General features: G+C 39.1%; 9 protein-coding genes, 1 long non-coding RNA gene and 1 pseudogene across 20 annotated transcripts in view; 5 read left to right on the top strand and 6 right to left on the bottom strand.

Annotated features, from left to right (window-relative positions):
- Positions 1-183, bottom strand: part of LOC143849563 (uncharacterized) — a 4,198-nt gene extending 4,015 nt beyond the window's left edge. The window contains exon 1 of the mRNA XM_077358623.1: positions 1-183. This exon is cut by the window's left edge and continues 92 nt beyond it. The gene's annotated coding sequence lies outside the window, so the exon portion shown is untranslated.
- Positions 184-35,670: 35,487 nt separating this feature from the next.
- Positions 35,671-43,209, top strand: LOC143850007 (WAT1-related protein At3g30340-like). 4 transcript variants are annotated; one of them, XM_077359348.1, is made up of 6 exons: positions 36,541-36,677; positions 39,807-39,869; positions 40,289-40,622; positions 41,100-41,261; positions 42,635-42,786; positions 42,947-43,209. In XM_077359348.1, exons 2-6 carry the CDS (start codon positions 39,856-39,858, stop codon positions 43,062-43,064), a joined length of 780 nt encoding a protein of 259 aa, XP_077215463.1. In that variant the 5' UTR covers positions 36,541-36,677; positions 39,807-39,855; the 3' UTR covers positions 43,065-43,209. The 4 variants fall into 4 exon arrangements, with proteins under 4 accessions (XP_077215460.1, XP_077215462.1, XP_077215463.1 ...); XM_077359346.1 differs by lacking the exon at positions 36,541-36,677 and adding an exon at positions 39,281-39,690; XM_077359345.1 differs by lacking the exons at positions 39,807-39,869; positions 40,289-40,622 and having other exon boundaries at positions 35,671-36,677.
- A 9,595-nt stretch (positions 43,210-52,804) lies between these two features.
- Positions 52,805-53,526, bottom strand: LOC143851291 (uncharacterized). The gene is made up of 3 exons (XM_077360669.1): positions 53,319-53,526; positions 53,138-53,222; positions 52,805-53,063 (listed from the first exon to the last, which is right to left on the bottom strand). Exons 1-2 carry the CDS (start codon positions 53,481-53,483, stop codon positions 53,163-53,165), a joined length of 225 nt encoding a protein of 74 aa, XP_077216784.1. The 5' UTR covers positions 53,484-53,526; the 3' UTR covers positions 52,805-53,063; positions 53,138-53,162.
- A 3,293-nt stretch (positions 53,527-56,819) lies between these two features.
- LOC143849734 (Protein kinase superfamily protein) lies at positions 56,820-80,359 on the top strand. Of its 3 annotated transcripts, XM_077358903.1 has the most exons (15): positions 56,820-57,318; positions 59,929-60,061; positions 60,233-60,479; positions 62,719-62,760; positions 64,124-64,195; positions 65,700-65,835; positions 65,996-66,153; positions 67,932-68,016; positions 69,379-69,575; positions 71,580-71,741; positions 73,314-73,463; positions 74,882-75,142; positions 78,110-78,391; positions 79,720-79,991; positions 80,082-80,359. In XM_077358903.1, the coding sequence occupies exons 1-14, from the start codon at positions 57,243-57,245 to the stop codon at positions 79,966-79,968; spliced, it is 2,250 nt and encodes a 749-aa protein (XP_077215018.1). In that variant the 5' UTR covers positions 56,820-57,242; the 3' UTR covers positions 79,969-79,991; positions 80,082-80,359. The 3 variants fall into 3 exon arrangements, with proteins under 3 accessions (XP_077215018.1, XP_077215019.1, XP_077215017.1); XM_077358904.1 differs by having other exon boundaries at positions 59,929-60,031; positions 79,720-80,359; XM_077358902.1 differs by having other exon boundaries at positions 79,720-80,359.
- Positions 70,278-71,204, top strand: LOC143851299 (phosphoglycerate mutase-like protein AT74 pseudogene; annotated as a pseudogene).
- A 4,621-nt stretch (positions 80,360-84,980) lies between the features above and the next one.
- LOC143849350 (putative protein phosphatase 2C 59) lies at positions 84,981-96,492 on the top strand. 2 transcript variants are annotated; one of them, XM_077358353.1, is made up of 9 exons: positions 84,981-85,138; positions 85,342-85,616; positions 87,526-87,653; positions 87,982-88,080; positions 88,177-88,335; positions 90,130-90,216; positions 90,383-90,474; positions 95,749-95,823; positions 95,960-96,492. In XM_077358353.1, exons 2-9 carry the CDS (start codon positions 85,540-85,542, stop codon positions 96,107-96,109), a joined length of 867 nt encoding a protein of 288 aa, XP_077214468.1. In that variant the 5' UTR covers positions 84,981-85,138; positions 85,342-85,539; the 3' UTR covers positions 96,110-96,492. The 2 variants fall into 2 exon arrangements, with proteins under 2 accessions (XP_077214468.1, XP_077214467.1); XM_077358352.1 differs by lacking the exons at positions 84,981-85,138; positions 85,342-85,616 and adding an exon at positions 86,690-86,850.
- A 1,824-nt stretch (positions 96,493-98,316) lies between these two features.
- Positions 98,317-105,911, bottom strand: LOC143849349 (uncharacterized). Of its 4 annotated transcripts, XM_077358351.1 has the most exons (4): positions 102,616-105,911; positions 102,071-102,134; positions 101,710-101,822; positions 98,317-101,274 (listed from the first exon to the last, which is right to left on the bottom strand). In XM_077358351.1, the coding sequence occupies exon 4, from the start codon at positions 99,890-99,892 to the stop codon at positions 98,570-98,572; it is 1,323 nt and encodes a 440-aa protein (XP_077214466.1). In that variant the 5' UTR covers positions 99,893-101,274; positions 101,710-101,822; positions 102,071-102,134; positions 102,616-105,911; the 3' UTR covers positions 98,317-98,569. The 4 variants fall into 4 exon arrangements, with proteins under 4 accessions (XP_077214466.1, XP_077214465.1, XP_077214464.1 ...); XM_077358350.1 differs by having other exon boundaries at positions 102,071-105,911; XM_077358349.1 differs by lacking the exon at positions 102,071-102,134 and having other exon boundaries at positions 101,710-102,038; positions 102,135-105,911.
- Positions 105,912-112,536: 6,625 nt separating this feature from the next.
- On the top strand, positions 112,537-116,557 carry LOC143851567 (Glutaredoxin family protein). The gene is made up of 4 exons (XM_077361041.1): positions 112,537-112,816; positions 114,458-114,531; positions 116,129-116,227; positions 116,319-116,557. The coding sequence occupies exons 1-4, from the start codon at positions 112,662-112,664 to the stop codon at positions 116,387-116,389; spliced, it is 399 nt and encodes a 132-aa protein (XP_077217156.1). The 5' UTR covers positions 112,537-112,661; the 3' UTR covers positions 116,390-116,557.
- Positions 116,558-118,224: 1,667 nt separating this feature from the next.
- Positions 118,225-119,266, bottom strand: LOC143851568 (uncharacterized). Its single transcript, XR_013236406.1, has 2 exons — positions 118,936-119,266; positions 118,225-118,529 (listed from the first exon to the last, which is right to left on the bottom strand). It is a non-coding gene; the product is annotated as an uncharacterized LOC143851568 (long non-coding RNA).
- Positions 119,267-123,606: 4,340 nt separating this feature from the next.
- Positions 123,607-129,117, bottom strand: TBL5 (TRICHOME BIREFRINGENCE-LIKE 5). The gene is made up of 5 exons (XM_077358661.1): positions 127,841-129,117; positions 125,695-125,887; positions 124,409-124,602; positions 124,151-124,309; positions 123,607-124,074 (listed from the first exon to the last, which is right to left on the bottom strand). Exons 1-5 carry the CDS (start codon positions 128,353-128,355, stop codon positions 123,735-123,737), a joined length of 1,401 nt encoding a protein of 466 aa, XP_077214776.1. The 5' UTR covers positions 128,356-129,117; the 3' UTR covers positions 123,607-123,734.
- Positions 129,118-129,252: 135 nt separating this feature from the next.
- On the bottom strand, positions 129,253-140,799 carry LOC143849595 (zinc ion binding protein). 2 transcript variants are annotated; one of them, XM_077358662.1, is made up of 9 exons: positions 140,561-140,799; positions 138,343-138,418; positions 138,015-138,183; positions 133,654-133,753; positions 132,492-132,645; positions 131,098-131,449; positions 129,805-129,880; positions 129,625-129,671; positions 129,253-129,530 (listed from the first exon to the last, which is right to left on the bottom strand). In XM_077358662.1, the coding sequence occupies exons 3-9, from the start codon at positions 138,107-138,109 to the stop codon at positions 129,347-129,349; spliced, it is 1,008 nt and encodes a 335-aa protein (XP_077214777.1). In that variant the 5' UTR covers positions 138,110-138,183; positions 138,343-138,418; positions 140,561-140,799; the 3' UTR covers positions 129,253-129,346. The 2 variants fall into 2 exon arrangements, with proteins under 2 accessions (XP_077214777.1, XP_077214778.1); XM_077358663.1 differs by having other exon boundaries at positions 138,015-138,157.
- Positions 140,800-142,907: the final 2,108 nt, after the last annotated feature.

The raw sequence follows: 142,907 nt of genomic DNA, 5'->3' as shown, positions 1-142,907 counted from the left end.
AATTCTTCAGGGTATATGGATTTTGGTTTTGTCGCTGAAGAATTTGAAGTTTTTCACCAAGCCAGACATACAATAACTTGACACATCCATTGAAATTGTCCTTGATCTCTTGGGAAGCAATAAGATCTAATCCCAAGAAGGTCTCTGCTAACATGGTAGGGATAGGATTCCTCCCCTCATTGATTTGATCTACCACTCCTAATAGTATCAAAGATGCGACATGAGAATTTCTGCGAAGAACATGACGTGCGAAGACCATAAAAATCAAAGCATTACGTCGGCAATCCTGAAAACGAGAGTTAGTAGGATCGACGTTTTTCGAAAAAAGTTTAATAAGGTCTTGAATTTTTACGCACGTATCCGTTAAACATGGCAGAGAATCCACAGTCTCATTTTTGAACAGTTTACAAAACAGACCATGAGGAGATTCTATCCTTGAAGGTTTGATCCAGAGTCCCTCAGATGGGAGCTCTAGCATGGTACACCAATCTTCAAATATGGGACAAAGTTCAAAACGGCCAAATCGGAAAACATGAAGAACAGGATCCCAAAGTCTAGCAGCTGCTTGGAGAAACTTCCAATTTATATCCCGACTGTTCAAATAGGTGAACGAATTGATGAAATGATCAGCCATATTTCTCTGCGACTGCTCACGCGGAAGAGCTTTAATGGTATCGGCTATCCAGTTGTCCAACAAAAGGTTTGCCATAATCAGACCTGACACAAAGATAGGACGGGATAATGAGGGAATGAAGATAACTTCGAATAAATAAAGAATAAAAATGAACTTAACGATCAAGCATAAGAAGGATATTATGGATGACATCGAATGTTCCACTACTGATCAAAGATGATCAGAAACTCAGAAACGAGACCACGGTCATAAAATGACAAAAGTAGATCATAGACCGGATCTAAATCTGGAAGATGGATGTCAAAACTGAACGATCAAAGAGATCAAAAATAGAATATGACCATAAAGACAGCAGACAAACTGTCGATCATATCTAAAGACGAAAGAAGAAAACAATCTGAATAATATATGACACAACTAAAGAATGGATAAATGAAGCTTCAATCTGAGGGATAAAAACAAATGAATTTTATGATCACCGAGTCAAAGAATAAACCGTAGCTATGAGGGTGACAAGTAGAAGCCACTAGCTAGGTTTAGATCTGAGAGATGCATAGACATGACTGATTGATCAAAGCCAGAAATCTCTACTAGAAAGTAGGTCCTGATCTTATAATCAACAGATATAGGGACATAATCTCAATAAATAGAACAACAGAGAGGCCACGACCATGAGAGGGGCAAGTAAAAGCCACTGGTCGGGTCTAGATCTGAAAAAAAAAGGACTGACACAACTGATTAGATTAGACAAGGAAACCTTACTAAAGAGTAAGCCCTCAATCTGATAATCAATATATAGATATATACATATATATCCTAACCAGGGGCACCAGCCATAAATATAATCCCACAAAGTCAAGACACTTGACTCAAGACAGACATGTGAGTGTACTAGGACTGCGTTGTAGCCATATACGGTGAGCTACAATAATCAATGAATAGGACAAGGCTCCTAAATCTAGGCTCCAACATGTATAAGCAACACATGTTCGTCCTTATATGAATGCAATATATATATATATATACGCACATGCAGATCCTAATTGGGTTTCACTAAGTTAGCAAATATATTCATATACATAATATATGTAAAATGAAAGTAGAGCTCCGGACTCAATATATCAGGTACTATGCTTATGATCCATACTTAAAATGTATAACACAAGTACGCCTAGTGTTATACATAGTATGCTTCATTGCTCATCGGCTGCTGTAAACACAAGTACGCCTAGTGTTTACGACTGCAGCATTGGCGCATAGTTTGGTAATAGATACAACAGCACCATCTGGATAGTGATATCCCATGAGGTACGCATTATATCTATCCCATGGAGCTAATAATAAGAAAATCAATAAAAGAAAAAAAGAAAAGAAAATAAAATGATGTATGCTGTGCAGTGTGTGAATCCCTTGTTTTAAACACCTATCTGGTGCCCCTGGATTCTAAGCGATTAAATTCCCATTTATAATGATTTTAGCTCAAAATTCTTCAAAATTATTAAGTAAATGGCATTTTAACAGAGTTAGGCAATATCTTGAAAGAAATCCCCAGCAGAGTCGCCAGCCTGTGGACCCCGATCCGAGAGAGAGGCGGGGAACGGGCCCCACACTAAGTCTCAGGATCATCCACGTGAATGGAGAGCTCTACCAAGGAACTCTCGAAAGAAGTGCCCCTCACAGCATGAGTGGCGATACAAAAGGTGAGATACCTCTCGATTCGGGGACTAGCCCAGATTCGAGGCGTACCTTAAACAAAGAAGAGTCGCCATCCAAGGAAAAAGGCAAATGGGCCTTGGATCCCATACTATGCTCTGTTGCAACGGATAACCAGAGATATAAAATAAGGTTCGTGCCTGGTTACGAATTCGGAAGGTCTAAAGAGCACCTCATCCGCCCAAGTGCAAACACCTGGTCTCTTATGCCATTTACTTAATAATTTTGAAGAGCTTTGGGGGAAAATCATATGAAATGGGAATGAATATCTCCGAGAAGACGTCTATCTAATCATGCATGTCTCGGAGATGAAATCAAAGGCACACAAGATAAAATAAAAGAAACATGTATCACCTAAGCATAGCTAGGTTATAAGTGACATGCCTAATGGGTGTCTAAGTTCTGATGAACGAACACATGCATGACACACCAAAAAAGTATAAGGTCTGCGCAATAAAGTAAGAAAACACTGCAAAACATAGAAAATGACTCGATACCATACAACCCTAAAACTCTAATCTATACCTAGGCCCGAGTCTTTAGATGATCTGATGTTCATCCAAAGAAGCCTACGTATCCCCGCCTCCACGAGAATCAAGGCAACGTAGTTCTTCGTACCTATTCTAAGCTATGATGCCTAAGACATCTAGACCTCTATCCTAGACTCGATCTAAAAGACCGGACTAGTTCTTAAAGCTTCTTGTGTGATTATTTAAATTCCAATGGATTGTAGATTTTAGGACACCCTATATGCCCTAACTAAATGCAGGTGATTCCTATAATCTAAGTGTAGCTAGGCTGTACGCCCTAAGGGAAACAATGGGATCACTAGCGTATCCAAGACTTAATCATCAGTCGGCGATATGAATCGCCAACTGACTAGACGGAGGCGCTCCCATAACTCTAGGACAAACTCCTAACTCTAACACAAACACAAACAAACCACACAACACATCAAAGACAAACTCAAAACTCTAAAACTCTTTATCTAGGACAAACTCCTAACTCTAGAGGAAAATCTTGTTGAAAAACAAGGTTTTGAAGATTTTTGGTATTTTTTCTAAAAAGGGTAAATGATTTATTTACAAAGGTTTGGCTGGACCTGAGATAAGAATCTCAAGCTGCACTACGTACCTCGTGGAAGAGGATCAAACCAACGTAGTTCGAAACAGAATTCCTAACTACTCTCCTAATGACTCAAGATTTTTGAGATTTTTGGTTTTTCAGATGTTTTTGTTGTTTTTAAGTGTTTTTGACTCGAGGGGAATAAATCCTATCATCATAAGGGGAGGACAGACTCCCGATATCCCGCAAAGGTTGGACAGCATCCTATGCTTTGCGGGGGAAAAGAACAGAAACACAGCTCTACAAGGGTTGGACAGCATCCTATACCTTGCAAGAGCGGATAGAAAAACACAAGATTTGATGAGAGGTTGGATAAATCCTAACCCCTATGATAATAGGATTGACTCCTGAAAGAAAAACAGACTCTCTAGCTAAGGACAGACTCCTATGCTAAGGACTGACTCTGAAAACAGGATTCTAAGAAGGAGGCGCTAATGAGACAAAGCCTGTCTCCTAAAAGAAAAAGAGATAAAGAAGGGTGCTAGTGAGACTATCAAGCTAAGATAAAGCTCGCAAGTAATAAGGGAAGACCTTGTGCATATTTAGCAAAGGTAAAACATCCAGCCGGGCCGGACAGCTACCTAGCCCTAGGGTGCAACAAATGTGCAACCAGATACCCATATAGGATAGGGGTATGAAGCCAAGCCGAGTAGGGTGTTCTCCCAAAACCAAATGATACACAAAGAGGAGGTTTAGCAAGAAAATGAGACTAGGTAAGTCTCTTAGACACAGAGGTAGGATAGAGAAAAATATTAACAAGAAAAAAAAAAGACTTTGTGCATATTTGGCAAAGGTAAAACACCCAGCCGGGCCGGACAGCTACCTAGCCCTAGGGTGCAACAAATGTGCAACCAGATACCCATATAGGATAGGGGTATGAAGCCAAGCCGAGTAGGGTGTTCTCCCAAAACCAAATGATACACAAAGAGGAGGTTTAGCAAGAAAATGAGACTAGGTAAGTCTCTTAGACACAGAGGTAGGATAGAGAAAAATATTAACAAGGAAAAAAAAAGACTTTGTGCATATTTTGGCAAAGGTAAAACACCCAGCCGGGCCGGACAGCTACCTAGCCCTAGGGTGCAACAAATGTGCAACCAGATACCCATATAGGATAGGGGTATGAAGCCAAGCCGAGTAGGGTGTTCTCCCAAAACCAAATGATACACAAAGAGGAGGTTTAGCAAGAAAATGAGACTAGGTAAGTCTCTTAGACACAGAGGTAGGATAGAGAAAAATATTAACAAGAAAAAAAAAAGACTTTGTGCATATTTGGCAAAGGTAAAACACCCAGCCGGGCCGGACAGCTACCTAGCCCTAGGGTGCAACAAATGTGCAACCAGATACCCATATAGGATAGGGGTATGAAGCCAAGCCGAGTAGGGTGTTCTCCCAAAACCAAACGACGCACAAAGAGGAGGGTTAGTAAGAGAATGAGACTAGGCAAGTCTCCTATATACAAAGGAGAGGTATGCAACTTGGACTGAGCAAGTCCCCTAAGGATGGGCTTGGGCTAGCGCCTTCATCGCCCTTTCAGCGAGAGGGAATTCTAATATCTAAAGAATTTAACAAAAATCTAAAAGACTGTGTTAGTCTATCAAAGAGAGAAGAAAAGTCTAACAGATAAACACAAATTCCATTCTATTCTTATAAAAATAAATCAAATACCAAACAAAGAGAAATTTTCAATAGAACAATAAACGATCTATAGCAATTATAAAATGATAACAACATTAATTAGTCCAGACCAGCCGCTGGATAGCCTAATAAAGTAAAAACAATATCAAACACTTCAAAACCAATCACAAACCCCAATACGGGGACTCCAATGAAATCAGATGATGCCAAAGTAATCATCTGATATCAAATACACATGATAATATTTCTAATCCCGCCGTGAGATCAGACAGTACTCATGTCGATAATATCGAATAGAGTAGTCATCTGATCTCCTTCTTCGTCGATAAAGAGGAGGGTTAGTAAGAGAATGAGACTAGGCGAAGGGATTTCCTGGATATTGGAGAAAGGTAATGCAGGGGAGGTAAAAGAAATTGGTGAGGAAGAAAAACGACTCAGCCTGGAATCAGCGGACTGACGGGATGTAGACACCCCATTTTGTTTTGTTTTAATCAACAAATAAATTAGTGTGTTAAATCCATGTGAGAACCCCCTCTATCATTGATTTATATGTTTTAGGTCATTAATATCTTGATCTGACTTTACGGATCATCAATCGGGACAAAATAAGCTAGGGTCACTTCATAGCCCGGACCCTGATTCCATTCCGAGACCCGATTTCCGTAAATCGTTAGATCAATGGCAGATCATGACCTGGGTCTAACCATCCAAAACCACCTAACCTCTCCTCTCATCCTAACCATTCAAACCTCACCTAACCTCACCTAACCTCTCCTCCCATCATAACCATCCAAACCTCACCTAACCTCACCTAACCTCACCTAACATCACCTAACCTCACCTAACCTTACCTAACCTCACCTAACCTCACCTAACCTCCTATCCCATTCTCCTATAAATACCCTCTCATCTCACCAAAGAAAAGGAGGAAAAAAAGAAAAGAGAAAAGAACCCCTCTCTTAGAAAATTCATCCCTCTCCCTCATCTCTTCAAGGGTTCGGCCATTCTTGCCGGATCGGGTGATTTTATACGTTGGGTGATATATATCAAAAGCAGTCATTATCAAGCAAGGAATCATCTTCAAGGAATTAACATCAAAGAAAAATCAAACACAAAGTGGGTTTCCAAAGAGGTAGGCATTTATTTCAATTCTATGTAGGGTCTGTTTTCATGCATATCTTTTACTTTAAAAGAAAAACCATGTTAGGAAGCATGTAGGGTCCGTTTTCCCCCTGGTTAGCCTCTGGTTAGACCCTGGTTGCACCCAGGTTCGCTGCTGGTTGCACCCAGGTTCGATGCTGGTTGCACCCTGGTTCCCTACTGATTCGCACCCTGGTTCCCCTGCTGGTTGCACCCTGGTTCCCTACTGGTTGCACCCTGGTTCCCTGCTGGTTGCACCCTGGTTCCCTACTGGTTCGCACCCTGGTTCGATATTGGTTCGCACCCTGGTTCCCTGCTGGTTCGCACTTTGGTTAGACCCTGGTTGCACCCAGGTTCGCTGCTGGTTGCACCCAGGTTCCCTCCTGGTTGCACCCTGGTTCCCCTGCTGGTTCGCACCCTGGTTCCCTGCTGGTTCGCACCCAGGTTCGCTGCTGGTTGCACCCAGGTTCCCTGCTGGTTGCACCCTGGTTCCCCTGCTGGTTCGCACCCTGGTTCCCTGCTGGTTCGCACCCTGGTGCACCCTGGTCCGCACCCTGGTTTGTACCCTGCTTCCTCCTAGTTAGACCATGGCTAGTCTCGGGTTTGCTCCTAACTTAGACCCGACTCACTTGACCCTAACCATTAACCCAATCCAACCAAGTAATATCCCAACACAATCCGAGTCGCATGTCTGAATCCATTTGGCCGAATCTCATAAGCCCGCCCACTTTGAATTCCGAAAATTCAAACCCTTGATGATTCCTATATGCTCAATTCTTTGATGCAAATTCCCAATTCCAAAATCCCATTGCTAGATCAATGTTTCTGAATCTCAAGTCCAATGCTCAAATGCAAACCCGATTCCAGATACAAATACCAATTCTGTCTTCCAAAATCCAAGCAACCTCGCCAGCGGAACTACGTGTGGCTTGATCCCCATCGCGGGGTACGTAGGCAATTTGGCACTCCCAAGTTCAGTCGCACCTTTCTCTATCTTTCTCATTCCCTCACACTATTTCATCATCTCTTCCATCCCTTTTTTCACTAACCTCAAGAACTGAAATCGATTCACCTCGTGTCTCTCGGAACCGTTGGATTACGGTTTCCGTCGTAAGGACCCTTAGAGCCCAATTTAGGAACACCGGTGTCGTGTCGTGTCCTAAGTTTTAGGGAGTCTTAGGTTTTAGGGAGTCCTAGAGTTAGGAGTCCAGCCTCATCACGGACGTTTGCTATGTATAGCAACCGTGCCATAGGTCTAGTTACACTAGTCACCCAATCTTTCCCTAGGACAAGCCTAGTAAACTAGGATGTAGGCAAACCTGCATTAGTCTAAGGGACCATTTGCATTTAGATGAGAATCATATAGCATCTTAGATGAAATCCTAAGATAATAAAATCCTCAACTTGAATTAAATAACTTCTCCTAAAACTGTTGAAACAGTCAATCCCGTCTAGGTCGGTGTCCTAGTTGAGTTAGGCATAAGTAGCTTAGCTTAGGTGCACCGAACTACGTCGACTCTGATCCCAGTGAGGCTTGGGTACGTAGGCAGCTTGGATGTCTGACGGCATACCACCCGCGAGTCGGCACCACAACAAATTGTGGTGTTTTGTATATTAATTTTCTTGTAAATACTTAATCAAATCAGTTAGGGTTTTCCATGAAATTAGAATTCTAGGAGAACTTTCACGTAGAATGAATCCAGACAAATTAATAAATCAAGATACACATCTAGGATTCACATTGAAATTAGATTCTAGGATGCATGTCACTTAGTTCGCACATTAACATAGAGTTGAATGAGCCATTTAAAATAAATTTAAAAGAGTTAGCTTTTGGAATCGAAGACCGATTATCGGACAAGAATGGTGCATGTGGTGGATAACTCCCCATACCTTCCATTCTCGTAACCAGGTAGCGAGTCTAGATTTCTGGTTAATTACGGGTCCTAGATCCCACATCTAGGTGGCGACTCTGTCAGTCTCTTTCGTGTGGAATTCGGATTGCCTTAGTGATCCCAAGTCCACAGGAAAGACGAATTCAAATCAATATTAAAATGCACACGCCAATCGCGTGGGAACGAGAGACCAAGAGAGAGAGCGCGGCGGCTCGCGCCCCACGCCCCTCTCGCGGGATCATGTCCCACACGGGACCAGGTTGATTTTGAAACGAGGATTTTCTTAGGAGCAATGGCTGCTCAATCAAGAATCCTGATATGGAAATATAAACACTAGATTAAAATTTTGATAATCGAGATAAACTATTTTGATCAAATAATGACAAAAGAGACAAAAACACACTTTCATTAATAAAATTCGAATTGTGATTACAAAGGATGAAAAATATTAATCTCTAATCACAACTGGATAACAGACTCACAAAAATGAGGAATGCAAAAAAATCAGAATAACAAAACATGATACGGATCTTCAAGGTTCCTCAATCCGAACTCTTTTGCCTGCGGGCTTTTCCGATATTTCTCCACGTCGGAATTTGCGAGATAAACCTAACCTTCTTTCTACATTTTTGTTTCCCCAAGCAGCCACAATGGATCGGACGAGATCAGGAGTGAGATCTTCACAGAGAGGAGGGACTATGATTCCGGGAGGACACGGAATTCCCGTAATCTGGTGGAGAATTCGCATGGGTGCATAAAAGGAAGATTTCTCGGTACCCATGAGATAAACAAATGAATGCGGGTAAGTGCATGTAAAAACATGGAAACATGAATGACTTACCCAGCGAAACTGACTCTCCTCTACATGTTGCAACCAATTGTGCCATTCATCGATGGACTGAGGTTGATGGGCTATTGGTTTCCATGTATGGAAATTCTTCAGGGTATATGGATTTTGGTTTTGTCGCTGAAGAATTTGAAGTTTTTCACCAAGCCAGACATACAATAACTTGACACATCCATTGAAATTGTCCTTGATCTCTTGGGAAGCAATAAGATCTAATCCCAAGAAGGTCTCTGCTAACATGGTAGGGATAGGATTCCTCCCCTCATTGATTTGATCTACCACTCCTAATAGTATCAAAGATGCGACATGAGAATTTCTGCGAAGAACATGACGTGCGAAGACCATAAAAATCAAAGCATTACGTCGGCAATCCTGAAAACGAGAGTTAGTAGGATCGACGTTTTTCGAAAAAAGTTTAATAAGGTCTTGAATTTTTACGCACGTATCCGTTAAACATGGCAGAGAATCCACAGTCTCATTTTTGAACAGTTTACAAAACAGACCATGAGGAGATTCTATCCTTGAAGGTTTGATCCAGAGTCCCTCAGATGGGAGCTCTAGCATGGTACACCAATCTTCAAATATGGGACAAAGTTCAAAACGGCCAAATCGGAAAACATGAAGAACAGGATCCCAAAGTCTAGCAGCTGCTTGGAGAAACTTCCAATTTATATCCCGACTGTTCAAATAGGTGAACGAATTGATGAAATGATCAGCCATATTTCTCTGCGACTGCTCACGCGGAAGAGCTTTAATGGTATCGGCTATCCAGTTGTCCAACAAAAGGTTTGCCATAATCAGACCTGACACAAAGATAGGACGGGATAATGAGGGAATGAAGATAACTTCGAATAAATAAAGAATAAAAATGAACTTAACGATCAAGCATAAGAAGGATATTATGGATGACATCGAATGTTCCACTACTGATCAAAGATGATCAGAAACTCAGAAACGAGACCACGGTCATAAAATGACAAAAGTAGATCATAGACCGGATCTAAATCTGGAAGATGGATGTCAAAACTGAACGATCAAAGAGATCAAAAATAGAATATGACCATAAAGACAGCAGACAAACTGTCGATCATATCTAAAGACGAAAGAAGAAAACAATCTGAATAATATATGACACAACTAAAGAATGGATAAATGAAGCTTCAATCTGAGGGATAATGTAGACACCCCATTTTGACCGTGCCCTAAACCCTTCCAGTTTTGCAAAAATCCCCATCAAATCAATGAGTTAGGGTCCCAAACTTAACCCTAGGCTAGCTTTGGGTCCCAGCTAGGTCCCCGCAAAATTTCGTCGAAATCCGATCACGTTTGCCTAGCAAACGAGCTAAGACGGTGCTGTAGTGTAAATGCGCAGAAGGGGGGTGATTTATCCTGGGTGGGGCCGAACCTGGACCGAATGGGACAAAGGTTACGGGCGCGCCTTATCATTTTTGTGCGCCCATCAAATGGGGGTGCGGATATCAATAGGTTATTTTAACCTATATAAAAAAAAATCAAAAACGAGAGGAGGAGAGCTCATTGGTAAAAGACAAAAAAAGATAGAGAGAGAGAGCTTCTCCTCCGGCAACGGTGCCGGAGCTCCGATCGGATCGGCCACCACCTCATCTTTGCCTCCATCCTATTTCTGCAACCCAACTCCTCCGACCACATCCCACCGGAGCCGCCCATATTTTCCCTCATCACCACCTCCGATCGAGCTTTCACCCAATCACAACCACCAACAGCCACCACCTCCATTGATTCCGGCAAGCTTGCCGGAATCCGATCACCACCGTCGAACCATCTCCACCTTCTCCTTCATTTTCCCCTTTTCTCCTCTGCAAAACCCAAACCACCACTATTCGGCCATTTCCAGCACTACCACCATCTCCTCCACCCCACTTCCAACTTCTTCTTCTTCATTTTATTTTATTTTATTTTTATTTTATTTTTAAAAAAAGAAAAAAAAAGAAAGAAGGAGAGATCTGCAGAGAGAAAAGAGAGAGAGAGAAGGATCTTCTTCTCCGACAGAAATTTCGTCGGAGTCCGATCATCACCACCTCCGACCGGCTGTGCCGGAATCCGGCCCCAACTCCGGCCACCCTTACGCTCAGGTATTTTCATTTTTTATGTTTATTTATTTATTTATTTTTAATTTTTTTTGTCGTTTCATCATTGCATGTTTGACTGTTCGTTGATTATTAATATTAAATTATCGAGAATAGTAACAGCTGTTTGAATAGTAATAGGATTAAATTTTTATTTTCGTCAATAGTAAAGGTTGCGTGAACAGTACCAGGTCGATTAATATTATTAAATCATTATTTTCGTCGATTAATATTATTAAATTATTAATTTTGTCGGTGATTAATTATTGTTTTTTTGACCGTAATGATTATTTTATTTAAATTATTATTTTTGTCGGTTATTAATATTATTAAATTATTAATTTTTTTGACCGCGATGATTACTATTAATTAAGTATTATTATTTTTCTTTCGGTGGAATATTTAATTGTTATTTCGTTTCTAATTACCGATGTGGGACCCGTTTGTGTGGGGCCCGCTGATGTGGGACCCGCTGTGTGGAGCCCGCCGATGTGGGGCCCGCCGATGTGGGGCCCGCCGATGTGGGGCCCGCCGATGTGGGACCCGTTTGTGTGGGGCCCGCCGATGTATGAATAGTACTTGGTAGGTCCTACTGTGAATAGTACTTTTGAATAGTACTTTTGAATAGTACTTTTGAATAGTACTTTTGAATAGTACTTTTGAATAGTACTTTTGAATAGTACTTTTGAATAGTACTTTTGAATAGTACTTTTGAATAGTACTTTTTGAATAGTACTTTTGAATAGTACTTTTGAATAGTACTTTTGAATAGTACTTTTGAATAGTACTTTTGAATAGTACTTTTGAATAGTACTTTTGAATAGTAGCTTTGAATAGTAGCTTTGAATAGTAGCTTTGAATAGTAGTTGTGAATAGTAGTCGTGAATAGTAATCGTGAATAGTAATCGTGAATAGTAATCGTGAATAGTAATCGTGAATAGTAATTATAACAGTCTTCAGCACAGGAGTCAGTCCTTCAGTCAGTCCAGGAGTTTTTCCTATCATCATAGGGGTTAGGATTCTGTCCATCCTCTCATCAAGTCGTGATCTTTACCCGCTCCTGCAAGGTATAGGATGCTGTCCAACCCTTGCCGAGTTATTTTCCTGTTCGTTCCCCCGCAAAGCATAGGATGCTATCCAACCTTTGCGGGATTCCAGAAGTCTCCCTACCCTTATGATGATAGGATTTTATTCTCTGGTGTCAAAAAACAACAAAAACATTTCAAAAATACTTGAAAACAACAAAAACATTCCAAAAACACTTGAAAATTCAAAAACATCTCAAAAACAATTCAAAATCCAAAAACATTTTAAAAATCAAAATCTCAAAAAATCTTGAGTTATGTGCAGAGTAGTTAGGAATTCTGTTCCGAACTACGGATGGCTTGATCCCTAGCTGAGGGGTACGTAGGCAGCTCAGGCGTGCTGCTGGCACCCTGAGTTCAGTCACCATTTTTAGACACCATTTTTACACCCTTTCACCATTTTCAGTCACCATTTTTTGTAAATATTTCTCACAACTTTCACCATTTTTCATAACTTCAAAACCTCCAAAAAATACAAAAAAAACTTCAAAACCTTTTCAAAAAGATCTTCCCCTAGAGTTAGGAGTCTGTCCAAGATATTTAGGGTGTTTTAGAGTTAGGAGTCGGTCTTGATTTGTATTGATGTGGTGTGTCCTGTCGTGTGAGTGTCCCTAGAGTTAGGAGGCCTCGAGTCGATCGGTCAGACACTTAGTCGAACCGATGGCTAGACTAGGAAGCATATAGTCAGCCCATGGTTTTCTTTATGTTGCACAGCCTAGATACACATAGGATGTAGGGCCCACCTGCATTAGCTTAAGGCTAAACAACCTGCATTAGTTAGGACATATAGAGAGTCCTAAAAATCACAATCCACTTGAATTTAAGCAATCACACAAAAAGCTTTAAAAACTAGTCGAGTCTAGTTGATCGAGTCTAGGATAGCGGTCCTAGAGGTTTAGGCATTGTAGTTTAGCATAGGACACCGAACTACGTTGGCTCTGATTCTTCCCGAGGCCGGGATACGTAGTGCAGCTAGGATGGATGGCCATCCTGGTCCGAGTCAAGTCCTACATTAGAATTTTAGGATTTGTCTTGTTGAGTCGTGTGTTGCGTATTTTGCTGTGTTTTCTTATTTTCATGTACAGATCCTATACCTTTAGCTGTAGCATGCATGTGCTTGTCCACCAGAACTTAGACACCAATTAGGCATGTCACATATAATCTAACTATTCTTAGGCGACATATCTTTCATTTCTTTTGTGTGTGCTTCTTATTCATCTCCGAGACATGCATGATTAGCTAGACGTTATCTCGGAGATATTCGTTCCCATTTCACATGATTTTCTCCCAAAACTCTTCAAAATTAATAATAAATGGCATAAGAGACCAGGTGCTAGCACTTGGGCGAATTGGGGGCGCCTAATCCCTTCCCCATTCGTCATCAGGCACGAACCCTTTGTATCTCTGGTTATCTGTTGCGACAGAGCACAGCATGGGATCCAGAGCCCACTTCCTTGGATGGCGACTCTTTCTTTGCTTAAGGTGCGTCTCGAATCCGGGCTAGTCCCCGAATCGAGAGGTATCTCACTTTACATCGCCGCTCATGCTGTGAGGGGCACTCTTTCGAGGGTTCCTTGGTGGGGCTCTCCTTCACGTGGACGATCTAGAGACTCGCGCGGGGGCCCGTCCTCCACGCCCGTCCCGGATCTGGTTCCACAGGCTGGCGACTCTGCTGGGGATTTCTTGAAACATTGCCTAACTCTGTAAAAATGCCATTGTTACTAATTTTGAGGAAATTTGGGCCAAAATCGAGTTAAATGGGAACTTTATCGTTAGAAATCCAGGGGCACCAAGTAGGCGCGTAAATAAAACAAGGGATTCACACATCGCACATCATACATTGTCATATTCTTTATTTCTTTCATCATTTTCATTATTGGCCTCAGGGAATAGATATGACGCGTACCAGATGGGAACCGTTGTATCTATTTCCGAGCTATGCGCCGGAGCTGCAGCCGTAGACACTGGGTGTGCTGGTGTTCTACAGCAGCCGATGAGCAATGAACATACTTTGTATAATGCTGGGTGTGCTGGCGTTATACATCAAGGGTATGGTCATAGGCATAGTACCCTGCAGAAATGCCCGGGCCCTACTTTTATTTCATTATATTATGTATATATATTAGTTTCTCCCTTTAGAACCAAAATTAGGGAACCCTTGCTAGGACACTATATATATGTACTCATATAGGACGAACATGTGCGACCAGCATATGTAAGCCTAGGATAGAAGTCAGCCTACCCATGTAGTGTAGAAGGGTAAGTCACACCGTGGTTACCCGCCGCGTTATCTAGTACACTCACAGACACTTCTGGGTCAAGATTTTCTTGGCTGCGCTAGATTAGACTAGGGTTGGTGCCCCTGGTTAGGATGTATATATATATATATATGTATATATTTATTATTAGATTAGGGCTTGCTTCTTAGTTAGGTTTCCTTCTAATCTAATCAATTTTTCCCCATCTATCCATTCTGTGGATTATCATCAGATTCTTGGCTCTTTTAGTCATGATCTGTCTTCCGTGAGCTTGATCATTTGATTGATCCTGATCAGACCGTGTTCCACATGTTGATTGTGAGTCTATCTTGCCATTATCATTATCGGAGTGTGTGTTCTTGCTGAGAGCCCTGCTTTATCTTGACCATGACGGCATACTCTTCATGTTTAGTTGCTGAGTCTCTCCTACTACAGCCGTCATGCTGCCGGATTTTTCCTAAATACCTTGAGTGTGGTCACTATCTTTTTAGGCTTGTTGACAAACCATGTGCTTACCGTACCATATCTCCTAGTATAGCCGTCATGCTGCCGATTTTTTTTTAGAAACCTTGAGCGTAATCATTATCTTTTCTGGTTCGTTGACAAACCATGTGCTTATCTTACCACATTTCTTGCATAGATGTTATGCTGCCGGATTTTATCCATGGGAGGATATACTCGTATCATCTTTTGTCTCAGCTTGTATATGGGATTTTCATTTGATTGCCCTATATTGAACTCTAGTGTTTGTCGATTCCATGGCGAGAGTCTGACCTTATTGACCTCACTCATTTGCAGTACCTATTTCTATTCAACCCACACCAGAACCTATGGCTGAATCTGGAAATACTCTGGCCGAGATGAATGAGTTGATGAAGTCTATGCTCCAACAGATGAATAATATGAGTGAGGAGATAGTCCGTCTGAAAAGTGATAGAGGTTCTACTTCTGAAGAACCTGTACCCCGGCAAATTCCACTTATACCTCCCCCACATCCTGCAATGGCCAGGCTTGCTGTTTTGAATGTCGAAGACGATGTCGAGGATGAGCAGTATGCAGAAGATAATTGTCTCCCTCATCTGGAGAGAGCCAATGAGGGCAGAGCGATAACAGATAGGTTGGATAAGCTAACCCGAGAAATGGAAAGCATAAAGTTCCAAGGCCCTAAGAAGTTGAGCATGTCCGACTTCATGATAGTCCCGGGAGTTGTTCTTCCTCCTAAGTTCACAGTACCTGATCTTGACAAGTATGATGGGACGGGATGCCCCACCAGTCATCTGAAATCTGTCATTCCTCTTCTACAGCAACATGGACTTTCTCCAGAGCAGATTGCCCTCGTATTCCCTCGATCTCTAGTCGGAACTGCTAAGAAATGGTTTTTGAGCTTAAAGTCTGAAGAGATCCGAACCTTAGAAGACATTGCTAACAAGTTTGTGGAACAATTTTCCATGGAGGAAGGGATAGAGGTAACCAAAAGGGATCTGAAAATGTTGAAACAGGGGCATAATGAAACTTTCACTTCCTTCATCCGAAGATGGAGAAGAAAAGCTGTTCGGATGACCCACAGATTGTCCGATGAAGATCAGATTAAAATTGTGGTGAAGAATCTGTCTCCACAGTATTATCATCATATGGCTATCCAATACTTTCTCGATTTCAATCACCTCATCAAGACGGGAACCCAAGTAGAGGATGCACTGGCTAAAGGCCTAAAGACAAGGACCTCAACTGATGTTAGAGACGGAAAGAGGACTATGGTGGCAGCTGAAGAAGTCAGTAATGTGGAGACCTCTCGTCAACCTTTCAAGAAGGTGGCTCAGAAAAGAAACAAGCCTATTCAGAAGCCAGGTAAAGAGATTCCTCCATTGCCGAAGAATTTTGAAAAAGCTTTGAGAGGATTGGTCGAAGTGGGTAAACTTGAACTTCCTGAACCTTCTTCTCCTCCAAATCCTCTTCCTAGCAACTTTTATGAACAAGACTTCTGTGAGTATCATCGAGTTCATGGACATTCAACCAACAGTTGCCAAGCCTTGAAGCATAAGATCCTAAAACTTATCAAGGATGGTAAGGTAGTTGTTGGAGAACCCGGGGCTACCAAAAAACCAGTGCAAAGATCAGTTGGCCCTTTACCGATGGTAGGAGCTATCTCTACAGATGAACCATTATTGGATCCTGCATCCCTTATTCGTCCTATCTCAGAAATGCCACCTGTTCCATCAAGCCTTCGACTAATGGAGGAATCTTTTGAAAGGTCGGCCCTTATCCGAATGGAAAACTGGATGGTTAAACTCTTTGGTCAGATGGCCATGTTAACTGAAGAAGTGAGGGAGATGAAAACTCAGATACGATATCTGTCTACCGGATGTGATTCAGCTCCTAAGCAGTTTGCCGATATGGGTACTATGACAGAAGAAACATCAGTTCAGAGTTTAATTCTTGACAGATACGTTGATTTGCATAGTGGGACGAAGCCTGTATTTGTTCCCAGTGAAGTTCAGAATGTTGAACCTTATCGTCAACCTTTTAAGAAGCCAATCATAGAAGTGGAAGAGAGGATGGGTCAGAGACTGAGGAGAGAATGCGCTCAGCTACCATGTTCTCAGGAAGTTATCATGAAGAAATGGGTCAGCGAAGGTCGTTTGACACTTTTAGATCCGAAGCTTATTCCTAACCCACTCCCCAAGCACTGGAGAAGAGATCAGTATTGCGAGTACCATAGAGGTATTGGTCATACAACAGAAAAGTGCCTGGCATTGAAACACAAAATTCAGGACGAGATAGATGGAGACTCTTCCCTTCTTCCTGAACTCTGTGCTTTCATGAATTATGCACCGGTTAGACCTATTCAACCCTTCAAAGGTTCCACCACCTCTGTTTATGCTGCATCAAAGCAGAGGGATGAACCGAAAGGGAAAGAAAAAATGTCAGAATGTGAGCCTCCGAAGAATGTCAGGGCAGAGAGCATGATGCCACCAGCAGGTTTTCAAGGGCAGTTTGGGCCAGGTCGACAAAACTGCATGGGACCGCCTCTTCCGAGATTCCTATACCAGGACCGAAACCACTAGCCGACAACATCATGGAGGAAGACGTGTACTTCTGAACTTCAGTGCCTAGTCCTTGTCCGCGTCCAAGTGTCGTGTTTCAAGTGAGGTGTTCGAAATGTCATGTTTCAAGATTTAACTTCTATCGAGTGTATACCAACTCTTGTGTTGAAGGTTGGTGAGTCATAGTGTCAATGTCAAAAAGAAAAAGAAAAAAGAAGGGGGTGTCCTGTTTGTCAGTCTTTTTCATTTAGAGTCGGTGTTTTATTTTCTGTCAAGTCTGATGAAGAGCCCACTGAGGCGTGTTGAGAACTATTGATGTACTTGAAAGTTTTCAATTCAATAAAGTTTGATTTCAATATCTTCAATGTAAAGTTTGATTTCAATATCTTCAATGTTTTATGATTCACTCTTGGATCTAATGTTTAAAATAACTAAAGACACCCTCCTCGGACGAGGATGCCGATGAAATTCTCCTCGTGATTTGAAAGATAATCAAACGAGAGGAAGAGCGTCGAGCAAAGCCACTTGCAGATGAAATCGATACCGTGGATAGTGGTATCGAAATCCGAAACTCGAGAAGTAAGGATTGGAAAAATCTCCCGAAGAGCGCAAAGAATCGATAAACCTATTTAGAGGGTTCAAAGAAGTGTTGCTTGGTCCTATGAGGATAAACCAGAAGCGTGCCTTGGCATCGTTCAATGTGAGTCACCCTCGGCTTCAGACAGGTCAAAAAAGCAAAAAAATTCAAATGAAGAATACCAAACATCAAATGCAGTGAATGAAAAATTGAGAGAAGACTTTCGGACAACAAAGTCATGAGCATAGAGCATGAACCCCAAAAAGAATACTTGGGCTATACATTGCGATGGAATTTCAAGTTAAAGCATTCCAGGCGTAGGGGCATTCCCCACATCCAAGCAAAAAAATAAAAATCAGAATGAACAAAGAAAAATAAGATAGAATCCAGAGAAGAAAGGAGAAGGGAGCATGCCCCGCGTCAACTCCTCAAGAGCATCAGAATCGCAGGAAGCGGAGTCGATAAGTAGATTGAAAATTTCAAAATCTTCAGCATTCAGAGAAGACCCAGAGTCGTAGAATCCCAAATATCAGTGCAAGATCTCAAAGACAAAGTGGGAATTCAATCAGTCTAGCTTGCACAGTGCAGATGAAGTCTTGCCAGGAAATGCCGCCAGACTCCTAAAAAAAAAAGTTCAAAGCCATTGAACCTTAGCCATTCAAGAAGCTTGTATGCCAAAACATCAGAAGGTCATCCTTGGACGCCAGAGCCTTAAACGCCACAAATCCCAAGTTTAAAAAAATCCTTTTGCGAACACCTTCGAGCCTCAACAAAATCAAACATTCTTTTCAAACACCCGCAAACCAGGGGCATTTCGACCCGAACTACGCGGACCTGATCCCCAACTCTTCGGGGGTACGTAGGCAACTTGATCAATTCAGGTTCGGTCAAATCCTTGGGGATAAAAGCTAAATCATCCCCTTTTCAAACTTTTGAAGCTAAAAAGCTAAACCATTCTTTGTTAAACCCAAAGCGAACTACGCGGATCTGATCCTCCATTTTTGGGGTACGTAGGTAGTCTGGCAAGACCAGATTCGATCCAAATCGTTTGAACTTCCGATATCTAACCCTTTTGAACCCAAGCCCGCCTAGAAAGTCCTTCTGGTGAACAAGCAGAGGTTCAAAGTCAAGAAGAAAAAATGATGGAGTTTGAAGACCCGCTAGGTTGAAAACCCGGGAGGGCGGTCTAGGCAAAATTTAGGGTCATTTACCCGCTAAGTTGACAACTGAAAATTCAGCTTAGGCAAAAGTTAGGGTATCGAGCCCGCTGGATTGAAAACCCGAAAGGGCGAACCAGGCAAAAGTTAGGGCAAGCGGTCCGCCAGATTGAAAACCTGACAAGGCAATCTGGTCAATGGCAATGACTTCCAACAAAAAAGCGAATCATTGAGATGGAGAAACAGCCTTCAACCAGCGTAAAATCTCGGGGTCCAAGTAGTGCCAGCAAGCTTACTTTAACATTCCTCTAAACTGAGGGCATTGAAACCGAGCAATCCAAAAGGGATAATAACCATGACCTAAACACCGAAAAAGGAGAGTAGTGCCTCTTGACACGGTCTTCGAAATACTCTAAGAGTGACTAAGCCATACCCTTAAAAAATGACACATCAGATCCAAGAGCGAAGTCGAAAGCGAGTCGAGTCCTTCGAGCAATAAGAGTCTTCTTTGATTGAGTCCTTGGAAATCTGTTCCTCCTTCATATTTGTGTTCCCTTTCCTTGCAAAGTCCAAACTGTCAGGTGCTGGAAGAATGGGAGTGTGTCCTCCAAAATGCGAAGAAAATTCAGAGTAAATCCTGGTTTAGGTATCAGAAGGGGCGGGAGACATCTTGTTCAAACCTACCCGAGACCTTAAGCCTCCAAAAGTGAGCCATGCGAAAGAAGAGATTTTCAGACTCAGCCATCATGGTTATTGTCCTATTCTCTCCATACAAAAAAAAAAAACTTTGCATCCTCAAGCCTTCATGAAACGAAACATCTTTTCTTCAACCATCATTGTCTTGCCTTCTTAAAACTCCTGTCATGGAAACACAATATACTAGGGGCATCTTTTATGACTTGCGTCATAAAAGATGTCAAGCGCACAAAGGCAATCAGTAACAATGTCTCAAGCAAGTAAGGATAAGAGGGGTACAAGCACATCTCAAGCCTAACCTCTAAACTCCTCAGTTGAGTCCTCTCTTCAGAAGAGTCAATTCTCTAAGAAAATCAGTTTCCCAAGCGGAGTCTAGAATTTGCTCGCGCAGCCTTCAATCCCCGGCAAAATCAGAAAAAATGGTCAATATCCAAATCCCTGCAAGTTATCTGAGTCCAATTCTCAGCAAGGAACTCATACTCCCAATTTCCTCGGCAAGAGGCAATCAGTCTAAAAAAAAAAAATCATCATTCGAAATCAATCAATTCTCAGCAATATCACTGTCCTTCCAAGGCTCTTCGTGGTTTGTCAGGCAGGCACATCATGGACCCTTGCTCCCTGAATGGCTCTTCGTGATCTGTCCTTTAGGATATATCATGGACCCGCTCTCCATGCTCATTTCATTCATCTCCATTACTTGTTATTCTTGTTGGGCTCTTCGTGGCTTATTGTCATGGACCCCAAATTTCATTCTAGGCTCTTCGTGGCTTATTGCCATAGACCTTAGATTCATTGCGTGGCTCTTCACGGTTTGTTGCCGTGGACCCTCGATTACCTCTTGGCTCTTCATGGTCTACCATTCAGGTATACTACGGACCCATGCTCCCCGATTGGCTCTTCGTGATATGTCCTTCCAGAAATATCATGGACCCACTATTCATAGTCATTCCATTCATATCTTTTACATGTCATTTGTTTCTGCATGTTGGGCTCTTCATGGCTTATTGTCATGAACCCCAAATTCAATGTTTGGCTCTTCACGGAGTATTGCCGTGGACCCTTGATTCCTTTCTGCTGGGCTCTTCATGGTTTCTTGCCATGGACCTTAGATTCATTGCGTGGCTCTTCACGGTTTGTTGCCGTGGACCCTCGATTACTTCTTGGCTCTTCATGGTCTACCATTCAGGTATACTATGGACCCATGCTCCCCGATTGGCTCTTCGTGATATGTCCTTCCAGAAATATCATGGACCCACTATTCATAGTCATTCCATTCATATCTTTTACATGTCATTTGTTTCTGCATGTTGGGCTCTTCATGGCTTATTGTCATGGACCCCAAATTCAATGTTTGGCTCTTCACGGAGTATTGCCGTGGACCCTTGATTCCTTTCTGCTGGGCTCTTCATGGTTTCTTGCCATGGACCTTAGATTCATTGCGTGGCTCTTCACGGTTTGTTGCCGTGGACCCTCGATTACTTCTTGGCTCTTCATGGTCTACCATTCAGGTATACTATGGACCCATGCTCCCCAATTGGCTCTTCGTGATATGTCCTTCCAGAAATATCATGGACCCACTATTCATAGTCATTCCATTCATATCTTTTACATATCATTTGTTTCTGCATGTTGGGCTCTTCATGGCTTATTGTCATGGACCCCAAATTCAATGTTTGGCTCTTCACGGAGTATTGCCGTGGACCCTAAATTCCTTTCTGCTGGGCTCTTCATGGTTTCTTGCCATGGACCCTAGATTCATTGCGTGGCTCTTCACGGCTGGTCACCGTGGACCCTCGATTACTTCTTGGCTCTTCATAGCTTATGGCTATGAACCCTTGATTCTCAGTTTTTCTAATCCATTAATCACTCAATATCTTTCTTGCAAGGTTCTTCGTGGCTTATTACCACGGACCCCGGATTATGGCTTGGCTCTTCGCGGTTTGTTGCCGTGGACCCTCGATTTCTAGTTTCCTAAAAATAAAAAAAATATAAATAAATTTCGTTCCGCGAGGCTCTTCGTGGCTTACTACCATGGACCCTCGATTCCCGTTTGCTTGGCTCTTCACGGTTCACCACCGTGGACCCTCGTTTTCTGCAAGGCTCTTCATGGCTTATTACCATGGACCCCTGATCAAAATTTTCATTCAACTGTTGTTCTTCCTTGTCTAATTTGGTGAAAAGCTGGACAACAACTCTCTCTAGTTATTTTGTTGTCAAGTCATGGTCCGTCGTTCCACAGTGTGCCGTCACCCAAGTGCGGAGTCAGGAATACCTGTGTGACCGATGTGTTACTCGAGTGTGACCGATGTGTTACTCGAGTTATTTCTCTGGTGGGAGGCTATCTCACCAATATGTTTTGAATGCTGAGTTATGTGTCCAACATTTCACCAAATTAATATTAAGTCATGTTGAATGTGAAATTTTAAAACGAAAGTCTCTCTGAGAGCATCTTTGAGAGCATCAAGCCAATAATCAAAATCCTTTTCATTCAAAACCCCTGAGGCATCCCTTCCCTCCAATTCGAGTGAGACCCCTGAGACATCTGTTCCCTCCACGAGTTCAATCTTTGTAAAATAAATTTTGGGCCAGTCAAAATGTGTTGTCTGTTCAGCTTTGACATTCGCGCGACAAGCACACTCTGCCAAAGAGGGGCATCTGTAGACACCCCATTTTGACCGTGCCCTAAACCCTTCCAGTTTTGCAAAAATCCCCATCAAATCAATGAGTTAGGGTCCCAAACTTAACCCTAGGCTAGCTTTGGGTCCCAGCTAGGTCCCCGCAAAATTTCGTCGAAATCCGATCACGTTTGCCTAGCAAACGAGCTAAGACGGTGCTGTAGTGTAAATGCGCAGAAGGGGGGTGATTTATCCTGGGTGGGGCCGAACCTGGACCGAATGGGACAAAGGTTACGGGCGCGCCTTATCATTTTTGTGCGCCCATCAAATGGGGGTGCGGATATCAATAGGTTATTTTAACCTATATAAAAAAAAATCAAAAACGAGAGGAGGAGAGCTCATTGGTAAAAGACAAAAAAAGATAGAGAGAGAGAGCTTCTCCTCCGGCAACGGTGCCGGAGCTCCGATCGGATCGGCCACCACCTCATCTTTGCCTCCATCCTATTTCTGCAACCCAACTCCTCCGACCACATCCCACCGGAGCCGCCCATATTTTCCCTCATCACCACCTCCGATCGAGCTTTCACCCAATCACAACCACCAACAGCCACCACCTCCATTGATTCCGGCAAGCTTGCCGGAATCCGATCACCACCGTCGAACCATCTCCACCTTCTCCTTCATTTTCCCCTTTTCTCCTCTGCAAAACCCAAACCACCACTATTCGGCCATTTCCAGCACTACCACCATCTCCTCCACCCCACTTCCAACTTCTTCTTCTTCATTTTATTTTATTTTATTTTTATTTTATTTTTAAAAAAAGAAAAAAAAAGAAAGAAGGAGAGATCTGCAGAGAGAAAAGAGAGAGAGAGAAGGATCTTCTTCTCCGACAGAAATTTCGTCGGAGTCCGATCATCACCACCTCCGACCGGCTGTGCCGGAATCCGGCCCCAACTCCGGCCACCCTTACGCTCAGGTATTTTCATTTTTTATGTTTATTTATTTATTTATTTTTAATTTTTTTTGTCGTTTCATCATTGCATGTTTGACTGTTCGTTGATTATTAATATTAAATTATCGAGAATAGTAACAGCTGTTTGAATAGTAATAGGATTAAATTTTTATTTTCGTCAATAGTAAAGGTTGCGTGAACAGTACCAGGTCGATTAATATTATTAAATCATTATTTTCGTCGATTAATATTATTAAATTATTAATTTTGTCGGTGATTAATTATTGTTTTTTTGACCGTAATGATTATTTTATTTAAATTATTATTTTTGTCGGTTATTAATATTATTAAATTATTAATTTTTTTGACCGCGATGATTACTATTAATTAAGTATTATTATTTTTCTTTCGGTGGAATATTTAATTGTTATTTCGTTTCTAATTACCGATGTGGGACCCGTTTGTGTGGGGCCCGCTGATGTGGGACCCGCTGTGTGGAGCCCGCCGATGTGGGGCCCGCCGATGTGGGGCCCGCCGATGTGGGGCCCGCCGATGTGGGACCCGTTTGTGTGGGGCCCGCCGATGTATGAATAGTACTTGGTAGGTCCTACTGTGAATAGTACTTTTGAATAGTACTTTTGAATAGTACTTTTGAATAGTACTTTTGAATAGTACTTTTGAATAGTACTTTTGAATAGTACTTTTGAATAGTACTTTTGAATAGTACTTTTGAATAGTACTTTTGAATAGTACTTTTGAATAGTACTTTTGAATAGTACTTTTGAATAGTACTTTTGAATAGTAGCTTTGAATAGTAGCTTTGAATAGTAGCTTTGAATAGTAGTTGTGAATAGTAGTCGTGAATAGTAATCGTGAATAGTAATCGTGAATAGTAATCGTGAATAGTAATCGTGAATAGTAATTATAACAGTCTTCAGCACAGGAGTCAGTCCTTCAGTCAGTCCAGGAGTTTTTCCTATCATCATAGGGGTTAGGATTCTGTCCATCCTCTCATCAAGTCGTGATCTTTACCCGCTCCTGCAAGGTATAGGATGCTGTCCAACCCTTGCCGAGTTATTTTCCTGTTCGTTCCCCCGCAAAGCATAGGATGCTATCCAACCTTTGCGGGATTCCAGAAGTCTCCCTACCCTTATGATGATAGGATTTTATTCTCTGGTGTCAAAAAACAACAAAAACATTTCAAAAATACTTGAAAACAACAAAAACATTCCAAAAACACTTGAAAATTCAAAAACATCTCAAAAACAATTCAAAATCCAAAAACATTTTAAAAATCAAAATCTCAAAAAATCTTGAGTTATGTGCAGAGTAGTTAGGAATTCTGTTCCGAACTACGGATGGCTTGATCCCTAGCTGAGGGGTACGTAGGCAGCTCAGGCGTGCTGCTGGCACCCTGAGTTCAGTCACCATTTTTAGACACCATTTTTACACCCTTTCACCATTTTCAGTCACCATTTTTTGTAAATATTTCTCACAACTTTCACCATTTTTCATAACTTCAAAACCTCCAAAAAATACAAAAAAAACTTCAAAACCTTTTCAAAAAGATCTTCCCCTAGAGTTAGGAGTCTGTCCAAGATATTTAGGGTGTTTTAGAGTTAGGAGTCGGTCTTGATTTGTATTGATGTGGTGTGTCCTGTCGTGTGAGTGTCCCTAGAGTTAGGAGGCCTCGAGTCGATCGGTCAGACACTTAGTCGAACCGATGGCTAGACTAGGAAGCATATAGTCAGCCCATGGTTTTCTTTATGTTGCACAGCCTAGATACACATAGGATGTAGGGCCCACCTGCATTAGCTTAAGGCTAAACAACCTGCATTAGTTAGGACATATAGAGAGTCCTAAAAATCACAATCCACTTGAATTTAAGCAATCACACAAAAAGCTTTAAAAACTAGTCGAGTCTAGTTGATCGAGTCTAGGATAGCGGTCCTAGAGGTTTAGGCATTGTAGTTTAGCATAGGACACCGAACTACGTTGGCTCTGATTCTTCCCGAGGCCGGGATACGTAGTGCAGCTAGGATGGATGGCCATCCTGGTCCGAGTCAAGTCCTACATTAGAATTTTAGGATTTGTCTTGTTGAGTCGTGTGTTGCGTATTTTGCTGTGTTTTCTTATTTTCATGTACAGATCCTATACCTTTAGCTGTAGCATGCATGTGCTTGTCCACCAGAACTTAGACACCAATTAGGCATGTCACATATAATCTAACTATTCTTAGGCGACATATCTTTCATTTCTTTTGTGTGTGCTTCTTATTCATCTCCGAGACATGCATGATTAGCTAGACGTTATCTCGGAGATATTCGTTCCCATTTCACATGATTTTCTCCCAAAACTCTTCAAAATTAATAATAAATGGCATAAGAGACCAGGTGCTAGCACTTGGGCGAATTGGGGGCGCCTAATCCCTTCCCCATTCGTCATCAGGCACGAACCCTTTGTATCTCTGGTTATCTGTTGCGACAGAGCACAGCATGGGATCCAGGGCCCACTTCCTTGGATGGCGACTCTTTCTTTGCTTAAGGTGCGTCTCGAATCCGGGCTAGTCCCCGAATCGAGAGGTATCTCACTTTACATCGCCGCTCATGCTGTGAGGGGCACTCTTTCGAGGGTTCCTTGGTGGGGCTCTCCTTCACGTGGACGATCTAGAGACTCGCGCGGGGGCCCGTCTCCTCGCGCGCCCGTCCCGGATCTGGTTCCACAGATAAAAACAAATGAATTTTATGATCACCGAGTCAAAGAATAAACCGTAGCTATGAGGGTGACAAGTAGAAGCCACTAGCTAGGTTTAGATCTGAGAGATGCATAGACATGACTGATTGATCAAAGCCAGAAATCTCTACTAGAAAGTAGGTCCTGATCTTATAATCAACAGATATAGGGACATAATCTCAATAAATAGAACAACAGAGAGGCCACGACCATGAGAGGGGCAAGTAAAAGCCACTGGTCGGGTCTAGATCTGAAAAAAAAAGGACTGACACAACTGATTAGATTAGACAAGGAAACCTTACTAAAGAGTAAGCCCTCAATCTGATAATCAATATATAGATATATACATATATATCCTAACCAGGGGCACCAGCCATAAATATAATCCCACAAAGTCAAGACACTTGACTCAAGACAGACATGTGAGTGTACTAGGACTGCGTTGTAGCCATATACGGTGAGCTACAATAATCAATGAATAGGACAAGGCTCCTAAATCTAGGCTCCAACATGTATAAGCAACACATGTTCGTCCTTATATGAATGCAATATATATATATATATATACGCACATGCAGATCCTAATTGGGTTTCACTAAGTTAGCAAATATATTCATATACATAATATATGTAAAATGAAAGTAGAGCTCCGGACTCAATATATCAGGTACTATGCTTATGATCCATACTTAAAATGTATAACACAAGTACGCCTAGTGTTATACATAGTATGCTTCATTGCTCATCGGCTGCTGTAAACACAAGTACGCCTAGTGTTTACGACTGCAGCACTGGCGCATAGTTTGGTAATAGATACAACAGCACCATCTGGATAGTGATATCCCATGAGGTACGCATTATATCTATCCCATGGAGCTAATAATAAGAAAATCAATAAAAGAAAAAAAGAAAAGAAAATAAAATGATGTATGCTGTGCAGTGTGTGAATCCCTTGTTTTAAACACCTATCTGGTGCCCCTGGATTCTAAGCGATTAAATTCCCATTTATAATGATTTTAGCTCAAAATTCTTCAAAATTATTAAGTAAATGGCATTTTAACAGAGTTAGGCAATATCTTGAAAGAAATCCCCAGCAGAGTCGCCAGCCTGTGGACCCCGATCCGAGAGAGAGGCGGGGAACGGGCCCCACACTAAGTCTCAGGATCATCCACGTGAATGGAGAGCTCTACCAAGGAACTCTCGAAAGAAGTGCCCCTCACAGCATGAGTGGCGATACAAAAGGTGAGATACCTCTCGATTCGGGGACTAGCCCAGATTCGAGGCGTACCTTAAACAAAGAAGAGTCGCCATCCAAGGAAAAAGGCAAATGGGCCTTGGATCCCATACTATGCTCTGTTGCAACGGATAACCAGAGATATAAAATAAGGTTCGTGCCTGGTTACGAATTCGGAAGGTCTAAAGAGCACCTCATCCGCCCAAGTGCAAACACCTGGTCTCTTATGCCATTTACTTAATAATTTTGAAGAGCTTTGGGGGAAAATCATATGAAATGGGAATGAATATCTCCGAGAAGACGTCTATCTAATCATGCATGTCTCGGAGATGAAATCAAAGGCACACAAGATAAAATAAAAGAAACATGTATCACCTAAGCATAGCTAGGTTATAAGTGACATGCCTAATGGGTGTCTAAGTTCTGATGAACGAACACATGCATGACACACCAAAAAAGTATAAGGTCTGCGCAATAAAGTAAGAAAACACTGCAAAACATAGAAAATGACTCGATACCATACAACCCTAAAACTCTAATCTATACCTAGGCCCGAGTCTTTAGATGATCTGATGTTCATCCAAAGAAGCCTACGTATCCCCGCCTCCACGAGAATCAAGGCAACGTAGTTCTTCGTACCTATTCTAAGCTATGATGCCTAAGACATCTAGACCTCTATCCTAGACTCGATCTAAAAGACCGGACTAGTTCTTAAAGCTTCTTGTGTGATTATTTAAATTCCAATGGATTGTAGATTTTAGGACACCCTATATGCCCTAACTAAATGCAGGTGATTCCTATAATCTAAGTGTAGCTAGGCTGTACGCCCTAAGGGAAACAATGGGATCACTAGCGTATCCAAGACTTAATCATCAGTCGGCGATATGAATCGCCAACTGACTAGACGGAGGCGCTCCCATAACTCTAGGACAAACTCCTAACTCTAACACAAACACAAACAAACCACACAACACATCAAAGACAAACTCAAAACTCTAAAACTCTTTATCTAGGACAAACTCCTAACTCTAGAGGAAAATCTTGTTGAAAAACAAGGTTTTGAAGATTTTTGGTATTTTTTCTAAAAAGGGTAAATGATTTATTTACAAAGGTTTGGCTGGACCTGAGATAAGAATCTCAAGCTGCACTACGTACCTCGTGGAAGAGGATCAAACCAACGTAGTTCGAAACAGAATTCCTAACTACTCTCCTAATGACTCAAGATTTTTGAGATTTTTGGTTTTTCAGATGTTTTTGTTGTTTTTAAGTGTTTTTGACTCGAGGGGAATAAATCCTATCATCATAAGGGGAGGACAGACTCCCGATATCCCGCAAAGGTTGGACAGCATCCTATGCTTTGCGGGGGAAAAGAACAGAAACACAGCTCTACAAGGGTTGGACAGCATCCTATACCTTGCAAGAGCGGATAGAAAAACACAAGATTTGATGAGAGGTTGGATAAATCCTAACCCCTATGATAATAGGATTGACTCCTGAAAGAAAAACAGACTCTCTAGCTAAGGACAGACTCCTATGCTAAGGACTGACTCTGAAAACAGGATTCTAAGAAGGAGGCGCTAATGAGACAAAGCCTGTCTCCTAAAAGAAAAAGAGATAAAGAAGGGTGCTAGTGAGACTATCAAGCTAAGATAAAGCTCGCAAGTAATAAGGGAAGACCTTGTGCATATTTAGCAAAGGTAAAACATCCAGCCGGGCCGGACAGCTACCTAGCCCTAGGGTGCAACAAATGTGCAACCAGATACCCATATAGGATAGGGGTATGAAGCCAAGCCGAGTAGGGTGTTCTCCCAAAACCAAATGATACACAAAGAGGAGGTTTAGCAAGAAAATGAGACTAGGTAAGTCTCTTAGACACAGAGGTAGGATAGAGAAAAATATTAACAAGAAAAAAAAAAGACTTTGTGCATATTTGGCAAAGGTAAAACACCCAGCCGGGCCGGACAGCTACCTAGCCCTAGGGTGCAACAAATGTGCAACCAGATACCCATATAGGATAGGGGTATGAAGCCAAGCCGAGTAGGGTGTTCTCCCAAAACCAAATGATACACAAAGAGGAGGTTTAGCAAGAAAATGAGACTAGGTAAGTCTCTTAGACACAGAGGTAGGATAGAGAAAAATATTAACAAGGAAAAAAAAAGACTTTGTGCATATTTTGGCAAAGGTAAAACACCCAGCCGGGCCGGACAGCTACCTAGCCCTAGGGTGCAACAAATGTGCAACCAGATACCCATATAGGATAGGGGTATGAAGCCAAGCCGAGTAGGGTGTTCTCCCAAAACCAAATGATACACAAAGAGGAGGTTTAGCAAGAAAATGAGACTAGGTAAGTCTCTTAGACACAGAGGTAGGATAGAGAAAAATATTAACAAGAAAAAAAAAAGACTTTGTGCATATTTGGCAAAGGTAAAACACCCAGCCGGGCCGGACAGCTACCTAGCCCTAGGGTGCAACAAATGTGCAACCAGATACCCATATAGGATAGGGGTATGAAGCCAAGCCGAGTAGGGTGTTCTCCCAAAACCAAACGACGCACAAAGAGGAGGGTTAGTAAGAGAATGAGACTAGGCAAGTCTCCTATATACAAAGGAGAGGTATGCAACTTGGACTGAGCAAGTCCCCTAAGGATGGGCTTGGGCTAGCGCCTTCATCGCCCTTTCAGCGAGAGGGAATTCTAATATCTAAAGAATTTAACAAAAATCTAAAAGACTGTGTTAGTCTATCAAAGAGAGAAGAAAAGTCTAACAGATAAACACAAATTCCATTCTATTCTTATAAAAATAAATCAAATACCAAACAAAGAGAAATTTTCAATAGAACAATAAACGATCTATAGCAATTATAAAATGATAACAACATTAATTAGTCCAGACCAGCCGCTGGATAGCCTAATAAAGTAAAAACAATATCAAACACTTCAAAACCAATCACAAACCCCAATACGGGGACTCCAATGAAATCAGATGATGCCAAAGTAATCATCTGATATCAAATACACATGATAATATTTCTAATCCCGCCGTGAGATCAGACAGTACTCATGTCGATAATATCGAATAGAGTAGTCATCTGATCTCCTTCTTCTTATTAAACAATTTATTTAAATAAAATAAGGCAGCAAGTAGTAAACTAATCAGTGGACAGCAATTATGTGCTAGTGAAATAACCAATGGGCAGCAATTTATGCAAAATAAGAGGTAGCAAGTAATGAACCATTAATAGACAGCAGCTATATGCTAGTGAAAAAGATCAAAGGGCAGCAGTTTATGCAAAATAAGAGGCAGCCAGTAATGAACCATTAATGGACAGCAGTTATATGCTAGTGAAAAAGATCAAAGGGCAGCAGTTTATGCAAAATAAGAGGTAGCAAGTAATGAAACATTAATAGACAGCAGCTATATGCTAGTGAAAAAGATCAAAGGGCAGCAGTTTATGTATAGAATAATGGGCTTGGGCTATCGCCTTCATCGCCCACTCAAACACACATTTAAAACATCACAATTTAAATAAAAGCGGCAAAATCACATTCTCTTGCATGCTCTTATATTAATATCAAATTTTCTAGTATTTCAAATTTTCATCTTAATACATATCAAAACTCACTAAAAAGAAAAACTAGTAAAATAAATGAGCAACTCAGGTCATGAACAAATGAAAAGGAGCTAACCTGCATATCTCAATACTAAGGACTGAGTTAGGGAATGAAAATAAAGAGCTTTATTAAGGAACTTAACTCATTTTACCAGCACAGTTATCATTTCAAAATAAGGGGAATTATCTATGTGAAGACAAACCTAAAAAAAAAAAAAAAAGACTTCACAAGAACTAAGCAGGGGTTATGTTCATTTTTTTTTTTATGACAAAATCAACAAATGTCGGCATCAAAACCCATCAAAAGAATGCATACAGATGAGGTTATTCCAAATTGTCTAGCACATTTATTTCAGGCCACTTGACAAAAATTCACAAAATCATAATTCCTTGACAAAGGAAATATCACTAGAGGTTACACAAATGTCAACCTAATAGGTCTCGGATAGAATTTCAGCTTTATTTTATGTGTCCCAAACAAATTAACAGAAGCACATTGACCATACAATATCAAGTTAATGCCTTAATCTCAATAACCAGCATTTTTTTTTATACGATTGAGAAACAGGGAACATAAAGTCCAATTAGACAGATAACTCCTTAAGAGGGCATTAATAACTTACTGTTTCAAACATGATAACACCATTGCTAACAGCTATTCGATTTCTTTAAACCCAAGAGGATTACAAATAATATAATTGTCAATGCTACTATTTTAGATAATCATTGAACTCGTTAACAAAGGCCATAGACATACTCATTACAGATCATATTCTTCACATCAAAATACAAATACATGACTATCTTTTGAGGATAACCAACAGTCACACTATTGACTCTCAAATAGTACTCAATTTTATCATATACTAGCATAATAATCAGACCAATTTAGAGCTTTATATTATCCTTTAACCCATGTAAAAAAATATTCTGTGCATGCAAAAATTATCTGTGCAAAACTCATCCATCAACTCCTACAGTGATAACCTGTACATAGCATGCTAATGTAAAAAGATGGTCAAAACACATGAACATGTTATACAACAAGTTATACAGATATCATGTTTTAAAAGTAAAGGTCTATAAACCTATCAACATTAAAATAAAATAAAAAATGATAGATCAAGAGACCTGTGATGGCTATGATATCCAATTAAAAGGGATTTGGGGTGGATCCGAAACTAAAGACAATATAGAGGAAATTGGGGCTGGAACTTGCAACAATTTTCAGTACAACAAGAGAAATATATACAATCACACAGGCTAAGGCTAAAGAGCTTAATCATCAAATTTCTAGAAGTTTTATCCTGGCCTTATCCATAGGGGTTCTATAGAGTTACATCATTAGCAAAATAAAAATAAAAATAGAAATAAATAAATAATATGAAAACATTGCAACTAAAAAAAAATCAATAGCATAAACTCTCTCTCGTACATAAATACTCAGAAATTCAAATCAAATGAACATGAGAGAAATTAAAACCTAGAGAACCAAAACCAGTGCTTTTAAAAAAACATAGATCTATAAAGAATCATATTTACAAAAAACATTTCAAATTATAAAATCCAAAGGACTCAGATAATCACGATTTTTTTTTTATTTTTTTTTTATAAAGTGCAAATACCTCTTCAAACAGGAAATTAGTAAATAATAAATTTTCATCTCTTCGCATACAGAACCTAATATAAAATTAGTTCTTAGATAAATTGAAAAATCATTTTAATAATAAAAATCTTAACAATCTAGCTATTTAACATAATTCGAGGCAAGTAATTTTCATTCAAATAGTAGAACAATCGAACGTACTAAAACAAATTTTCATCATTCAAACATCTATTCCTTCTGCAAATTAAAAATAGAAGATTACCTGATGGAGATTATAATCAAAATTTGCTGTAATTTCTTCCTTGAATATTTCTTAAAATTTCGCTTTCATCCTCAATCCAGATCGGAGCTCACCGAAGCTAGCAGATCTGCTCGGAGAAGAAGGCTTTTGGCAGAGCCTTGTCAGATCCACCGGAGGAGAGGATTGGGAAAAGAAAATCACGAAGGTTAGGCGCTTCAATACTCTGATCTACTCTCTCTCTCTATGATGCTCTAATTTTCTTTTCTCCCTTTTTTTTTTTTACAAATATGAGGCTTTGTATGAACAGATCTACGGTTCTGATGAACAGATCTGAGGTTTTGAATATGAGAAATCAACGAATTTGGAGCAGAAGTCAATCGAAGAAGAAGAAGTGCCAAAAAGTAAGGATCTAACAAAGGATAAAAGAGATGAGATTGCTGTTAACGATGACTAGTTAGAATCTAGCCGGAATCAGGTAAGAACTTAGTCAGAGAAGATGAAACAACGATCGAAGGAAGAAGAAAATAGGATTTAGGGTTTGGATCAGACGAGATCCAGTTCTCTAGGTTTTGAAATCAAGAGGAGAAAGAAATAGAAAAAACGAAGAAAAAGAAGCCTTGGCTGAAGCTTCGACCGGAATATTGAACGGAGAAGATGATCGGAATCGGAAAAAACAAGAAAAACCTCTCGTTCTCTCTCTCTCTTTCAGTCGAGATTTTTTCTTTTTTTTCGAAAATTAGCCTGGTTTTTTATATATATAGGCAAAAGAGGGAAACGATATTGGCACACCCACTTGATGAAGCGCGCGGACCTTTGATAGGCGCGCGAAATTGCGCGTCTTTTTCGGCCCAAAGCTGTATTTTCCAAAATAAATTCGCCCCCCTCTCGGATAAATTCGCCCCCTTTTCTGATTTACACAACAGTCTTCTCGCGGCTCGTTCGCTAAGCAAACGCACTCCGATTTTGACGAGATTTTGCAGGGACCTTGCCGGGACCCTAACCTAGCTAAGGGTGGAATTTGGGACCTTAGCTCAAAGATTTGATGGGGGTTTTGCACAAAATTGGATGGCTCAGGGTATGGTCAAAATGGGGTGTCTACAATAACCCAAAAATAGGGAGGTTGGTAACCTTAAGTTCCAAGTCCAGCAGCTTCACTCAGCTGGAAAAAGGTTAATAACCCACATTCCAAGGTTGATAACCCACATTCCAAGGTTGATAACCCAAAAAAGAGAGGTTGGTAACCTTAAGTTCCAAGTCCAGCAGCTTTACTCGGCTGAAAAAATGGTTGGTGACCCTCTTTCTGGGTTGATAACCCACATTCGAAGGTTGATAACCCAGAAAAGGGAGGTTGGTAACCCTAAGTTCCAAGTCCAGCAGCTTCACTCGGCTGGAAAAATGGTTGGTGACCCTTTTTCTGGGTTGGTAACCCACATTCGGGTTATCAACCTTCGAATGTGGGTTATCAACCCAGAAAAAGGGTCACCAACCTTTTTCCAGCCGAGTCAAGCTGCTGGACTTGGAACTTAGGGTTACCAACCTCCCTTTTCTGGGTTATCAACCTTCGAATGTGGGTTATCAACCCAGAAAGAGGGTCACCAACCATTTTTCCAGCCGAGTAAAGCTGCTGGACTTGGAACTTAAGGTTACCAACCTCTCTTTTTTGGGTTATCAACCTTGGAATGTGGGTTATTAACCTTTTTCCAGCCGAGTGAAGCTGCTGGACTTGGAACTTAAGGTTACCAACCTCCCTTTTTTTGGGTTATCAACCTTCGAATGTGGGTTATCAACCCAGAAAGAGGGTCGCCAACCCAGAAAAATGAAGCCATCGTCGGAATACACTTGATAACGGAGGAAAGAGGTTCGGAATAATGCAGGAAACCGACCAACTCCAGAGAAAAATGAGAGATCTTCACGCCGGTCACACCTCACGCCGGAGAAGATGGGTTTTAGGTGGTTCAAATGAAAATGGAGTAAAAGTAAAAAAAAAAAAACCCTCTGTACAGTTAAAAACGAAGCGAAAAAAAGCCTCTCTACAGTTAAAAAAAAGAAGCCTCTGTACATTTTCGTTCTCAAGGGTATTTACGTAAAAGGCCATGTCTAAGCTACTAAACTTCACTTACACTTCGTGGGTTTCAGGCGTTAATGGAGAAATTTGCAAGAGGTAGGCGGTAAACTTTGGTAGGTGAAAAGTAACAGAGAGAAAAATCTAGTATAACGTGTTCTTTTTGCCATGAGGGGTATTTGGGTAAAAGGCCATGTCAGAAAAAGGTGTTTCGACCTCCGTTCACCAACTTTCAAAAGGGTGTCACCCATTCACTATTTTCCTATTTTTCTGTCACCAGTTGACAATTTTTCCTTGAAATAATATCAACGGGCAAGGTGAGATCAGATTACAGAAGAGGGGTGTCGTTATCAGAAAATATGGTCTGAAAATTGTAGTTTTTAGTAGTGGGCCCCACCTTATAGCCTCAAATCAATCGCTATTATTTTCGTGGCACGCGAAACAGGTTAAAGAGTTCCGCGTGACCTGTGCGTAATAAAGCACGGAGGCGTACGGTCAGGGTATATTTGTCCTCTAGTGCGCCTTTACTCAGCCCCTGTCGGCTGTCGGTACTCGGTATTGACTATATTACAACTATACCACTTCTTCATAAATCACCCGATTCTTAGTATACTTCATTGAAGGGCATTCTCGTAATTCCAAAACAAAAACAAGTGCAATAATAAACTCTGTAGTATTTTATAGCAAATAGGCCTCTTTATGTGATTCTTTCTATTTCTATCCTCATTGGAGGGGGAAAAAAAAGGGGAGAGAGAGAAAGAGAAAGATCATCGGAAAATATTGCCGGAGATGTGTCCGACGAATCCAAAATCGAGCATCTCCGGCCCCAACATTAACAAACCCACCATAGGATCAACCCAAACCCCCGACTGGAGAGAGGAAGCAATCAACGGTGGATCCCTAAAACACGTAGACCTCCACAAAGGATCCAACGGCTGGGCATCTCCTCCAGGCAATCTCTTCCACCTACGCACCAAAAACTTCTTCTCAAAAAAACAAAAATCCCCCTCCGGCGATTGGCTCCTCAAACCCGCCGGAGTCGATTGGCTCCGATCCCCCTCTAAGCTCGAAAATATCCTCTCAAGATCCGATAATCGGATCCAATCGGCCCAAAAATCCCAAAAACCGTTCATCTTCGCCGTTAATCTCCAAATCCCAGGCCGGGAAAACCACAGTGCAGTCTTCTATTTCTCAACAGACGATCCTATCCCCGTAGACTCTCTTTTTTACCGATTCATCAACGGTGATGACTCGTTTCGGAACGCCCGATTCAAGATCGTGAATCGGATTGTAAAAGGGCCTTGGATTGTGAAGGCAGCAGTGGGGAATTATGGGGCGTGTTTATTGGGGAAAGCGCTGACGTGTAATTATTATAAAGGAGAGAATTATTTTGAGGTTGACGTGGATATTGGGAGTTCCACGTTGGCAAGTGCGATTTTGCATTTGGCGTTAGGTTATGTAACGGCCGTTACGATTGATATGGGGTTTTTAGTGGAGGCGCAAACGGAGGAGGAGCTACCGGAGAGGCTTTTAGGGGCGGTTAGGGTGGCGCAAATGCAGATGTCATCGGCGACGTTTGTAGAATCGACGGTAACGGAGACGGTGACGGTGAAGAGTGGGTGTTGTTGTAATCGAGGGTTTTCGAAGGTCAACCATCATGAAGGACACGTGTCGGGTGTGAAAGTGGGGGAAAATGGAGGAGAAGAGAAGGAAGGTTAGGGTTTTTCTTCTCTTTCTATTGTTATTTTCTGCTTTTGTTATTTTATTACTTGTTTACCCCTACTTTTTTTTAGAGGGGGTTTGATGGTTGTAGATAATAATGACATTTTAAGGGAGAGATTTCCCGGTGCGAATTTTGGGCATATTTTGGATGGTTATCTATCTAATTTTTCTTGGCCTTTTTTCTCGGCATTTTGGTGCGATATTTGGGCATATTTTCAGCTGTTGTGTATAATCACGAGAAGGTAAAAGAAAGTTTATTGATGGGTTTGTGGGAAAGGAGATGATTTTTTCACCCTCAGCAGGATTATGCGCCCCACTTTTCACAATTCACTTTAAAAGGGGGACGCTTAATCCCATATGCTCCGTTTAGATGCTGGTAGATGTTGGGGGGATTTAGAGAAGAATAAGTCAAAGAGAAATCAAAAGGAAATCAGTCAACGGGGAGATTGTGAGCAAATCTCCCCGACGTTGTTTGGATGAGGGTAGGAGATATGCAGGAGTTTTTTTACCGTATTTTTTATAATTTTTTTGGGGAATGTTATCAGCGCTACTGTTTTTTTATGAGGGCACTCCTCACTTTATAAAAAGTACGGTATCGCCCGCACCTTAGGATTATCCAAACCGTCCATTAGATGGCCATAGCCTAAATAGGTTATGCCCCAAAATTATTTCCATCGGTTGATTCTAACCCTCTGATCTATAGAGGGTTATGATCAACCCAATAAACATTCAGATTGGAGGGTTAGGATCATCCTATGGAAATGATTTTTGGAGCATAACCTATTTAGGCTATGGCCCATCTAATGGACGGTTTGGATCATCCTATGGTGTGGGCCATACCATACTTTTAATAAAGTGAGAGTGGCCTCATAAGAAAACAGAAAACAGTAGTGTTGATAACATTTCCTTCTTCTTCTTTTTTATAGGAATTTACTAGCAAACTTCTCCTACGCCACTTCTCAGCATGTGACCATCTTGTGCAAAGATGCACACATGCCAGCAAAAATAAGCAAAAAAAGTAATTATTACAAAAAAAAAAAAAATGAAGTTATAAAGTTTTAAATGAAAAATTACCTAGAAATTGTTATAAAGTTTGAAAATTACGAAAAAAAATACCAACAAAATGTAATAAGATATGACAATTAAAGAAAAAACTACAAGCAAAAGTAGAAAGTTATGACAATTACAGTGAAAAAGAATTTCACTAAGAAATTCTCCCATTTTTCCTTCGATTTGGAGAAATTCGTCCGGCGAAAGGTTCCACGTCACCCGACAAGCGCCCGACATAACCGGCAGTCAAAATTCCAATTTATGCTAAATTCCTACCAAACACCCCTCGGGTAATTAGGAGAATTACATTCCCTGCTATTTTACTCAAAAAAGCGTAACCAAACAGAGCAATAGGGATGAAAAAATCATCTTCTTTTTCTCACTAAAAAGACATTAACAACCATAAATTAGAGTTTAGAAGGGAAGAGACGCATGAATGCACTAAAAAAATAGCAAATTTCAGAGTGAGAGAGAGAGAGAGAGGATCCAAATTAGTATCAACTTAATTCGGTTCATGGGCACATAAAAATATCCTGTATACAAATATCCTTCAAGCTGTAAATGAAAAAAAAAAAAAACTTATGATGATGCACACTTCACCTAACACCAAGGGCACGTTTAGCTACCATTAATTTTTTTTTTCCTTGAATTTTAAGCTTACACAAGGGTGAGGAAGTGTGGGAGAGGGATGGATTGGAGAGAGATTGAGTGAGGAGACGGTAAGAAAAGCAAGGAAACAAAAAACGGTACCAAAATTATGATCTGACTTTTTCCTTGTTTTTAAACCACTTCTCACCATCTACTCCCTTCCCTCTCAAGTCTCTCCTCCCACCCTCACCACATGTATGTGTGTAGTTTAAATTAATTTTTCTGTTTGTGAATATTGTTCTTCTTATTTAGAAGTTTATATTTGTCACGTAAGAGATTAATTTGATGGAATAAATCGCATACATATTCATTAATAGTGGATGGCTTGTTTTAAAAACCAATTCTAACCCATGTAGGTTAGGACCAAGCACATTCTGATGGACGGTTTGATTTGAAATGGATCATGACCTAGACATTGAAAGCAAAATCGTTAGTAACACTCTGAGTGTTAAATGTTAGATGATTAGGTCTGCAGCTTGACTAAGCTTAGATGTTTGAACAAAAAAATGTTACTTTAGATGTTTGCGTCCGCCTTGATTGGTATAATTAATTGTCTTTTACATGAACTGAGTTGCGAATTCCGCTCAATGGAGCTTGAGTGCGACGTAGTTTAGATCACTGGTCTAGAGGTGTTCTAATTCTATTGCGATCGATGAAGCCAGTTAGGCCCTGTTCGTTTGAGATTACGATTCGGAATCACTTTTACTCTGGACGTGTTCTTGTCCGAGTTTGCATTTTACCTTACAAAATCAACCTAAATTCTTTTGAATTTCCTACTTGATCATGTCATCTGAAATAGTGGACTAAAATTTGCATTGGCCACATTTTGGCCACATCCGCATTTTGGAAATGGCTGTACTTTAGGGTTTCTCCAAGAACAGTTGAATGGCCTCTATTGCATATTCATCTCCCCAGTGTAGGACCCAAAAATTGGTTGTTGCCATTGATGCCAACAGTCACCCTTAGCTTCAAAATTTCAACCCTATAAAACTAGTGAAGAAATCACGTGACCTGTTACCAACCCGTCAACCATCTCTAAGAAGTGGAGAAAGATAGAGCAAAAGCTCTGCTCCAGTCTTTCACTCAGTGGAAAGAAGAAAGAAAATGGAGTTTTGGTTAAGGTTAAGGTCTGCATTCAACAATTACAAACCCCACCTGGTAATGATCTTAGTGAAGATCTGCCTTGCAGGCTTCTTAATCCTCCTACAAACTGTCCTCTCAAATGAAATCAGCGCCCTCGTTTTGGTCGTCTACCAGCACATCGTCTCCACTCTCCTCTTATCAGCCCTTGCATTCTTCCTAGAAAAGTAAGAACTGAAGAAACACATTCAACTACTTCAAAAACAAGATCTTGTTCTTCTTACATTTTTGCCTTTTTGCCTTTTTGTCTTTTTGCCTTTTTTCCTTTTTTACATCATTGCAGAGGAAAAAGGCCCCCACTCTCGCTTAAGATACTCTGTTACGCTTTCATCATGGGATTGCTTGGGTAAGCACTGTAACCTACAACATTCATTTCTTTACACTCTAAAATCTCTTCATTTTGGTGCATCTTACTCATCGAATTTTTAGATGGTGTAAGCCCGTGTAGTCCATTGTTTTTTTCAAAAAGTACTGTAGGGCCCGCACCATAGGATGATCCAAACCGTCCATTTGATGGGCCACAACATAAATAGGTTGTGCCCCGAAAATCATGTCCAGACTATGATCCCAACTCTATAGATCAGAGAGTAAGGATCATAGTATGAAAATGATTTTTTGGGCACAACCTCTTTATGTTGTGGCCCATCAAATGGACCGTTTGGATAATCCTATGGTGTAGGTCGCACAGTACTTTTTGAAAAATAATGGGCTATGGAAACATCAGCTCCATGACTTATTTTATTTTGTTTTGGGTGTGGTTCTTAGGATAGTGATTTGCCAGTTGTTCTTCACGCTAAGCCTACAGTTCATAAGCGCGGTCTACGAAAGCATTGCGATGAACATGTTAGCGGCTACAACGTTCGTGATGGCGGTGGTTTTCCGGCAGGAGAGCTTCCAGTTTAAAAACATCTCAGGGCAGGCCAAAGCGTTGGGAGTGGCGGTCTCCGTCACCGGAGCGACCACTGTCGTGCTCTGGGATGGGCCGGTCGTACTCAAATCATCATCTTCTAGTGGTTTTACCGCGACATGGGACGCGATTATTGGTGGTATTCTGCTCGTCATTGCTGTACTAGGTGGCTCCTCCTGGGATATTCTTGTGGTGAGAATAAATATGAGTTAAGGGCTTGAACAAATATATGTAGGGACCACTTGTTCAATGATCTGAGCCATTCATTTGTTAGTATCTAGAGTGAATATGGCATGCCATAGAAAATTTCACATTGCACGATCCTAGCCCTCGGACTTATCACTGAAGGCATGCCATAGAAAATTTCCCCAAATTGAGTTCTTAAGCAACTTTTCTTGCGATCATTGTGTAAGTAGTCAACAAGTAGGAGATAAGCCATGGTGTAAGTAGTCAACAAGTAGGAGATAAGCGTCACAGATGCAGGAGACATCTCACGGAGTCGTCTTGGATTTCAAAACTCTATACGCAACCAAATATGGATTTTGGTAGGACCCAAAAAATCCAGTAAAACCCCTATTTGTCCCTGGCTTTTGTGCAACCTAGAAAATTTTTTGTTAATTTGTTTCGAGATATTTAAGGAATTGCTGTAAATGGGTCTGTTTTATACAGGGCTATGTGACTCGCTATTATCCGGCGGATCTTTCATTGACGACCATGATCCTTTTCTTCGGGACCATCCAAACGGCCGTCATAACGGCATTTATAGAGAAGAGGTCATCTTGGGAACTAAAGTGGGAAGGAGGAATGGTGCTCTTAGTCATACTTTATGGGGTAATATTTCTCTCAAACGCTTAATTGACATGATTTTATTTTAAAAAATATCCTAAACATGTTTCAACAATGCGTCTTTTTCAACTCATTTGCTTTTATCTATTCCTTTTGTTTTTTTCTGGTTCAACTATGCAACCTAGCCGAATATGAGATTTTCAATCGTTCCAAGGGTGATTTATGTTAATGAATTTGAGGGTACTTTTGGTGATAGAAAACAGAAATTGTTGCTTCAAGGCGTGATATCACTTTCCTTAAGACAAGATTCGCCCTGTGCAAAGGGGATCCACGAATTGCCTCCAAGATACAATGAAACCTAGTAGGGAAAGCCCTACTAATGTTTGATAACGCCTCGCACTAGCGGAATCAAACCCAAAATGCCCTTCCGAAATTTCAAGCCTTAGAACAATAAATAAAAGGAAAAACAATATGTAGAAATACTTTGGGATCATATAGGAGTGTAGAAGAGAGTTTAAAGTCTGTCAGAATTGTCAATTCGTTTCTGTAATGAAATGACCGAAGTCTGCACATTTTATAGACCACCTGGTGTCTTTTCTGTGTGAAAAACAAAGTGCAGAGTGCGCCTAAAAAAATGCCACTATGCGCCCTATAACCCATTGCCCACGCCGCGCGCGGGTGTGCGAACGGTGCGTTGCACCATCCCGCGGGTCTAACCATGGGTTCAACCCAATGTGCAATCAAACAAGTATTAGAGAAGTGTAATGCTTTATAAGCCCTTCTCTTTCCTTTCTCTCATTCGATCCGGGACTATCTTTTCAACTACACTTCTACATCCTTTTGTAAAAAGCAAATCTTTCTAAGAAAATATTTTCTTTTTCCCAAATGCTATTAAGAAAATATTTTCCAAAAACACTAAAACATGGCAAAATATAAGATTTTGAAAATCCAAAATCACTAACAATTTATATCCATATAATAATAATGAAAAAGAAGTGCATATCTTACCGGGCTCTTAGTTCATAATGATACAGAAAATAGTATCAGTAGAGTCGATACACAAATCACTTAAAATACAAGAAGCCCTGTATCACTTCAAATACAAGAATTCGTGTAGGTGGACATGTCTCCATAAAAGTTAAGAAATATCCCACTGTGGACACTGGACGGACACAAGCCAAAGGTCACACTAATCAAGCCTGTGTTTCAAGACTCGACCCGGTGAAGAACTTGACCATGGTACATGATCAATGTTTTGTTAACTCGGGTGAATAAAAGAAAACTCGACGAGTTGACGATTGACACAGGAAGTTTTTAAACAGTGGATCAAACAATCCTAATCTTTTTCAGCAATTTTCTCTCTATGTAACCCACTTTGAAGCTAATTAAGTTTGTTTGTTATGCATGGAAATGTGTAGGGGATTTTGGTGACAGGCCTCTCATATTATGCACAGTTATGGTGCATCCGCGAGAAGGGGCCAGTTTTTATGGAGTCTTATTCCCCTCTAGTCATTGTCTTCTCTGTCATTCTCGAGACACTTTTTCTCAAGACTTCTGTTTATCTTGGGAGGTTTGTCTAATCTTACACAGCTTAACCTAGCTTTTATCTTAAAACATGATGAACAATTTATTCGGAAAAGAAAACGACTTGTTGTATTTTTCTAACTTGAAAGTTGGAACCCTGTTTCTTGCTTTTTTTTCTTGTGGGTTTTGGTGCCTGTTTTTTGTAGCATTGTTGGAGCAGTGCTAGTAGTTGCGGGACTTTACCTCTTGTTGTGGGCCAAAGCTAAGGACACTGCCCAGGAAAGTATGCAAGGGGATGAGTCCATAAATTCTCCCTTAATCTAAGAATCTGATTGCTATCTTACCAAGCAGTATCTGTACCACTGCTGTGGTTGGAAGAGGAACGATATTCTGAATTAGTGATATGAATTATGAAATGAAGGGTGCTGTTTCTATTATTCTTGAATAACATGAGATCATCTTCTAAGCCTGCCTTCATTACATCTCTCTCCCTAAAATTATTTGCACATAATGCTATGCGTAAATGGTTTTGAAATCATTTACAAATAATGGTGAATACGACCAGTTTACTTAAAACCAGTTCTTTAGTGTGAATTTTTTGTTTATTCTGTATCACGTGTGTATTTGCTTGTAGACAAATGACAAACAAATGAGGGTAAAATATTTAGCACGCCTGGTGGATCCTGTCAACACTTCATAATCGTAAATGTGTGCTCCTCTATGCGAGATGGCGACCTCATTGATATAGAGGGCTAACAGTGTGGGCACCACCACTGTCCGTCTGTCAGAACAATGCACATTCTCTTTCTTGCGTAAGTCTTCATTCGTCGAGATCAGAGAAAAGGGCTCTCTAAGCTCATGGAAGTTGACTAGACTCGCCACCTAAGGAAGAGCCTAGGACCCCAAAATGACTGGATGACCACTAGTCTACGTTTTTTTAGTAGGTCCGAGGTCAGGTTATGGGATCGGAAGGTGTTTCAAAGAATCAGTTAAATTTAGGATCAAGGAGTGCCCAATGGATTATCATGAAATACTAACGAAATTGACTAAGGTACAAGAGACTACACACCTGGAGATTGATCTGGACCAAAGGCTATTTGCGATCACACTGTTATGTGATCGCAAAATTGGATGGATGTGATCGCAGGTTTCAGAATTATTTGCAATAGCATCATTGGATGTGATCAGGAAATTTCTAAAGCACAAATCTAAGTTGATTTGCACAAACGTGACTCCCAGGCTCTAGGATTTTGGGTGCAGAGATTTGGATCTACCAGTACCAAGACATTGTGAAGTATCTGTCAATAATTAGAAGAAGAAATACTGTGGTTCGCAGAGGGGCTTGGGGACAAAGGCTTTGTTGAGTTGAGGAGAGTTGAGGAGAGGGGCTTGGGGAGCAGATTTCATAGATCGATCGATTTGGATCTGATCACTGTTTCCTCATATAAGAGATGAAGTTGGAATCCATCAAATGCGGCTCAGCTACGCCCCCTCCGAAACAAACCCATACATGGGTTAGTAGTGCTCGAGGTTTTAAATTTCGACCGAAATCCGAAATTTTGGGTTCGGTCGAGTCCGAAATCGAAATGCGTAGAAATCGAAACGATACTTTATTTCGGTCGTTCATATATTCTACACCGGAGGCTATCCGTGACCTTATCCGTCTCATCAATCCTCAGATTGGTCACAGAAGAAGGACGGGGAACTCTCGCACTGATGTACTGGCAAAGGAAGGGGTTGACATCTCTCCGACGCTTATTTTAAGATCGGATATAGGCAGTTCTTAGCCTTATTGATCGAAATGTACTGTGGGATCAATTATGTCTGTGGGACATCTTGTCCCCGTTTTATTTATGGAATAAAATTATCGTTACCTTTCAAAAAACAGGTACTTTATTTCGGTTGAAATTTTGCCCACCCGAAATTTCATCTGAACTTTAAGGGATTTCACCCAAAAATCTGGATTCTTGAAAATTATTTAATATTTTCAGCCGAAATTACCTAAATTTCAGAAATTCCGGGCAGAATTATGTACGAGGTAAAATATGCGTAAAGAGATTTCGTTAGATTTCGTTCGAAATTTTGAAATTTCTGCTGAAATTTCGGTTTTGGTGAGTACCGAAACGGATTCCGAAACCAAAATTTAAAACCTTGGTTGTGCTCCCCTATTATTGGATGAGATCATGTGGCCATCATCCTAACAACTTGTCCAAACAGACGCATTTTGAACGGCCACCTTCAGGGGGTCGGTGCTGGATCAATATTTGCCACAAAACCGACATGTGATTCAATAGTTGAAGCTCTGAAATCTACTCCAACTAAAGATCCAATGGCCCAGTTTCCAGCCCCCGTTCCCCTGTTTTCCCATCACATGCTCTCCTCAATCCCCGCCCTCTAAAATCTCTTTCTAGGACTTCTTGGCCCTTTTCTCACAGTAGGTCAATCAGGATTCCATTTTTTTTTTATGGCCTGTAGTAATCCAACTTTTCCCAAAAATTCAACTTCACAAGTCTAATTTACACTACAGCCCTTAACTTATTGAAAGGTTCCTTTAGCTAGAACCCCCTAACTAATGCATGAAAACTTTTAAAATGCCTTTTCTAGACCAAAATTTCCTAATAAATAACAATTTATTAGTAAAGCTATAGTGTGATTATAAGAGCGCAAAGATTTCCCAAAACACATATCCAGTCCAAGTCGAAGAAAACCTTCCCTGGATTTCCATTTGAATTGCCAGCCAACAAAGATGAGCTTAACTATATTGATAGATGGTCTTCCGATCTTGTATCATTTTGTCCACCATCAATCACCTTCTTCATACAGAAACACAAATCTGGTATTTAAATGCTCCAAACTCCATCATTGACAATTGAATGACCAAGCCTACCATGAGAGAGAGAGAGAGACACCAAGCCTTTTATCCTTCATCTCTTAAAAATTGTGCTGTTCCCCTCCACACATAAACCCCACAACACAATATAGAGGAATCCCTTCCATAAGATGTGGCCCCTTACTCCAAAAGGGGCACCTGAGTACCTGACCACCCATTAAAGAGATCTACTAACCCTTCCAGGAATGCAACAGCACCCAAATATGGGAGGGCTATGGTCGACTAACAAATCTACTTCCAAACACATAAATTCATGTATGCTAGCTGGATATTTCAATTTTGGAGAAAAATGCATGTTAGGATCTTGTCTACCATCAGGGTCCAAAATCTCCACATTGGGAAGGACAATAGCAACCCGTACCTTTGCAAAGGGTGAGTATAAAATATATCTTTAAAGTCTAAAGATTGGAGAAAGTAGAGAAGAATTTCATGGCTTTGGGATGAAAAATTGGATTCAGCGACACCTTTACTGTACTTTGATAATCACAACGGAGAATGTCAGAATCAGATATCAGATGTAGTTCCTTCAAGAGAATGTCTTAACCAAGTGACCTCAACTATAGTGAGTGCTATAGCTCGATACTCCGCTACTCCCCTTCTATGCTATATCTAGCTATTGTTGTATGTTTCTTACTGCTCCAAGAAAGCTAAGCACTTGTTCCTTATGATTTAGTATCCTTTATGATTTAGTATCCTTCAATCGCCTGCTTGTGTCTGGATCTGCTCCCAATCAGCATCAAAATATCCTTGTACCCCAACTTTCTTGGCCCGATGTGCCTCGTAAAATAAGCCATAATCTAATGTGCATCTGTATACCTCAATCTATTTAGCTATCTCTGTGCTCGTCTTTTAGATCATGAAGGTATTGACAGAGCCGGTTCATTGCATAAGTGATATCCAGTCTAGTAAAGGTACCGAAGGATCACTTTTCAAAAAAAAAAAAAAAAAGGTAACGAAGGATCTCAGATGTACAATGCTAGTATGCTAATAAAAACGGCAAAAGGTTAATCTTATCAACCACCATTTCCAGTGACACTGTTAGAATCACCAACATTGCCCTCTCCACAACTTCTCTAATTACAGCTCTTATTGCATCCCAGCTTATTTCCTCTGAGTACTCATTTGTGAGAATATGATCAGACAATTGAGATGCAATGGCAACAGTGGTGTCGAAGGCACTCATTTGTAAGAGAGATGCCGGCGAGAAACCAGAAATCCCGTCGAGAGGATTGGAACCGGAGAGGCGATCGTGACCAGAGGGATGATCGGAACCAGCAGGAAGTCCGATACCAGAGAGAAGATCGCCACCAGAGAGGGGCTCGAAACCAGCGAGATGGTGATCTGCATCCTCGAGGGATCCAGAGGGATGAAGCAGAAGGTGCTCGGAATCATGCTCAAGAGAAATACTCCAAGGAGAATCATAGAGAAGATGATTGTCATCCCAAGGACAGTGAAGATGAATGCAGGTTGGAAATCTTTTAAGGCAAAGCTGCTAGGAGGTATGAGAGGGCTGGAGAAGAAAGAAGGAAGAGAAATCTGGGGGTTTGGATCTGTGGAAAATGCAAGTTTTTGAACATTCGTAGAAGGTTGGCTTGTTGGCGTTGTGGGAAGCTTTTGTCGACCAAAAACCAAAACCTGGCTTGAAAGCAAGTAGTCAACGCGGTGGAGGAACTAGTGGAAGCTCCAAAAGGAGACTCGACTTGAGAAAACCTGGAAATATCTAAGAGAAATGGCTCATCTGTATTCTTCAGTTAATTATGATGGACTATCGACGAGCAAACCAAAAGGTAGAGGAAGGGGTAGATTGAGAGAGGCTAGGTCTCCCACAGGAAATCTTCACACGAGTGTTGCCTTATGAAAGATTCTAAGTTGGAATGTTAAAGGGTTGGGTGACCAAGAAAAGAAAGTTCAGGTTAAAAATTGGGTCTCTTCTCTAAAACCTCAAGTTATTTGTATCCAGGAAATTAAGATGGAAAAGAGGGATAGGGCTATATTTAGAGCAGTTGGTTTCAGAGTTAGTTGGGACTATGCAGCTCTGAATGCTGTATTTTGGTGATGTAGGACATTGCGACTTTCTATTTGGTCCAAGAGCATCGTGGTGCCTTTTCAGTCACTGTGATCTCAAAGAAAACTGATGAGGGATCTGTTTGGATCTTCACAAGTCTGTATGGTCCAAATGTGGTGCCGGATCGCCCTCGCATGTGAGCCAAGCTTGATGATATCAGGACTAGGTGGCATGACCCGTGGTGCATTGGAGGAGATTATAACGTCACAAGATTCATAGAAGAGAGAGCACGAAGCAGCCGGAGCGCATAAGATATGGAATCCTTTTCTGATTTCATCAATAGCCATGAACACATTGATCTCCCATTTAGCGGGGCGCAATTTACCAAGGCCAGAAACAATAGTATGAGAAGATTAGATAGGTTCTCAATATGTCCGAGATCCGAGAGGGATCATCATTTGCTTTACCTACCTATCTCGGATCGCTCCCCAATAATTCTAGACCCCCGCTTGGAATCTTGGGGGTCGCCTCTCTTCCGCTTTGAGTTAGCGTGGCCAGAGATTCCAAAGATGCAGGAAAGGTTGGTAAAATGGTGGTTAGAAGCCACGGCCTCGGGTGCAGCTATTGTGGATCCATAGAAGCTCTATCATGTGAAAAAACAAGCTTAAAGAATGGCATTAAGAGAATAGGAGTGAATTGACCGCCAAGAAAGCTAGTCTTCTATCTCATATGCAAGATCTCAATAGAAGAGCGGAGGATGGTCCGATAGACCGAGAGGTAACAAAGAAAAAGGTATCTTTAGAAGAGGAATACAACCGTCTTCTGTTCCAAGAAGAGATTTATTGGAGACAAAGATCCAAACCAGGTGGCTCAAAGATGGAGATAAGAATACGACCTATTTCCACGATATTGTGAGTGCTAGAAGAAGATGGAATCAGATAAGTGCCTTGCAGGTTAATGGGATAAGATATGAGAAGAAGGAAGATATCATTAAGCAAACAGTCAATTTTTACCAACAGCTGTATGAGTCAAATAATAGTGAGCACCCTAGGCTGGAAGGGGCACCCTTTAACTCTATTGAAGAGCATGACCACCTTTCTTTAGAGAATCCTTTTGCAAAGGAAGAAATACGGAATGGCCTCTTTACATTAGCCATAGACCGCACACAAGTTTGTTGGGATGCAGGTAAGGATGACGTTTGCGCTTTCTTTGCAGAGATCCACGAGGGCACGGTCTTAGACAAGAGCACCACTGGTGGACTTAACTAGTCGGGTTTAGTTCTTGGATAGCAAATCCTTGATAGTGCTCTCATAAAGAATGAGGTGGTCGATCTTTATCAAATAAGGTAGAAAAGGGGTGGTTTGGGAATTGGATATGGAAAAAGCCTATGATATAAGGGAATGGGACTGCTTGGATTATTTGCCAGGCAGAATGAGTTTTGGAAATAGATGGTGTGTCTCGATGATGAGATGCATATCATCAGCTTGGTTCACTATCCTAATTAAAATGGATCCCCCAGAGGTTTCTTTGAAGTCCACCAGTAGTTTGAGACAAGGCGATCCTCTCTCTCCCTTCTTGTTCATGGTAGTTGCACTCTAAGTAGAATGTTAGACAAAGGAATAAGGTGTGGTTTCACTGAAGGGTTCCATATAAGGAGCCAAGACTTACAAGTGTCCCATCTCCAGTTTGCAGATGACACTTTAATATTCAATGAGGCTGATGAGGATAAGATCTTGAAGCTCAAATATACTCTAAGATGCTTCAGAAGTTCTGTGCGACCGTAAAATACCTACCAAGTTGAAGGGAAAGTTTTATAAGACATTTGTGAGACCAGCCATGTTGTACGGCTCAGAATGTTGGGCCACTAAGAAGCAGCATGCGCATAAAATGAGTGTAGCGGAGATGCAAATGCTTAGATGGGTGTGCAGTCGCACAAGGTTAGATCAAATTAAAAATGAAGACATCCGGTAAAAGGTGGGGGCGGCACCAATTGAGGAGAAGATGAGAGAGCACCGCTTAACATGGTTGGGCATATCAAACGTAGGCCTTTGGATGCTCCAGTGAGAAGAAGTGACTCGTGCCAAGTTGAAGGAGTAAAAGAGGTAGGGGCAGACCGAAAACAACTTGGGTAGAAACAGCGAGAAAAGACTTGAGGGCTCGGAACATAACAGAGAACATGACCTTGGATAGGAGATAATGGAAGAAAATGATCCATGTAGACGAACCCAACTAGTGTCGGGATTAGACTTAGTCAATTTGAGCCGGGTAGATCCTTTCACCTTCTTCATGGAAATTTTCTAAAGGATTCATTAGCCGACCCCAACTAGTTTGGGACAAAGACTTAGTTGAGTTGAGTTGACTTGAGAGTCATGTCGACAAAGGAGTTTTTAGGAAGTTCGCTTTGGGCCTGCAAAGAGGAGAGAAAGTTAAGGTTGCAAGTGTTATAGGTCATGGATAGAGTTCTAGTAGAAATGGGAATTCTATTAGAATAAGCAGTCGTCCAAATATTGTTTGTGTAGCTTTCCTTTTACAATTTGTATGCGAAGTTTTACTCCTCTATATACATGCTATCAAGGAATGAAAAAGAGTTAGCAGTTCATTTTTGAAAAGAAGTTGCCTTATGGATCAACAGTCATGCCGAAGAGTTGCCGCAATATCACACCAGTAACCTTCTCATCACTGTGTCTTGCCGCCCTTGCATCCTAAAACCGCCCGTCATACAGCCTCTTTATCCCAGCCGAACAGCCCCTTGAACCCACCTTTTCTTGGTCGTACACCATTCTAAACCGCCAACTTTTGTTGCTTAACCGAGAGCCCCAACTTCAGCCTATCCTCACTTCCTCAACCCTTCTAGCCCAGCCGAGATAATCCCTCTGTTCAATCGCAACCCAACCTCCTCAAGCCATCCAATAATTTTGCTCATAAACACAGTCGCAAGCACCTAGCAAAGATCCTATTCCTGTTGCTTGTTTGGGCACAAGAAAAGCCCACCTTCAGCCCACTGAAAACATCCACCCTTTGCCAGTTAAGAACCTTTCTAAAGTCCCATAAACCTAGCCCATCACCACGATAAAACCCACGCACAACCAGTCCCATATTTCAGCCGTAAGCCGCCTTTTCCATTGTATTTAGGTCCTTCCTCACATCTTAACAGTTAACACCCACGAGCCCCAAGTCTTCAACAATTTACCTTTGCACCTTTCCATTTCTCCTTGACCGCAACACCCTCCATATTGTTTCAACATATTCCCCCACCCAAACGCCCAATAATCCTTGCCTTCCCATATAACCAGTCTTGAAAAGTACCCAAGAATTTATTAATCCACCCATTCCTTTTTGTTTTCCTTTCCCTTTAACCATAACATTAACCTTCCGATATTCGTCTCTGTGTCAGCAACCCAAGCCCGGCAAACATTGGCGGACTTCTAGGGATGAAAACGGCCGCACCGGGTGGTCCTTTTCTAGTCCAATCGGAATCAGTGATTCAAACGAGGCTGAAGTTAGAGCATACATGCAGAGTATTTGGCTGATGTCGTACATCGACTAAGATAATCTTGTAGTGGAAGGAGATTCCCTAAACGTTATCAGGTGGCTGGAAGGGTGAACCCCTCCATCGTGGAGATTTTCAAAGTTCATTGAAGAGATTTGTGATCGAGTGGAAGGAACTCATGTCCAATTCCATCCTGTCAGAAGATCTCCGAACAGGGAGGTGGATCAGTTAGCTCAGGAAGGAGTGTCCCGTGTGACTATAGAATTTTTTATTTCCTCCCCCGCCTCCCCCTTCCCCTCCCCCCCCCAAAAAAAACAAAAAAACAAAAAAAAAATATTGGGACGGGTTCTGTGTTGGTGTCTTCTCTGAGTTTTCCCTTTCATTTGCATCAATTCTTGCTTCGACTTTCTCAGTCGTGTGCTTTCTTCACTAATAAATCCCCATCAATTCAAAAAAAAAATAATAATAAACCCAAGAGAACCACGTCTTCTCTTCTTCTCAATGGCAGTAAAATGCTTTTTTGAGATGGCACCCTCAAGTGCCATTACTACAAAACGCAGATGCTTCCCCAAAGACTATCCTCACTTTAAACTGTTGTACACAGACCCCAACTTTTTCTATTTTGGTATTTTCCCTTTTGCACTCTCTTTTGTTTCTACTTTCTCTTCACCATGGCAAAACAGGAGATACAGACCGTGGGCTAGGGCAAATATCTCGTCGCCGGCGGAGGATGCGAGGTCTCTTATAGCAATGGTTCAAACAAGGCAACGGTGAGGGCTAGGAAACCGTAGCAAAACGGAATCCGACGGAGATCAATTGACTGCCGAGATGGTGTGATCGATGGATACAAGACTTATAGAAGTTTATATAAGGGGTCCTTGGGCCTTCATTGAAACAACCACTTTTAGACAAATCTTCACTGCTAGAAAATCACTGAGAGCCCGGATAACCATTTTAATATGTTGGGAAACAGAAAGAGAAGAAAATCGGATTCAAGGGTTTTGAAACAAGAGAAGAGCGGGGCTTTTATTGCGGAGGCGAGAACGAGAAGATGGACACTAACGAAGAAAGTGTAAAAGGGCCTCCTTTCACAGGAAGAAGAAGAGGGAGGCAATTGGATCTGCAGCTGATAGTGGTAAGCAATGGCGGCCGGGTGGACGGCTTGATCAGCCATCGACCAAAGGACAGCGTTGCTAAGGCTGTGCTCAGGGCAAGGTCTGATTGACCTGCTCTGACACCATGACAAATAATAGAAAGCTGCACTAATGTTGATTTCTTAAATTGATTACAATTATCCCTAATGAGTGTTTGAATAGAACAGTCAAAGGCACAAAGATAGCAAGCAATTAACATATTCAGGAAAGTGATAATGATAGAAATCCTAACTCCTAAACCTAGCTTAGCTGCCCAATATATCCAGACTGCCTATCCAACCACACACTCAATCCAACAGTCAGATCTGAAAGGATCTGATATTCCCTAACAGTCCTCCAAAAGAACCGATTCAACAGTTGACGAGGTGCTTCTGTGAGTGTTCATTGCTAATCATGGAGGGCGATCCTCTTAGTGTAAGCAATATGGCTAGGCACGAGCCATGACGACATATTGGTAAGACTTCTGAGACAATTTTTAATATTATGAAGTGTGAAAAGCTAGGTTGGTTACAGGTACAATGACAATTCAGGAAGTGGAGTTTCCAATTGCATTATCGGTTACAATCGTAATTCTGATACTATTAAGTACCATCTACCATCAATATACAATATAATCATTGTATGCAAATGTCAAAACATTGAGGAAAAAAAGAAACACACACAAACACACAAATTCAGTAACCCTAGCTTCTCTGTAACATAACAAAGACAATAGTTCCAAATTTACTCACTCTTTAAGTGAATCCGTCTCTCACTTCTGATTCCTTTGAAATAACGCATTTTTCTGTCATAATAGGAGGTATCAAGTAAAGTTCCTACCCAAATTTAGGTCTAAATTGGCATGAATTTTGCACTTACATAAGAAGAAAAAACTGAGTGTTTCCTAGTGAGCTTTCCTTCGCTGCGGTTGTTTCTCGGTAGCTAACCTGTAAATCCAATAAACCTGAGAGAGAGAGAGAGAGAAGTTAGGAAAAAAAAATGAAACCGATCTGTTGATTTGATGATGGAGAAAACGAGGATAAAGAGTACTAATGCTTACTAAGGCGAAGACGTGAACGGCTATGAGAACAACGACGAGAAGAGGAACGGCATCGAGAATCCAAGGCCGAGGTATTGTCTGCTCCTTCGCCATTGAAGCCTCTGCTCCAACGAGAGATGGAGCTGTAACTTCGACTCTCCCAACGCCCGAAACCCCTGTTTTCATGCTTTTTTCCCTGTACTTTCCGCCAAAGTTACCAATTACTGCTTACCAATAATAAATAAAAAAATTACCAAATTACTAAAATGTCCGTGCGTTTTTTTTTGGAGTGAGAGTGATAATTCTATCCAATGCGGTAGGCTGATTGCATATCCTTCGCCTATTAGGTTCTTTAATTGCCAGGTTTGCCCTAATATCTTTGGTAAAATGACTAGTGTAACACGTATTTAACTAGGGGTGCAACTTAGACGGGCTCAGCCCAAACCCCGCTGGTTCAACCCGTTTTTTTGCCGGGTTGGGTTGGGATTCTCCGGGTCGGATTGGGATTTTCTAACCAGATTTGCCAATTGGGTTGGGTCAGGTTAGGGTATCAGGCAACCCGACCCGAATTGTAACCCGGCTTATTTTGTAAAGTTTTTTTTTTTTTTTCAACTTTTTACCTTTGTAGACTTTATTTCGTTGAGTTTTAGACATTTTTGGGAAAGTGGCCTACACAACAAAAACAAATAATTATTGCCTTTATTGGTGACTTTATTTCATAGAGTTAATAGATTTTTAGACATTTTTGTGGCTCACACAACACAACAAAAACAAATTACTTTATTTCATAGAGTTTTAGACATTTCTGTGAGTCAAAAACTTATTATTGGTGACTCACAATTGGTTCTCAAAATCTAGAACCGGCTTGAGGTGGTTAGTGCCATCAACCAAATGACCAATGAACTTATACAACTAATCAGGCCATAACTCAGCAACTGTTGGTACCATATCAAATCGGGTCAACCCAGCCCGACCCGACCCGAATTGGAAATCGGGTCAGGCTGGGTGGGGTCGGGCTGAGGAAATTGTAAATCAGGTTGGGTCAAGTTGAACCCAGCTGGGTTGGAAATCGGGTTGGGTTAGGTTGGGTTGGAAAAATGGGTTCCTCGAGTTGGGTTGGGTTGACCTCAACCGAACCCGACCCGACCCGAGTTGCACCATTTAAGTACGCATGGCAATTGAGCGACGAGCGAGGGTTTTGAGTAGGGCTGCAACTTGGGTCGGGTTTGGGTTCATGTTTCTCGGGTTTTGAGTCGAGCCGGGTCTATGATCCAAAAGCACGCATGAATCTTGGGTTGAGATGGGTTTGAAGGGGCCCGACCCGACCTGTCCCGAGTTACTTAACTTGTAGTATGTTTTTTTTTCTAAAACTTTGTTACTTTAAAAGTGATAACTTAAAAGTAAAATTCATGCATGCACGCAATCACAGGGACTCTTTCCATCTTTAGCTATACTGTTAGAATATGTGAGATCTCACAATGAGATTGGGTTGATATTCTTTCTATGTTCATCATCTAAGTGCTCAATATAAGCACTACTTGATTCTCTTGTAATCACATCCAAGACTAATAGAAATCTTTGAATTTTATCATGGTATCAAAGCGGGTCGATCCTACCCGGGTGCGGCCTTGACGACAACCCTACAATCTTTGCTTTCCGGCGGACGGCCAATCTAGCCGTCCGCCCGGTCACCATCTTTCCCAACTTTGTTTTACTGTCTTTTTTATTTTTCTCTTAGTTTTATTTGTCCTAAGCATCCAACAGCACCATTGTGCTGTTTAAGTGTGCTTGCAGAAGTTTCGCAGAAGGAAAAGGGGCTCCTAGCTATAAGACGTGTGGTCGAGTTGAGAGACGAGATAGATGGAAGATTCTTTCTGACTCCCACCCCACTATGTCACTAAATGATGGGCGGGCGGGAGAAGCAACTGATACAGAGGGTTGGGAACTGATCCAGAGAACAGGTTAGATCACACGGGTAGAGAATGAGTTCGTCCATGTCCTTCTGACATTCTTTTATTTTTCCCGCTTTATATTCGGTGAACCATGGTGCCCTCACCTCAAAACTGATAATGGCAGCAACATTTCCTACTAATTTTTAGACTTTCCTCATTAGCAAAACTTTTGCACTAGCTTTGATAAAGGCAGCCCCTCCATTCCATATTTCCCCCATCTAAAATTTTATAGTTGGCCCATTATTGCACCTTTCTCATGTAATTGTCGTTATTGTTCTAAACCATCTAATTGCCGCTTCTCACCTATTCTTTATCTCTTATTCACTTTTTTTTTTATATATATATATATTTCGGTTGAGGTATTTCATTTGAGGTGCGTGCCCGGAATATTCTCTCTTTTCAATTGAAGTGCTACATCTGTTTTGAAGTGCGTGCTTGAGAGAGTTGTTTCCAAATTCCTTGAGGATCGGAACTTGCCGACCCATGTGTCTGGCCCATTGAGGCTCATTCTCGCCCATCGAGGCATCCTTTTTGCTCTTCGAGGCTTTGGTCCAATGTAACCTATTTCCATAAGGTTCGATATTCTAAATCGGCCTAATGACTTGCCCATTATGGCATTGGTCCATAGTGACCCATTTTCTTGCCCATTCCGGCTTTAGTCCGTAGTGACCCATTTCGTGCACATTCCGGCTTTGGTCCATAGTGACTCATTCCTACTTGCCCATCGAGGCTTGAGTCTTTGTCTAGCCCATTGAGGCTACGATTTGTTCTCATCCATCTCTTCACGGCAAATCAACAAGTGACGTATTATTCGGCAAATATACATTCGGCAACAACATCAAGACATATTCATCATCAAACTTCAGCAGTGCGCTTCAATCAAAAGATTCTATTTTCATATTAGAATATGTGATATCTCACAGTGAGATTGGGTTGAAATACTACCGTTGGATCATCATGGTAGTAGATTAGGCAAGTTGGTTAAAGGGGTAATCTTGCCAGATTAGGAAGCTAGATTAAATTAGTAATTAGGTTAGATTATAATATTCTACCAATATCTCTTTCCATGTTTACCATGATATTCTTTCTATGTTTATCATCTAAGTGTTCAATATAAGTACTACTTGATTCTCTTGTAATCACATCCAAGATTAATAGAAATCTTTGAATTTTATCATATACGGTTTCAAGTTCCAACTACATAGTTAATGCACTAAATAGTTTGTTGTTTATCTCATATGAGTATAATCATTTTTATTTGGTAATGCATCAATTTATTCTCTTTGGACTAGTTATTAGTTAATGCACTAAAGAGTTTGCCGTGCTTGAGTTTTTCTACTACTATGATTTGAGTTGCCTCGCCAAACAAGAGTTTTCCTTAAAAAATTGTGTCAACATAAAAAAACCTGACCCGACCCGACCCGACCCGACCCGAGCTTTATCATTGGTAGGGCCGGGTTTGAGAATCGTGGGTTTTCTGGGAAAAACCCGACCCGAGATATTTATCGGGTAGGGCTGGGTTCTTCAAAACCCGACCCGCCCGACCCGAGTTGCAGCCCTATTTTTGAGCACCAAATCTCGTATGCCACCTGTACGTCGTTTTCTTTATCAAGACGGTGCTCCGTCCAGCACTCTCCTGTTCCTCTTTACAAACCCCGAAGCCGCAAGTTTTTACGAGTGAGATAGAGGGTTTTGCGCGATAAAGAGAGAAGCTGGTGCGTGTCTGCGCGGAGGAGAAATTCGCGCTACGTGGCACTTTTATTTCGGGTCTGGCTTTCATATTCTCGTTGTTCTGTTTTTCTTCTTCGCTTCCACTGCAAGGCACAACTCCTATGCCATTCCCAAACCTTCCAAACCTCAACATTTATTCCCATTCAATTTCTCGTTCACGCATTTCTTCGAGCAGTTAGCGTTTGAAAACATTCGAACGGGAAAGAGTCTCGCGTTCTGAAATGAGTTGAGAAAATCGGCTTTTTTTGACGGAATTTAGCCCATGAGGAATGTGACTACGTACCTCAATAGGCGGCATGTCGCGGCTATTATACGCCATCCTTTGATCTTCTCATCAGGTTTTCCAATCATGCTCATTTTCTCTTCCGTTTGTCTGTAAATATCATCAGTTTTGTCCTTTGTTCTGTTTAATTGTGAAATTATTTACAAGAATAAGCATTCAATTCGGCCTTCATCTGTTATGATATATCTATATATAATTATCAGAATCATCACAGCTATTCTAAACGAATGCAAGTAATTTTTTAAAACAAATGCCGGCGATTTTTGTAAGAATTGATCACCTTAATAAGTTGTCCAATGACTTACTTAACCCATTAAAGGATTGAAATTTTTTCATGTTGTTTCTCTTTTTTAGTATCTGTAATGATCAATTTAGGGAGCAATATAGTGTCATACTGAATAGATAAAAAGGATTCAAATTGCCCTTTTGCCGCGCTTGGCATTTTTCTCTTTTAATGTATATATAGTTCCATGCATAGTAGTGCACTTTGTCTTTCGCCACATTTCCCTATCCTTCAGCCACCTGATCACCTCTAGTGAGTCACCTTCCACCATCACCCTATCCATGGAATGCGCCTCTAAAGGCCTAATACCTTGGAGCACGGCTCTGATCTCGGCTTCATTGGAATATGAATTCCCAATGGGGCCCCAAAAAGCCCACAATGTCTCACCTCTATCATCTCTTAATAAGCCCCCCATTCTAGCTGGTCCAGGGTTCACCAAGCTGGAACTATCAAAATTTAGTTTAAGCTGCCCAGGGAGAGGAGGATCTCGCCTCTGAGATATGATTTGTCGTTGTTCACTATTGAAACATATCTCACGCCAACCCTGCCATTTAGGTCACATGCAGATACAAATTTGAAATCAGGGAGAATCCTAACCCAAGAAATGGTTCGGGCTATGATCTTTATGAAGATGAATTGAGGGTTTTTAACTTGCCCTCTAAACACTCGGGCATTTCTCTCATTCCACATAGCTAGCAAAGTTACATTCCAAAGAATTTCACCTTTCTTTCGTTAGGGACCCATCGACTAACTCTCCAACAAATCTGGTGGAGTGGCAGAGAAACCCATAGAATCCCAAATGTTCTGAGAATCCTGCTCCACACATACCTGGCCAGCTCACAATGAATGAACATATGATGGACATTCTCGCCCACCTCCATGCGTAAAGCACAATGATCAATAATCTACATGTGAGAACTTCGAAGATGATCCACTGTGAGGATCTTGTCTAGCACAACCGACCATCCAAAAGTACATACCCTAGGTGGAGCAGGAATACTCCATACCCTGTTTAGGCGGGAGGGACCAGAGTTCGATACAATCTGCTGGTAGAATGATTTGACGGTAAATGTCTCAAAAGAGCACTAGATCCAAACCCTTCTGTCTTTCCCTGATTTCTTGATGTATATACCCTCGATAACTGCTAGCAGACCCGCAACCCTTTCTAGCTCTCTATCAAAGAAATGTCTCATGAAGTCAATGCTCTAAGAAACCATACCCTGCTACCCAAAGCTTTTCCTTTGTCAATCATCCTACTGAGGGTCTCGGCGATGATCACAAATAAGGAAGGAGAAAGTTGATCTCCCTGCATTAATCCTCTCGAGGACTTGAAAAATCATTTTGGCGAGCCATTCACCAAAATTGAGAACCAAGCCAATGAAACACATCTTCAAATCCAACCCCTCCACTTAAGGCCGAATCCCATTCTTTCTAGCAAGTAGTCTAAGCAGTCCCACTCCACCCGGTCGTAGGCTTTTTCCACGTCCAACTTGTAGACATTTCCTTTCTCTCCACTCTTAAAATAATAATCCACCACTTCATTGGCAAATGGCAATCACGGCGCAGCCTAGAATTTGTTTTTCTCCTATAAAAGCCGACTATAAAAGCTGGCACTATCTTTGGGAGGATTCTCTTCAATATTTTTGCCAATACTTTTGCCAAAACTTTGTAAAGACATCTCACCAAGGTTATGCGACGAAAATCAGAAATATTAGCCGCTCCTTTTACTTTAGGGATAAGAGCTATGAAAGTTGCCCATGTTCCTTTTTCAAGCTCTAGACCAGCATAAAACTCCATGAAGATATTTAAAATGTTCTCTTTCACAAAATCCCAACAATTTTGAAAAAAGGCCAAAAAAAAGTTGTTTGGGCCTGGATCTCTGTCCTTACTTAAAGCAAAGAGGCTTAATTTTATCTCTTCCTCCTCAAATGGTTTTTCCAAGGATTGTTTTCTCCTACAGCTTGTTGTTCTACTCAATTTTTTGTGTTTCTCCAATTTGGTCCTCCTTTCATTTTTTTCGTTATCTATTTTACTATATAAATAACTGAGATTTTATAAGAAAGTCAAGAGACAGGAAACAAGTTGGCCAAAAAAAAAAAGACCCAGGAAGCAAGAGGGAGATATTTTTCTTCCTGCTTTCCCCCCCTCACCCACCTTTTCTATGAGCGAAGTAGTAGGGTTCTCAAGTGGAACCCATTTCAAATAAAATTCTCACTGGTACTAGGAGGATTTCTCATGATGGTAAGTGTGTCACAAAATTGACCATATAAAATCATGTTTACGCGGAGGAAAAAAAAATCTTCACGAGTAATTTTTTTTTCATAAATCTCTAGTACCATTTTATATTTATTACATTTACTATTCGTTTTTATTCTTTTGCAGCTTTACATGATGGCAGTGCCTTCCGAACCCTATCACGGAAGTATCTGTTGGTGAAAGGTCAAAGTCATCACATCCAATTTCGAAGCTGGAGAGGAGTTAACTGGTTGTCATCATATCTGCTGCATCAGCATTCGCATGTGAATGTTTCTTTTCTACAATGCTGTACTCTATTGATGCATATCTGGTGGCTTAATTATCGCTACTGGAGAGTTATTTATGTCCATATTTGTATTCATCATGATGGGATATGACAATTGTTTTCCCAACTGTATTTCTTAGGCTCGTGTTTTTTTTTTTTTTGCAGTTTTTCAACGGGCTTCACCAGTGTCCATGGTGAAAGGCCATCGTCGGAGTATGCAAAACTGAGAAAGGAATCACTGGAAAGTGAGTTTGGGCTTGCACTTGGAGTGCATCGCTCAAAAAGTGTTTCAACTGACTATCGTTTTGGTCCATTCTTGGCTTTGTATAGGGCTGCAATTATCTCCTTCCATGTGGCTAAGCTGACCATATGGCATTTTTTCGTTCAAGACTCACGTAAACGTGCTGTTAAGGTACTCATCTTTTACTATTTTACTCATTTCTTTTATGCTTTGACAAACTATTTGTACCTTGATTTACTTCAGGCTAAAACGTGCATAGACCTAGCAGGTGATAAGTGAAGATCATGTTGTAAGATATTGAACTGATATATCATTTTAGCAGTAATGATTTAGAAAAAAAAATTGTTATTTTCTCCATAACTCGGGTAGCCCATCTCATTTGGAGTCCTCCTCCTTTACTTCTTTAAGCTTGCACTTGGAACTTCAAGAGGTTAGGAGAGAGTGACAGCAGCAAGGACTTCCCAAAATTTCAACTTTTTTCTACTTTCCCTTTTTTGGATCTTTGGGCTACTGCGACTAGCTAGTGAACTAAAATGATTTTCTTTTTGTGAAAAATTGAAAGCCCCTAGCAAAATGAATGGGTATTTATGGGGAGGGGGTGGGTTATTTTACGATTAATTGGGGAGTCATGAGATGGGGGGAATCTTTTTGGTTAATTCCTTGGGGGCTTAGGTTTTTTCTCTAGGCTAGATCAATTTAGGATATTCCCATGAGAAGGGTCCCAATCAATTTGAATAAATACAACTTTTCATAACAAACTAAAAGTGAAAGGTTAGGATTGATTCCGTATGGAACCATCAAGGATTAGGTGGGAACTTTAAGGGCCCAATTGTAATTATTTAGTCTAGTGATGGTATATTTGGTATATCGATTCTCAAATCCCAACTCTTTGAGTACTTCCCTCAATCAAATCAATTTACAACTTGTAACTGCCATAGCTTGGTACCCAGATTCAGCACTAGAGCGGCAACTAAACTTTGCATTACTTTTCCAGCTCACCAAATTTCCACCAAGGAAGATGCAATATCCTGTAGGTTTATGACTAGAGTTTTGGAGATTTCGGATGGTTGATATGGAGAGGATAGAATGATGGATCTAGGGTTTTGAAATTTTCATGAATGGGGGAATATATTTTCCAAATTTGGATGTGAAGGAATTAGGGTTAGGTACTCAAATAGGATTAAGAATTAAAATAACTAGGGTTACGATATACTAAAGGATTGGGAAAGGTTCTAAAATAACTAGAGATACGAGGATAGAATGATGGATCTAGGGTTTTGAAATTTTCATGAATGGGGGAATTTATTTTCCAAATTTGGATGTGAGGGAATTAGGGTTAGGTACTCAAATAGGATTAAGAATTAAAATAATTAGGGTTACGATATACTAAAGGATTGGGAAAGGTTCTAAAATAACTAGAGATACGAATTACTCAAGGATGGGAGACTGTAAAAGTTCACATTTCAGAGAGAAAACATGTGTACAATACAAGCAGGAGCTGCAGAAGTCATAGTCACTGTCCCGCGAACTATCCATCTAGATGTTTGTATTGAATGAAGAAAGAGGAGAACATTTGGAACATTGACAAAAATGTAAAAGAAGGATATTGAATTTTCTTGTCCCTATTCGCCTCCCTCCTCTTCCATATGAAGTGCTTGTGGATGGATCCTTAAAAACTCAAGATGGTATCAGAGCCATTCTAGATCTTGATCAAGAACTAGAACAGGTATGTGATCTAGAAGAGGTATGTTCTCCAATTTGAAACCCTAATTTCATCACCTTCAATCCGAAAACTTTTTCTGCCTACACTTCTTACCTTTAGTGTTCACCAATTGGGGTTAGTCTCCATAGGTATAGAAATCCTTGGATAAGCTATTCTTGGGTTTGGTTACCCTGCTTGGATAATATATTCTTGAATAAACCCCTGATATTAGCTACCCTGATTGTGTGGTATACCTAATACATTGGGGCTGTTTTCAAGGATAAAATAAACATCGGTTTGCTATCCCCATGGAGAACAACCCCACTGTTTTTCCATTCGATATGCTTGACTTCATCCCTGTTGAATTTTGTCCGTAACTCAATGCCCCTGCCTGTGCTGTTCGTTTAGAATTTCCTCTATACCATTTGAAGTCATGATATGCATCTAGGTTTGACATTTCTTTTTTGTTTAATCATTGTGATTGGTTTCTAGCTATATCCATATTAGTTGGGTGATAATGCCATTTATTTCATATTATGACTTGAATGTTTCAGTATGTACATGTTGAAAGCTCCTTGGATTTTGTTAGAAACTATGTTTTATATTGGAACTTGCATCCTCTACTTAAATCCTTATTTTTAGCCTACGAAGATATAGATTAATAAATTCTTTCTGGTATGTATTTTGACTGTCTTCAATTTGGCTCAGTTTCGGGAGACGTTAATCCGCTTGGGACCTTTCTATGTCAAGGTTAGTCACTCTGTGATGTAGAAATACTCGTTGAGAAGTTGATTAGATAGCATCTCCACTTTAAGCTCCAATTTCAGTTCAATAGTTGTGCCCGATACTCTTAAATGATTTCTTCTTGGGATACTGATTGTATTCTATGCTAGTTATATCATTTAGTGGAGGAACAATTTTTATTTAATTTTTCATTTTGAAATGTAAAGGGAATCCTTAGTGATTATGTTTTGCTGAATTATATAGATTACAGAGTCAGCAACATGTAGACTCAACTCAACTCAACTCAACTAAGCCTTTGTCCCAAACTAGTTGGGGTCGGCAGTCAGCAACATGTAGAGTGCATGAACAATTTAAGATCGACTTGTGAAGATATCATTTTGGTTTACAGATGACATGTGAAGAAATGAAAAATTTCAGATCATCGAGAGGCAAATTTTATCAAGGTACTCTAGCAAGAGAGATATAGAAATTTGATGAAGGTGCCTCTTCAACTCTCCAAGGGATTGCCATCGTTGGGATGGAAAAGAGAAATTATGTTTTGATGCTGTTAAAAGACTAGCTTATTTACATTTGTCACAAATAGATGGAGATTGAGCATATGCATATCTTCATTCCCTACATTGGTGCCGAAAACCTCTCACTTTCATAGTGAAATTCACTTCCAGAAAATATTAATTTTTGGTGTGAGCCCTATTACTCTCGAACCCTGTCGCCGTTATTTGCTCATGTGTAACAACACAGGACACTGTCCCTAGGTGGGCCATTTTCTTTTCATTGAAAGCTTTCCTGTTACTGCTATTCAATTGATAAAAAAATAACCAGTATTTTAGTATGAGTATATAACAAATTCCAATATTAAGAATTCTAAGAAATTTTTGTGCCAAAAAATCATTAATTACGCTGAAATGGGAGACATGGGTCAATTGGTTAAAGGTATTAAAAGAGAAGACCAACACATACTGGGGCCAGAAAGCTTAGTCCACCATCTGTATATTGACATTGATGACTGCAAGAAATTATTAATTAGTAAACATATCTTGGTATTAAAGATTGTGAAACCTATGTATTATGTGTCCATATTGGTATTCAATTGTCATGTTCAGTGAGCTGGTATTAATTGAAATCCTGATCAATAATTACCATATCACCCGCCGCAACTATGTATAAGGGACTCTATTCTTTTTGTTTAATGAGATTGGGGACCATACAAACCTTATGGTCCTCTTTCCTACGAATGGGGCTTCTTAGATTGCTTTGTTCTCTCTTGATTCTCTTATTTTTTTCCCCATTTTCTTATGGTATTGTGATACACATTCTACTTGTTGGGGTCAATTACATGATTGTTTATTTTTCTTTTTATGGTTTACAGCTTGGGCAGGCTCTGAGCACTCGACCAGATATATTACCTAAATTGTATTGCCAAGAACTTTCTAAGTTACAGGTATGTTTTTCTTTTTCTTGGTAGCTCATTTTTGTTTCAGGAAGGGGATACAATCAATTGTTCCTGTTGGAATATGTTTAATAGTATAGGAGCATTTCTTTTCACAACATTATTTAGTATATAGATACTACGTGAGTGATGTTATATGTTATCTCTTACCTCACAATTCTCTTCGCTCTTCCTTCCTTCTTCCTTTGTCTATTGGCCTAATACACAACCATAAACATGGTATCAGAGTCATGATTTCTTGGGTTTGATCCTTCACCATGATTGGTTGATTGTTATTGTTATTGTGATTGTTTTTTTTTTTTTTTTTTGGCAGCCTATGTTATCTTTGCATCATAGGTGTTTGTTGGTTTGACTGAGTGACTGGTGGGGTGCTCTTTGGGGGAGCCATAGTGGAGACAAAGTTGGGAATGTTAATTTCTCCTGATTATCTCATTGTTCATGTTACTTCCATTAAACTTAATGGTAGTAATTATGTTCACTGGGCCAAGTCCGTGAATGTTTTCCTTACTGCAAAAAGGAAAATGAATTACCTTTTAGAAGTGAAACCTCTGTTTAATGCATTCAATTTCTCTGAGTGGATTCAAGAAGACGCTCAAATTGGATAATGGTTGTGGAATAATATAGAGCCAAAAATCATTAGCAGCCTTATTTTTCTTGATAAGTTTGGGTACATGTTTGGAATATGTATTCTGGGTCCAACAGCATTCCCTGAATATATCAGTTGTATCAACAGTTTTTAAAATTTTAGAATTGATTAGAATTTATTGCCGAAACCAGAAATCTTTTTTCTTGAGGTTTGCAGAATTTGACACTTGGTACCTGTTTCAAATTCTAACACTCATTGCTATGTGGGATTCCTGCTCCCGTACCCATACCATGCAACATAGCTTTATTCTAATGTTTGCAATCTTACCAATATTTATCATCCTTAAAGGGGTTATGACAAAGGTGAAAAAATGTATGAGCTCTTACATATGATTACTCAATCACAAAAATAAGGCCAAGAGGAATGGATCTTTACTCATGTGCTTGTTGAACAATCCGCTAACATATATTGATGCACTCCATCTTGATAAACTACTGGTTCCTACTTTTTTTTGGTGCTTTCATCAATAGATTGTGATTATCAACAATATGATTGATGACCAGACACTATTGGGGTAATAGGTAGCATACCAAAAAAACATGGTTCAAAGAGTCCAATTGTCTTAGCTAGTAAGGCTGGTTCCCTCAAAAAATGAAATAGGAATGACTCTCTTGGCTAAACCAAGATGAATGTCGGTAATAATTCCAGTTGTTTGCGGATCTCTGATATTGAAGATACAACTACTTTAGTTGTTGACAAAATCCAACTATTTACATTCTATCTTGTTGCTATTATGACAAAGTATCCTTTGGTTTGAGAACGGGATTTTTTTTTCGTAGTCTTCTGAAAGACTTAGTGACACATTATTTCATGTTCATCATCACAACTGACTTTTCAATTTGTTGCTAGGATCAAATTCCACCTTTTCCAAATCATATTGCAGTTAGATTGATTGAGTCTCAATTGGGCGCTCCAATTTCACAAATATTTGCTGACATCAGTGCCGAACCCATTGCAGCAGCATCTTTGGGGCAGGTGTATAAAGGTTAGAAAATCTATTATCATGGATAGGAGGGAATTATGGCCTTTTTTTTTTTTTTTTACTTTTCTATTTTGCATGTGTATTCTTGGGTAGATCTTGAAGGATCAATATATTAAGTTCTCTATGCCTAAATGCTTTCTGGTATTGTTTTTGAGTCATTCAGCCCATCTCTATTCTGGGGAACTTGTAGCTGTTAAAGTTCAGAGACCTGGTATGTCACACTTGTTGACACTTGATGCCCTATTGTTTCACATGATTGGAGGCCAGTTAAAGAGATTTGCCAATGCTCGGAAGGATTTATTGGTAGCAGTGAATGAGATGGTGCGGACACTAGTTCTTTTCTTTGTTTCATGAATTTGGCCATAATTGCTGATGCAATTACCTTCCACGTACCTTTATTTCTCAAAATTGTATAGGGCATTGAACACTTTATCCTCTATATACTTGTTCAATCAAAGTTGTGAATGCCTGTACATCATCATATTGATGTGACCTAAAGCGTAGGAACTATGCTATCTTTTTAAGTTATAGTTTCTTAATTTCTCTTCCAATATTGGAAATAGACCACCAGCCAAAAAAAAAAAAAGGAAATACAGGGAAAATAATTTTTGGGATGAATCCATACCTTAGAAATTCTATGATGCTTGTTTTTACTCCATCATAGAAGTTATTACAGTTTGAAGTGAAAAAGGAAAACCAGCTGAAAGCCCATATAGCCGAGATCTAGTTCAAACTAAGTCACCAATTTAGACCGAATGATGTAAAGGAAAAACTTATTATTGGCAAGGAAATCTCACATGCTATTAGCAGCCAAAGAAACATGAGACACTTGCATCATCTGCAACTAGGAAAAGAATTGGAGATTTAAAAGTAGGGAAATGTTATCAGCACAACCAGATTTTGATATTTGAACAAACCCAGTTGTCTTTTCTTCTTTAATTGGCTCGTGAGAGCTTTTTGGAAAATTTAATAACCTTTTGACAGCTCTTTAAATACTAAAAAGACAAGATGGGTTAGTGAAAATATCAAAATATAGTTGTGCTGAACTGCTGATATCATTTCCCTAAAAGTATCACATGTCTTTTATCAGAGATTCACCTCTCTCCCACTAATATGCATTAAGGCAGCCCTCATCCGCCATGAGTACAACTCAACTCAACTAATCCTTTGTCCCAAACTAGTTGGGGTCGGCTAATGAATCCTTTAGAAAATTTTCATGAAGAAGGTGAAAGGATCTACCCGGCTCAAATTGACTAAGTCTAATCCTGACACTAGTTGTGTTCGTCTACATGGATCATCTTCTTTCATTCTATCCTACCCAAGGTCATGTTCTCTGTTATGTTCCTAGCCCTCAAGTCTTTCCTCATTGTTTCTAGCCAAGTTGTTTTTGGTCTGCCCCTAACTCTTTTTACTCCATCAACTTGGCACGAGTCACTTCTTCTCACTGGAGCATACAAAGGCCTACGTTGGATATGCCCAAACCATCTTAAGCGGTGCTGTCTCATCTTCTCCTCAATTGGGGCCACCCCCACCTTTTTATGATCACCTCCATGAGTAAGCGATGAAAATGGCACATGGAATCATGTAATTGCTTCCAACATCTTAATGCTCTTCCACCAAGAAGCAGATGCATGATCATGACATTGAGTCGTTGACATTTCAAAAATATTATGATGTGGGGGCATTTGGAATAACCCTGCAACTAATAAAAAAGTCTACTTAGTTTTATTTAATAAAATCAGATAAAAAGTTTAATTCTTGGGTATAATAAGTTCGCTTATATCATGCGTAGATTACAGAAGCATTTAGAAATTAGAACTGTGAAGAAGATGAAATGGTGGAGGTGAAGGCCAGATGTGGGAGCATTTGGCCATACCAATAAAAGTCTACATACTTTATTTAATAAAATCAGATAATTTTTTTAGATCATATATAGATTACAGAAGTGTTCAAAAGAACTACTAAGATGCAATGGATGTGAAGATGGCACGGAATCACTAATATTTTATGAGTTCCATCTTTGTTTCCTATTTTATCTTCTAAGTGAAAGCTAGACGACATGCTTATCCACATATCCAGGTTTTTTTGTTATTGAGCAGGTCAGACACATGTTTGAAGAAATTGATTACATCATGGAGGGGCAAAATGCGGACCGGTTTGCTTCCCTTTATGCTTGCTATCCAAGTAACTTTTCTTACGCTCGTTTTAAATGCTTGGATTTGCAAAGCTTATTTTATCTTCCTTTTTTCTTCATATAACGTTGCCTTTTAAATTATGGCCATTGTGCATATGAACTAGAATTGTTTGTGCAAATAGAAAAATTTATTTTGACAGGATAGCATCTTGATTGCAGTTAGTTGGGAAGTTTTGAAGTGGCCTATTTGAGCTAAAAAGAAAGCCGCGGGGTTGTCATAGGACATACGCTTACCTAATGTATATGCTTTGCTGTGCTGACTCGCTTTTTTTCAATACAAAGAGGATCACATGCTTCTTAAACCACCTCTGTAATGGAGTTAGGTACCTAATCCCAATACATGAAGATGAAAAAAAAGGTATCCAACAAGCAACAAAAAAGAACTAGAAAAACCACAAAATCTTGACAGTAAAAAAATCCTAAAAAAAGAAAAACATTAAAGACGTGAATAAAATTCAGTATTACTAGTAGTCTGATCGACATAATAGATTCATGGGTTTTTGACATATTCATGCAAAAATGTTGCATTACATATTTTTTGAAGAGGAAAAAACAAACTTACTTTACAATATTAAAAAAATAATTAAGTATTACATGTGATCCACTATCAGCGTTAAATATACATGGACCTAGTGCAAAGTTCAAGCATCTATAACGTTTTACAGATTATTCAATAAAAATGCATTAAGAACAGTAAAACTAATTAAAAATTAGATGCATGGATCTACTGTTAAATCCAAGCATCTATGATGTTCTTACATGTCATTTAAAAAAAAAAGCAAAACATTTAAAAACAATAAAAGATGACTAATATATTCCACTAATCAATGTGATGGATGGATCTAGTGCCAGATCCATGCCTTTATGATATTCTTGCTTGTCATTACCCAAAATGATAAAAGGAAAAAGATAGACGAAGAACACCACAAAAAATTCTAAAAGTTATTAAAACACTACTGTCACTAATCTACTGTTAATTGCATCATAGATGCATGGATTTGTTAGGTTCATCAATTCCATGCTTCACCAACACCCTCTTCTGTTTAGTCACACATAGTGACCAAATGTGTTTTTAATGCATTTGGTGAAGTTCCCGCGTGAAAGTTCCCTTGATGTTCCCTAGGGTGGGTTTAGGTGTCTTTCCTTATGGCATACCTGATGCAACCAGTTAGCTTTTCGTTATGTTTGACTACTTCCTTCAGCTTGAATACATGTATCTAAGGTTGCATTGAGAACAAAAGATTAAAAACTTTCAAGAAATAACACTTTTCATTGGCTACCATGTTAATTTTTATTTTCTCGCTTCTCTTGTACCTGAAACATATTGATCATGATTAGCTTTTGATTGACAGAACATAGTCAAAGCACCGATAGAAGAAAATCAGCTGTGGATGGTGTTACAAAGATAAATGGTGTCAAGGTGCCAAAAATATATTGGAACTTGACCCGTAAGGGAGTGCTTACAATGGAGTGGATAGATGGTATCAAACTCACAGATGCATATCGCATGTCTGAAGCCCATTTAAACCGAAAGCAATTAATTGATGAGGTATTTGATAGGTGCTTGCTTTCTTTACACTAGTAGCTTTCTTCCATAATCAGTCCTTCATATAATGAGTGCAATATTCTCCACATTTTTGTGCATCCGCGGTAATATTGGTACACATTATTGTTGAAGATATATGATTGTTACTTTTCATCCTATTATCTCGTGTTTCTTCATGTATGCAAATAAATTAAAGGATAATATATTAGTTTCTGGGTGTCTTTAATCTGCCAAAATGTAACTACTTGTCCATTGATATGTTTGTCCGAAAATGAGATCTTTAACTAATATGTATGCATACTAGCATGCCATTATATACGTGCATATTTGTCTGAAAAAAAAACCATGTATTATGTGTAACTTAATGGTTGCGTATGTGTTATCGAGTGTCTTTACCCAAATCTAATGTAAGTTGTGCATTATATTGACATTATTTTTGGACAATGATAGGCAGTGTAGTTGGTTGCACACTAGCATGCTTCAAGGTGCTCGAAGCAGCACTTTCTCGGTAAGGGAGTAACGGACATTGTCACTTGACAATGGCATTCCCTCCAAACAATTTTTGCACTCCGCATATAACGATCAATGCCAGCATTATATTGGAAATTGGAGTTGTGACAGGAAGCATAGACATCTGTCTCTCTCTCTATTAATGCGGCATGTGTTATTGCTTGATTCAGTTTAAAAATAAAAAAGAAACGGGAAGTGAAAAAAGTCAGAATGGCGATGGCCGACGATGCACCCATAAAACAGAGAACCACCCACCAGAAAAAGAAGAAAATTAGGATAAAGTAGAAGAAGAGTAGAATCCCAGGCAATATAAATACAGAGACGGCAAGACCTGCTCCCTCAAGTAGAAGAGAAGGTAGAAGAATCAAAAGTACAGAACCAAGGACAAAGAAGGATAAAGAAAATAAGAGGAAGAAGAGGAGGAGGAGAAATCATAAACGGGAGGCAAGAATCCAACAAGAAGATCGAGAGGAATAGGTAAAATCCTGGAAAAAAAGAGGAGGCAGATGAGGAGAAGAAAGATCCAAAAAGAGATGGTTCATCCACATCTCAAGCTTCTTGCCAGGAGAATCATCCTTGTAGGGCATGGAGAGTGCCAAGGGGACATATACAATTCAGCCTACACCACCACCCCTGACTATAGGATCCCTCGGACCTCTCTCGACCCTGAATAGGCCAGCCTTGCCGGAGAAGGAATCTGAAAAGTTGTTTCCAGCGATGGGAATTGTCCAAATTGGAAACTATATTTTTATGTCTCCCCTTATCAACGGAACCGATTGACGCTCTGTAAGATCGGAAAGTCCTTTTCCTGGAAGAGGATAATTGGGGTGAAGGATGACTGTAGGATAACAGAGCACCTCTTTGGAAATTTTCTGGCAGAGAGGATGAAGGGGATGAAGGTTCTTCCTCTTCTTTTTTTTTTTTTTTTGAAAGATGACAAAAAGGTGATGAAGGTTCTTCTTTTGGTTCCCAAAGGGTGAGTCGGCTGCGGATGTTTTCGATCGGGTCTCAAGTTTTCTGGAGTTTTAATGGAGGGACATAGACATGAACTGGCTCAACTGTGACAATCAATCTAAAATCAACCTTGCCATCATCTCACACGAACTTTCAATTTTCATTTGACATTGAAGGGTGTCTTGTTCATTCAAAAAAGAAAATGTTCTATTCGAAATTGGATAATAAAAACAGTTTATAGGTTTTTTCCATGGATTTATGTGATGCTTACTGTACTTCATTTTCTGACCACATCTTACACAGTTTCACCGATGCCTATAACGAATCCTGTTCCTTCTAACCTAGAGAGCCCAGTCCCAAGACTCGATTTAACCGGGTTGTTCTGGATTTACTGTTATCCTAACAACTATAGCAAGTTCTATATTTAATTGGGGAGTCTTGGAGTAATGTATGATTAATATTTATAGTTTGTAATGTCACACAATTAGATCTGGCACACCATATAATATTCTGACCTCAGTTCTCTTTTATTTGGCTTATCAGGGACTTTATTGCTCATTGAGGCAGTTGCTTGAAGTTGGTTTCTTTCATGCCGATCCACACCCTGGAAATCTTGTTGCTACCAGTGATGGATCTCTTGCATACTTTGACTTCGGTATGATGGGAGATATTCCTCGTCATTATCGTGTAGGACTTATCCAAGTGGTTAGCGTTCTTTGCACCATAACTCTACCACAGAAAATCCATGCTAGAGAATTTATACGTGTTTTACCAAATTAATCATCCATTTATCTTGGGTTTGTCCTTTATATATATATATATATATATATATATATATATATATATATATATATATATATATAGGGAAATGTTATCAGCACTACTATATTTTGATGAGGGCACTCCTCACTTTATTAAAAGTACGGTATGGCCCTCACCATAGGATGATCCAAACCGTCCATTAGATGGGCTACAGCCTAAATAGGTTGTGCCTCAAAAATCAATTCCGTAGGTTGATCCTAACCCTCCGATCTGAATGTTATAGGGTTGATCCTAACCCTCTATAGATCGGAGGGTTAGGATCAACCTATGGAAATAATTTTTGGAGCACAACCTATTTAGGCTGTGGCCCATCTAATGGACGGTTTGGATCTTCTTATGGTGCGGGCCATACCGTACTTTTAATAAAGTGAGGAGTTCCCTCATCAAAATATAGTAGTGCTGATAACATTTCCCTATATATATATATATATATATATATATATATATATATATATATATATATATATGCCGGATATTATATTCGTGTGGTTCTGTTTCTACCATGTCCAGTAAATTTTTGGTATCATTAATCGTCACATGCATGCCAATGATTTGTGTGTCAGACTTATGCTTTGGTAAAGGATTTGAAGAGCGAAAGGTTATTGTGGAATGGGTTTTGTGTATGTAGTATTTTTATACTTGATCTGTCAATTTTTTTAATTTGTGCTTTTGTTAGCAAATAAAACATACATAACATTACCATATACAACTGTAACTTTAGTATGAAATTGTTCACCAATTCCATAAAGAAAATGACTATTGCAGGCCAAAGTATTGAATGCACTGGCGCTATGGCAATCTAGCCTGGGATGTGATGGCTAGTCAAATGATTTCTTTTGAAAGAATTATAAAATTCTTGGGAAAATGTGCAAAATATTATACTATACTATCTTTTGCAGGAGTTCTGTAATATGTTGTTAAGTTACTATTACTATTAAAAACGAAGAAAATAAACCTACACAATAAAAATCAAAGTAATCATCATAAATTATAGATGCATCTCGATTAATCCTTTGCTGAAATTATACCTCCAGGCTAGAGACAGAAGCCTAACCCATGCTTCAATACACCTTATGTCTCAGACAGATTGGTACTTAAGTGGCTTGAACAAGGCGATAAAATGACTGCCTACTTCCAATCAATATTGGTTAGAAAGCGAGTCTTGTGGCTGACCTTTATATGCATTGGAAACTGCTGTTATTTGTGTGTATGACATAACTTAGAGCCCTTTTCTTTGCTTCAAAGTTCATAGTACAACCGGTCAAACATAGAACTCCAATTTGCAACATCCCATGTGTATTTGACTCTTCTGGCTTTGAGATTTTCTGTCTTTTTTTGTCGAATTGTCTGTTCACTGTTTCTAATTTGTATCTAATTATGAGACCCACATTTCTATTTTTTCTGTTTAACCCTTCAGCTGACCTAGTAACTATGTTTGGTTCTGTTCTGTTTCAGCTTGTGCACTTCGTTAACCATGATTCTTTGGGCTTAGCAAATGACTTCCTTTCTCTGGGTTTTATTCCTGAGAAGGTTGATGTACAGTTAGTTGCAGACGCACTAAAAGCATCCTTTGGCGATGGAACCAGACAATCACAAGATTTTCAGGTACATCCTAGTTCTTTACTTGTTTGTTGTATAGCATGATTTGCTGGTCATTTGCTTTCTGATATTTTCTTTTATTTTTTGTTTCCTCTTTGTGCTAGTTTTAGTTTCTCCCACTTTACATCAGCAGTGGATCAACCAATTCATCATTTATGTTGAACTGTGCGGATAAATTGAAAAGTGGCATTTAGGTTGAATTCATAGTATATACAATAATTTGCAAACCAGGTTTACCGTACGGAAGATTAAAGTGGCACGGACAACAAAACAATGTTTGGTCAAGACTCAAGATAGCCATGTCAAAATTTAAACAAAGTCCTTAAACACATGAAGAAAATGGAACATATTAACTTGTCATCAGCTTCAAAGTAGGAAGATCAAGCTCATGTAGTAGTGCATCATGTATTTTTTTATTTTAAAAAAAAAATTAATGGTCCAAGGATCTGGCATTTATTCCATCATCCAGCACCAATTGGAGGGTTTTGGAGGGTACTAGACAGGCAAAGTAACGTTATCATGTTTGGGCAATTGGGCCCTTTTGGGATCAAACACTCTTTAACAAACCTGAAGCTTGGGCCCTTTTTGAAGGGTTAAAATTCATTTTTCTAGCAAAGAAAACTTATTAGTGATGGTTATCCGAGTAGCATCACTTAGGACGAAAGAGGAGCCGGTGTATATGGAGGCTAGCCAACATTATCAACGAAATCACAGCCATTATGAGTGACTTGGAAGTGTATTCACATATAATGCTAGGTGCAAAGAAAGAGCAGCTTCTTGAGCTTAATGACAGTTTAGATTGATTCTGTCCGTTGGGCCAGGCTTGCACACAATTGAACCATTTTTATCTCTTAATTGATAAAATTGTTATTCATTCCCGACTCCCTTTCCACCCTAACATGCTCTCTCTCTCTCTCTCTCTCTCTCTCTCTCTCTCTCTCTCTCTCTCTCTCTCACAGACACACACACACACACAGACGACGTGTGCAAACGCACTGCCACCGTCGCCATAAAAAAACAAGAAAAAGTGTCCACTTCAATGTCATTTGAAAAAGAAAATGGTGTTCGATTATGCCATTTAAGGCTGACGTCTGAAGACTGTACTGTGCTTCGGTCATCGAATTACATCTTAGAGGGGTTTTCAAGTGAATTCCTATATGCTTCAGTAAAATTTCAATCAATTGGTAACATGATTCGCATCCCTAATAGAACCTGAGATTTTCACAAGTGGTAAGAGTTTCCTCATAACTCTCCCCGCTGTTGTCTTTCAAATTTCCATATGCTAACTGCCCTTCAATGGGGGGATTGAATGTTCTTTTTCTTAACCATTTCCACTATGTTGACCACATCCACAGTAATTAAATTGATTATTAGTAAAGTAGAAAATATAATTACTCTAATCTGTTTTTGGCCTTCATTTTCAGGGTATAATGAGCCAATTATATGATATCATGTATGAGTTCGAGTTCTCTCTGCCACCAGACTATGCATTGGTAATTAGAGCATTAGGATCATTAGAAGGGACTGCAAAAGCATTGGATCCTAATTTCAAAGTTGTTGAGAGTGCATATCCTTTTGTTATTGGGAGACTCCTTGAGGACTCAAGTCCTGATATGAGGAAAATATTAAGGGAGCTTCTTATCCGCAATAATGGCTCCATTCGATGGAATCGGTTGGAACGCCTGGTGGGGAATTCATTCCTTATTGGTTCTGTTACATGCAAAGTACATCTTTTAATTATATCGTATTTGCTAATTTATCCATGCCTAAGATCTTAAGTATATCTTTCTGTTTTTACTGTATTTTCTATCTTAAGTATATCTTTCTGTTTTTACTGTATTTTCTTTAAAAGCATATCATTTGAACATCATGGATTTGTTGTTATTGTGGTTAATCTAACTATTCTAAAGGAATATTTGCTTGTATCAACATTAGCGTGCTATTCCTTGTAATTTGTGTTGATATAGTCAAAAGTATTTGTGCAGCTAATTTAAAATGAAACTATAGTATATCAGTTATATTTTCGTGTCCAAGTTGGTGTTCTAAGCCCATACAAAAAAGTTGGTATGCTGATTTTTGACAGATTGAGATTCAATATTATGTATGATAATGGGATCAATAAGATTTTTTACTTGCTCATTTCATGCTTGACTGTTCCCTATAGTTATTGTAAGAAACTTCTTGTTGGGTCGGTTTAGCTCAATTCTCTCAATTTATTACGAGTATAGATTCTCTAATATGAAACATGGTTTCTTTGTATTTGCTTTACGCAAGAGCAGATCTCAACATGCCTAGATCCTCAATTTATTACTGTTGCACACTCTCATGCTTTTTTTGATTGGTGCGCACTCTCATGCTTGATTGTTCCTAATGGTCACAGTTTGAAAATTCTTTTTGACAGCAATTTTGCTGCAACGTGTATGAAAGTGAGAGGAAAATTGATGCACCCAAGGTTCATTAACAGGCGCCGTTGAACTCAAAATTTTATTAAATGAAAAGGGTATAAAAGGGATAAAAGTAAAATATGTTTTATGTTTTTCTTGAGGTTTTCTTAGGCTGTAGTTCGGCCACCATAGATAATGACTTCTGCCTCTTTTTTAGGGGTGGAGAATGAAAAAATAAATAAATTGGAATACATAAAAGCTAGTTCGGCTCACCCGGCCCACCAAGCCCGTTTCTAAATTTTCTCAACTTTTACATGTTTACACCCTAAAAAGATGGGATTCTGTGGAGCGACTCGGAGTCGCTCCCCAGATTCTCATCGCTGCGTTTAGGCCCGATTCTTTAGGCGCGAATGAGAAGCCTTGCTGAACATGCCCTTAGTGTTCTTCTATTGCCTTTCTATCATCATGTTGGTTTTAGAAGGATGTTAACATGGTATTGTTAGATCAGAGGTGTAGTAAAATATGTTTTATGTTTTTCTTGAGATTTTCTTAGTGTTCTTCTATTGCTTTTCTATCCTTCCTTTATATTTGAAAGATAACTTTTTAATTTTTTTTTTTTATGTTTCCTCTTATATGAGACTGAAACAAGCAGAGAATGTTAGAAGACTTGAAAATTTATTCTACAAAAAAACTAAGCTTCCATCAGAATGGAAATGACACCTTTTTTTTTGAAAGGTGGCCAAAAATTATATTAAAAGAAAGACTGAAATGGTCGGAGTACAGAGGATATACAAGAGACATAACAAGAACATAGCTCAAACAAAAATACAAGAATCAAGGTGGCAGGGCATCAAACAAAGCCAAAGTTTCTTTAGAAATTCCCTCTCTTGCAAGCCTATCGACCCCTGAATTAGCAGAGCGACGCACATGATGGAACTCAATAGTCGAAGATCCAAGCTTTAGTCCTTGATGAACTACACGAACTTCTACTTCCAAGTTGTTCGTTACACCGATAGGCCCTGCAAAGGCCCAGATTACTTCCCCGACTTCATTCCTAAGGACACATCCAATCCCAGCAGACCTGGGTTCCCCAGGCTAGAGCCATCAAAGTTCAATTTTAAAAAGCCCCTTGGAGGAGGCTCCCAATCTTGAATGATTTTTTGAATGGGGGCCGAGTTGAAGCATACTTCCCTCCATCCTTTCCATAAGTCATAAGCATATACAAATTTAAAGCAAGGAAGAATCTTCGTCCCACGCTATCGTTAAGGCTATAGCTTTGATGAAGATAAAAGAAGCGTTTCTTGATACACCTTTGAATATTCTAGCATTCCTTTCTTTCCATAGCATCCAGATAATAGCTAGAAAGGAAATATTCCAAAGGATTTTCCTTTTTTCCACGTAACTTAAGACCAACCAAGGAACAGATCCATGATTTTTGCAGGGAAAACCCATTCCATTCCAAATCTACTTAACAATTTGCCCCGTACTTCCCTAGCAAATTTGCAATGCATAAAGATATGATTAACGCCAACCCCAACTAGTTTGGGACAAAGGCTTTGTTGAGTTGAGTATAAAGATATGATTAACAGTTTCCCCAGCCTCAATACAAAGAGCACAATGGTCGATAATGAGATACTTTCTTTTGCGTAAGAAGTCCACCGTCTGGATCCTTTCTAGCAAGGCCGCCCAAGCAAAAATACTCACTCTAGCCGGTCCCCGGAATGTCCACACTCTACCTATGTTGGAGGACGCGGGCCAGCCACTAGATGATGGTAGAAGGATTTGACGGAAAATCCGTTTGATGTATTTCAAATCCAAACCCTTTTGTCTTCCCCATCATGCTTAATGTAGTTCTCTGTCAACACCTCCAACATTCTAGTCACAGATGCTAACTCTCTCTCAAAAAAATTCCTGCGGAATTGAGGCTTCCAAACCACATTATATGGTTCTCTTTCCATATTGTCCTTCGCAAAATTGTCCTTTACCAGAGCTATGGCACACAAATCCAGAAACAAGTCTTTGAGAGAATGGTCTGACACCCAAATATCATGCCAAAATCGAATTCTGTCCCCAGAGTACTCTAAATTTGGTACCAGCTACAAAGTGGAAGTTAATTCTCAGAACGTCCCATCTCCATCAAACATGGAAATGACAACTATGCCCAAACTAAAATAGAATATGGCTTCTGATATCTTTCACGTCTTATCAAGCTCAAATTACCATCGATACCCCTGATCTTCTTTGAAATATTGTGTTACTTTGTTTCAGATAGCGGCTATTTCTCAACAGGCATCTGAGTCAGCAGACGACCATCCAAATCACTCTGCTGCAAATGCTTCAAATTCTCAAGAATGGAATTCCTTTGACATGCGTTCTGTTGTCGCTGCCACAGAAGATTTATTTCACTTCATTCTGTCAGAGAAAGGTATGAGGGTGAGAGTTTTCCTTGTTCAGGACATAATTAAGACAGCAGATGCCTTTCTTCAGGGTGGAGCTTTGCCGGGCATTTTCAATGAGCAGCACGGACCTAAAGAAAAATCAGAATTTGAGGTTTGTTTAGCTCAATTTTTTCGTCAACTTCTGTTCTGCGTTTAATTACTTTTCTTTGCATCCGATGACTTTGTAGAAAATCCTGCTCATTAAGCTAAAGGTTGCGGGTTATTAACTATAGGGAGATGATATTCACACTCATATTAACTATATGTAGATGATATTCACACTCCTTTTAATATTGGCAGCCCTCTCTCTTTATTCGTGATTGACTGGTAATGGCTTTCAATCTGTAAGGGCCAATGAGAGAAGTGTAAAGTCGAGGACTTCCATTTTGCAAACAAAGAAATGTTTCCGTGACTTGAACCTGTGACCACCAGGTCACAATTTTTGTAATTTCATATGGAAACTAAATAATATATGTCTTTTTTAAATTTTATACTTCTCCAGTTTCTATTAGACTTCTTTATATGGATATTCTGATCTTCTACTTCTGTTATTGGCTCTTGATAGCTTGTTGAATATTATAATAGCCTAGAAATTTGAAATTAAAAGAGGGATCCCCATATCAAAAGGAGTGTAAATATCAGATCTTTATTTGTCTACTTTGAGTCAAGACTATAAATTTGATATTAGATATACAGAAATGGAGGTTAATATATCATTCATTTCAGTCAAATTGAGCTCTAACTGAGGTGTTGGATGTGGTGTTTGACAAGGATTTCAGTTCCTTAAACACCTTACCCTTCCAAACGCTATGACTTGGACTAGACTCTACAAGTTCCTTTATATGGAATCCGCTAATCCAACAGAAATTTATGTTGGCACATTGCTCATGCACATGCCTAGTTTGGTTTCATACACAAGCATACAGGGAAGATTTGCTGAACATACTTGGAACTTGTACATTTGCGTAGAGATTGACTAGCAACATCTTGATTATAAAAAATGACCATGACTTCCTTTTTTAAAAAATGACCATGACAGTGCAGATATGGCATATGTTCTTGGTGATCAGGACTGTTGATCTGATGGGCCATCACAGGGTGACCCAGTGGGTCCAGGTCCGATGCGAAATAGAGATCTCATTCATTGTATTAAGTATAGTAAGGCGTTCAAAGGTCAATGGATGAAAGATATCTTAAATGATGTCTTTTTTTGTCATGTTTGATCAAATGTATGGAATCATTTGACGAGGGTGGGACCCAAGGCAATAGGCAGGACTTGTGATAGCCAACATTATTCATTGATCCAATAATTGTACACGTGGGAGTGGGTCCACACTGGTTATATTCCTTAACAAAAACAATTGTCGCTCGAAACGTTTTTCTCATTTGAACTGCAGTTTCTGGCTCTAAATATTTGTGGGATTATGCTGCTTCCTGCAGGGACAAGCAGTGATCAGAAGGCTGATTAATGGCTTTCGGTCTTTCCGGCAAGCTGTAAACTTAGCACCAGAGGTATGGACTTCAATGCTAATACGTACAGCACTGAGACCCGAGGTTCATAGATTTACACTCGATGTCCTATCTGCATTGGCGACACATTCATGCTATAAATTACCAGAAGCTGTTTGGCTCTGTATATCAAGGTTTCTTCACAGTAAAAATGAACAGGAAATATCGAAAGATTCATGAAATGGTTCTCTTCCTGCCGTAAGGTAATCTGAATTCTTTCATTCAATTATATAATTACATGTTTTTAGCAGCATTACAGAGTTGGTGAGTCATGATCAAAAGGATCTAAACAGAAAATCCAGCAATGGGTGATCTTGATTCGATCGGTGGGCTTTTTCTGGTTGGATTCGGACTGTCGGTTGGATTTAATCGCCTCATTTGTAAGACCGCCAATCTTGACAGTTGGATTAGCTGATGTAGGAGATCTCTTGCACATGGCTCATTCAAGGTGTGGCTGGTCCCACCACTTATATGTTTTGCTGGCCTGAGAATTTTTTTTATTTTATTTTGCACATGCCTGTAATTCCTCTAGATTCTTTATGGATGTATACTAACTTATTCTTTGTTGTGATATTATTTTTTTATCACACACAATAACATCAGATATTTTCTCGGAAAAATAAACAATAAATGCATTTATGAAATAAATTTCATAGAATATATCATATTTTATTATGTTTATGCATATGTTCAGGAAAAAAAAAGATGTCTTTACAATCTCTATGATGGGAATAATACTTGGGTGGCTACTAGTTATTTAAAACCCTATAACTATAAACTTCCATTAGCTATTAGATATCTTATAAATTTAAGTTTCTTTATAGCTATCAAATATATTAAAATTCACATAAGCTATTAAATACCTTATCTATATAGTGTGTATATATGTAGGGAAATGATTTCAGCACAAACATATTTTGATACATGCGCTCACTTGGTGTCTTTTAGTATTTAAAGAGCTTGAAAAAGGTTATTACTATTCCCAAAAGGCACTTTCAAGCCAATAAAACACTAAAGGACAAGCAAGGTGAGCGAATGTATCAAAACTTGGTTGTGCTAAAATCATTTCCTATATTATGGAAAAACTTGATAATATAAATTTCCCTTAAATATTAAATACAAGTGTAAATTTTTCTATAGCTATTGTATGTGTTACAAATGTAAATTTATATGAATCTCTTACAAATGTAAATTTCTCTAGCTATTAAATATCCTATAAGCATAAATTTAGGGAAATGATGTCACCGCTACGTATTTTGATGATTGGACTCCTCACTTTATTAAAAAGTACGGTATGGCCCGCACCATAGGATGATCCAAACCGTCCATTAGATGGGCCACTAGTTTGTTCCTCAAAAATCATTTCCTTAGGTTGATCCTAATCCTCCAATCTATAAAGGGTTAGGATCAACCCTCTAGTATTCAGTCCCTCTATAGATCGAAGGGTTAGGTTCTACCTATGGAAATGATTTTTGGGGCACAACCTATTTAGGCTGTGACCCATCTAATGGAGGATTTGGATCATCCTATGGTACAGGCCATACCATACTTTTTAATAAAGTGAGGAGTGCGATCATCAAAATACAGTACTGGTGATATCATTTCCCTAAAATTTTTAAATTTATCTATTATTTTATGAGGAATGCTAAACTGAAGCGCACCTTGCTAAAAGCCAGCTAAATGGCCACCCCCATTTGATCAATCTCACCCAAGTGCACTTGATGTATGTGATCATGATATTCTATAAGGTAGGTGGTGAGTGATATTTATGCGAGTTAAGAAGATGTAAATCGAGGAAACCAGGTAAGAAAGCTGTAGCTGTCTATGAACGACTCGTAGCAGTCCGACATTGAACACAACTTTTGGCGTCACATTTCAGCTTGCCAACGTCTATATCTTTTTGAAATCATAATACAGACGTGCATCTCAATCATGGTGCCACGTAATTGTTCTTTTCCTCTTTTGGATAAGAAGAAAGTCATAATTATTCAGATCTTCATCTCACTCACCTTCCTCTTCTCTTCCGATTCCGAGTGCAAGCTCCCCATTTTCTTCTCACTGCGTTCTGCAGATAGATTTTATTATAGTTTGAAAACGTGAGGTGTCTTTTCTGAACAACCCTACCTGTCACGAGTTTTTTTTTGTTTGTTTGTTTGTTTGTTTTATGGGTTGAAAATCCTTCATTAGCCTTCTCAATTTCTCTACGTATGATGTGTTGTCAGTGAATGGCTGGTGCCTGAGATTTGCTTTCTCCTTTACTTTGAAAACGTGGCTCTCTATTTTCAAAGAGGAGGAAGATGTAGGTTTAAGGAATTGTATATTATTAGACCACCACCTTCACAGCAGACCCAAGCAACAATAATAATAATATCGTTGATGAGGACACCCTTATCTACTTCTTCTGCTGCAGGGGTTTCGATCGTATCCATGACCTCAGTCTTCGAACGGTTATCCAATTGAAGCTTTTCCACATGAACAAGCTTATTACGTGGAAATTAGGACATTTTCCTACTACTTTCTCCTTTTTTGGTGCATCCAAATGGACCCGAAGAGGTTTTTTTTTTTTTGGTCACAATCCTGACCAGGGCCATGTGGTTTTGTAAGAGATCAAAACCATTGTGTGCTGTATAGTGGATGGGCCAACAAAGAAAATTAGCTCTATTAGACGATTTACGATGGTACTGATTGTAGCAGTACCGAATGAAATCTATAAAATTTTTCTATAAATGTTTTCTTAAGGAACTAGTATGATCTTCTAGTAAGTGTGATGCCCATCCGCGGAATGGTTTACATGAAACTAATAGAAGGCGCGTTAGCCAAATCCAAATACATCTCTTTGAGGAAAATACTTTCAAAATGGGAATCCACTCCGGAAATAAAGAAGAAAGTGAATTTTTTTTTATTTGGTCATTTTTCAGAGTGTATTAGGTGTTTGTGGGGATTATGCCCTCTTTGTTTTCTTGTGCATATCTCACAACTAGGAATCTTGTTTTTTTTTTGTTTTTTTGACAAATAGCAACCCTCAACTTTTAATATTACATAGAGAAGAGACCGCTGCTAGCAATCCGAGATTTCATTTGGAAAATAAAGACGAAATCTTATGTTGTGAGTCTTGTGAGTTGTGACCAATGTTTTAAATTTCGGTTTCGGTACTGATTTCGGACCCCACCGAAATTTTGTATTTCGGTTCGAAATTTCAAACCGAATTTCCGAAATTTCAGATTGAAATACCGAAATTCCGAAATCTCGGACCGAAATACCGAAATTCTGAAATTTGGTAACATTTAAAAAAGAAGAAGAAGGTTTGGTCTGAAATTCTAAATTACCGAAATTTCCGAAAGGCCAAAATTTGGAATTTCGGGAAATTTCGGTTTCGGTCCCCACCGAAATCTAAAACCCTGGTTGTGACAAATGCACAAGAAAACAAGTGAGCTCCCCACGAAATGCGTAACACTGTGGAAATGACCAAATCGTTCATCAATTCCCCTTTGGTCTTTATTTTCCAAAAGGAAATCCCGGTTTAGAAGTGCTTCTCCGTTTGGATGCCAGAATTATTTTGGTTCTTGGGACTTTTGTGGAACAAAAAACTTCCTGGGGATTGGTGGGAAAAAAACTCCCTGGAAGTATCCCGGTAAAATAAAAATCCCATGTTTGGTTGACCGGACTATGGTGGGAAAAAAAAAATCCCGTAAAATAAAAATCCCATGTTTTGTTTGGTTGCTTGAACTGTTGGGAAGAAAAAAGTTCTTCTTTTGGTTCCTCGGATTTCGTGCGGGATTATTTTGGTTCTGGGATTTTTTTTCCAGCTTTGGGTTTCGTGCGGGGTTATTTTGGCTTGTGGGATTCTTTTTTGCCTACTATATAACTTGCAACCAAACGTGTGTTTCCTGCAGAAATTCCACAAAAGTCCCAAGAACCAAAAAAATTCTGGCATCCAAAGCCTTCCAAGTTTCCAACCTTTTAATATTAGAAAGAAAGATATAGTAATAAATGACCCTATTAATGGGTGAGTGACTTGGTCTTCCTGCTCTCCCCTCCTACCTCAACTTAGAAAAATCGGTTTTAATGAACCTCCTAAAACCAGTAAGACTTGGCCTGGCAAACCTGGCTTCTCTTTATATATAAAAAGAGGTATTCTCTGTACATACGATACAGATAAGCGTGTCTCAAGGGATCATTCAAATATGTCGAATACCATACTGTAGATACATAAAAATATTTACTTTTTAATATATATAGAAAATAAAAAGCATACACTTTCATATTCTTCCTTCCTAAAAGACATTTATTGAAAATCCCACTTCTGCCTCATTTATATGATCAGATCAATCAGGCCAATAAAATTAAACCTGGCAAAATGGGACCCGTACCCGCGGGTACACCCGGCCCGCAGGTGTACGGGTACCAATTTCATTACCCACGAAAAAAAATACCCGTACCCATGACCTGCGGTTGGATCTGGGTCGGGCGTTGGTGCCAGCAGGTGCCCGCGGGTTACCCGTCATTCGGTTTTCAACTTTTTATTCTTAAGGCCTAAACACTAAACAGTAAAAAATAGACGGTGGGCCAACAAAACAAGTCAAAGCAATCAGACTATGTGGGTGGCCAACAGTCAATTGCACTTACATGTCCCTGTGTGTGGGACTCAAATTTCAATGGTTGGGAATGATCCACCTAATTAACTTTAATTGGTTGCTGAAATTTGCAACGAATGGTTGGTAAAATTACAACAATTAACAACAATATAGGTCGTGAAATAAATGAAATCGTCGTTGCTGCATAGTTTTCTTTAAAAAAATAAAATAAAATTTTATTGGGTTACCCGCGGGTTTACCCAACCCGCGCGGGTTGGGTCCGGGTACATGAAAAACCTACCCGTAGAATCGCAGGTATTTTTTACCTGTACCTGCGGGTATCGTACCCGTACCCGCGCGGGTTACCCGTTTGCCGGGTCTAAATAAAATGCTGTCAACCATCTTGATTAGATTATCTAGGCCCTCCATCCATCGAAGAAGCTTCAATCAAAGCCTCATTCCGCTAAAAAATTTAACCGTTGATTTATGTAGTCCTTTATCTAACTAGATTAGATATATCTTTTACGGTTGATCCTGAAAGTGACTTTCTGCTTAGCTGTTCTCTTTTTATATTGGGCTGACTGAGTCTCCCACGACACGTAATCACCCGTGTTTTTTTGTACGAAGAAACAGACCCGTGGCATCTTTCCTTTTCTCGCTTCTTCTTGTTCGCCTCATCAACCAAAACCATTACCATTACCAAAACCTAAACCCGATTAAATCTCTCCCTCTAAACCCCCTTTTTTCTCTCCTTCCATTCCTCCGCCTTTTTTCAGGTAGGTTTTCTTCTTCTCTTGTCTAAATTTCTCATCATGTTTTTCATTCTATTGATTCTTTCCATTTCTTATGCAATTTCTGCACCCCAGATCACAGATCTTTCCATTATCTTCGCTTTAATTTTGCTTTCAAATTTATATCTCTGTTTGTTAAAATCTACTTGAAATTTAGACCTTTTTTTTTTTTAAATGTTCATTCGCAGGATAGGTTTTGGATCTCGCAAACGGAGATACGATGAGGCTGTGAGAGGGATTTCTAGCCTCTCTCACGCATATACGCTTATAGATTTCTTTGTTTTCTCTTCTGTTTATTTACATTTCATTTCTTATAAGAAAAAGGGCAATCTCGTTTCCTTTTTTCTACATGTGCATATGTTATTCTGGAAATTTGGATAAATATCATGGGTTTTCTGAATTCTATATTATCGACGAGCAGTACTCAGGTTGAGGACTCCCCTGTCAGCGGCGGAGGCCTCAGGTAAACCCTTTCTTTCTCTGAATGATCTTTTTCAGCTCTTTTTTTTTTTTGTAATGGATTGTTAGTATTGGTGTAAGGTGCAACCTTGCGCATTTTTGTTGAAATAATCGGCCTTGTCGTGTTCACGAATCATCTGATATGCTCCTTTTGATGAGAACAGATAATTGATTTTGTCGTCGTTTGATGCTGAAAATCATCAGAACATCTGAAATTTGAAGTTCTGTTCCATGTAATTGAATCTATTACCTTATTCTATAATAGAACAAAGATTCTGGCATTTATTCAGACTCTCAGTTGGTTGATTAACAGCTAGCTCATTTTAACGGTATCACAATGAATCTGATTGGATCATACTGTTTCTGATAATTATTGTAAGTGTTATTTCGGTGCATTAATTTTGTCTCAGATTTTTGAGAAATGTTTAAACTCGAAATTCCACTTGTCTTCAATGAGTGCCCGAGTCCAATCGGACTCTGAGTTCAGTTCTCGATTGAGTTTTTTTCTTTAACTCAACCCGAGTTTTAAGTTGACTCAGTGAGATCCCCTAGTAATCAGTCAAATTTTTGACCACTTCGACATGTGGTATACTTCGTGTCAAAGTGATTTACTTTACACATCTGTCATTACTCATCACCAGCTTGCTTGGTATCATTTTCCTATTTTGTGCATGAGCGGAGCAGAGGGAGCGCAAGGACTTGACATTTTTTTTTTGAATAGTGGACACTCTAAACATCATGAATCTGTATCAGCTTTTTAATTAGTTTTAGATATCATCTTCGGCTGCTTTGTTGTGCCCCATGCAATTAGTAGAATGAAGCCTAATAGTTTATAGACATTCAGCTAGTTTGGAAATTTCTCCAATGTTGGGTGTCACTTTTGTTCAATTGCCACTTTTGGGCCTTTTACCATTTTTTGTATTTAGGTTGGTTTAAGGTATAACTATATCTTAATTGATGTTTTTAGAGCTGTAGAAGCCTTCTGAGGCATACTATAGTCCATCTGAGGTAAACATTGCTTGATAACTGATATTTACCGTTGACTGACACCCCATACGCCCATGTGGCACTGTTGCTTGTTTTTTCAGAAACATGGTTGTCTTTTGTGCCACATGCTTAGGGTGTTCAGTAAATGTAAATATCAATTGTCCCTCAATTTGCTCCCATTCTTGCGGATACAATCTCATAGCGAAAGCTTCAATCATCTTTTTTCCCTGTTTCGCTGGATGTGGCCACAGGTACTTTGACAAGGACCGCATTCAATGTGGATCCAAATCCATCTCTTACCTTGCCCTTATTCTGAATAAGATCTCATTTCTTGCTTCATATGAAATGAGACTTCTATCGCGTTCTGAATGATAATGTTTTTCTGATCCATTGCATGGATTTCTAAAATACTTGTCACCTGTCAGATGATTTGGTTTAGGACCTTTAGGCGTTGAATTTATGTTTTTTATATGGTTTTTAAGGACCTTATTAATAACAATGGGTTAGATTCTACAAAATTGTGTTTGTGATATGAAACATCTTAATGTTTGACCATTTCGGTCCGCAGGATTTCCCCTTTTCTTTTAATAAAATGTCCGCCACAAATAAAAAAAGAGATTCTACGAGATTGTGTTTGTGATGTGGAACAGATTAATTTTTTAACTACAGGTCCTCTATGCATATCTTAACTTCTAAATTATGATTATCTGCATTGAACATGATTCAGTTGCTCAATATAACCTGTCTTTGTAAATTTTATTCCAGAGTGGTTATAAATCCGAGAAAAGTTAGTGGTATTGAATGTACATAATAACCTCAGTAATTTTGGTTACACACTCGGTATATTTTAGTTGTTTTTACATACATCTGCATGTGGTAGAAGTGTATACTCTTATACTAATCAGCAACCTGTTTTCCCACAACAGTCAGAATGGGAAATTTAGTTATGGATATGCGAGCTCCCCTGGGAAAAGGGCTTCAATGGAAGATTTCTATGAAACCAGAATTGATGGTGTTGATGGAGAAATAGTTGGTCTGTTTGGAGTGTTTGATGGTAAGTATTTATGTTTTTCCATTTGTGCTATAAAATAAAAAAGGTCCATATATGTATGGATTCGGAAATGGAAATCATTCCTTATCAGAAAAATAAAAAAAAGAAAAGAAATTGAGAACTTTCATGCTCAGAAAAGCATCATAATAACATTCAATTTTTTCATTAACAAAAATTCATGCACAAAGAATATGAATTGGTTTCCTTTTCTTGTGCACACTTCCATTATTGCATATGGTAGTCTGTAGGGACATCAAGAATGGATAAAGTGTTAATGTGTTATACATTTGTCCTATTTGATAGTTTCATGCATTGTTTATTGTATATCCAGGTCATGGGGGTGCTCGAGCTGCAGAATATGTCAAACAAAATCTTTTCAGTAATTTGATTGGGCATCCAAAGTTCATAACTGATACCAAATCGGCTATAGGTGCTCTTCTTTTCCCTATCTCAGTATGTATGCTCACTTTTAACATTTTGTACATTTTCCCTTTGGGATTTTACTGACCCCTTACTGCTTCCTCAGCTGATGCATACAACCATACAGACTCGGAATTTCTCAAGTCAGAGAATACTCAAAACAGGGATGCTGGCTCAACAGCTTCCACCGCTATCCTTGTTGGTGATCGTTTGCTAGTTGCAAATGTTGGGGACTCCAGGGCTGTTATCTGCAGGGGTGGAAATGGTAGGCAGTGTGCAAAAATATTTCTTCTTTCCTCAACTGTTTGCAAAGGTTCTGTGTGTGGTCATGACATCTTATGCTAGAATAATCAGACTTTCTACCACCATGAATTTGTTTTTAACAATTATTCTGAGAATCCGGCCCTTGATTCTAGTAATGTCAAGTGTTTCCAATAATACATAAGCTCTCCCAGTCATGATCTGAATGACTTAGTTAGGCATAGTTCCTGGGACTTTAATTTGAATATACAGCTTAATTTGCATGGTAGTCCGCACTTGCTATTTACTTTCAGTCTCATGGCACAATTGCTTTAATGCATAGCTGTCAATACAGGTAACCTCACATTCATTGGTTTTGCAATTGATTTTGTAATGCTAGGATATTCTTTTTCAGCATATGCTTTATGAAGTCCGCATTTGTTTATCCAATTAATATCTAAAACCAATGGGATCATTAGATTCTTGACATCTGTCAATGTATTTAGAAAATGTGTGAAATTACCATTGTTATGGTTGATACCATACTTGCCAAAGTGGGAAGCGAATGTGAGAAGCGATGCTGGAAACGGAGCTAAGAAGCGAGGGGTCTAAAGAAAGAGAAAATGTGGGAAGCAGAAAGTACCAAGGAAGCAATGGGGGAGAGTAGAGGAGATATGTGGGAAGCATAATGAGAGGTGAACATGAAGCATTTAATAAACGTCATTGGAAGCAAACAATAAGATATAGAAAGAGATAGGGTTATAGCCGGTTAGCCGGTTAGGAAGCATTAATGTAGGTTAGGGTTACAACTTACAACTAATTATAAGGATTTCACGGTTGATTAGAATTACAAGTTTTCGGAATTTTTAAGTTTACGAACTTGAGGTTTTATTTATTTATATTTAGTGTTAAGTTTTTCAAAAAATTCACATAAATTTTATTTGAAATGGAAAAATTAATCACCTAATTAAGAAGCATGATCTAAATTAAGAGGAAGAGTATTGGCTAAATTTGGGGAGCAGGAAGAATTTAGCTTCAAAGCAAGTTTCTGTGGAAGGGAGCTTCCAACCCAACTAGGCATGCATCCTGTGCTATGGTTGATATCATGTGATATGTAGGCCCAATGAGGCAGCTTCCGGTACTGTGGTTGATACAATACACAATAGAACGTAATGTTTATAGAATTCATCAAATATGTAAATCATGATCATGCTTTTATATTTGTATAATAATTCATATTGCCTAGTCTTAGAAGCCAAAAATAATACATCTTAAGTGTATTGGCTGATATGCTTGTAAAAATTTTCTTCATATAATGAAATAAAAGCAAGGCTCTCAAGTGGGGCGTGTCACATCATATTGTTAGAAAATGTTTCTCAGTGACGAGTATTGTCGCGTTTGGGTGGCATCTCAAGGGGAATTTTCCGTAAAATCTTGTCTTAATTCTTGTGAGAAGAGGATAACCGACGAGCAACTCAAGGAAGACTGTAATATGATGGTTTCTCCCAGGATTCAAGCATTTGTGGAAGGTGATTTTGAATATGATCAATATGTTGACCATTCAAAAAAAAAAAAAAAACATGATCGATATGTTGGATCGTATTGTGCATGTCTTGGGCTAAACATATCCACGTGAATCAAGTGTATCATGCTAGGACTAGACATATCCACATGAGACATCACAAAATACGAGAGTGGGTGGTACATTATAGGTTTTTGATTGGCTTATGGTTTTCTAGTTATTAGAATTACTACTAATGGAAGTGTTGTCTCACCCACCATCTTATTGAATCATCTTGTGAGTTGTGACTTCCTGCAGCTATAGCTGTTTCAAGGGATCACAAGCCCGACCAAACTGATGAGCGGCAACGGATTGAGGACGCTGGAGGGTTTGTAATGTGGGCTGGTAAGTGATGCTTTCTCCGTGTTGTTGTTGTTTTTTGTTGAAATGGAGTGATGCTTTCTCTGTTATCATCTGGATTGATACTAACATTACAAATTTATGGCATTCTTAACATTTTCTATGATTCTATATCATTTGTGGCATCAATAAAATCACAATGCAACTGCAGGTACTTGGAGAGTTGGTGGCGTTCTTGCTGTTTCTCGTGCATTTGGTGATAGGCTGTTGAAGCAATATGTGGTTGCAGATCCAGAGATTCAGGTATTGGTCTTGTCATTGATATTTTATGGCTAATATATTATTAATTGAAATGTATTTTGAATTCCTCATCACTCTGTATTAGAGATCCTGATTGTGATTCAATTCACTTGGCCATGTGATAGACTTGGTTACCCATATCTCTGAGCTATTTGAATACAAAACTAGGCATGGTCATAGTCGGTAGAGGAATCCTTAATTTCCAGTTGTTAGCCATTCTCCCTTGAGGAAATTATATATATATGAGAAAAGTGTAGCTACACATACGTGTAGCTAACTTAGCTACACCAACGGATTAAAATACGGTGGGCCCCACATTGTTTGGGTGATGCAAACCATTCATTTGATGGGCCCTCACATAGATAGGGTGTGCCCAAAAAATCAGCTCCATAGGTTCATCCCAACCCTACGATTTGTGGAGGCAAAAATGGACGTGTAAAAACCTTCACAAATCTATCCATTTTTGCCTCCACAGTTTGGAGGGTTGAGATCATCCAATGGAGCTGATTTTTTGGGCACACCCTATCAATGTGAGGTCCTATCAAATGAATGGTTTGGATCACCCAAATAATGTGGGCCCACTGTATTTTAAGCCGTCGGTGTAGCTAAGTTAGCTACACGTATGTGTAGCTTCACTTAACTATATATATATATATATATATATATATATATATATATATATATAATTTAATACAATAAGCTGGGATGAAAAGAAGAGAGTTTTTTCCATTTTTTTGAAAATCACATGAGAATTACACGTCACATTTTTTGACTTTTTTGAACAAATGCACCCATTCAACTCATATAATTTCAATCCTAGCCCCCCCCTGTATGCTTTTAACAAAGGCACCCATTAAAGCCCTATAATTTCGATCTTACCCTCCTCCTTTATGGTTTTTTAATTAAAAAACTATAGGGTGATCTTGACCATCCGATTTAAGCTAAGAGGAATTATGGAAACATCTATAGATTGGAGGGCTAGGATCGGCTTATGGAAATGATTTTTGGGGCACAACTTATTTATGTTGTGTTCCATCACATGGACGGTTTGGATCAACCTATGACGTGGTCCGTACAGTTCTTTGTCGGCCGTGCATCGCACGGGTTTTTTACTAGTATATATATGTAGCAGAAGAGAAAAGGAGAGAATTATTTGAATTTCTCTCAAAATTCTATGAGAATTACACATCACTTTTTTTGACTTTTTTTTAATGAAGGCACCCATTCAACCCACATATTTTCAATCCTACCCCCTCCTTTATGCTTTTTAACAAAGGCACCCATTAAAGCCACATAATTTCAATCCTACCCCCCTCCTTTATGCTTTTTTAATTATGGAAACCTCTATAGATTGGAGGGCTAGGATCAGCCTATGGAAATGATTTTACGGGCACAACCTATTGATGTTGTGTTCCATCCAAGGACGGTTTGGATCAACCTATGATGTGGTATGTACAGTTCTTTGTCGGCCTGTGCGTCGCACGGGGTTTTTTACTAGTGTATATATATATATATATATATATATGAGAGAGAGAGAGAGAGAGAGAGAGAGAGAGAGAGAGAGAGAGAGGTGTATTGATGTAGGACACGTTTTTGTCACTTTTTTTTATCTTTTTTGTTAGTTAAATTTTTTAGGTCTCTTTAATTAGTTAACAGTAGATAAAGATGGATTAGTGATAGGATCTTCTAAAGATAAAGTTTGGATTTCTATAAATATGTATCTAGTGTGGATGTAAAAAAGGAGATCTTTTCAATGGAATAAACTCGTTTAAGTTTTTCTCTTCCTTGTGGATTCAAGGTTTTATCTTATTTCCTTGTGGATTCAAGGATATTTTATTAAAGAAGACGGTGTTCTTTTTCTATCAGCTTGAAGACGATGATATTCGCCTCTTTTCGCATGCTTCCCCTTTGTTATGTATCTAGTAGATCGAGTAGATAGCTTATCTATTACGTCGGCTTAAAATACAGTGGGGGCCCACATTGTTTGGGTGATGCAAACCATTCATTTGATGGGCTCTCACATAAATAGGGTGTGCCCAAAAAATCAGCTCCATAGGATCATCCCAACCCTTCGATTTGTGGAGGTTAAAATGGACGGGTGTAAACCTTCACAAATCTGTCCATTTTTTACCTCCACAATTCAAAGGGTTAGGATGATCCGGAGGAGCTGATTTTTGGGGCACACCCTATCTATGTCAGGTCCTATCAAATGAATGCTTTGGATCATCCAAACAATGTGGGCCCACTGTGTTTCTGGCCGACGGAGTAGATAAGTTATCTACTCGATAAATTAGATACACTTTTCTCTGAGAGAGAGAGAGAGAGAGAGAGAGAGAGAGTGTTCCTGCGCAGGGAGCTTCCTTGCCCTTAAGTGGCTTAAAAAGCCACCAATTGGTTCGTATAGCGGGTCCACAAAAAGTGACCAATCGGTGGCTTTTTAAGCCACTTAAGCGCAGAGAGCTCCCTGCACAGCGGCGCAGGAACACTTTTCTCTCTCTCTCTCTCTCTCACACACACACACACACATATACGGGAAATGATAAATGCACCCCTTTTCTTTACATGGGACAGCTAGCTGCACTGTACTTGGCAATCAGGTCCGTTGAGTCCTTCCCATGTGAAGTACATCAGCCCCTCTGAAGTCATAGATAGACTGCAGCTGGCTGTACCAAGTAAAAAAGAGGGGCGGATATCTGCATACCCCTTTGTCAATATCCGCATGATTTTGAATGACATTTTGTGGGGTTGACGTGCTGGGGCAGTATTCCCGGTTATCATGATTGAAAAGAAAATCCTTCCTCTTTTGCCGCTTCCTCAGATTGGAATTCTTCTTCTCCACCAACTTCTGCAACTCTGCCTCCTAAATTGACAATGCCTTTGCCTGGCAGCTTTGCCACTTTCCTCTGCCATCTGTGCCTGCTGGGCTCACTTCGCCTTGTTCATCGCATACTCAGAACAGATGTGCAAACCAGCCATGGGTATAAAAAATGCTCCAGCAAAAGCAGAGCAGAAGGGAGGGCTCCTTTAATGCAGAAAACTATGCCACATTATTTTACCATCCCCTGCCACTTCATTCAAATCCATATAACACATAGTATCTTTGCTTGACCCTTCAAGCTTCACTAGGAACGAATTGCCAAACATACAATCTTCCCCTTTTGTTCTTCTCCTGGTATTCAGATTTCTGCCGGTTTGAGTTCTGATGGTGAAATCTCATGGAATGAATTGCCAAACAACCAATCTCCCCCTTTTGTTCTTGTGGCATTCAGTTTTCTGCAGTTTTGGGTTGCTCTGTCTATGCTTCTGAGTTCTGTAATCTGTTATTTCTGTTTTTGTCCTGTTCTTGCATTTGGGTTTTGATTCAAATCTTCCAATATCGTCGGATCTTCCTAAAATCTTTGTTTGGTGTTTATTGTTTTTACTCTCTTTCTGCATTTTGGTTTTGAATGGAACTTTCTTATTTCTTCCTTTTCCAGTGTTTGCTATCTGTCGTTTGTCCTGTTTTCCCATTTGTGTTTGACCGAAACGTTAACCCTTCATTCTGCATCTAAGATTTTCGCTCTGATCAGTGCTCTCTCTTACCCAGGAAAACTCGCTTCACTCAGTCAAGCCTGTGTTTTCTTACCTTTATGACCAAACCCTTATCCTTCAGGTTAAAACCATCTTTACCTTCTATTTGATCATTGCCATGATCTCTCTCTAGAACCCTCTTTACCTTCTATTTGATCATTGCCATGACCTCTCTCTCTCTCTCTCTCTCTCTCTCTCTCTCTCTCTCCCTCTTTTTGTGTGTGTGGCAACATTCAGAAAAAAGGAGAAAAATCCACTTCGAATTCCACCAGTGCCAACTGGTTTCAAATTCTGTTATCAGTCTACTGAATGCCGATTTTGTTACACTGATTTGAGGAAACTATTTTGTATTTCCTGTTTTACTTCATCTCATCATGATTTCTGCCTTTGAAAAATTACATAAAGATTGGCGCTTCTGTTATTTTAGAGATTAAAATATTAAATTCCATTTATTTTAAATCTTGATTCTCTGATCTGGATCTCAAGGGAAACCAACCCCACATTATCTTCATCTCTTCAATCGTAATCATTTACTCAACCATTGTGGCTACTACCCTGTCTCTTCTACTCTCGGGGATTCATGACGTTGCAGAAAACTTTTATTTGAATGGCAAATGATTTATTAAAGAAAATAGGCAAGCGCGTAATGATCAAGATGGTCAACAGAAAAATTACAAAAAATACAAAATCAAAGGAATAGAAAAGAGAAAACAACAAAAGAGAACCATCCCAACATACAATACACCCTCAAAGAGGCATGTGATGATCAATAAACAAAATCGCCACTGCCAATACCGGATCAAGCTAATGACTGCATCCGAGTTAGCTGATCGCCATACATGTCAAATCTCTATGCCGCATCCCTTCAGTATGTTCAGAATCTCCTTTATGGTATCCACAAATCTCCATGAAAAGTTAATCCCGTCTCACCCATCTGACCATATTGTGACTCCCCTTGGTGACAACATGATTTAGTTGACTGATTGAGCCAATTGAATCCCATTAAGAAATGCCTGAACCTCTATCTCATTAGAATCTTTCTCTCCAATAGGGCATGAAAAAAGCCCAATGCACCTCCCTGTCGGCGCAGCGATCCTCAGGAGCTCCCTAATGCCAGCCGGGCGTATGTAACCAATACTTGAGCCATGAAAGTTAGCTTCAACCTTCCAGGTGGAGGAGTCTCATCCGAGGCGAGAGCCCACAAAATGAAAATTGCTCACCTTAATCTCCTCCCAAGACCTGTGGAAGGATGTTGCAGAAAACATTGTCTATAAACACGTAGAAGCAGGAGTAGTACCAGAGGCAGGAGCTACTTGTGCGAGCAAATGGAATTCCATTTACCTTTTTCCTTTTTTTAAAAAATATACAGGTGACCATTTTGGCCAAATGTGGCTGCTACGGCGTATAAAAATGTCAGAAAAACGACATCTTTTTTTTAGTTGGGTTTTTTTTTTTTTTTTTTTGGGGCGTGGTGTTGGGGGGGGGGGGGGGGGGTGGGGGTGTCTTGACCATCTTGGCCAAATGAGGCTGCTGCAGCCTTTAAAATTTCAGAAAAATGACAAATCTGGGGGTGCATTTTAGGTTTTGTGTTGTGGAGATATCAATCCCCAATTATATATGATTTAAATGTTTGTGTTGGTTTAAAGAATTTTGCATGGTCTATTATTGTGCTTCAGCTGAATAATTTGCGTTCTTTGAAAATCACAGGAAGAGGTGATTGACAGCTCCCTTGAGTTTCTTATCCTTGCAAGCGACGGACTGTGGGACGTTGTTACGAATGAGGTTTTGGTTTTTATTACTTTCACTTCACGTCTACTACTGTGCGGAGCATGTGATGCCCATTATATTTCTACTTTTGAAACTTTCAAAAAAAGAAGAAAAAACTGATTATTTCACTTGGGGTTCTGAAAAAATTCAGGATGCTGTTTCAATGATTAAGCCTATTGAGGATCCAGAAGAGGCAGCCAAGAGGCTAATGCAGGAAGCTTATCAAAGAGGCAGTGCAGACAATATTACCTGTGTCGTTGTCCGTTTCTTGGAAGGCCAAGGAGGAGACCCTGTTCAGTAACCCAACTACTAGCAAAGGATCATCTCCAATTTGGGTTCCAATGGACGAAGAAACAAAAAAAAAAAAAAAAAATCAGAATCCCACGTTCAATTTAACGAAAATCACAATAGGATTAATTTCAAATGTGGTAAGAAAAAGCCTCTCCGGCTGCAAGATTCAACTCTTAGATTTTCAGACCTTGGAACGAAATTGTATTAGTTGAAAAACCCTCAATTTTGTTCCAATAACTGACCTTTTTGCATGTTTATGGAAAGTAGCATGATGATGCTGTACGTATGACCCTGTAAAGTAAAGACTTGAGTATCTATTTGGTTGATGTAGTTACAAGTTCTACTAATAGTTTGCTCAATCTGATAAGCTATCTTTTTGGTTTGCCTTGACAATTCAGATTTTAGGAACATCTCATGGGCTTGCTTTAGAATTTCCTATTTTTCACAAAGTTGGATTTTATGTCAAGATTGAGAGGATTCACATTGACAACAAAATTTCATCCATCCGCTGAAAGAGTCCATCTTTGTATCGTTTATTGTAGCATGAACCATGAGAAAGATTAGTAAATATTTAGGCCATTATAGAAGACTACCCTCGCTAGGATTTCTAGAGAATTCAGTGATGCTCCTTCGTGAAGCTATGGAGCCACTATGTGCTGCAAGCCCTCTTCCCTGTTTGGTTGCACCAAAAATTAAGAAATTAAAGGACATAGTTTTCTTTTCTCTGAAATCAAGAGGAAAATGGACATGGGAATTTGTTTTCTAATCGGACCCTTATAAAAAAACTCAAAAGCACTGCCAAGAAAGGTTAAAGAACTTGACCAAAACTTGTAGAATCTAAAACATGTATTATTCTTCTATAGGTTGCTTGTGCTGCCGAGAAAGCAGAATGAAAACCTCTGTGGAGTCTAAAATTCATATTTTTCTACTTATGAGGGCAACTGTTATTAATGCCTAAAAGACTACCCCGTACATCCACAGCCTTTTTGCATGAGTAACACCATCCATCAAATAAACTCCACGAATAATATTTCATGGCTGCCAAACATACCTGAGGCAAATGATAAATCCATCCCATACCTGAAATAAATTTTTAGAAGGAACAGAAAACATACCTGAGGCAAATGATAAGTCCAACCCAATGTGAGAACATGTGAATGAAAAACAGAAATAGAAACAGAGAGAGAGAGAGAGGATATACCAGTGGTAAGTAGTGTTTAGCTGTCTCGCAGAGTAATGCTAGGAGGTGTCATTATCAATATAGAGAGAGAAGGAAGAGAGAAAGTGAAAGAAAAAAGCATCATTCTCAAGAAATCCAAGCAAGATTTCACCTTTTTTGTGGTTTTTGGCTTGGATTCCATAGGAAATGGAGAAGGGTTACACATCTGCATAAAAACTTAAAATTTCCACATTGTTTCCTACTTGTGAGGATTTGTTATGACATTAATTAATTATATCAGGTGAAGTCTACTACATGAATCAGTTAAATCATAGTCAGCCTCACTCTGAGACGCAAACTAGAATGTATTATAATGCAATTCACCTAAGAAAATCGGAAATCATAGTCAGCCTCTCTCGAGACGCAAACTAGAATGTATTATAATGCAATTCACCTAAGAAAATCGGGGTGCAAATTGGGTCGTGCCCAACCCGAACCCAATGGGTTTAACCCAATTTCTGCTGGGTTAGGTTGAGGCCCTTTGGAAACCCTAACAACATCCCTCTAATTTTATCATGATTTTATTGAGACCCAAACCCAGCCTGAACCTAACAACATCCCTCTAATTTTTCAGGATTTTATTGAGATCCGAACCCCACCAGAACCTGAACCCAATACCCATTATTTTGTATATTATTTTCCTGATTTTTCCCTGGGCCAACTCGAACCCTACGTAATTTGTTGTCAAACAAGTTGGTTAGGGTTAAGAGGTTGTTTTTTTTTCTTCTTCTCGGGTAGCTAAGTTGGGATTGAACCTGGGACCTCAAGGTTTAGAAACGAAGTCTCAACCATTGAGATTTAAAGGTGGGTTGGGTTAGGGTTGACACTCATCAACCAGAGATTGGTTAGGGTTGAGGCATCAACCCGACCCAACCCAACCCGGCCCGAGTTGCACCCTAGAGGAAAGCAAAAATCATTCTGCACACACACACCCACTTCACACCCATGCATATCATGGGTCACGAATGCTAGTAATTACTAGATAAACAAACATGAGACCATCTTAAATTCACGTTTGTAATCTGAGGCGTTCATCTTGTGGTAGCCCTCATACAGATCTTTTTTTGTCTTTGATGAGTGAGCTGGGGTTAGGCAGGACCCCTACCAGATTCATTAGAAAAAAAAAAAAAAAAAAGAGATTACAGCTAGGGGGGCTCAAAAGCCAACAGCTTGGGAATAATAACCCAGCAGCCACAAAGAAGAAGCAAAATACAAAAGGTTCTCATGGGAAACGCAATAAGCCGAAACAATCTATAATCTGGTGTATAAATAGCCATTCTTATCTTGCTCAAGCACTCTGAGAAGATCTTCATTTATGTGAGCGAGAGAGATGTTGTCTCCTTTGATCGGGAATGATCTCTTGGAGAGGATGTCTGTTGCTGCATTAGCCTCCCTCCACGAGTGGCTAATCTTCCAGGATATGAAGCCATCCAAGGCTGCTCTGATAGCTCTGATTCTATTCGTTTGCTTCCAGGGATATTTGGTTTCCCTTGCTACTGATTTAACTGCAAATAGGGAGTCTGATTCGATCCAAAGGTGTTGGGTACCGAGGGTTGTTGCTAATTTGACTCCATTTTCAACAGCAAGAATTTCCAGAGCAAATATTTCCTCTCGATCAGTAAGCTTGGAGAACATAGCAATGCAGGATCCGTCATGGCGGCGGAGAAGGCCTCCAATTCCACCACCAGATTCTTCGAGCGAAGCATCCACATTGACTTTAATTTCATTTTCCGAAGGTAGGTTCCAGAAACAGAGTCTAAGAGCAAAAGATTTGGCTTTGAATATGAATCCCATATTATCTGCAATCTGATGGTTGACCTTGGATGGGAGATCTGATATGCCCAGACAATTTATCTTGATTCTGACTTCAGAAACTATTCTATCCAAAACAACAGACTTTTGAGATTTGGAGTTCTCAAAAACCTTGTTGTTTCTTTCCCCCCAAATATGATAGATTGAGGACGTAAAGCAAAGCTTCAAAGCAGTGGGGATTTGGCCTTTTCCTCTGAAGTTTTCCTGAGCCCATTGCTCTTCCTCCTTGAGCTCCTTTTTGGGACGTCTCCGAGTGCCGAACCACCATAGGATAGATCTCCAAATCCACGCTGAGTACGAACAACTGAAGAAAAGATGGTTAACAGATTCATTTTCAGCACAACACAGGAGACATTGAGTGTCGATAGAAGGGATGAATCTCAGGAGGTTATCCTTTGTGAGCAACTTGTCTTGAATCGCCTTCCAAGCCACAACGGAGTGTCTTGGAATATGGCCAGGAAACCAAATTGAGTCGTGCCAAGGGGGTTTCGGTTGAATGGTTCTTACTGCATTCCATGCACTTTTAGTTGAGAAATGGCCACTAGTGCTGGGTTTCCAAATTGGGATGTTTAAGTTCTCGGAATTGAAAATAGCCTCTTTTAGAGTAGAAAATTCTTCAGTGAGCGAAGGTTTGGAGAGAACGAGGTTCCACCCATTTGAATTATGAATTTGGGATAGGGTATGAGCAGAAGCCAGGGATAGCTTAGTTCTATGGCTGGAAAGAATGTTGCTGATAATCACCTTAGGACGAAAATCAATCATATCCTCTCTGCCAATGTCATAACAGATGAATTTGCTGGCTATCTCCCTAGCTTTAAAATTGCTACGGGCCCCTCATGAGCATTTAGCAAGAGTAGTGCCCTTGCAGTATTTCGCCTGAAGCCACTTTATTCCAGAGAGAATCATTTGATTGGAGCGAGTTCCATAGGAGCTTGATTTGCAGATCCTGATTTATGTCATTTAGCTTACGAAGACCAAGGCCCCCTTCTTTCTTTGGTTGCAAATCAGGTTCCAAGCTATGGAGTGAATTTTCCGTTTGTTGTGGTCATCTCCCCAGCAAAAGTTCCTGAAGATCTTTTCAATGCTATCGAGGACCCCCTTTGGGATATTAAATGCAGAGGACCAGAAGATTTGAAAAGCATTCAACACAGTTTTAATGAGCTCTATTCTCCCTGTTTGGCTGAGGTTTCTGCTACTCCAGGCAGCAATTTTAGCTCTGATTTTGGAGATGAGGGGGGAGCAGTCCCGAATGCTCAACCTGGTAGTGATAAGTGGAAGCCCAGGTATCTTATTGGAAAGGAACCCTCTCTGATATTCAAAATGCTGGTAATCTGGTTCTTTGTTCTAGGAGGAGTACCCGAAAAGAAAATTTCACTCTTTTCCAAATTTGGCCGAAGACCACTAATGTCAGAGAACACTTTTAGGCACTTTCTGATGCCCCCGGCAGATTGGATATCAGCACTGAGAAAGACCATGAGGTCATCAGCAAAAAGGAGGTGTGTGATTGCAATGTTGTAGTGGCAGAAAGGGGTGGAAATGTGCTGAAGCAAAAGGCTCTTTTCAATGGTTAGAGATAACATTTCCATGGAAATGCAGAAGAAGGGGGGGAGGGGGTCTCTTTGACGAAGTCCATTTGAGGAAGTGAAGTATCCATGGGGGGTTCCGTTTAGAATAATGGAGAAGAAAGGATTTGCAATGCAAGAAGAGATCCAGCCCAGCCAAATCTCATTGCAATGCAAGAAGAGACCCTCATACAGATCTTAATCTGACATTATGCTTTTAAAATGATCCCAACCATCTGCTTAGATGATTTGAACGTAGGCCATTTGCTAGCGACCCGATCAAAAATAATTGTAGGCCATTTACAGTCTTTTTCTTTTCTTTTCTCCACTCATAATTAGCCAAAATTCTGCTAAATTTTCAATAGATATTTTAGCCAAATTGTCCACTGTTACTGTTAGATTCATGTCAGTTTCTCTGTGTAATTAAATTCTCCTTTAGGCCATGTTTGGACCCATGAAAATTTTTTTCCATAAAATATTAGTTTATTTTTCCTTTTTTTCAGCCACTTCACACCATCTCCTCACTCATGCCCTCTCAATTCTCTCCGCCGACCTTTCCACCACTTGTCAAACTAATATTCCCTGAAAAAAAAATAAAAAATCACGGTTGTACACGGCCTCAATGTTCCAAAGAATTATCTTAATTATCATAATATTACTAGTAGAAATTCGTCATACACAGGTGGAGTAAGTGTGGTCCCAAAACCTTTACTACTTTACAGCCATAGTTTATAAATATGATGTTCTTTCTGGCCTTTAGAGAATGTGCTTTCTTGGTCACGATCCATTCATATCTCTTATCTGTCTATTGGATTTTGTGGCTACATTTGGTTCACAATCCAAAACAATTTCAAACCTATAGGATATGGATCCAATGGATATTGGCATACTCACTAAAAAGCAAAGGCAACATCATAATCTTCATATCAAACTTAAAATCCAAAATCATAATGAAAAAAAAGAAAAGAAGTGATAATCCTCCCCTCAAAGAATCTAGGCCTTTGAATCATCTCTAACCTTAGCATCAGTATCACCATCACACAGACAAGTATCACAACCCATATCGCAGTTTTGTGATCGAGCGAGTTCGTGGAATGTAATTTCATTGCTAGAATAGCTCCAATTGCAGTCTGAAACACATAATCCATGAATTAATTAATCATGCTTACTTAGATAAACATAATAAGATCAGAAGTGGTTCAGTAGTGGCAGCTATGGCATAGTGGGTGCCACTTTTAATTGATCTGAATCATCCACTTGATCAGCTTTGCTTCCATCTTTTTGCAGGATATCAATGCTGATCGTCCATTTCTAACATCCAATGATGTGTTAAGTCTTGTTTTACCCTATGGCAACAAAAAAAGAAGAAAAAACATACCTGAGGCAAATGATAAATCCATCCCATACCTGAAATGAATCTTTAGAAGGAATAGAAAACATACCTGAGGAAAATGATAAGTAAAGTCCAACCCAATGTGAGAACATGTGAACGAAAAACAGAAATAGAAACAGAGAGAGAGACAGAGTAGTCTATTCAAGCACAAGGTAGTTGTAAATGCATTTGATTTTGAAATTTGAAGACAATGGTAAATGTAAGGCACGTGAAAGCAAATTTATATGGCAATCATTTCTATCGAATCCATGTTTTTCCTCTGTTTCTATGCAATCAAATTTAGAACAGAATCCCCTGTCCTCAAAGCGAAATTAAAGAGAGTAACTGAGTAATAGGCAAGCAAGAAAAATGAAATTGGACAGAGGACTCAGAATTCAGTAACTTCGTCAAGGCAAAATCGCCATTTACGTACGACGAGCGAACCTTGTAATTGAATTCTTCATAGTCCTCAAGAAACAGAAAACAGAGAGAGAGAGAGAGAGAGAGAGAGAGAGAGAGAGAGAGAGGAGGCATTGGATTTACCAACTTACCTCGGAGACCAGTGGTAAGTAGTGTTTAGTTGTCTCGCAGAGTAATACTAGGAGGTGTCATTACCAATATAGAGAGAAGAGAGAAGAGAGAAGGAAGAGAGAAAGTGAAAGAAAAAAAGCATTATTCTCAAGAAATCCAAGCAAGATTTCACCTTTTTTTGTGGTTTTTGGCTTGGATTCCATAGGAAATGGACAAGGGTTACACATCTGCATAAAAACTTATGGCTATATTTAGGAGGGTTACACATCTGCACTGTTTTGTATTTGTCTTTTAATTACTTGAGAGTTGAGAAAACCCTCTTTTGTATAAAAGAATAGTCCTAAATATAATACAGTAGGCTGTCCTAAGAAAAAAATAAGGGAAACAGCCGGAGGCATAAAGATTTCATCATGAGGTTGGTGTTGTCAACATCATGAGGTTTTGTCTTTCTCGGAATACCTACTAAATATTTGTTTACCCATCAAATTTTTTTTTTTTATTTATAAAAAAGTGATGTAATGCCCATTCCATGGGATGATCCATATCGTCCATTTGACATAGAGGGCAGTAAAATATTTTATTAAGGTTGTGGCCAATCAAATGGGCGGTTTGGATCTTTGGATCATCCTATGGTGTGTAGCCGTATAGTCCAGTTTTTTTTTAGCAGGAGTAGGCATGTTCCATAGGAGCTTGATTTGCAGAGCCTGATTTATGTCATTTAGCTTACGAAGACCAAGGCCCCCTTCTTTCTTTGGTTGCAAATCAGGTTCCAAGCTATGGAGTGAATTTTACGTTTGTTGTGGTCATCTCCCCAGCAAAAGTTCCTGAAGATCTTTTCAATGCTATCGAGGACCCCCTTTGGGATATTAAATGCAGAGGACCGGAAGATTTGAAAAGCATTCAACACAGTTTTAATGAGCTCTATTCTCCCTGCTTGGCTGAGGTTTCTGCTACTCCAGGCAGCAATTTTAGCTTTGATTTTGCAGATGAGGGGGGAGCAGTCCCGAATGCTCAACCTGGCAGTGATCAGTGGAAGCCCAGGTATCTTATTGGAAAGGAACCCTCTCTGATATTCAGAATGCTGGTAATCTGGTTCTTTGTTCTAGGATGAGTACCTGAAAAGAAAATTTCACTCTTTTCCAAATTTGGTTGAAGACCAATAATGTCAGAGAACACTTTTAGGCACTTTCTGATGCCCCCGGCAGATTGGATATCAGCACTGAGAAAGACCATGAGGTCATCAGCAAAAAGGAGGTGTGTGATTGCAATGTTGTAGTGGCAGAAAGGGGTGGAAATGTGCTGAAGCAAAAGGTTCTTTTCAATGGTCAGAGATAACATTTCCATGGAAATGTAGAAGAGGAGGGGGGAAGAGGGGGTCTCCTTGACGAAGCCCATTTGAGGAAGTGAAGTATCCATGGGGGGTTCCGTTTAGAATAATGGAGAAAGAAGGATTTGCAATGCAAGAAGAGACCCAGCCCAGCCACGTCTCATTGCAATGCAAGAAGAGACCCTCATACAGATCTTAATCTGACATTATGCTTTTAAAATGATCCCAACCGTCTGCTTAGATGATTTGAACGTAGGCCATTTGCTAGCGACCCGATCAAAAATAATTGTAGGCCATTTACAGTCTTTTTCTTTTCTTTTCTCCACTCATAATTAGTCAAAATTCTGCTAAATTTTCAATAGATATTTTAGCCAAATTGTCCACTGTTAGATTCATGTCAGTTTCTCTGTGTAATTAAATTCTCATTTAGGCCATGTTTGGACCCATGAAATTTTTTTTTTCCATAAAATATTAGTTTATTTTTCCTTTTTTTCAGCCACTTTGCACCATCCCCTCACTCATGCTCTCTCAATTCCCTCCTCCGACCTTTCCACGACTTGTCAAACTAATATTCCCTGAAAAAAAATAAAAATCACGGTTGTACACGGCCTCAATGTTCCAAAGAATTATCTTAATTATCATAATATTACTAGTAGAAATTCGTCATACACAGGTGGAGTAAGTGTGGTCGCAAAACCTTTACTACTTTACAGCCATAGTTTATAAATATTAGTCCTTCAAAATATGATGTTCTTTCTGGCCTTTAGAGAATGTGCTTTCTTGGTCACGATCCATTCATATCTCTTATCTGTCTATTGGATTTTGTGGCTACATTTGGTTCACAATCCAAAACAATTTCAAACCTATAGGATATGGATCCAATGGATATTGGCATACTCACTAAAAAGCAAAGGCAACATCATAATCTTCATATCAAACTTAAAATCCAAAATCATAATGAAAAAAAAAGAAAAGAAGTGATAATCCTCCCCTCAAAGAATCTAGGCCTTTGAATCATCTCTAACCTTAGCATCAGTATCAAGAAAAAACATACCTGAGGCAAATGATAAATCCATCCCATACCTGAAATAAATCTTTAGAAGGAACAGAAAACATACCTGAGGCAAAAGATAAGTTAAAAGTCCAACCCAATGTGAGAACATGTGAACGAAAAACAGAAATAGAAACAGAGAGAGAGAGAGAGAGAGAGTAGTCTATTCAAGCACAAGGTAGTTGAAATTTGTAAATGCATTTGATTTTGAAATTTGAATACAATGGTAAATGTAAGGCACGTGAAAGCAAATTTATATGGCAATCATTTCTATCGAATCCATGTTTTTCCTCTGTTTCTATGCAATCAAATTTAGAACAGAATCCCCTGTCCTCAAAGCGAAATTAAAGAGAGTAACTGAGTAATAGGCAAGCAAGAAAAATGAAATTGGACAGAGGACTCAGAATACAGTAACTTCGTCAAGGCAAAATTGCCATTTACGTACGACGAGCGAACCTTGTAATTGAATTCTTCATAGTCCTCAAGAAACGGAAAACAAACACAGAGAGAGAGAGAGAGAGAGAGAGAGAGAGAGAGAGTTTACCAACTTAGCTCAGAGACTAGTGGTAAGTAGTGTTTAGTTGTCTCACAGAGTAATGTTATGAGGTGTCATTACCAATCTAGAGAGAGAGAAGAGAGAAGGAAGAGAAAAAGTGAAAGAAAAAAGCATCATTCTCAAGAAATCCAACAAAAATTTCACCCTTTTTGTGGTTTTTGGCTTGGATTTCATAGGAAATGGACAAGGGTTACACATCAGCGGACATGCGTGCAGTGATTAGCCAGGAGACATCCCTTGTGGTCTCTAGGGATTTCCATGCTATATTTGCGACCAAACTAGGAAGAATTTTGCTGACAGGGCATACAAATGCTAAGTAAAATCCCTAACCCATCACAGCTTTTGTGCAACCAAACACAGAATGAAGAGACAGAGATAGAGAGAGAGATGCTGTGAGAAACTCTTAGGCGAGAGCCTTTACTTATACTCTTCTCTTTACTAAAACGACCCTCTTCACACTTTTATTTACAAGAGAAATCCATGTTACTCTCTGCATGTAGGGGGCTGATCTTGACCCTTGATTTAGTAGAGAACCGCAATAATTCGTCCACATGAGACACCCTTCGCTTTGGTCAAAATCAGCCGCCCACATAGGATTTCTCAATAATTTATTGTAAACTTGATGCGCAAGGCATGTGTCACGGACTTGGACGAAATGGCCACGTGACACATGGGTCGCATGACGCAACGCTCGTTATTTGATATTAGACTTTAGTTAGGTGGTCCCGTGGCCCTTGTTTTTTACCTTCTTCAGATCAATTAAGCTTCATATTCATGTCCCTGGATCCATCTGGTTAGGATTGTTCAACGACATTGTGAGATCCCTAGGCGTGGCATGTATAAGTTTCCTTGACCATGAGCGGTGTCAATGGATTCAGACGGTCTAATGGATCCTAACGTTAATGGATAGGATTTGGGCACAATAGTTGGATCTGATCGTGTCCGTTGGTTTCATATCCAAAGATCCAAAATTTCATGCCTATAATGCAGAGGGCAACTGTTATTAAAGACTACCTCGTGCATCCGCAGCTTTTTTGCATACACATTCCTCAAGAATAAGTTTCACGACATGAGAAATTTCTCAAGTATGTAAACTTCCTTTGCAAGAAACACTGCTCTTCAAAGACTGAGTAAGTTTCACGACATGAGACATTCCTCAAGAATATTGTAAACTTCCTCTGCAAGAAACACTGCTCTTTGAAGGCTGAAGTTTCACGACATAAGACATTTCTCAAGTATGTAGACTTCCTCTGCAAGAAACACTAGACCATGCCCTGTCTAGGGTAGGGGTGTCAATGGAGTCACGAGGGTTTGATGGATCTAAAGGATCTGAATGTCAACGGATAGGATTTGGGCACAATAGTTAGATCTCATCATGTCCATTGGATTTTATGTCCTAAGATCTGAAATTATTTTGAATCATGATCAAGATATAGCCACAAAATCCAATCGTGTTCATTGGATTCGTATCCTAATATCTGAAATTATTTTGGATGTGCCCAAAAACCAGTGAGCGTCTTATATCTGCACCGACGGTAGACCTGGCAAACGGGTGGGTCGGGCGGGGTCAACCCGCGGGTGATGCGGGTGCGGGTCACACGGGTCGGGTCATCTCGGTCAAGAGATGACCCGCATTTTTGCCGGTCAGAATTTTGGTGACCCGCGCGGCCCGCGGGTGGGCCGGGTCAACCCACGGGTCACCCTCAAATATAATATGGGATTGTAATTCTCATGATTTGACCATTTCTCATGATTTGACCGCACCGCAGAAAGTTTTTCCAGTAATTGTCATCACTATCTACATGTTGTTAGTATTTTCTCGTAATTTTATAACTTGAGAACCATTTATACGTAATTTTTCATTTCAAACTTTATAAACTCAGTTATTTTACTTTTGTTTGATTACTTTTTTTTTGCTTTTTACTTTTGCTAGAAACCTTCGCCCTTTGCTCATCTTTGCACAGAGTATTACCACCTATGAAAGAAAAAAAAAACGAAATGTTATCAACACTACTGAGGGCACTCTCACTTTATTAAAAGTATGGTATGGCCCACACCATCGGATGATCCAAACCGTCCATTAGATGGGCCATAGCGTAAATAGGTTATGCTCCAAAAATCATTTCCATAGGATGATTTCCCAAGTGCTGATAACATTCTTCGAGAAATTCTTAAAAATTACTGTAAAAATGCGGGTGCCCGCGGGTTACATTTGACGGGTCACTAAAAGTCAGACCCGTGCCCGCAAATTTGCGGGTGGGTCGAGTCGACCAGCGGGCACGGGTTGCTTTTGCCAGGTCTAACCGACTGTGCCAATTTATGAAAATACCCTCAATATTTTGTTCATTTACACCTCTTTACTCATAACTAGGGGTGTAAACGGATCGAATTCGAAGCAGATATGGCTATATCCGAATTCGATTACAGTATACACTATCCGAATTCGGATTTGGATTCGAATTTGACGGATATTTAATATCTATTACTGTATTCAATTCCGGCGGATATTGTTTGAATTCGGATATTATCCGTATCCGTTTATCCGATAAATTTGAACATTTTATTGCAGCACTTTATCTTTCTTCTCCTTCTTACTCATCGAATGAATTTTCCAAACCCTAAAACTAGACCTCTACCTTCTCTTCTCAAAATTAACTCTCAAACCCTGAAATATATGAGATCATCTTCTTCCTTTTAAAACAAAGGCAGAGAGAGATGGACGGTGGGGATGGATGGTGTTGGTAGTGGTCTTAGGGTTTTTTGTGTGTGTGTATATGATGGAATGGGTTTGGGCTATTTTGAACAGGAAAAAAGAGAGTGATGATGGTGGAAGATGAAGAAAAATGAGGATGGAGATGGGGATTGGGTTAGAGGTGGAGGTGACCGGCGGTGACAGAGGTGGCCGTGAGAAGGTGGAGAGGGGCGGCGGCAGATTTTGGTGGGGTTGGGGGCACCAAGGAATGCCAGAGATGGTTTCTCGACCTCCTCCTTTCTCCTCTCTTGCTTCTCCTTGCAAACTTTAGAAGTCCTCATTTTTAATTGCATTTTGGGTTTTTATATTACCCTAAGTTGGAAAATTGATCTGAGCCGTCCATTTACCATCAATGACATAGATGGCCTTTTTGCTTTAGAATTCTTCACCATCATCCATTTGTCTCTTTCATCCTACAGCCCATATCTGTTGCTTTATAAAGAAGCCAAGTCAAACTTCAAGAATGCCCTTAAAATGAGAGATTACTTCATTTCCCACCAAAAACACTTTTTGTTTTTGTTTTTTTTTTTCTAAAAAGAAAATTCACTTTTCTTTTAGAAACAAAAGATAGTGCGTCATAACTAAGAAGAAATATTAATGATATTATTAATAATAAATAAAAAGGATGTACTTCTCAGATTCAGATATTAAACGGATTGGATATACCATTTACCAGATTCGCATCCGCTAAGAGCCGGATATCTCATAAACGGATTCAGATAATATCCGCTTGAAATGGATTCGAATAATATTTGCTTTTAACAGATTTGGATGCAGACGGTAATCGAATTTTCGAATATGCATTTACACCCGTACTCAGAACCATAAACATTTCATTTTGGCTACTGATATTGGCACTACCATTGTTTAATAAATGTACAAACTCAGCTTGTCTTTTATTTTTTTATATTTGCTTAGAGCTTTTTGGGAACAGTAATAACCATTAACAGCTGTTTTAATAATAAAAAACAAAATGAGTTAGTGCAATTATCAAAACATGGTAGTGCAAATGTCATCATCCTTCATTTTACTGCTTTTTTGTTTCCTTGACGGTGTAAGTAGAAGATAGGATACTAAGATAGACAGTTCGATTTAAAATGCATAGTAAACGAAGTAAGATCCGAAATGGAAAAAGAGGTGGAGCGACTGATATGAGGGAAACTCGGAGTGTGGAACGGATGACCGAAATTAGTTGAATGGATCCGGTCCAAAGTCCCCGACACAAAACACTATTCTGTACTCTCAATTTGAGTCCCGTATATTTATATGGTGTAAGCCCTTACAGTCCCGTATTTTTCAAATAGTTTTGTAAGGAACACATCATAGGATGATCCAAACCGTCCATGTGATGTACCACAACGTAATTAGGTTGTGCCCAAAAGAATCTTTTATATAGGATAATCCTAACCCTCCGATCTATAGGGGATCTATAGAGGAACTGCATATTATGGAAACCTCCATGGATTGGAGGGCTAGGATCATCATTTGGAAATGATTTTTGGGGCACAACCTATTTACGTTGTTTTCCATCAACGGTTTGGCCTATGGTGTGGTCCGTCGAGTACATTTTGAAAAATAAGGGACTTTAAGGGCTTACACCTTAGAAAATCCTTGCTATACTAAAAGCGAGAATCCTATATTTTTCGGCACGTTCTTTCCTTCTATTGCCTTCGGTGTCCCACCTTAATTTCCGTCAAACTCCCACGTATGTCCTTTTTCACTACTGTTTTTTTCGTCATTTCTGCTTCTCATATGCCCTTGCACATGCGACAAACAAAACGCCAGCTGTCTCTTTTTTCTCTATAGCTATCATTCCCTCACCGCCACCTGTCTTCCATTTTAATCATGTTGCTTTCATCTACCTGTCCTTCAGTTTTGTTTTCCCCACGCTTATGGTTCATAGCTTTTTTTAAGGGATAAATCGACTCCCAAATATCTTAAATCGACCCCTCCTCTAGAGAGAGAAAGAGGGAAGAGAAAGACACATAGGGGGCCGATTTAAGATATATGAGAGTCGATTTATCTCTCCCCTTTTTAAATTTTTAGATTTTTTCTCTTGTTCCATCTGATGCACGTCATCAACCCTTCCCTACGATCCAAAAGCATCCGTATATCAGAACCATCCATTTCCATTGGGTGGCCTACAACCAAATCTTATCCTAAATTTTTAAGTTATATTTAAAGGAAAATGACATCAGCAGCACAATGTTTTAATAATTGCGATAACTCGTCTTGTTTTTTATTATATAAAGTGCTATAAAGGGTTATTTCACTTCCCAAAAGGTTCTGATAGGCTAATTACAAAATAAAAGACATGCTGAACTTCTACAGTTATAAAACGGAATTACATTATGGAAATTTCTACAGACCGCACAGTTGGGATCATCATCGTAGGGAATTGATTTTTCGGGCACAACATATGTACATTGTGGCCCATGTAGCCCAACAAAAACAGTGGCACCCGCATTGTTTGGGTGATCTAAACCATTCATTTGTTGGGCCCTGAAGTAAATAAGCTGTGCCTTGACAATGTTCTCCATAGGTTGATCCCGACCCTCCGATCTGCTGAGGTCTAATTCCTCTTATAGAAAAATGCCACGTACATTTCTATCTTATCGAATACATTCGCAGCGAAGAGTGGTTAACATTTTATCTTTTAGGATAATATAAGATATGAGACTTAAAAACTTTGAGAGTGTTACTTTTGGGATGTGAAGGGAAGAATAAAGATGTTTCCCCACTAAAATTTCAAATTTCAAATTTAAGACAAATACTACGGTTTAAACACCCTCTTATGGTTTGAAATCCCTTTTTGATATTAGGCCTCTCTGTTATATATATGATCATGTTAAGCAAATGAGAACCCTTGTTAATCTCCTCAATATCACTAACTAATTTAATTTAAGTCAAATGGTTTGCTATCATCTTTGGAAGAAAACCATGGAAAATCCTTCATTATGTTTATCCTGATTATCTTCTTTGGAATTACTATTCTAAAATTATCTTTAATGGTTTGGAATTTCATGTCTGTAGTATACAAGTGAAAAGTTTCACTTTCAGTGTCAGTCCCTTATTGCTCTGTGCAGAAAGAAGAAATTAATTAATTTTTTTTAATGATAGAAGAAAATAAAGTTTAGGTGGCTTAAGTCTTATGTTCAACTCAAATGGATCTAGCCATAGTTTGTTTTCATTTTGTAGGATGTAAATATTATTTTCATCCATTATACGAACTTTGTTATAGTTTCTTAAAATATCAAGAAATTTTTTGGATCCTCATATGATGCTAATAAAAGACACCGGGTTGTACATAAATCTACAGATTAGACAAACAATCCAATGAAAGACATTAATTTCAAAGATTTAGATAATTTATTCGATAGCAAAAGCTAATACATAATACAATAATATAAAGCTAGAAATTTACTATAATTTCAATTCAAATTATCCACTAAAGGGGAACCATGTAAAGAGAACATCACTTTGCTATGATTCTAAACATAGACTTCTACTGACCAAAATGAGATTTATATAATATTTATGTCTGCTGTAGGCACAACTTACAAAGTCTTAAACAACACAGGGATTTAATTACACGAACTTAGTACTACGATTACATGTTATGGTTTTCATATTTTTGCTATATTGGTCCTAAATTGACTTTTAAAATTTTATTTTATTGGATAAATGTTAGAGGGCATATTAGTATTATTTATGCACTAAAACTTAATTGGAAAATCAATAAGATTGACAAAAGGCCATGTTTGGATTGCATGATATCAAACCTTATCCGATTGCTGAGTTTCAGAGCTAGAGATGTTAGGCTTACTTCAATTAGAGAAGCATACAAAGCGAGCACAATCATTACCGAAGTATGGGAGTGCAGTAGATCATTTTCCTTCCATTATTCAGGTTGCATAAATAATGAGAGCTAAGAAGTGTCATTATCAAAGTATAGAAATGCAAGATATCATTCCTCCCTATTATTAAGGAATTTCATGAATATTGATAGCTATGATACCAATATATAGTAGAAAGCAACATGATTTTATATTTTATATTTTTTTGGGCTTGATAGTAGTAATTCCAAAAAAAATTATAGAAAGCTTGTATTAGAATTAACTTATTTGAATTTGATATTGGCAATTCTCGATCTCTATCACCTTATTTTAATTAGTTGACAATTTATTTTATTTAGTTCGAAAATGGAAAATTTCTATAAAATCAGTTTTCTATGATAATACTAAATTTTATTGTAAAATAGCTTAGCTCACGCACGAGCTTTTACTAGTCTCTAAAAAACGATATTAGGAAAAGAAAGAGAGGAGACATGACGCTTTTATCTGGGCGTGTAGTCCGGATCTGGAAAGGATTGGTTTTGCAATGGTGAATCTGAATGGGGCGACGTTGTTGGCTTTCATCCTCCTCATCTCCCTCTTGACCGCCTCCAACGCAAATGATTCCACCGCAGAGGAGGCTTTCGTCAAGAAAACCATTTCTCAACATGATATCGTCATTTTCTCCAAATCTTACTGCCCGTAATCTCTCTCTCTCTCTCTCTAATGTCGTTTTAGGGCTTATTAGGGGTTCTCAGTAGGGATCTATTAGAAAGTTACGATTTTGTGCATCCGAAGTTTGATCTTATTTACTTGTGGAAAGAAGCTAGTAATAGATCAATGGAGATTTTCCCCCTTCTATCTTTGTATTTGATTTGGATGTTTGATCGATCAGTAGCGATAAAATCTCGTTGTTAGATTTTTTTCCTTTTTCTTTTCATTCAAAATGGGATGCAATCCTTGTTCATGTAGTTTTGCTACTTCAATTTATTTGTAATTCTGGCAACCTTTGTTTGAATTCGGTGTTCAATGTATTTAGTGGTTTGATTTTCTTTATTCAGCATCAATAGATTTTTATTTTTTATTTACTAGAAAAAACAGATGAAGTAGCTTATGCTAGCAATTATTGTATGTCCCATTTATGTTTTTCATAAATTTTATTACCAGTTTTTAATATGCTGAGTCTGGTTTTAACCTCATTATTTTGCTTTCTTTGGGTTTTTCTCACTATCTTATTATAACTTTGCCTATTAATATTTGAACCTGAACTAAGGGAAATGGTGCATTATGATCCTCATCAAACTCCGTAATGTATTCTTCTGTTGTTTTTACTTGTCTATCTCCTTTTTTGTAGGCTTGTACTTCGTCGGACTTTATTAGGGCCCGTTCGGCCCTAGTTGAATCTTTGCATTTCAAATGGAGAGTTTTATCAGGAGGAGCCAATCCCATCTTTTTGCTGTGAATGATTTTACCCATCTTACTTCGTGAAGCTCCTTATCGCTGTTGTGCTTCAAATGCTATCTTCCATAACTCCCATCTTTTCTTATGCACTTTGGTTTTACTTCCTCTGTAATACTTTTTTGTTGGTCCTCAAATTTTGCTGTTAATCCTAGAGTTTGTCAAGCTATCTATTGAAAATGATAGTAAGTAATATGGTTAAGAAAAGGATCCTATTACTACACATTTAATAAGTTAACCACCATATGCTATTATTCAAAAAAGAAGAAGAAGAAGTTAACCACTATATGCTGAATCATTTCAGTCCAATGTCAATACTTACTGTTACGAACTGCTAAAAACCACAATGGTCAATACATACTGTTACAAACTGCTAAAAACCACAATGACACTTGCGAGTTTATAGGTGATAATCTCATAAGTTCAGTGATCTTGAGACATTTAATGAATGTCTGTTGTTGAATCTATCTACAAATTCAATGGGTTGATTTGGATTCTTTTTATATGCAGCCTTTGCAAATATACAAAATTCACAGTAGAAACTTCCAACACTGAACTGTGCTGGATGCTGTTTTATGATATCTTATAATAGAAACAGTCATTTTGGAATTTCTTTAAACTATATGAAGTGTTCCTTACAACATAGTTCTCTTAGCATGACACATTTTAAGAAATTGTGATGTGTCTTATTTAGTATGGGAGGTGATTTGTCCTTTCATCAGTTCATTGTTTCCATTTTCTCACTGTATCAATTTAGTTCATCTGATTTGTCGTTTCATCAATTCATGGCTTCCATTTTCTCACTGAATCTATTTAGTTCATCCAATTGCAGCAATTTCACTTGGAGAATGTATTTGTTTTATCTCTTCTTCTGGTAACATGCAGGTACTGTAGAAGGTCAAAAGCTGTTTTCAAAGAATTGAACAAAGTACCATATGTCATTGAGCTAGATCAGAGAGGTTCGTTTATTAATACCTTTGAATACCTTAGTAGCTTTCCAATGGACTTTCCGTAGTTAAGATGTATCGTCCCATGGTTTGTTTCTTCATTTATTTAATTGATTCATTAGCCTATTGTGAGAAATCCTACGGAACTGTCCCTTTAAACAGTGGCTGGCTGAATTTTTTTCTAGTATTTTTGTCACTACTACAAATCACTCAAAAGAAGCTCCGTGTGTCATAACAATAATGAGCCGTGAATATATACAACACATTTACTTGAAATTGCCTGAATGTCTCTTTGAGCGGGTACAACTTGTTAACTTAAAAGGGTGGGAAAAGATGAACTAAATAGTAGAGACTCACTAAGTTCCTGTTTTGATCAATCTTCGGGACCCATGTAAGTGGTATTCTCTTTTCAAGCTCAGTCATTGTCTTAATGTGGATTTTTTCTGCAGTCTTTACTGGAAAGTGGAAACTAATAATTAGACTGAATACTTTCTGCTTGGTGTGGCCCGACCGCCTGATCACATGTGATGTCAAGTAGTATGTATTTTCCCCAATGGCTTCTAAACTAGTAAGATCCTCCAGAACTTTTTTGTAGAAAGAGTATGTGCAATGGAACCTTCATCTCTGCCATGTTTTCAGTTCCCAAAAAGAAAATACTTAAAAACACATGTAGTGATCTCCTTCGGCTATGGTGAATCCACATAATCCTGCAACTAATATTTTGTGGATGAGGTCATTTTCTCACTTATCAGGGCTAGTGCATTGCAAATCCAATTAAAGGTCATGCCTGGGTCTCTTAGTATCTTATGATTTAGCAAGGTTGATCCTTCATTGTTGTGGATTTACGGCGATTCGTCAACGAGATCTTTTGTAAATCAGATCGATGAGATTCTCCTATACTTAGTGGTTGGATCTCATACATGGGAAGGGAAGTTAAAAGTTGGTAACTAACTATGCAAAGTATATTGCTAGTTTAAAAGGGAAAGTATATGGTTACATTTTTTTTTTTTTTTTTTTGCATTGGTGTTTCTATTCCTTGGACACGTGGTACACATGTGTGACATCTGGTTCACTCATCTGGTGGATTCATCATGGATGTGTCACAGCCCAAAATCACATCAGTTGGAGGATCCTAACAGTCTAATTTGATGAGCCTTATTGCGGACCAATGCTCCTTTTTTTACTATCGTTTTGCATCCTCAAAAGCCCTCTAATCAGATGGTTACAATTATCCGATCACTGTGATTTTTGGGCTGGGCCCCCCACCAAAATAGGGTTGTCCAAATGAATGATCTATATCACATACATGACCCATTCGTGATACCAAAAAAAACATGTCCAAAACTGAGTACTTATTCAAATCCTGGGTCCTCATTGGGTTTGCATTTCTTTTTTCCCCCTCATTAAAGTTTCATCTTTTCACTTGGTACCAGAACAATGCAATTTACAAATACAGTTCAAAGATTTGATAATAATCAATTATGAATTGATGACTATTGAGCAATCTGAATTTCCATGATGATGTGAAAGATCTCTATGCAAAAGAAAGATAACAAACATGTGCAATTCCTCTTTCCATTAACCGGCTTGATTTTTATGCATTGCGCAGATGATGGATTTGATGTCCAAAATGCCCTAAGCAGGATTATTGGGCGGCGTACTGTCCCGCAAGTGTTCATAAATGGAAAACATATAGGTGGCTCAGATGGTAACTGACTCTCCGCCACCTTTTCTTTTCTTAGAATTAAAAACTGGTTTATAAGAAATTTAATTTGGAATTTTTCATTGGCTTATGTCAGATACTGTCGATGCATATGAAAATGGTACATTGGTTAAGCTTCTAGGCATTACTTCAGAAGATGAACTCTGAATGAAGAGCAACGGTCTGTTTTCTGGAGTAGATTAGCATGAAACGCTTGCGGGCTCTCTGTGATGTAATTTCTGTATCTGTGCAAGGCATTATGTCATCATCACTCATGGATGGGAACAATCATAGAATGATACAGTTACAGCAACATGCTTTCACCTTTTGCTTTTACCATTTACATTGTCCCCTTTTTTGCACCATTATTTCCTATATTTATATTAGAACGATTATTATCATCTTTAGGTTACCATGTCTAGGATTTTCTTAAGCTGACTGCAGGCTGTAGTTGGACTAAACTCCTTGCTTAAGGAGACAGAGGGATTGTTCATATCCGCAACCTGAAATGTAATGCCCATTATTGATTGAGGGAGTTTATGCATGCTAGGATTCTATTAGGAGAATGTCCTTCTGTGAGTTCATAGGTCCAAACTCTGTGATTTCTTGTGACAAGCCTGGGTTTAACTTGGGTTGATATCTGTATGCTAAGGGAGGGAGATAAAAAGAAGTGGCAAAAAGCATATAAAAAAAGGAGTGCATTTTTGTAATGATTTGTGGGTTCTTGTGACAAGCCTGGGTTAACTTGGGTTCCAGCTTAGTGAAAGTTGGGGAGCGTTTGCCCAGGTTACCCTTCATTGTTTGAATCAGAACCTGAAACATACAGCCTGTCAATCTGTCATCCCATAGATTCTATATTCAGCATATGGATTCATAATTAATAAAATTGATGTGGAGCCCAGTTTCTTGGGCGCATTCAACACCATGCACGCAGCTGTTCAGGAAAAGGAGGGTGATTTCTGGCAGTGGATGAGATGGGTCCCTCACCTTCCTTGAAAAGAAGACTTGAATGAGAAAACCAACCTGAATAATTCAATGAAAGCTTTGGAGGAGAGGATGCCAAAACTGTACATATGCATGTAATGTCTGAGTTCTGCAGGGATGTAATAGACCAGGAAGCTACACGCGAATGGGATGGTTTCACTGCATCATGCTAAGTAGAGGATGCCTGAGGTAGTACTTGGTTTAATCCCTGTTAAAGTCTTCAAGGGGTCTGCCTAGTATGGGACAGGTTTAAAAGGGCTTAGCCTAACGTATTCTATCAGCTTTGGAGCTTTTGACGTATTGGTTAGGTACCTAACACTTGGTATCAGAGTAGCCACCACCTCACATGTTCGAGTCACGGAAAAGGCAACTTGTGGAGAGGATATCTTAAAAAAAGACCAGAGTGAAAGCCGACACAAAGTGAGCCGCCGAGGACGGCGGATGTGGAAGCATGATAGAATATTACGGTCTTGAGTGGGGCCTGCCTAGGTACGGAACTAGGTGGGACCCACCCTGGTATGGTACAGGTTTAAAGAGTCTATCCTAACGCGTTCCATCAGCTCTGGAGTATTTGGCATATTGGTTAGGTACATAACAATCCCTTGCATTTTAAGGATAATGTATATTCAATGTTCTTACAAAAATTAAATGATTACACTTAGAGGACCCGGAAATATTCATCTTGCCTTTTTTTCCTGAAGAAAGATGACACATCAACAGGAAAAAACAGGATAACAAATTAACATCAGTGGGCAAAGAGTGCCCGGTGTACATGTCTGAGCGATTCATGTTGTCTTTTTTCTTTTTCATGTGAAGGTTTTGGATCAGAGATCTCTGGGAATTGTTGTCCTCCAGACAAAGAAGAATGTCATTGGTGATTTGCAGCAGTTATCTCCTGCTTTACTAGACCAGGTTAGCCGTAGATCAGCTGCAACTTGACAAAATTGTATTTTTTTTAACAAAACATGGTTCCTTCTATTGAATGGTCTCCGCTGTTCATGTTAGTATATGCATTAATGTGAAAGAAAACAGCTTAAAGTTGAGGGTGATATGGGATTGAGTTTGGTACATTTGTCTGATAACAAGATTGGGTAATTTCATACCAGTATAATCTATTAGTACATTATCATACCGAATACACAGATAAGCAACGATTAAATTAAAGCTAGTGTCGCAGTTTCGGATGTTTGGGAGATGGCGAAGGATGTGTCGTCACTCCATGATAATCAACGTTGTAAATTAGCCCTTCTTCATCATCACTACCCTCGAATTCTCCTCCCGATCTTCCTCCTTTGACGTCGCCTTTCTCTGTCCCTCCTCCAACCTGGATTAGTGTTAAAATAATCAGACTCTTAATGGTTACCAAAACTCGATCAGAAAAAGATTTGGGCCATGTTTGGCAGCCATGAAATTTTTTTTCATGGGATGTTAATTTAGCAAGTGGTGAGAAAAGGGTAGGGAGAGTGGGAGAGGTAGGGAACTTGAGAGAGCAGGAGTGAGGAGATGGTCTGAAGTGGCTGAGAAATAGGGGAAAAAAACTCTATTTTGAGTGGAGTTTTTCTTTCCCTTGTTTTTTCATCTATTTCTCATCAACTCCTCTCTGGTGCCCTCTCAGTTCTCTCCCTCTCCCACTGGATAAACTAATATTCCAACAAAAATTTTCTTGTGGCTGCCAAACATGGCCTCAGAGAACTATATCAATCTATGTATTCACCAACCAACAAACCAACCTTAAACGAAATAGGGATTGAACGAGCATCTGTAACAGTTTGAGTCGCTAATTCGAAGGCCATCAAAAGCAGACATAAGAAAATACAAAAGGATTTCATTGTAACTAAAGGGATGAAGAGCAAGTTCTTGAGAGGAAAAGAATGAAAGATGGATATAAATAGATGAAGAGTGAACAGAAAAAAAAATAAAAATGCAATAATTGAATGTGGAAAGGGAACATGTTTTAAGCCCATGCTTTTTGTATTCTGCTCTTGCTGTGAAACAAACTTTGGAAAACCTGTCTAGAGTACTCCAATAATTTATGTGCTGGGTGAGGATAAAATTGGGAAAGAGAAGATATTTTTATATTCATAGAAAAGGGGTTTGGGCTTCTCATTTAAAGAGAGGGTAGGGATGTTGGTTTCACGTGTAATCTTCCTAAACCAAACAAGACCATTCACGTAGGATGCCTTTGGCAATGTCTTTGTCGTGGCCAATCACCACGAGCGCTGTTGATTGTCGCCATCTGGCCTCGTTTTTATCCTTGCATATCGCGGGATTTCCGGTTAGAATTTTTTTTGATTCTTTTGACCTCTCTTTGTCTATCCATATCTAGAAGATGATGGAGCAAATTTGACCTTTTATAATTTTTATTTTTAGATGAATGATGAGGAATATGCCTATCATTACAGAGGTGAAATTTGATTTTCAGAAATTATTTAGCAACCTGTTACAGTCCGGTCCAGAGTGGGGGGACTTACCTAGGTATGGCACTAGGTGAGACTTAGCCTGGGTATGAGACAGGTTTATAGGGTTTAGCCTAACAAATTCCATCAGCTATAAAGCTTTTGGCGTATTGGTTAGGTACCTAACATTTGGTACCAGAGCAATCAATCCATTACTAATCCTTTGTATTGCCCAGGAGTGCTTCTGTGATTTTTTTTTGTTTGCAAAAACTAAAAACTAAAACTAAAAAAAAAAAAATGGTGTTCTTCATATCCAACCTGCTCCTCCCATTTCCATTTCCAACTCCCGAGCAAAAATTTGCAGTGATTTGCAACAAATTCCAATATCTGTTTGGTTGCTTGTTTTGGGGGGATTGTAGGAGTTTCAAATGCATGAGATCTCCTAGAAATCTCTCCAAAGCATGTTTGGTTGTCATTTACACCTTTGACCACTAGACAATTTCTATACATCATTATTGGTTTTTATCCTAGGTGGTCCCTATGTGGCAGAGATGTCCCCCTCCCCCTAATCTTCTCCTATTTTTTCTTGTCTAATTCTTTTTTTTTCTTTCTCTCTTACTTTTCTCTCTCTCTTCCACCTATATTTTGATAATGACACCCTACATCTTCCGCTAATTTCCTCGCGCAACCAAACACTACTCGCAAATCTCCCTCCTAATATTCTCCTCATCTTCCATTCTTGTCTAATTTTCCACTAGACACTCTTGTTTCGTCCCATCTAAAAAGGGAATGAGGTGCGAAGAACGCATTGCACCCCTTAGTGGATTCAGGCCCGATGTCGACTGGTTAAATATATCTTTAGGTCGTCTTTTTCATCATGCTTGGATTCAGGGTCGCGATTCTTCAGACGAGGATGGAATCAACTATCAAGGGCAATAGGCCACACTTGTGATAGCCAACAATATTCATGGACCCTATAGGCACATGGTAGTCTGTCCACGTACGTCCGTCCTTAGTGAAAATGATGCTCTTCTTAAAAGATGTTTCCTACATTTATTTGGCGATTGGGACTATTGATTGGTAAGGAATCACGACTTCTGATTTGTCTGCTAGTTTTAGTGTTTTACTGTTTTACCAAGATTTGACGATCTTAACTCCTTGATCAACGCCACGGTGATCCAAAACCTGTATTTTACATGAGAAGTAAACCAATTGTTTGGAGGGCTTGATTTAGCAGATGGGATCCCTACTTGGCACGAAGGACATGCCATTCTCACTTTTTGGTCACCCATCAAATCAGTGGTCCTAATCAACAAACACGTGTGCCAAATGATGATGGAGATGGTGGTGTACTGAATCCAACTGGTTTGTCCAGTGTGGTAGAATTATTAGGGGCATTGCTAAGATAAATTTTGGATCCAATTAGTCTATGGAAAGGGTGGTTTGTACTTACATTACATATCAGAGTTCCAAGGTTGGTGTGGCTCACCAAAAAGGCTTTAAGCAACGGAAAGTAAGTTCGTTTTAGCAACCTAGAGTGTGCAAGTGGGAACCCAACTCAACGATGCACCGTCTCTATCCTGTCCAAGAGTGTTGAAGTGTAGATGATTACATAACACCAACTCTAACAGCTTAAGCTTTTAGAGTAATTGGCTGTTTCACATGGTATCAGAGCCATTGCCTAGGTCTTGGGTTCAAAACCTAAGAACTCCTTTTTTGAGCAAAAGATAACTATATTAAAAGAGAGAAAAGATTACTAGGGCAAGTCACCAGGCAAAGATTGCCCAATATACAAGGAATCCCGCAACGCCCTTGATTTGGCCAATCGATCTTGGCACTTCTAGGAATATGGACAAAAGAAATAAATCTGTCATCATACATTGCAGAAATTTCATCCAAAAACCTAATAACTCCTTAATATTAAAAATCCACATGTAAGGCTAACCCAAAAGAGGGGCCACATGAGGGCGAGTGTTGAAGTATAGATAATTAAATAACAAAAGTGTTGGGGGAGTGTTGAAGTACATGTAATTAAATAACAAACTCTCAAGCTTTTGGAGTAATTGGTGATTTCACATGGGGGTCATACTCTTTTTGAAATCACTTAGAGCATTTCCGCTTCACTTAGCCTAGATTCATGCCAATAGCAGCTCAAGAGTGGGAAAAGGAGAAACGGGCTGAATTTTTATTTTATTTTTTGAAAAATAAAATGACAAGGGTGCAACACGGGGACTTCCTACTCTTGCCCAAGCACGCTTGTCGGAGTTAAAAAGGGGCTGAATTTTAGGAACATTGTTCTGAACCTTTTTTTTTATTGTCGGCAATGAAAAATGTGGATGGGCGGTGAAAGGTTAAAGAATGGGGCCCCTTTTAACTTTTTACAAAGAAAAAGATTAGGCAGCGATAAGAAGTGTGCTGCAAATGATTCGGATTTGCTTTGGCTTTTTAGCAGGTGACGTGATTTTTACTGGGCCCCAACTGAAATTTATCTGACGGTGATAAGAAACGTATGTACCTTTAGACACTTCCCCTCTGTAGCTTTGCCTGTGGCTGATCTTTTTGTAGACTAAAAAGTGAGCCTAACAATAAGCTAAATAAATAGGGCTCATTAAGTTCACTTAAAAAGGCAGAGATTCACAGAAACAGAGAACGGTAGGACGCATAGAAAACAAGCGCTCTACAAGGGGGAGGTGGGGATTGTGGGGGAATGAATCGAACCAAGAGGTGTCGTGTCGCCCACTATGACAGGATATAACGAAGCTTGAATCAAATAATCATTACAGGAGATGATAAATTCGCACCCCCTGTAGGATGATTCTCACCCCTTCTACACATAAAGTCCGCCAGAATTTACTTTAAACGGGGTGTGAATCATCCTATAGTGGGTGTGAATATATCAGTGCCCTAAATTACTTAAACTTTGTAATATATCCTGACAATATAGTAAAAGTTCTTTGTATATTAGTAATACGATGCAAGAGGTGACACTAAAATAATCACAAATTTAGTACTTTATATGACATATCTTTCTAAAATAAGAAGGAACTAGGGTGCCCAAGTCCTTATAAGCCCATCCACATCCATCCATTCTTTGCCAAAACTTGCTTAAAGGTTGGTCGTTGGTTCCTTGGAGGAAGAAAGGGAGGGTGCTTTGGTCGCTTTCTTTGATGGCCACCATGTGGGAGTTACTGAAAGAAAGAAATGATAATAGTATTTGAAGGAGTGGCCAAATCTTCCTATTTTCTTTTTATCAAAGTAATAGCACTAACTATTGCTTGGGCTAAATCTATTCCGTTATTCCAGTTAGTTTCGGCATATGAATGATGGGAGGGATGGAGATATGTAATAGCAAGGAAAACCATCATTCGGTTGTGCAAATATGGCAGCCACCCCCAAATGGTATGATTAAGCTAAACTTTGATTGTTCTAGTTTGGGCAACCCTGGCCCAGATGGTATTGGGGGTGTGCTAAGTGACTCTTTGGGGGAAGTTATTTGGGCTTTTTCTGGGCCAATTGGAGTTGCTGATGCCAGTGAAGCAGAGGTGAGGGTTGTGTATCAAAGTTAAATGTATTTGGATAGAAATAGCTTGGCTTAAATAATTGTGGAGGGTGACTTGCTTAACGTTATTAGGTGGCTTAAAGATTCTTTGGTTCCCCCTGATTCGCCCGTTTCTTTGATGAGATTGGATTTAGAGTTTTTTTATTTTTTACCCCTTGATAGGGCTATATGGTTTCTCTGTTCTTTTGTGTTTCTAATTAGTTCTCTTTTTGTATTGGTGGGGTGGACTTGCTCGGTCTTCCCTTTTTTTAATGAAATTTGCTACCATTTAAAAAAAACAAGACAAGGTGGAGAATGTTGGGATATGTATTTTTTTTTCATACTATTTTTTGAAACTTCTCTTTTTACTAGTAGTATGAGAGAGGGAAAGATGACCCACTCAAAACCTGGAATCATCTTGTAGAAGATACCTTACTGGAGTAAAATGCTACATATTTCTTATCAGATAGACAAAAAAATAACTAATCATTACTGAATAGGATCGTGGGGATTACACCAACCAATGTAGTAGGATTTGGAAGAGCAACCCGTATGAATTTACACTTCTTGACAGGAGAAACCACCCACAAAACTGTCATTTTTTATTCCATGAAGCCGCTTGCCCCATAACAAGGCTAGCATATATCAGCTCATTCCAAGCATCTGGCACCCCAGGGAGACACCAATGGCTGCAATCCTGCCTTCTCGAAGAAACCTTCCGCCCTTCTGTCACAGTCTTTCCATAAATCGATGGGTGCCCATCTTTGCGGAAGTTAGTCAGCTTCGTCACGTTCAATAGTATTGCAGGCACTTGCAATTCGCGGATAACCTCCTCCACGATCTTCATCTTCACTGGATAGGAATCAAGAAAGGCACCCTGCGTGATCGGTTCAGTCTCTCCATTACATGTCCCACCAGAGTCCCAATCTCCACCTCTGGTCAAAGGAAATGCTATGGATAAATAAAAGTTTTCATGGTGGCTTGCTTGAATTGAACTGAAATAGTCCTCACCTGAAATGAGCAGTAGAATAGCCACGGTAAAACACCAACTTCTCTGCAGGATCCACATTTTCCTTTATCCACCTTCCCCACGTTCTCATGGCTCTCCTATAAGCTTCAACCGCATCGAACTTTGGATAGATAACATTGCCTTCTTGATAATAATCCTTACTGCTTGATCAAACACATTCAACGGTTGGGTTAGGAGAGCCACAGATCCCATTTGGATACTATCAGTGAAAGAATAACGAATGAAAAAATATAATATACCCCCTAGCGGTCTTTCCATGAGTCCACCAGTGGCCAGTATTGAAGATCAGGATATCAGCATGCTTCCATCTGCCAGCGGACTTATCAATGCGATCAATGAGTAGGGTTGGCATTGTTTTTCCCTGTGGTTTGAGACGGATCCCTTCCTTAACGAGAAAATGGGAGCGACGGAACTCTACAGTACAGTTATAGTCCTGCCCAATTTACAAGAATTAGAAATACATTTTGACTAAAACCTTAACTATGCTATCACAGTGGTATGTGGAATGGCGAGACACTGATACTACGGAACTGCATGGCTAGGGACACAATCACGCAACTACGTAGGTTGCTCCATTGTGACCTGGTGGTCACAGGTTTGAGTTTTGGAAACAGCCTTTCTGCAAAGCAGGGGTAAGACTGCATACACTTAGCCCTCCCCAAACCCCACAATGGCGGGAGCCTCGTGCACCGGGCCGCCCTTTTAATGTGGACAGTACCACATTAACACAACAAAAAATAATAACACAATCAAAAGTTCAAAACAAATGAAAAAACAAAATGATCCAGTGCAGGTAAACTCACAATACTGGATAGTTGATCAACTAACAGATCTAAAACGATGACAATTTTCAGAAATGGTAAGCCAGGGCGAGCTGGAACATATCACACAACGACTTACATATTTATAGAAGACAATATATAATTTGCCTAGTTGGTCATAATATTCATGAAATTTGTACTTGAAACTAAAAGACAGAGCTTGAAAATTAGTTGGAAGCTTGGAAAGTAGTGGGAACAGCATTTTGGCCACATCATAAAATATTAGGCAGATCCAGCCATCTTTTTTTTTAATGTGAAACCAGCCATATTAGGAAGATCCAGCCATCTTTTAAACCAGATAAATCACATTCGGGTCGTTTAGCATGATCAGAGGATTCTAGTTCCCATAAAGATACCCAACGCAGGTAAAACTCATGCCACTGGATAATTTATCAAGCTGACAGACCTAAAAAGATGAAAATTTTCAGATGTCGAAGGCCAGTGCGAGCTGGAACATCACAGTATATCTCAATGTCTTGCATATGCATAAGACAATATATATTTTACCTAATCGGTCATCATGTTCATGATAGTTATAATTGGAAGAAATAATCTCAGAGCTTGAACATTGTTGGGAGTTGGAACAGCATACGTCATAAATATTAGGGTTATTCAGCAATCTCTTAAAACATATGAATCACATTTTACTCAACTAGTCAAGAACAGAGGATTCTGGTTCCCAGAGGCAGAAATCTCATGATTACCGTGAATTTGAAGATAAAGTAGCCCCGTCCTTTGGTAATTTTATACCCTCGAGTCTCATACATTCTACTCTTATCCGGCAGGGCTTCGCGTAGAAGGCATAGCATCGACTCAAATTGGTTCCGGTTCATGGAGTCTCCAACTAGCATCAGTCTTTTACCTCTTAGTCTCTCCAAAAAGTCTGTTGCATTAAACCTATGAATCAAGTATGAGGGCAAAAAAGTGCATACCGATAAAGTGATTAAATATCATAATAGGAAGATGTAAAAGCTAATAAATGAAAATAAAGTAAAAAAGGCAAATCCAAACTAAATTTGAGTTAAAGAGCGGAGACAATCCTAAATGAAAAAAGTGATGGTATCAAGTGAGAAATTAGAGAAATTATCTTATAAATGAGAAAGAATTTGTAGAATCAAAAGCTCTCGACAGCCTTATTCAAAGATAGCATGAACTTCAGACAATATAGAACAAGATAGCATGAAGTTCTTGACAGCCTATTCAAAGATAGCATTGCTTCACATATTGAAGTCCAATTTAACTCAATTATATACTGGAAGAAAAATCTGCACATCCTAAAAGTTTTACCACTAGTGAAAAAAGAAAGGAAAGAAGAGATGCAGTCCAACATTATGTAAACTTCTCCAACTCAAAAAATTGTGCCATTGCAGTCACCTCTGCAAAAATCATCGTGATGGATGAGGTAGGGAGGGAGGGGGGGATCCTTCAAAAGAGTAAAAAAAAGGCCATCTGGTTCTCTAGGTTCTCTAGACGTTGATTGCGCTTAAATTCTCTATGTTGTCAAAGTTATTAATCACTTGAGTCTTTTAGTATTCCGAAGTATTCCAAGCCGCTCTATATAAGGCTGGTTTGTATGTATTTTAGAGCATCATTGGAATATTGAATAAAAAATTGGCTTTATTTGCTCTTGTGCTGATCGTGGAGAAACCGCACACCTTAAAGGTAAGATGCCTTGAAACCTTGGAGAGATGCATTTGGATGGTTAGTGAGATGGTAACCCATCTATCTTCTATCCCTTTATCCCTCTCGTTTAGCTATTTATAGTTTGTGTTCTCATAGTCGTAAATTTGTTATCCCTTTGTTGGCTTTATCCATGGTTTAGATAGATTTTAGAAGTGTTAAGCCACTCTTCTTTTCTATTTCTTTTTTCTTTTTTGTTGCTTCCATTTACCTTTTTTTTTGAATGGTAATTTGTTATATTTACCTTATAGGTCTGTTTCCCAAGCATGAGCAACCCCCCCGCCCGCCCACACACACGCCAAAGGTCGAAAGCGGACATGAATCTGAAGCAAGGTACAATCTTCACCCATGAGATCGTAAGCGCTACCACTTTAGTAAAAAGAAATTCACAACTCTTCGCATGCCCTTTGAAAACCCGGGCATTTTTTTCTTTCCATACCACTTTAGGGTTTTATTCCTTTCAGGTTTGTGGTTGTGATGAAGATGAGATCCAGTATTGTTCGAACATTTTCAAGAGGTTTTCTACCCTACTTTACGAAAGCACAAACAAAAAATAGAAAATAATTCAAACTTGGAATTTTATGAGTGAAAATTCTACATTTGAACATTTTTACACCCCCATTTGTTTCATGCCACTTATACGGGCGAGCCGCGAAACAAACAGAAAAAAATGTTGATGGTAAAACATGCCTTAAGCCTTAACATTCTATACAAACACTTCCAAGATCTCCACACTCCTTGACTTATTTGATAGTCTCCACTTCCCTATTCCTACTCATAATTCATTCAACTATGAACTGTTATTCAGGCCAATGCCAAAAAATAGGAATAATAATAATCCACGAGGAGCAATTGTTTAGATCTTTGGTATCCAAGTATGGTGTCTCACATTTATAATGAGGTTGGTTAAAGATATAACTGTCTTAGTTTTCTCTGTAAATAGAAGATTAAGTCTTTAATTTGTACCTATTGTGAAGTTGCCACTCCCTGAATATGAAGAAGATCAACATAAACTGTAATTTGCCAATCTGTCTACCTATACTTGTATTTCGTTATTTTCCTTCAATTCATTTTTGCTAGTTTATGCATACTCTATTTGATGAAAAAAAAAAAATTAACAACGTGCTTCCATATTTATAAAACTTAGAGAAAAATGTGAAAAGAAAGTACCTGGGAATATCACAACCGTGAGGCTTCCATCTCCATTTCATATAATCCTCATCACGTCTTCCGTTCCCTTGACAGCTAAAAGCCTCGTCCACATAAGGACAAGACCCAGGTTGATAGAGCGGATACTCCTCATCCTTCACCCAATTCCCAGAATATAAATCACATTTCTTATCCCAATTCCCCTTCCCCTGTTCCTCCTCCAATGAAAGATTTGCATTGATTGCGGAAGATTCGAGAAACTGATTTTCCGTCACCGGAGATATCAAGTGCAGGAGGGATACATCCTCAGGGACAGGTTTAGGGGTTTCTGGTACGGAAATCGGAGGATCAGTTGTTGTGTTGGTGAATAGAGAAGAGACGGAAGGAGATATGGAAGAGAAATGTGTATATGGAGAGATGGTTGGTTCTAGGGCTCGTTTGGTTAAGAAGATTACGCCGAGGAAGAAGAGAAAAAGGAGGGCGGGGAAGGAGTAGTAGTAGTAGCGATTGTTTTTGTGAGAAAACGAGAATGCCATCACTAGTTTAGATTTTATAGAATGGAGATTGAGCCTCTCTCTTTCCCCATCTCTCTCGTTCTAAAGACTAAAGAGTGTGGTGAGAAAAAGTGAAAAAGCCAAAGCTAAAACCAAATCTAAAGAGCATAGGGAAGAGGAGTTAAACTAACAGAATGAATCAACGGTTAAGCTTTTCTTGACCAAAAGAAGGTGGGCCCACTATTGATGGGCCATGAGACTTTAGTTTAAAAATCAACATTGGGTCCCACATGAGACAGGTTAGTTTAATCAGGTCTATTAATGAGAAGGAATGAGAGTACGTTGGTATAGCAACCAATCTTAGTGGAATAGCAAATCATTAAAAATAAGACGCTTAAGACTTAATTATATGAGGAACGTTGGATCCCTAACACGAGAAATCCTAAATTAATAAACCCAGATTAAAAATAATCGCAGCAGGGGCTACTGACCGTCTGCAAATGTCAATTTGTGTCCATTCTGATCGCTCTCCTGCCTCCACGTGGCAGCCTGATCTGGAAATCCAGGTTTCTGCGTGGAAGGGAAGCATACATCTTTTTTTGCCAAAGACTGTCCCTCCTTTCCATCACCTCACAACTCATCCTCATATGTGTACAGTTATTTCCAGTGATTGATCCATCCAAGCAAGAGTATAGAACGAAATGATATTTCCACCCCCTTTCCCAGCACAAAAAGGGGTGGAAACACAACCATTTTGAAAACACTAACGCCATGTTTCGCCACCATGAGAAAGTTTTCCCTGGAATATTTGTGGTGCCAGTTGAGAGAGATGTGCCGGAGATGGAGAGACTTGAGAGGGTTGATGAATGTTTCAGATATGGAGGTTTTTTTGTATGCTCGTGTGAAACTTGGTGGCAGAAATTTATCAGATGGATGATATCAAGAGAAGGAAAACAAAATTTTATCTGATTAAATTGTATAAGACATCAATCTCTGCCCCCAAACAAAAAGAATGAGGAGAAACTTGCAAGATTTACAAATGTTTTGCTCTCCAATCCACTGTGAAATTCTCTTCATCACCATCTCCGTCGCTTGAGGACTCATCATCACTAGATTGCTTGCCCATGAATGAAAGGCTTTTCTTCCCATCAGCAAATCTTGCAGCCTTTAACTCCATTTGTTTCTTCTTCAACATTTCCACTCTCTCCCTACAAGCCCTGTGAAAAAAAAAAAACAATGGTTCTTTAGCCAACGAGAACAGAACCAGTGAAATTTATATACATGAATGGATTGTTTCAGTTTTGAACCCACTTTTGTTCCACGGATTCAGCCTCCTCTCTCATCTCAGCTGCATCAAACTGCCACATTGCAACTCATGTTATTCCAGTAAGGTGGAACATTTTTCATATCATGTTTCGTTCATAATGACCAATATTGTTCATTCAACACATAATAATAAAAATTCCAGAGTGGCAAAAATATATATCTTACCTCTTCTTCCTCCAATCGGTCATCCACTTCCTGCAAGTCCTCTTGAATCACTTTCTCAAATTCTTTGTACTCATCCCTGCAACAAAAATTTAACAAAATTAATTAATCAAATCTGTTTCCATGTGACGTACTTGAAAGAAATTAAAAAAGAAAAGAAAAGACGCAGAGTTATAACATTAAAGGACAAAACTACCATCATATAAACAGAAACAAATAAAAGAATAGGGAGAAACATATCTCCAACACGTCAACTAAAAACTAAAGTTACTGAATTAAACTCAGAATTTTCAGTTCCAAACCAGCTATAACTCCTTAAAATCTTTGTAAATTTCAACACTACTTGGTCTTCACGTTTCAGAATCCTTCTCCTACCTACATACTTGAATAAATTGTTGTGGTGGTTGAATGAATCCTGAGCTCTTCCAATTTCTGTGTCCACCGGTCACAGAAGCCATCCTCAATTGGTTGTTGGGACTCTTTAAAACACATTTACACTACTCCAAAAAAAATTCTGAAAATTATTTATAGTTTCAACAGCCCACAATGGCAGGTTTTGGATGTTTTCAGTCCCTTCTAGCCATGTGGGACCCTCCTGATGACATCAGCAGGTCTCAGGCAGATATCTTTCTGACATCAGCGGTGCTGCCCCTTTGAGCCCAAAATTTTGGAACTCCTCTCTCTTCTTCATTTTTACATATGTCCTATGGGTTCTTGGGACTTCTCATGACACTGTATCATGTTCAATTGTGCCTTAGTTTTTCTTCTGTCATGTACTATCTATAAGAGAGGTCTTCTCTTCTATTTTAGTTAATGAGACAATAATTTACTATTTTAGTTAATGAGGCAATAATTCACAGTCCACTGCATTATGTGAACTTCATACTTCATCCCATCTATCGTCCAATTGATCAGTCATCTTGTTGATCAGAACTGTCCAAATAAACGAGCCACCCCTTGGATGACTGTAGGCAAAAAATAGCATTGACTAGAACATAAAATAAATCACATTCTTTTGGGTGGTCAATAACATTTTGGACAAATTCTTTCGACCCATCAAAAGACAGTGATCAATTGAATGGTTCAAAATATCAATCCAATGGGGTACATTTATAGGACATCTGAGATTTCCAATATTTTGGCCATAATGCAGTATTAATGAATACCAATTGAATTGTCTCCACTTAAGCTGTAATGAAAACTGGAGGCACTCAATATAATGCTACGATAAGAACGTAAGTGTTTTAAGTAGAGATGAGGATATGGAAAATATGGAAGGCAAGATAAGGAACTTACTTGATATCAAGCTTAACAGGTTCGATGCCACGTGCACGTAGATCGGCATCCTTATTATCAAAGAAGCCTTCAGGAAGTGTTCCCTTGCCTTTCTTGACTTCTGAAGCTTCAATCTTTTTTGATGGTTCAATGAGGTGGCTAGAGGGCTTACTTTCACTTCTTCCCTTTATCTCCACTAAATCAACATTTGCCAACTCATTTTTCTCTTTTCCAATATCAGACAATTCAGAGGGATGACTTACTGTAGAAGAACCTTCAATGCTTCCATCCATGTAAGGTGATAAACCAGCATCCGCTGACTTAACAGATGTTTGGGAAATGACAGGGTCGATCTTGACTCTGGCACTCGATCCTAAATATAGTGATATATGTTAGGGAATTACAACTCCAATAATCATTGATTCAAGTATGGCTGAAAAGGATCCGTCCATCATCATTCACAAATAAATACATAAATAGAGAGCAAATAATTGAAATTAATATAACTACAGCAGCTAGCGCTACTCGCAAGTATCTATGACGCATACCATAAATACATTATACAAAAATAAACAAGAGGGCATCACAAAACATCTGAGCAGTCAAAGAGAATAAGTGCCTCAGGAGTTCATTGCATCTTTCAAATTCCATACTGATGCAAAACGATTAGAGAATTCATAAATTTCCAACAAGTATCAAGTAAATAGAGGTAGACTTGATAGAATTCACAAAAATCTGAAGCCATCACCACTAGGGACAGAGCTCAACTTCAAATTTGAGTCATTCCTCATTTTTAATATAAAGGCAACACATAGGCAATGTCCCACATATTGTAACATGGTACTAAAAGCAAGTAAGAACTTTGGTTCCATCAATTGTCTTATGAGTTGAGATCCACATATTGAGCAAAAGAAGCATTACAATCAACAAAGCCCTCTACTAACATGTTTATCATTTGGGTTTCAAACCACTAAGATCATCTGGAAATATTCAAATCTTAAGTTCCAGAAAATTAAAATGCCAAATACATGTTGTCTTTCCAGGAAAGTTACAGGTTATTTGTCGTCTGCTTTTTCTCTCTTATCTTCCTTTTTGTGGCTTTCGGTACTTATACTTGCAAATTTGTGTGTGCATGTGTCGGGGAATGATTGCATATTTTCTGTTCTTTAGCATTTTAACTGATAAAACAGTGTGCTAGGATTGGATTTAGAATGGTCTGGAGGCTTTTCTCAGTTAGTTTTCAGATAATAAAAGGATAAAGAAAAAATTCAAGGGGGAAAATAAAAAATGCAGGTATATCATGGTGATTCAGCTGCTAAGGTTCAGTTAAAGCATTCAAAAATATTGAGCCCTTAGGCTCTCAATGAGAACAAGTGCCAGTGCAAGGGAATAAAAGATTTCTATGAAAAGATTACCAGTATTTTGCTTCTTTGCCTCATGCTTATCAAAAAAATCGGCAGGCAGAGAAGATGATGGTCGAGGTTTAAGCACTGACTCTTTAGGAGGAACAGATTTTACGTCATTAACACGAGTTAGTCCAGAGGCAGTAGCTTTGATATTCTCGATTGCCTGTCCCAATAAAAGCACCTTTTGTCAACATACTCAATCCAACTACCACATGAAAGAAGCTATGTATTGTTTCATCTTAAATTTAGAACATCAAGACATATGGCTTTTTCTTATTCTGTTCACGATAGGCAAGGTTGAAGTTTGAACCCCTGACCTCAAATGCCACACATGAGAACATAACCACGAAGGCAAAGGCTCAACTTCAAGATAGATGTCTTTTACTAATGAAATGAACCATTTTCCGCATAAAATCACCAACTATGTCTGAACTCTGAATAATGAATTTGCACATCTAGAACATGGGACCAGGCATGTTTTCTCACTAGACTGGTGCGGTAAAAAGAAGCCCCGTTGAGTCTCTCACTGAAGACGATGTGTGTGTGTGTGTGTGTGTGTGTGTGTGTGTGTGTGTGTGTGTGTGTGAGAGAGAGAGAGAGAGAGAGAGAGAGAGAGAGAGAGAGAGAGAGAGAGAGAGAGAGTTTCCCTCTCATATCGGGCGGAAAATAACAAGGGGATAGTTCGCTGCCACATCAGCCTACCAGGAAGAGCCAAGGGAAATCCCTTATTTCGAAATACTGATTTCTATGTAGTCAAAGGACCTTTCAGATGCATTTTATGGGGGAAAACCCCAATATTCTTTTTACTTCCATGTTTTCCAGGGCATCCAAAGTTCCAAACGGACCCTAAAGCAAGCTAGTCATATAGTGGGACTTGAGTGTCCTTGTATCTAGGTCGTGCAACCATGCGACGACCCATGTATTTCAGCCACGTGTCCCAGTTGCCTTACTGAGCAACCGAGTGATAGTTCGCTTGGTCTCTCACTAAAGCAACTATGACATGTGGCCGAGATACATAGGCTGTACTGGCAAAGGCGTTCTATTTTTGTGTCCCCTTGTCATTTCCCTTAAAGCTTAAGCATTTCAAATTGTAAATAATAAAAGAAATGGGAACCCTAAGTCCAGGATGAATGAAATTTTACAACAGTAAGTAGTAAGGCCCATGTATCACCTCATGATGCTTACGAGAAGCTTGGTGTGCAACCCAAAGAGATTCAGACTTCAAAGTGATATCACAAACCCTACAAACAGGTTGATCATATTCATTGTACCTACATGAATGAAGAAAAGCTACAATTAGACACCTTCGTCTCCAACCATTTGATTTCAATTATTCCAGTCGAGTTTTATTGAAAGAAAATAATATAATTATATGCGAAAGAGGCAAAAAAGAACATTCGTCTAGCTAACTAGATACACTAGTCATCACAAGTAGCATAACTTTTCCCCAGTATTAGAATCCAAAAAGTGATTGTTCATGAAACTTCACTTCACTAAAGGCACATTAAATGATCATGATGCATCTTTGAAGCTGGCATTGAATGAAATAGCCCTCCTTTGACTAAACTTGGGACATTTGACTTTTTATTCCAAAAAATACTGCACGCAGATTGTTGAAGTTTCTATTATGTATCTAATCCTTGTTAGAGAGTAGAGAGTGAAAGTACATATGAGGGTATTTTGGTCATTTGAGATGTATAGTATATAAGTCATTGAATTAATGAAAACAATATTTCTCCATCCCTCACTTCTTCATAGTAAATTTCAGGTTTACATAAAATCAGAGTTGGAGATCTATCCAAGGAGAAGCTAAAGACCAAGATTTATCATTCTAAAGAGGTATTTGACTCTTTTTCAGTTTGCTCTCTTCTTCATCTCATCCTATCTTCCAAATCCTTTCTTTTTTTTCCCTCTTTCTTTAAAATCAAATTCATTCTTCGTCTCACCTTTTTTTGGTAGGAAAACTAGGATTGAACCCCCGACCTCAAGGTTAAAGAACAAAGGAATTTATTCTTCGTCTCACCTTTAGAACTGTTGAAGGGTATTTAGGTCTTTACATGTCTAGTTGAAGGGTACTATTGTCTATACACATGTAACCCTAATGTAACCCTAATTTGGGCTCTATATATACATCATATTACATGTGAGCTCCCTAGTGGAGACTCACCATCTTCTCCCTCGCTCTTCTTCTTCTCCTTCTAATGCAGATAGAGTCCTTCATCACCTTCTCTTCCTTTATTCATTTTAACAAGAACCCTAATTTCTTTTTTTAATGCAAACTCTCATTTGTTAAATACTCCATGCCATCGTATCCAACCCCACAAATTTTTTGGGATTCTCTTTCTTTCATTTAATTTCTTTTTCCTCTAGATAACATGCACATATTGCTCACCTTAGTTGTCACTTTTATTCCGATAACTGTTCTGTTTTTTCTACTAGATTGGTATGTCCAATGTTCAGGCCGTTTTGTTCTTGAGAAAACGCTACAAATTTTGGGGGAAAATAGATAAAAAAAATTAGAAATCATTACATCTGCCAAATTTAACAAATAAACACACTTTTTACTACTTAAAACATCTATTGAATGTATTGGATCCTGGTGAGCCTAATTAATACCACAATTCAAAAACAAATTTAGAAAAGTGTGTGTGTGTGTGTGTGTGTGTGTGTGTGTGTGTGTGTGTGTGTCTGTGTGTGTGTGAGAAAACAGTTCCTGCGCCCGAGCACAACTAAGCTCATCTGTGTGTGTGTGTGTGTGTGTCTGTCCATCCTCCCCCACCCACCTTTGCTTGGGTTAGGACGATCCAATGGGGCTGATTTTTGGGCCACACCCTATCCATGGAAGGGCCTTCCAAATGAATGGTTTTGATCCCCCAAAAAATGTGGGCCCCCACCCTGTTTCTGCACTCATGTGCAGGTAACTTACCTGCACACTTGTGCAGGAACATCTCTCTCTCTCTCTCTCTCTCTCTATATATATATATATATATATATATATATATATATATATAGAGGAAACTGTTGGTGCGCTTAAGCTCACCAAAGTTATGGTGCGCTTAAGCGCCCAATCACATGGGGGCCCACTTTGTTTTGGTGATCCAAAGCATTCATTTGAAAGGCCTTATCATAGATAGGGTGTGTACCAAAAATCAGCTCCATAGGATCATCCTAACCCCTTCATTTGTGGAGGACAAAATGGACAGACAGTGTTTGTCCACAAATCTGCCCATTTTTGTCCTCCACAAATGGAGGGGTTAGGATGATCCTATGGAGCTGATTTTTGGTAAACACCCTATCTATGATTAGGCCTTGCAAATGAATGGTTTGGATCACCTATGGAGCTGTGGGACCCATGTGATTGGGGAGCTTAAGCGCACCAAAAGTTTGGTGCGCTTAAGCTCACCAACAGTTTCCTCATATATATATATATATATGTGTGTGTGTGTGTGTGTGTGTGTGTGTGTGTGTGTGTGTGTGTGTAACAATACCTCTACCAAATTTAACAAATACACACACATTTTACTACTTAAAACATCTACCAAATGTAAGTAGCCATAGAATTGGCTCTTCATAATTAATATCACGATTCAGTTCAAAAAATACAGTAAAGCGACTGAAATAGGGTACCACCTTTGAATCAGAACTTTGATGGAGGCAAATAGGTTAGCCCTAGTTATAGAATGTAATAGATCTTGTATTCATGTCTCTAATTCGATCCCATGTATGTTCCTATACCCCTTATGATTACAATATGGGCCCAAAGGGCCAACGTCAGTAATGCCTACAGGAGGAGGGAAGGTTGGTGGAAAATTGCAAAGTTTTCGAAAACTTAAAAGTCTCATAAATATGCAAGATAAGGGGTTTGACGTGCTCAAACGCCCCTCAAACAAACTAAAAATAATCAAATTTTAGGGTCAAAACTAGAAAAAATCAAAAAATGTCATCCATAGCAGTTTTTTGGACAGTTCCCCAGATCTTTCGGTATATAATCTCCTCTCCTAGATCTGTTCCACATCACAATGGGTTGTATCAAGTGTGTATTGCGATTTCATCAAACTTTTTCATTAGCCAGATGGAGGGAAGGTTGGATATATTTTCCTTGAATTAATCCCAAGATTTTATAGCGATATTTTTTATGATATTTTTCACTGTAAATGATACAAAATGAAAATATCATGATATTTTTTTAAATCTTGGGATTATTTCGAGGTTTTGCCATTTTATCAAAGTATAGTGATAAAATCACAATATTTAGAAAAGGTTGGAGATATTGGTGACTATGTTACAAGGCATGGCTAGACTAAAAACATGGATTAGATTACGCAGAGATGAGGGAGACTATTCCGATACATGTAAGAATCAAATAGCAAATGTATCCAGCAAGGGCTTGATTGGAGAGCAACAAACACTTGATTAACAAGTTGAATATGTTTCAAGGAACCGTTCAGCTCGAGGGGAAGCATTAGAGAATACGAACATAATTAAGGGTAGTTTGGTCATTTGTGATATTAATTATATAAGTCATTGTATTGATAGATTTCAAAATTAATGGAAACATTCCATTCAAAAAATTAATGGAAACACTCTTTCTCCCTTATGCCTGTCTCCTCTCTCTCTATCTCTCACATCTTCACTTAAAATCTTTATATTTACAATCCTAAAACACCAAATAGAATAAATTTGTGAGACGCGGTCGAGTACGGTGATTGACACGACTGAGTACTCGGTTTAAGTGGTCATAATTTGGGAGGGAGAGTCAAAGGAGTTTTTATTGACTCTGTAGGGCAAAACGCAGAATGCAACCAAGGTAAGGAGTCGACTCGAGGGAGTACATGATGACGTGAGAGAGTTTTAAAACTGTTAAGTACAAAAGATAAATAACACCTTTTCTCCAACAGCTTAAGCTTTTGGAGAAGTTGGTAAGTTAACATGGTATCAGAGCCAAAGGTCTCGAGTTCAAACCTCCCATATAGCAAAAATCCACATGCGATGGTCGGCCCAAAGTGGGACCACATGTGCCACGTGTTTGCCAAGTGGGCCACACGTGCGGGGGAGTGTTAAAGTATAAAAGATAAATAACACCTTCTCCAACAGCTTAAGCTTTTGGAGAAGTCGGTAAGTTAACAAAAACTATGATGAATATATCAAGTGTAGAAAACAATGGAGGTCACTAAAAACACAAGCCACTTGGTCATGTACATCATCTAAATGAGCCAAATAACCCAACTAGACTAGTAAATGGAAATGAATCAAGTCAAACTCCTCATGACTCCTACAGTCCTACACGGCTACACCCATGTTAATATGAAAAGTAGAAAAACTTCCATAATTTTCTATTATGCTCCATACTAATTGATTAACAACATACAATAATAAACATTAAATTGCCTGTATCGTATTTCTATAGGAGATGCTTATATATTATATAATATCATGTTTTTATTACAGCAAACATGCACTAACATTATGTGAGTCCAGCATCCATACACATAAAACAGCACACTGTATACTATTTGTATAATTTCAAAGTACCTTACAAGAGGAGAATCTATGTGCTTCTCTCGTTTTTGTGCAGCTTCTTTCAATTTCGCACGGAACAAAGCCTTCTTCTGTGCTTGAGCATCCATCAGTTGCGCAGCGTAACTCAATATACACTTTGTGTAAGATGAATTCCACTTCTCATAGCATGCGTATGAAGGAACTTGTAAGTATAGAAGACAGCACTTTTAAATGTTAATGTGTAACAACAATAACTTTTAAACATTCATAAGTAATCACAAGTTCATATATGCTAAAATTTGATGACAAATGATGTTTCCAATCTAACTTTGAAAATAAACACCTAATTGAGTCAGCATACCTGCAGAATAACTGCACGCAGAATCTTATTGATCACGCATTGACACCAACAGATACCCAACGAGTGTAAAACTCATCTGGCAAAAAGATATGAGTTAGCACTTGTTTTATGAGATAAAGGGAAGACTAGTGGAGTTTGCACAGGACATAAATACTCAATATTTGGTCCACCAGTCAAATTCAGGTCATCTATATCAAGATGCACGGCAGTTCCCCGTCTTCATAATTTAAGAGCAGATATTGTCTCAACTCAACTCAACAAAGCCTTTGTCCCAAACTAGTTGGGGTTGGATAAAGAGCAGATATTTCAAATTGCCATTGCTTGATAATATTGGAGGTTTTGAATAATTCAAAAAAATAATAATAATAATAATAATAATAATAACAACAACAACATTGGAGGTGTTGAAACATAAATACATAGAAGCATGCACTCACCATTGTTAAGTTATTAACAATTGCTTTCACTCTTGGATGCAGTGCCCAAAAAATCAAAGGAATACCCTGAGAATTTTCATAAGGCATTTTGTCATGTTTAGGGGGGTGCAAGAAGATCTGAGTTGATATAACATTTAATATTAGAATGGATGATCTAAACCTTTCTTTTTTTGGTCACCACTGTAGATAGTCGTGCCCAAACATGGAAGCCGTAGGATGATCCTAATTCCTAACCATGAAATTTGTGGCCTCCATTTTCAGACGCCATGGTATAGAAAAACTTCACAAATTGAAGAGTTACAATCATCCTATGGCCCTCATTTTTGGGGCACAGCCTATCTAAAAGAATGGCTTAGACCATCCATTCATGTGGGCTCCGCCGTATTTTTTGGGTTGCTCATGTGTACACCATATAGCCATGTAGATCCTTTCACCTTCTTCATGAAAATTTTCTAAAGTATTCATTAGCCGACCCCAACTAGTTTGGGACAAAGGCTTAGTTGAGTTGAGTTTCATTTGTACACCATATAAAAAACTCTATTAGAACAGGGACAATAAGGAGCATTACATCCCGGAGGCATTGATGGTAGAATAGTAGTAAGGGATCATTAGCCGTGAAGATAATATATGAATATATACAGATAAGTCGGACCAAATCAATCATGTAAGAATTGAGTTATCCATCAATCATATAGTGACCAAAAACTTGAAACATTTCAACATAAATCAACTACAAAGGGCTGCCAAAAGGACTTATAGTGTTATGAAGGGAAAAACACGAGGCTGCTGTGATGTCTTTTCCAGGCAGAGAAATGTTTATAGGTACAAAAAACTAAAACTCATATCACGAAAAAAGTAAAAGAAAGAGATTGTGGTAAGAAGTTCAATTAAGCCAATGGGATTGGGAAAGAGATAGACAATATCCAAAGAGAAACGTTTATAGGTACCAACTAAGCTTTCTTTCTTTTATTTCATTAATTTCACACTTAAAAATAATGGGTTATTTTTATCAAGTATTTCACACTTAAAAATGATGGGTTATTTTTATCAATTTTCCTATGTTTGTAGCCTAGAAAAATATGAAACGCAATTGAAATGCAAAATGATAAACAGAAGCAACAACTTAGTTAAGTCATATCATATCATGCTGTTATGAAATACTTTCACTCTTTACATAACCAAAAAGAGTCTATAGTTCTGAGTTGTATGTGGGACGATCTATGCCCCCTTTGTACCTGCTATTGTTGTTTAGTTTTAACTTTTAAGTACCTTTTCTCAAAAAAAAAGTTATGCCATATCAATAACCAAATATAAAGATAACAAAATTCTCACAAGCAATACATCAAGCATATAACAAAAAGCAGATTTCCATAATTTGGATTGCATAGGTATGATAAAAATAATAGACAAACAAAAAAGGCACCCTTATAACCTCTCACAACAAAAAGCCATCTGGCATGGTAATTTTAAATAAATGACAATCACGAGAACAAACTACAATTATCTACAGGATGTTAAAATCAACCCACAAAATCCCAAATGGGTGCCAGAAAATTTCACCCAAAAATCAATTGCCTCTGGGAATTCCCTGTTCGTTTTAGATTGTGGCCACCGATTGTTAGGGCCAAACTGATTATTGGACTCAAAGTTAAAAATAATTTTGAGTCCAATAATGGGTTGGAGGCTAAAAATCGGTTATCACAATCTGAAATGAACAGGGCCTAAGATATGAGATTACGCATACAAAACAATCAAGCAAAGAGAGAAGGGTTGAGATTTACCAGTAAATAGCACAAAACCCTAGCTGAAGCGCTTTCTCCTGTCAGCAAACGTTAGGTTTTTAATTCCGTTCCCGTCTATCTCCACGTAGGTACCCTACTTGAAATTCTGGAAAAGCGAGAATCAGCAACACTCGAGAAATAGAGAGAAATTACTGGTTAACGAAGGCTTTCTCGTAAGTCGTATCGTTTTTCCCATTTCGGCGAATTCTTTTGAAACGAGAGAGAGAGAGAGAGAGAGAGAGAGAGAGACTTCAACTCGGGTAGGGTTCAACCCCCAAAAACAGTCGGGTCGGGTTGCGTTGAGGTTTCCCAGCCCGGGTCGAGTTCGGGTTGAGGGCTTGGACAACCCGACCCAAGTGAAATCCAACATTTTTTTATCAAATTTTAAAATGTAGGGTTGGGTCGGTTGAAGTCGGGTCGGGTTGGGTTAGAGTTGGAAAAAAAGGTTCCTTTGGTCGGGTCGAACCTCTTCAGGTTGGACATCAGGTTAGGTCGGAATCGGGTTAGAAAAAATTTAGAGAAAAGGGTTCCTCTAGTCAACCCAACCCGACCAAAGTTGCACTCCTAGACTACTCTCGGGCGCAACCGATTTACCTTGTGGCCTAAAAATGGATGCTTTGGATCATCCTATGAAGTGGGTTGTACCGTACTTTTGAAAAATACAGGTTCAAACAGCCACACATCGTATAAAATCTCCTATTAACAAATGTTTTGTTTGAAAAATGATTTTTAATTAAAATTTATTCTTACATGGAGGTATTAGATAGATTTAGAGAGCCCAGAATATTTGGATCTTCCCCTTAGTAGGTCGTTGGAAAAATACAAGTGGAGGAACCCTAATTCAAATCCCTAGTGGAAATTGATATAAGCAGGAACCCAAATTCAAAATCCCTAAAATCCAAAAATCCTGTCCAATGATTTTTGTGATACAATCTATTTACGATGGGCCCAACAAATGAATGGTTTGGATCTTAGAATATGGTGGCCCCACTGTATTTTTAAATTTTTTTTTAAAAAATTTGTCAATGCCATTGTTCTACGGGGAGAAAGATGCATTGTTCTACGTCTTGCACAGTTGAATTGTGAGACTTGGCTGGCTAGTGAGTGGCATGGACATGTCTTACATTTAGATCAAAATAGTTTTCTCAGAGAATCCAAACCATCCAATAATTTAATTACCTATTTGGATAAATGTCTATTTGTCATTTAAATCATGCATTTCTAAGCTGCTGAATGGATGAATTCAAACCAAAACTTTCTTTCTACCCTCGTTTGGATTGCCTGAATCAACAAATGTAATCGGCTTCCTATTCTGATTCCCCTGTAAATGAAATTAAAAATATTACTAAACCCATCCCCCCCACGCCACCTAATCTTTCCCTTACCATCCAAGGCCACCCTTTCATTAGGTTACTGTTCTCTAATTAGTACCGCCAATAAGAAAGGTGATTACGATAGGGGAGGAAGATGCATCCCCCACAACAAAGTGGATCTCAAGTGGCAATAAAATTACCAAAAAAATACGGGCACAAGATTATGTTCATGTCTAGTGGGGTTTCCCTATAAGGCCTCGAAATTAAACTGGGTTGGCTTTTTCCAAAGAGGAATAAAAGCTATTCCAAACTTAGAACATCGGACCAATGTACCATGGAGCATTCATCTTACCACCGAAACCCAAACTTAGAACATTCGTTTGAGCCCGACCAATGTACCATGGAGCATTCATCATTTCATCTACCGCGGAAAAGAGGTATACCATTATCAAAATAAAATGCCACCCAACATCATTAGTCTTCCAAAAATAGAATTAGAATTAATAAGCAATTAATTCAATGGAATCTTAGTTTATTTATTGATGTGACAGGGGCAAGGAAGGTGGGAGAGGGTAGGGGTGTAAACGAGCCGAGCTTGGCTAGGCTCGGCTCGGCTCGGACTCGAACCAGGCTTGGGCTCGGCTCGGCTCGGTCAGGCTCGTGAGCGGCTCGCGAGCCTTACCGAGCTCGAGTTATATTAAGTTCACACCCCTCATCTTCCCTGGACAGCCTTATCTAGTGTAATTTGACTACTTTTTTTACACTATGGGGGTGGTCCAAGTAACAAATGGGGTTCCAAAAATGAAGTGACATATTTTGCCTCCCCCTTTCACTCCCTGGACAACCCTTTTAGTGTATATATTAATATATATATATATTAAATTCTTAACGAGCCTTAACGAGCCAAGCCGAGCCGAGCCTAAATCGGGCTCGGCTCGTTAAGCTTAATATATATATATATATATATATATATATATATATATATATATATATATATATATATATATATATATATTAAATTCTTAACGAGCCTT

This window comes from Tasmannia lanceolata, unplaced genomic scaffold, assembly GCF_043159265.1.
Source record: "Tasmannia lanceolata isolate RefF3 unplaced genomic scaffold, GAP_Taslan_0.1 ptg000018l, whole genome shotgun sequence".
In the NCBI taxonomy this organism is placed as follows: domain Eukaryota; kingdom Viridiplantae; phylum Streptophyta; class Magnoliopsida; order Canellales; family Winteraceae; genus Tasmannia; species Tasmannia lanceolata.
Note: the sequence above shows the minus strand (reverse complement) of the source record. Positions and strands in the feature narration are given on the sequence as shown.

Coding starts and splice junctions, on each gene's coding strand:
- LOC143849734 (XM_077358903.1), top strand. CDS start 57,243: ATGAGGAATGTGACTACGTACCTCAATAGGCGGCATGTCGCGGCTATT. Junction 66,154..67,931: donor TGGTAGCAGTGAATGAGATG/GTGCGGACACTA, acceptor GTTATTGAGCAG/GTCAGACACATGTTTGAAGA. Junction 68,017..69,378: donor CCTTTATGCTTGCTATCCAA/GTAACTTTTCTT, acceptor TTTGATTGACAG/AACATAGTCAAAGCACCGAT.
- LOC143850007 (XM_077359345.1), top strand. CDS start 35,753: ATGTGTCCGACGAATCCAAAATCGAGCATCTCCGGCCCCAACATTAAC. Junction 36,678..41,099: donor TGGAGGAGAAGAGAAGGAAG/GTTAGGGTTTTT, acceptor TGTTTTATACAG/GGCTATGTGACTCGCTATTA. Junction 41,262..42,634: donor TCTTAGTCATACTTTATGGG/GTAATATTTCTC, acceptor GGAAATGTGTAG/GGGATTTTGGTGACAGGCCT.
- LOC143851291 (XM_077360669.1), bottom strand. CDS start 53,483: ATGAAAACAGGGGTTTCGGGCGTTGGGAGAGTCGAAGTTACAGCTCCA. Junction 53,223..53,318: donor CCGTTCACGTCTTCGCCTTA/GTAAGCATTAGT, acceptor TCTCTCTCTCAG/GTTTATTGGATTTACAGGTT.
- LOC143849595 (XM_077358662.1), bottom strand. CDS start 138,109: ATGGATGCTCAAGCACAGAAGAAGGCTTTGTTCCGTGCGAAATTGAAA. Junction 133,754..138,014: donor ATAGATTCTCCTCTTGTAAG/GTACTTTGAAAT, acceptor TCATTCATGTAG/GTACAATGAATATGATCAAC. Junction 129,672..129,804: donor ACCGATTGGAGGAAGAAGAG/GTAAGATATATA, acceptor GCAATGTGGCAG/TTTGATGCAGCTGAGATGAG.
- LOC143849350 (XM_077358352.1), top strand. CDS start 86,705: ATGGTTGTCTTTTGTGCCACATGCTTAGGGTGTTCAGTAAATGTAAAT. Junction 86,851..87,525: donor TTCGCTGGATGTGGCCACAG/GTACTTTGACAA, acceptor TTCCCACAACAG/TCAGAATGGGAAATTTAGTT. Junction 88,081..88,176: donor TGATACCAAATCGGCTATAG/GTGCTCTTCTTT, acceptor CTGCTTCCTCAG/CTGATGCATACAACCATACA.
- TBL5 (XM_077358661.1), bottom strand. CDS start 128,355: ATGGCATTCTCGTTTTCTCACAAAAACAATCGCTACTACTACTACTCC. Junction 125,888..127,840: donor CACGGTTGTGATATTCCCAG/GTACTTTCTTTT, acceptor CTTGATTCATAG/GTTTAATGCAACAGACTTTT. Junction 124,310..124,408: donor CATGGAAAGACCGCTAGGGG/GTATATTATATT, acceptor TTGATCAAGCAG/TAAGGATTATTATCAAGAAG.
- LOC143849349 (XM_077358348.1), bottom strand. CDS start 99,892: ATGATTGATTTTCGTCCTAAGGTGATTATCAGCAACATTCTTTCCAGC.
- LOC143851567 (XM_077361041.1), top strand. CDS start 112,662: ATGGTGAATCTGAATGGGGCGACGTTGTTGGCTTTCATCCTCCTCATC. Junction 112,817..114,457: donor TTCTCCAAATCTTACTGCCC/GTAATCTCTCTC, acceptor GGTAACATGCAG/GTACTGTAGAAGGTCAAAAG. Junction 116,228..116,318: donor ACATATAGGTGGCTCAGATG/GTAACTGACTCT, acceptor GGCTTATGTCAG/ATACTGTCGATGCATATGAA.